The 134,417-nt window shown below is 55.8% G+C and overlaps 9 protein-coding genes, 1 long non-coding RNA gene and 1 other non-coding gene across 24 annotated transcripts; 5 read left to right on the forward strand and 6 right to left on the reverse strand.

Annotated features, from left to right (window-relative positions):
* The first annotated feature begins 20,499 nt into the window (after nucleotides 1-20,499).
* On the forward strand, nucleotides 20,500-34,566 carry TIMM44 (translocase of inner mitochondrial membrane 44). The gene is made up of 13 exons (XM_036847991.1): nucleotides 20,500-20,643; nucleotides 22,435-22,536; nucleotides 25,126-25,296; nucleotides 26,294-26,374; nucleotides 27,118-27,267; nucleotides 28,284-28,423; nucleotides 28,718-28,803; nucleotides 29,395-29,487; nucleotides 29,584-29,708; nucleotides 31,072-31,122; nucleotides 32,881-32,970; nucleotides 33,570-33,680; nucleotides 34,007-34,566. Exons 1-13 carry the CDS (start codon nucleotides 20,596-20,598, stop codon nucleotides 34,124-34,126), a joined length of 1,368 nt encoding a protein of 455 aa, XP_036703886.1. The 5' UTR covers nucleotides 20,500-20,595; the 3' UTR covers nucleotides 34,127-34,566.
* LOC118892928 lies at nucleotides 32,125-32,874 on the reverse strand. Its single transcript, XR_005019374.1, has 2 exons — nucleotides 32,501-32,874; nucleotides 32,125-32,413 (listed from the first exon to the last, which is right to left on the reverse strand). It is a non-coding gene; the product is annotated as an uncharacterized LOC118892928 (long non-coding RNA).
* A 530-nt stretch (nucleotides 34,567-35,096) lies between the features above and the next one.
* On the forward strand, nucleotides 35,097-36,795 carry CTXN1 (cortexin 1). Its single transcript, XM_036845488.1, has 2 exons — nucleotides 35,097-35,311; nucleotides 35,683-36,795. Exon 2 carries the CDS (start codon nucleotides 35,703-35,705, stop codon nucleotides 35,949-35,951), a length of 249 nt encoding a protein of 82 aa, XP_036701383.1. The 5' UTR covers nucleotides 35,097-35,311; nucleotides 35,683-35,702; the 3' UTR covers nucleotides 35,952-36,795.
* Nucleotides 36,796-38,113: 1,318 nt separating this feature from the next.
* Nucleotides 38,114-42,368, reverse strand: SNAPC2 (small nuclear RNA activating complex polypeptide 2). Of its 2 annotated transcripts, XM_036846497.1 has the most exons (6): nucleotides 42,350-42,368; nucleotides 40,695-40,923; nucleotides 39,875-39,994; nucleotides 39,657-39,725; nucleotides 39,033-39,363; nucleotides 38,425-38,924 (listed from the first exon to the last, which is right to left on the reverse strand). In XM_036846497.1, exons 2-6 carry the CDS (start codon nucleotides 40,875-40,877, stop codon nucleotides 38,593-38,595), a joined length of 1,035 nt encoding a protein of 344 aa, XP_036702392.1. In that variant the 5' UTR covers nucleotides 40,878-40,923; nucleotides 42,350-42,368; the 3' UTR covers nucleotides 38,425-38,592. The 2 variants fall into 2 exon arrangements, with proteins under 2 accessions (XP_036702391.1, XP_036702392.1); XM_036846496.1 differs by lacking the exon at nucleotides 42,350-42,368 and having other exon boundaries at nucleotides 38,114-38,924.
* A 61-nt stretch (nucleotides 42,369-42,429) lies between these two features.
* On the reverse strand, nucleotides 42,430-45,285 carry TGFBR3L (transforming growth factor beta receptor 3 like). Of its 2 annotated transcripts, XM_036846495.1 has the most exons (5): nucleotides 44,881-45,285; nucleotides 43,745-43,881; nucleotides 43,359-43,667; nucleotides 42,891-43,017; nucleotides 42,430-42,788 (listed from the first exon to the last, which is right to left on the reverse strand). In XM_036846495.1, the coding sequence occupies exons 1-5, from the start codon at nucleotides 45,062-45,064 to the stop codon at nucleotides 42,532-42,534; spliced, it is 1,014 nt and encodes a 337-aa protein (XP_036702390.1). In that variant the 5' UTR covers nucleotides 45,065-45,285; the 3' UTR covers nucleotides 42,430-42,531. The 2 variants fall into 2 exon arrangements, with proteins under 2 accessions (XP_036702390.1, XP_036702389.1); XM_036846494.1 differs by having other exon boundaries at nucleotides 43,359-43,881.
* An 84-nt stretch (nucleotides 45,286-45,369) lies between these two features.
* Nucleotides 45,370-55,696, reverse strand: MAP2K7 (mitogen-activated protein kinase kinase 7). 4 transcript variants are annotated; one of them, XM_036846490.1, is made up of 13 exons: nucleotides 55,187-55,695; nucleotides 53,203-53,250; nucleotides 50,039-50,180; nucleotides 49,792-49,858; nucleotides 49,562-49,675; nucleotides 49,370-49,489; nucleotides 49,111-49,218; nucleotides 48,838-49,017; nucleotides 48,657-48,737; nucleotides 48,392-48,534; nucleotides 47,709-47,754; nucleotides 47,456-47,586; nucleotides 45,370-47,280 (listed from the first exon to the last, which is right to left on the reverse strand). In XM_036846490.1, the coding sequence occupies exons 1-13, from the start codon at nucleotides 55,308-55,310 to the stop codon at nucleotides 46,914-46,916; spliced, it is 1,671 nt and encodes a 556-aa protein (XP_036702385.1). In that variant the 5' UTR covers nucleotides 55,311-55,695; the 3' UTR covers nucleotides 45,370-46,913. The 4 variants fall into 4 exon arrangements, with proteins under 4 accessions (XP_036702385.1, XP_036702386.1, XP_036702387.1 ...); XM_036846491.1 differs by lacking the exon at nucleotides 53,203-53,250 and having other exon boundaries at nucleotides 55,187-55,696; XM_036846492.1 differs by having other exon boundaries at nucleotides 47,138-47,586; nucleotides 55,187-55,693.
* Nucleotides 55,697-56,620: 924 nt separating this feature from the next.
* LRRC8E (leucine rich repeat containing 8 VRAC subunit E) lies at nucleotides 56,621-64,339 on the reverse strand. Of its 2 annotated transcripts, XM_036846037.1 has the most exons (3): nucleotides 64,216-64,339; nucleotides 60,687-60,829; nucleotides 56,621-60,026 (listed from the first exon to the last, which is right to left on the reverse strand). In XM_036846037.1, the coding sequence occupies exons 2-3, from the start codon at nucleotides 60,822-60,824 to the stop codon at nucleotides 57,777-57,779; spliced, it is 2,388 nt and encodes a 795-aa protein (XP_036701932.1). In that variant the 5' UTR covers nucleotides 60,825-60,829; nucleotides 64,216-64,339; the 3' UTR covers nucleotides 56,621-57,776. The 2 variants fall into 2 exon arrangements, with proteins under 2 accessions (XP_036701932.1, XP_036701933.1); XM_036846038.1 differs by lacking the exon at nucleotides 64,216-64,339 and having other exon boundaries at nucleotides 60,687-64,189.
* Nucleotides 64,340-67,998: 3,659 nt separating this feature from the next.
* On the forward strand, nucleotides 67,999-72,523 carry PRR36 (proline rich 36). Of its 2 annotated transcripts, none has more exons than XM_036846027.1 (6): nucleotides 67,999-68,097; nucleotides 68,644-68,918; nucleotides 69,035-69,134; nucleotides 69,367-69,479; nucleotides 69,573-71,492; nucleotides 71,694-72,523. In XM_036846027.1, the coding sequence occupies exons 2-6, from the start codon at nucleotides 68,651-68,653 to the stop codon at nucleotides 72,206-72,208; spliced, it is 2,916 nt and encodes a 971-aa protein (XP_036701922.1). In that variant the 5' UTR covers nucleotides 67,999-68,097; nucleotides 68,644-68,650; the 3' UTR covers nucleotides 72,209-72,523. The 2 variants fall into 2 exon arrangements, with proteins under 2 accessions (XP_036701922.1, XP_036701923.1); XM_036846028.1 differs by lacking the exon at nucleotides 67,999-68,097 and adding an exon at nucleotides 68,145-68,366.
* A 2,994-nt stretch (nucleotides 72,524-75,517) lies between these two features.
* EVI5L (ecotropic viral integration site 5 like) lies at nucleotides 75,518-105,070 on the reverse strand. 7 transcript variants are annotated; one of them, XM_036846035.1, is made up of 21 exons: nucleotides 104,895-105,070; nucleotides 93,905-94,088; nucleotides 92,351-92,540; nucleotides 91,721-91,945; nucleotides 91,561-91,635; nucleotides 90,776-90,901; nucleotides 89,390-89,533; nucleotides 89,152-89,241; nucleotides 87,907-88,004; nucleotides 87,763-87,823; nucleotides 84,496-84,549; nucleotides 83,608-83,640; nucleotides 82,495-82,635; nucleotides 79,539-79,784; nucleotides 78,470-78,521; nucleotides 77,993-78,133; nucleotides 77,756-77,911; nucleotides 77,523-77,669; nucleotides 77,349-77,444; nucleotides 77,173-77,268; nucleotides 76,804-77,016 (listed from the first exon to the last, which is right to left on the reverse strand). In XM_036846035.1, the coding sequence occupies exons 2-21, from the start codon at nucleotides 94,039-94,041 to the stop codon at nucleotides 76,937-76,939; spliced, it is 2,388 nt and encodes a 795-aa protein (XP_036701930.1). In that variant the 5' UTR covers nucleotides 94,042-94,088; nucleotides 104,895-105,070; the 3' UTR covers nucleotides 76,804-76,936. The 7 variants fall into 7 exon arrangements, with proteins under 7 accessions (XP_036701926.1, XP_036701929.1, XP_036701931.1 ...); XM_036846031.1 differs by lacking the exon at nucleotides 78,470-78,521 and having other exon boundaries at nucleotides 75,518-77,016; XM_036846034.1 differs by lacking the exon at nucleotides 78,470-78,521 and having other exon boundaries at nucleotides 75,522-77,016; nucleotides 79,539-79,667.
* Nucleotides 105,071-126,759: 21,689 nt separating this feature from the next.
* On the forward strand, nucleotides 126,760-126,866 carry LOC118893770. Its single transcript, XR_005019610.1, has one exon. It is a non-coding gene; the product is annotated as a U6 spliceosomal RNA (small nuclear RNA).
* A 2,674-nt stretch (nucleotides 126,867-129,540) lies between these two features.
* Nucleotides 129,541-132,717, forward strand: CD209 (CD209 molecule). The gene is made up of 8 exons (XM_036847919.1): nucleotides 129,541-129,677; nucleotides 129,857-129,931; nucleotides 130,046-130,132; nucleotides 130,432-130,581; nucleotides 130,800-130,877; nucleotides 131,118-131,269; nucleotides 131,759-131,871; nucleotides 132,280-132,717. The coding sequence occupies exons 1-8, from the start codon at nucleotides 129,638-129,640 to the stop codon at nucleotides 132,419-132,421; spliced, it is 837 nt and encodes a 278-aa protein (XP_036703814.1). The 5' UTR covers nucleotides 129,541-129,637; the 3' UTR covers nucleotides 132,422-132,717.
* The last annotated feature ends 1,700 nt before the right edge of the window (nucleotides 132,718-134,417 follow it).

Raw genomic sequence — 134,417 nt, forward strand, 5'->3', positions numbered from 1 at the left:
GCTTAATGCCTGCATCCCTTTGCTTTGGGTCTTTTTTTTTTTAAGATATATTTTTAAAAATATTTATTTGGTTGTGTTGGGTCTTAGTTGCGGCACTCGTGTGGGATCTAGTTCCCTGACCAGGGATCGAACCTGGGCCCCCTGCATTAGGAGCGAGGAGTCCTAACCACTGCGCCACTAGGGAAATCCCTGTCTTTGGGTCTTTTTCTTTGTTTCACCTCAGTACTTTCCTAGCACAATTGCAAAGGATTTCTTAAAGAGAAGGGAGAAAATCATAGACACTGGTGTTGTCCCTGAGAACCATGGTTCCTGTTTAGTGACAGGAAGGACCGTTTTGCTGTGAGAGTGTTTTTTACCGTGGAGTCGGGGGTGCTAGGGACAGCACAGTGGATCTTACCCTCTGCCCCTGGCCTGGAGCCCACTCAGAGCAGGACAGATGGTGGTGACGTGGGCCTGCAAGCCTGGACAAGTGGCAGCCCCGGGCTCTGGGAAGCCGCCCAGAAGTCCCGCAGCAAAATTCAAGCTGGCCAGGGAGCATTTCTCCCCAGTTCATGCCTTGCTTTGCCCACCCAGGGGTCCAAAAGAACAGACCGAAGACCCCCATCCCACGTGTGGGTGTGCCGAGTGCCGGGGCGCATGAGGCCCTCAGGGGCGTGGCGTCCGAGCAGGAGCGAGTTCCGAGGAGCCAGGAGGTGGTGGTGAGAGGTGATCGCCGTTAGCTACTAGCGTGCTGTGCACCTTACAGAGTACTTCACTGAACTGTGAGCGAGGCGTTAGTATTGTTCACGTACTCATTTAAAGGTGATGCCCTGAAGCTTAGCCAGTTGGAAAAACAGACACCGTTCCGTGCTGGCGATTTTTTTTTTTTCACTGGTTTGATACAGAGCATCCTGGGTTTGGACTGCCCCTTAGCTCTGTGCCTCTGAATGTGTCCATTTTGGGGTTCAGCCAGGGATGGGAAGTTGGGGGTGTGGACGGGGCAAGACGCCTCCCACAGGTGGGACATTATGCCTGTGTAACCGCACAGGGTTGGGGAGGGGCTCAGGTGCCTGTGGGCACGTGCCAGGGGCCTGGACCCAACCCCCAGCTCTCCCGGGGCTCTTTCGGTCACCCCAGAGCGCTGTGAGGGAGAGGGAATTTCTCTTGAGCCCCTGCATCGTGAACGCACAGCCAGCTCCTCCCCACCTGGACCTCCAGGGACAGTGTCCTCTGAGAGCCCGAGGGCTTCTCCTGAACTCCACCAACCTGGGACAGAATTTGCAGGGGCCTCTGGTTCAGAAAGTACCGAGAATTTCAAGTCGGTGACCGCAGAGCGTTAAACCAAGCGTGGGGCGTGGGGCCCTCTGAGCTTGGGGTCTTGTGTAAGCACGGGTCCCACGCCCACGGCCTGCCACCCTCTCTGTTCAGGAGCTTTCCGGTTGTCCTTGGGCTTCCTGGAGACTGTGGAGTCTCAAAATCCACCTTCCTGGGACTTCCCTGGTGGTCCAGTGGGTCAGACTCCGTGCTCCCAGTGCAGGGGGCCTGGGTTTGATCCCTGGTTGGGGGACTAGATCCCGCATGCCATGCCTGCAACTAAGAGTCCACATGCCGTGCTCCTCCCTGGTGGTCGCAAGTGGTAAGAATCTGCCTGCCAACGCAGGGGACCGGGTTTGAGCCCTGGTCCAGGAAGTTCCCACATGCCGCGGAGCAAATAAGCCCGTGCGCCACAACTACTGAGCCTGCGCCCCTGAGCCCGTGAGCCACAACAACTGAAGCCCATGTGCCTAGAGCCGGAGCTCCGCAACAAGAGAAGCCACCGCAATGAGAAGCCCGCGCACCGAAAAGAAGAGTAGCCCCCGCTCACCGCAGCTAGAGAAAGCCCCTGAGCAGCAACAAAGACCCAACGCAGCCAAAAATAAATTAAATAATTAAAAAAAATTTTAAACAAAAGAGTCCGTATGCCGCAGCTAAGACCCGGAGCAGCCAAAATAAGTAAATTAATTAAAAAAAAAAAAATCCACCCCTTCCCCTTCATTCCAAGGGCCGCCTTCTGTCTGATTGGTTTTCTCAGGTTGAAGGATTTGATGCAGGGCCTAAAGAGTCAGAACACAGCGGCACCTGGGCCCTGCTGTGTGAGGGCCTGGGTTCCCGGAAGAAACTGCAGCTCAGAGAGCCGCTGGGTGGGTGTCGGGGAGAGGGGACCAGGGCTCGGGGCAGGCCCCGCTGAAGGGTCCTTTCCGGTTGGAGGGATCCCAGGACAGGAGGTGGGGCTGGGCAGGCACAGGCACGAATGCCCTCTTCTCTCTATCAAGTGAAGCCTCCTGGAGAAGCTTGGTGAGTCAACTGTGTAAACCACCACGTGACCGACCCACACCAAGCAGCCAGCCCCCGGGGCAGCACCGAGGACCGGGGCAGAGCGAGTCTCAGGAAATAGTCTGTGCAGGGGCTGGAGCTCCGGGACCGCCAGGGCCCTTCGGGAGAGACTCTGGGATCCAGAGGCTCTAAAACTAAAGCAGCTGTGACCGGACAAATGCACGTGAGCTTTCTCCTTCGTCCACATCAATAAATCACCGCATGCCAGGAAAACAGGGGAAATGGCCTGATGGGGATGTCTCACCTGACATACAGGATGCACGACAACCAAAGATTCCACACAGGGCCCCTCAGAGAGCCTGCATGTGTGCTTGCACAGAAATCTCAAGGCAGACCCTGAAAGCCGGCGTAGATGTGCACGCAGGCCTTTCCCGGGGACGGGGCACTGGTGTGTGTCTATCTCAAGGTTCACAAGTCAAGGCGGTGGAGGCCTCGAATGCTGAGGGTCACACCAGCAGTGAAGGGGTCGTGTTCCTCGGATGCAGGCCTGGCCCTCGCTGTTCCCCTTTCTGGTCTACCCTCGTGGGAGTGGCATTGACCTTCTCGTGTCGACTCTTCAACATAAACTCCACCTCCTGGGCGGTGTGGACTGGGCCGGTGGCGCTTGCGAGGGGGCACTGCCACTAAAGGGTTTTCACAGGGCATCTGGCGGGTGGTGCCTGTGCTCTGACCGAGGAGGTCTGGGGCTGAGGAGCAAAGGACCACAGTGGCAGCGTTTCAAGGTGACAATAAAATGTGAATGAATAAAGGGAAACTTACAAAGAGATGTGACCCAGATGGAGGGTATCAACGTGCTTCTCAGAGCATGAAGGAGGCGATCGTTGATTGTGGATGCATCGGGGCCCCCAGACCCACCGAAAACCAAAAGCATAAACCTTAAATATGCTTTTTCTAAAGGCTTGGTCTTTTTTTTTTTTTTTCGTAATGTTTTAAAATCTTAAGCATTTCACTCATCTGCTTTCGTGACTGAAGAAGAACACTTAAAAGGTATCAAGTTCAGGGCTTCACTGGTGGCGCAGTGGTTAAGAATCCGCCCTGCCAATGCAGGGAACACGGGTTTGATCCCTGGTCCGGGAAGATCCCACATGCTGCAGAGCAACTAAGCCCGTGGTGCCACAAACTACTGAGCCCACGTGCCGCAAACTACTGAGCCCGCATGCCACAGGTACTGAAGCCTGTACGCCTAGAGCCTGTGCTCCGCAACAAGAGAAGCCACCGCAATGAGAAAGCCCGTGCACCGCAACGAAGAGTAGCCCCTGCTCGCCGCAACTAGAGAAAGCCCGTGCGCAGCAACAAAGACTGGCAACGCAGCAAAAAAAAAAAAAAAAATTATCAAGTTTCTTTTTAAACCCCTTTTTGGCCACACGAAGATGCAACCCGTAAACGTTTTCAATTTAAAGACGCGATGTGTGTATAGCACCCCTTTCCTCGCCTTCCCCCTTTTCAGGCCCTTTGAATGCTCCCTTGCCCAGTGCAGGTTAGATCCTGCATCAGACGGGAAGGTGTGGGCACCACGTCAGGGAGGCAGGGGACAGAGGGAAGGGAGAGACTGAGACCATCCCAGCTGCCCCTGGGCATCCACAGACAGGTGGGTTCACACAGGCCTGGGTTCTCCCGTGCCTGCCCCACTGCGAGCCTCAGAGGAAGGGGTGGTGCCGTCCTTGGCTTGTAGATGTCTGTCTTCTCCCTGTGTCCTCACGGTCGTCTCCCCTCTGTGCATGTCTGTCTCTGTATCCAATTTCCCCTTTTTATAAGGACACCAGTCCTATTGGATTAGGGCCCACAATGATTTTAACTTGATTACTTCTCGAAAGACCGTATCTCCAAATATGGTCACATTCTGGGTCCTGGAGGTTAGGATTTCAACATACGTTTTGTGGGGGACACAATTCAACCCATAAAAGGCCCTCAAAATTTGTCACTGGGCTTCTTCTCCGAGTTCTTCCCCAAGCAGCGTATGGGGGGGAGTTAGTCGTTTTGACCCCCTCTGGGTTCCCTTCAGGGAGTTTCGGGAGGAGGGGACTGAGTAAGCTGTCGGCTGGGCCTGGAAGGATTTCTCCTACTGGATCTAGTGTGACGGGCCAGCTGACAGGCTATGTAATTTGGGGGGCCCAGTGCAGCATGAAAACGCAGGGCCCCTTGTTCAAAAATTATCAGAATTTCAGAAAAACAAATGTTAGTATATACATAAAAGGGACTATTATTCATCTTTTAAAAGGGAAGGATATTCTGACACACGTTACAACACGGATGAACCATGAGGACATGATGGTAAGTGAAATATAAACCAGTCGCAAAAGGACAAATACTGTCTGATTCCGCTTTTGCTATGTCCCTAGAGTCATCACATCCTGAGAGACAGGAAGTAGATGGTGGGGGCCAGGGGCTGGGGGAGGGGGGGTGGGGAGTCAGCGTTTGATGGGGCCAGTTTCAGTTGGGGAAGATGAGAAAGTTCTGGAGGTGGATGGTGGGGATGGTTGCACGACAGTGTGAATGTACTCGATGCTGCTGAGCTGAAACACTTTTAACAAATGATGCATTTTATGTTGTCTGTATTTTACCACACTTAAAAATAAAGTTTTTTAAGATGTATTAAGAATTTCAGGATGGCAACAGCAGAGCATGAAACTGAGCACGGACCAGCCCGGGGGACCCAGACGTTGCCCCAGTTGGCTGCGTCTTTCATCCCCCTCTGCGTGCAACCCGCAGACCTCCCCAGGGCAGCCAAGACGCCGTCGCCCTCAGTGCCCAGGTGGGGAGACACCTGCTCCCCACAGCTGGTGTTTTCAGCACCTGGACAGATGCCAGCCCTGGTCCTCTCTGTATGAAAATCCACAGTGCGTTTGCTGGCAGACGTACTCGGTACAAAGAGAAGCAAGCTGGGTGGTGATCGGGTCCCAAGGGCAGAATTCTGGCTTCCCTCCTGACGAGGGTCTGGGTGTTGCAGGTGGAGGACTGCCCCTCCTGGGGTCCCAAACCGAAGGACCCCAAGGTGGGGGGCCTCGGCCACAGTCGCCTGGAGAGGGAGCAGGTCAGGGCCCGCTCCTGAGCGAGGACGAAGTTTGCTCCCCTCCCCCCCATCACCTACCCCACATCCCCCCTCTCTCTCATGCTCCCCTGGCTGACCTAGGAGTCCCCGCTGGACTCCTGGCCCTGAGGGAGAGGCGGCAGGGCCTGGACCCACCTGTGCCTCTGTCCCCACAGCTCACCTGTCCTCAACCTCTATCCTTCTAGTCATTCTTTTTTTCAGTCCGCACATATTCACTGGGTAGAACATTTTAAGGCAGGTGGACCATCAACACCACGAACATAAACACAGTGTGGTCCATCCATACAATGGAGTATCACTCAGCCATAAAAAGAATGAAACACTGACACACACACCACAGCACGGATGAAGCCAGAGAACATGATGCTCAGTGAGAGAAGCCAGACACAAAAGGCCACATGTTATATGATTCTATTGATATGAAATGTCCAGAATAGGCAGATCCACAGAAAGTAGATCAGTTATTTCAGAGGCTGGGGAGGAGGGAACGAGAGTTGCTGCTTAATGGGCACAGGGTTTCCTTTTGTGGTGAAGAAAATGTTTTGGAACAAGATGGAGGTGGTGGTTGCACAACCTTGTGAGTGTAGGGAAGTCCACTGAATTGTTCAGTTTAAAATGGTGAATTTTCTGGGAATTCCCTAGCAGTCCAGTGGTTAGGAATCCGTGCTTTCACTGCTGAGGGCATGGGTTCAATCCCTGGTCGGGGAACTAAGATCCTGCAAGCCGCACAGCACAGCAAATAAAATAAGACAAAATAAAATAAGACAAAATAGAATAAAATAGAAGTTTCTGATACCGGAATTTTATCTCAATTAAAAAAACAAAAATCACCTTAGGGCTTTCAACCTGCCAAGAGTTTTGACATTTGTGGTAGATCAGCTGACCCAATCATGCGTGCTCAGCCCTTGTGGGGACCCCATTCAGCCCTCTAAATCGGTCAGCTCACGTAGGGAATATTGAGTCTATTCATGCACAGATATTAGCATGCAACGGACATTAACTAAAGACATGTATTAGTTTGCTAGAGTGGCTTAAACAACAGAAAAACTTCTCACAGTCCTAGATACTAGAAGTCCAAGATCAAGGTGTCAACAGAGTTGGTTCCTTCTGAGGGCTGTGAGGGGGAAATCTGTCTCTCCTAGCTTCCATGGTTTCTGGCAATCTTTGGCGTTCCTTGGCTTCTGGTAGCCTGACTCCAATTTCTGCCTTCACCTTCACATGGAATTCTCCCTGTGTGCATGTCTGTGTCCAAATAAGGCCACCAGTCATATCGGATTTGGGGCCCAGTATGACCTCATCTTTATGAATTACATCTGCAATGAACCTATTTCTCAATACGGTCACATTCTGAGATCCTGGGGGTTATGACTCCAACACATGAATTTGGGGAGGAGACATAATCAACCCATAACAACCTACAATGTGCCGGTTCTGAGAGTACAAAGATGAGCCCAAAAGGACAGTCCCTGTCTGCACTGAGCATGTGCTACGCTGGTCAAGGCTGAGCACAGCAAACAAGCACAGGACTGGAGCAGAGGTGTCTAGAAATGTGGGAAGCCGTTTGATATTGTTGCGACCCCCAAGCGCATCCTCAGTTAACCCTTCTCCTTGCCCAGGGTCGAAGCCAATCTTAGAAGTCGCTTGGCACTTTCCCAGCTGTGTGTTGGCCACGTACAGCAGAACCGCATGTTGCTTCACAAGAGATTGGAAATTTAAAAAGAAGCACAACCACAACCTGATGCTTCACTATACATTGTTAGAGAAGAACAGTGAGCCTCAAGAAGGAACAGCAGATGGGCCCAATCTAGAGGGGGCTCAAGGTACTGGGGGGGATTTCATCCAACCAGGAGGGGTCAGAGTAGGGAGGAGGGGTGAGAAGCCATTGGCGGAAGAGGGCAGGAGGAATCCAAGGGCAGTGGGGCAGGGCTCCTGGGACGACTCCGTCCATAGACACAGCTGCACCTGTCAGAAGCCGTAAGCAAAGCCAGAAGAAGACAGAGCCCTGGTGGTGGTGGCATTGTCAGCCTGGACCCCAAGCTTGGTCCCGGCAATCCCCTCAGCCCCTCCGTTCCAGAGAAGGCTCAAAGGCAGAGTGCCTGGGAGGGATGGAGGAAGTCCCAGCATTGACGATCCCAGCCTCCCACATCACCCATGTCGTAGAACCTGCCCCAAGTCCTGCTCCAGCCTTCCTGTCTTTGTCCTTTGGCAATGCTGCGCCTCTTCCTTGCATATTAACTGTGTCCTTTATTTTCTGTATTCTGATGATTTGACATCTTGGGGCCTTGGTGATCTGGGAGAGACTCCCAGGACTAGCTAATTCTTAGAGAGAGTAAACAACTTACCAAAAAGTGCACCTTTTGTGGACAAATCCACCAATCCAGAGCCAATAGTGGCAACCACCTCCTTTATCTGGTTTTCACACTCCAGGAGGTAATATTCCTCTGCCCTGATCACCCCAGCACCAGGTGCCAGACAACTAGGGCCAGCCCCTACACCCAGAGCCTGCTGCTGAAATTGTTCAAACTAGCCAATTGTAAGCCTACCTGCCCTTCCCTGCCCATTTCTCCCCATGGAAACCACAATAAAGGCTCCTGCCCACACTCCCCGCTAGCCCTACCTTCCACCCCCCACCTCCTGACCAACCCTGGTGCTTCCCTGTGTGGCCCTAGGTGATGTGCTATGGTCCCTCCTCTTGGGAACTGCAAGTATGACAAACTGTCTTTCAGTGGCAGTCATCTCCTGATCTGTTGGCCTTGCTGTAGTGGAATAATGGTAAACCTGTATTTTAAAACCCTTTGGAACATCCTTTCATCCCCCACCCCCAGGGACAGGGCAGCTCCAGGGGATCCTTCCATAACCCTGCTCTAAATGCAGAGAATAATGCAGCTGAGCCAGGCACACCCAGAACTGAGTCTGCCCACTTTATAGGTGGGCAAACTGAGGCACAGGGAGGTGAATGCCTTGCCCAGGGTCACAGGAGCAGTCTGGCTCCTGAGTGTTTTTTTTTTTTTTTTAATAATTGTGTTTGTTAATTTTTTATTGTGTTTAAAACATTGGGTTGGCCAAAAGGGTCGTTCGGTTTTTTCCGTAAGATGACTCTAGCGGCACTTAGTTGTTTTTAACTTCATTCAAAACAGTTTTGTTAGATTGTATGTGGCAGCTGTTATATCAGGGTGCATTTTAAAAAGACATCAAAATTGGTGAACTTTGTGTAACCATTTTAATATTGAAGATGGAAGCGAAAAAGCAACATTTTTGGCATATTATGCTTTATTATTTCAAGAAAGGTAATAACACAACTGAAATGCAAAAAAAAAAAAGATTTGTGCAGTGTATGGAAAGGTGCTGTGACTGATCGAACGTGTCAAAAGTGGTTTGCGAAGTTTCATGCTGGAGATTTCTCACTGGACGATGCTCCACTGTTGGTAGACCAGTTGAAGTTGACAGCGATCAAATCGACACATTAATTGAGAACAATCAACGTTATACCACGCAGGAGATAGCCGACATACTCAAAATATCCAAATCAAGCACTGAAAGTCATTTGCACCAGCTTGGTTATGTGAATCGCTTTGATGTTTGGGTTCCACATAAGTTAAGCAAAAAAAACCTTCTTGACCATATTTCCTCATGTGATTCTCTACTTAAAAGTAATGAAAACGTTCCGTTTTTGAAACAAATTGTGACAGGCGATGACAAGTGGATACTGTCCAATAATGTGGAACGGAAGAGATTGTGGGGCAAGCGAAATGAACCACCACCAATCACATGAAAGGCCGGTCTTCATCCAAAGAAGATGATGTGTATATGGTGGGATTGGAAGGGAGTCCTCTATTATGAGCTCTTTCCGGAAAACCAAATGATTAATTCCAACAAGTACTGCTCCCAATTAGACCAACTGAAAGCAGCACTCGATGAAAAACGTCTGGAATTAGTTGACAGAAAACGCATAATCTTCCATCAGGATAACACAAGACCACATGTTTCTTTGATGACCAGGCAAAAACTGTTTACAGCTTGGCTGGGAAGTTCTGATTCATCCGCCGTATTCACCAGACATTACACCTTCGGATTTCCATTTATTTCGGTCTTTACAAAATTCTCTTAATGGAAAAAATTTCAATTCCCTGGAAGACTGTAAAAGGCACCTGGAAAAGCTCTTTGCTCAAAAAGATAAAAAGTTTTGAGAAGATGGAATTGTGAAGTTGCCTGAAAAATGGCAGAGGGTAGTGGAACAAAAGGGTGAATACGTTGTTCAATAAAGTTGGTCGTGAAAATGAAAAATGTGTCTTTTATTTTTACTTAAAAACTGAAGGCACTTTTTGGCCAACCCCATACATGTAACATAAAATTTACCATCTTAAGAATTTTTTTTATTGAAGTATAGTTGGTTTACAATGTTGTGTTAGTTTCAATATATATATATATTCTTTTCCAGATTCTTTTCCATTATAGGTTATTACAAGATATTGAATATAGTTCCCTGTGCTATACAGTAGGTCCTTGTTGTTTATCTATTTTATATATAGTAGTGTGTATCTGTTAATCCCGAACTCCTAATTTATCCCTCCCCCCCTTTACCCTTTGGTAACCATAAGTTTTCTATGTCTGTGAGTCTATTTCTGTTCTGTAAATATGTGTCACTTTTTAGATTCCATTTTAACTATTTTTAAGTGTCCAGTTCAGTGGCATTCAGTACATTCACTTTATTGGGCAGCCATCCCCACCATCCACCTCCAGAATTTCCTCATCACCCCAAAGTGAAACTCTACCCCATTAATCACTAACTCGCCATTTCCTGCGTATATTCTTTTTTTTTTAATTTACTGAAGTACAGTTGATTTACAATGTTGTGTTAATATCTGCTGTACAGCAAAGAGATTCAGTTATTCATACATATATTCTGTTTCATATTCTTTTCCATTATGGTTTATCACAGGATATTGAATATAGTTCCCTATGCTGTACAGTAGGACCTTGTTGTTTATGTATCCTATATAGAATAGTTTGTATCTGCTAATCCCAAACTCCCAATACTTCCCTCCCCCACTCCCCCTCCCCCTTTGCAACCACAAGTCTGTTCTCTATATCTGTGAGTCTGTTTCTGTTTTGTAAATATGTTCATTTGTGTCATGTTTTTGATTCCACATATAAATTATATCATATGGTATTTTTCTTTCTCTTTCTGACTTACTTGGCTTAGGATGATAATCTCTAGGTCCAACCATGTTGCTGCAAATGGCATTATTTCATTCTTTTTACTGGCTGAGTAATATTCCATTGTATAAGTATACCACATCTTCTTTATCCAGTCGTCTGTCAATGGACATTTAGATTGTTTCCATATCTTGGCTATTGTAAATAGTGCTGCCAGAAACATTGGGGTGCATGTATCTTTTCAAATTATAGTTTTGTCTGGGTATATGCCCAGGAGTGGGATTGCTGGATCATATGGCAACTCTATTTTTAGTTTTTTGAGGAACCTCCACACTGTTTTCCACAGTGGCTGCACCAGTTTACTACATTCCCACCAACAGTGTAGGAGGGTTCTCTTTTCTCCACACCCTCTCCAGCATCTGTTATTTGTAGACTTTTTAATGATGGCCATTCTGACAGGTGTGAAGTGGTACCTCATTGTAGTTTTGATTTGCATTTCTCTAATGATTAGTGATGATGAGCAGCTTTTCATGTGCCTATTGGCCACCTGTATGTCTTCTTTGGAACCCTGTGTTTATCCTTAATAGGTAATGTTCACTGTTCAAAGCATACAAGGTCCAAAGATGAGTGAAGGAAAGCTCCCCCTCTCTCTGGTTTCCCAGCCACCTGGCTTTCCTCTCTCGAGCTGCCTGTGTGTATCCCTCCAGAAAAACTCTGCACATTCAAGCCAACTATAGGTCTATGGTGTATTTTAAGTGGGGGAGGGGAGGCGAGGCCACCAGATCTGTGTTTTTTTTTTGTTTTTTTTTTGTTTTTTTTTTTTGTTTAATTATTTATTTATTTATTTATTTATTTTTGGCTGTGTTGGGTCTTCGTTTCTGTGCGAGGGCTTTCTCCAGTTGCGGCAAGCGGGGTCCACTCTTCATCGCGGTGCGCGGGCCTCTCACTATCGCGGCCTCTCTTGTTGCGGAGCACAGGCTCCAGATGCGCAGGCTCAGTAGTTGTGGCTCACGGGCTTAGTCGCTCCGCGGCATGTGGGATCTTCCCAGACCAGGGCTCGAACCCGTGTCCCCTGCATTGGCAGGCAGATTCTCAACCACTGCGCCACCAGGGAAGCCCCAGATCTGTGTTTTAAGCCCACCCAAATGCTGAGAGGACAATGGCTCTTTACATGTACAGTTTCGTGCATTTCAGAAACTGTAGGCTTATTTAACAAATGTTTTCAGATTCATCCATGCTGTAGCATGTATCAGAACTTCATTCCTGGGAATTCCCTGGCGGTCCAGCGGTTAGGACTCAGTGCTTTCACTGCCAGGGCCCGGGTTCATCCCTGGTCAGGGAACTAAGATCCTGCAATCCACACGGCCAAAAAAAAAAAAAAAAAAGAAAGAAAGAAAAGGAAAGAGAAAAGAACTTCATTCCTTCTTAAGGCTGAATAACATTCCATCGTATGGATGGACCACATTTCGTTTTTCCATTCATTCATCAGTGGACACCTGCATTGTTTCCACCTTTGTGTTATGATGAATAATGCTGCTATGAACATGGGTGTGCCAATACCTCTTTGGTCCCACTGTTTATTTTTTTCTCTCTTCCCTCCCCACCTCCCCTTCCTGGGTCATGGTAACAAAGGAGTTGATAATGGCACCCAAGACTGAAGAGACAGACCTTAGCATGATAAGGCCAAAGAAGTATGCTAAAATCATGCCCCACTGTGACTTTCATGGGTCCCATCCTTCACGAAAAAAAGAAAAAAAATTTAAAATTATATTTTACAACTAAGTTGGCATAAAGATGACTATAATTCCAGCTAGATTATATATATTTTCCTTCTTATTTAAAAAAAAAAGTGAAACATTTGCAAGGGCCCCCAAAGTATCGTGGGCCCTAGGCAACTAATAGGTAGGTCAGCCCTGCTAAGAGGTCAGGCCTGGTTCTCTGAAAGGCCCGATTGCCTTAGAAGCCCTGCATCTGCTGCCTAACTGTTCCACCCACACCCTCCACAGACTCTAATAAGCGCAAATAATTGTGAGAAGAGAGATGAGGTTCCAGAGAGAGAGTGTCCTCAAGGACCACGGGAGATGCTAGAAGCCCCTCCCGATCGCCCGCCTGCGATGGCCAAGGGCACTGCCCTGCACCATGGTTGCGCCTGGAGGTTGACAGCCAGGGGTGCCACCGACCTGCATCATAAAAGGTTTCCTTGTCCCTGAGTCCTGAGCGCCCTGACTCCTGGCTGTTCAGCAGGCGCATCTGCCACGTCCCCTCGTTTGGGACACTGTGATCTCCTAGCGACCACAGTGGCCTCACTGGAGCCAGAGCGGGATCTTTCCACAAAACAGAACTGACCATATGGCTCACACGACACCCCGCCACGCCCCACTGAAAACTCTCCAGCGCTCCTGGCTTAGGCGACCCTCGTGATCTTTTCCCTGCCTAGTCTCTCCAGCCAAGCTCTTTTGCTCCCTCTGACATTTCCCCAATCTGTCCTCATCCCCTGCTGGTGCTGTCCCCACAGCAAGCCTTCTGGTCTAGCTGCCCTTTATGGCTCCTTTCAAACGCCTTCGATTTCCCCATCCTAGCACTTGAGTGGCTTAACTTCTGGAGGCCTTTGCTTCCTTGCCAGGAAAGGGAATGATGCCACCAGCTTCACAGATATTAAGGAGGATTCAAAGCCTGTCTTACCGACAGCCCTTGCTTTCACATCACCTGGTCTGGGCCCAGCCGACGGGCCAGGGGTCTATGCTGTGACCGGGGTCTGAGGCTCTGCCCTAACCGGGCCAGCAAGAGTCTCTTTGTTGACGTGGTCAGTGTGGGCAGCTTCCTTTCCCTCTGCGAGCTTTGGGGGCCGGTCTGTACGGTCTGTACGGTCTGTATGCTAATGATAGCATCCGCCTTGAAGGCTCGTGGGCTGGCGCTAAATAAGACACCGCTTCCTGGGGCTTAGCGCGCTGTCTGGAACAGGGAAGGCACACAGCCAGTGCCAGCAGCTATTATTATTCCTGGGGAAGGAGAACAGGAGAAGGAGGAGAGAGTCAGCCGGGTAGAGGGGGGGGAGCAGAAGTGGGAAGGAGGCCAGACAGAAGGCAGACAGATGGCGGAGGCCCGTGGGCAGCAGAAGCTGGGTGTGCGCAGGGGCTCTGAGCCTGAGGGGAGAGGTAGAGGATCTGTTGTCTGACTTTGCATGGGCTGCCCTAACAGAGGACCACAGTCTGCGCAGCTTACACAACAGAAATTTATTTTCTCGCCGTTTTGGAAGCTGCAAGTCCACAGTCAAGGTGTCTGTAGGGTTGGTTTCTCCTGAGGCGTCTCTGCTAGCATTGCAGACAGCTGTCTTCTCCCTGTGTCTTTACATGGTCGTCCCTCTGTGTGTGTCTGAGTCCTGATCTCCTCTTCCTATACGGACACCAGTCATATTGGCTTAGGTCCCACCCCAGTGACCTCATTTTACCGTAATTACCACCTTAAAGGCCCTCCCTCCAAACACACATCCTGAGGTCCTGGGGTTAGGACTTCAATACATGACTTTGGAGGGACACCACTCAGCCGATAACAGCTGGTGAGGGGGTCGTTGGGAGAAGGGGAGCAGGAAGAGCGTTAGGCTGGAGACAACAGATTTCTCTTAATAACGAAGTGCCTGCATCCCAATCTGAGGCTGGAGGGACAGTTCACTTCTGCCCATGAGGCCCAGCTGCAGGGTTAGATGACCGTCCCCCCCCACTCAGGCTCCTTCCAGCCACAGAGGGCCTCCCTAAACCAGTGTGTGAAGCACTTGGCACGCTGCCTAGCCCAGTAAGAGCCCTACAAATCGTAGCTATTATTGTTCTAAGGATTATTTGATCGGTAATATTAATTTTGGAAAAAATATCAATTAGGTCGAAAATATTAAGAACCTGATTATATAATGATTACTGTTGCCGTAAAATTGGAGCTGTGGCATTATTAAACCTAGAGGCTTCATAAAATACAATAATAAAATGGAAAAAAATGTTAGGAATAGAAGAAATTGACAGAGACGTTAATTGCAGTGAGAACTGAATATCATCCTATTGAGTGTATTAAAAAGAAGTAATTGATCCAGCAGTTGCCCCTGTTGGTATTTTTCCAAACGAGGTTAAAACTTACCAGCACACAAAAACCTGCACGTGGATGTTTACAGCAGCTTTATTCATAATTACCAACCAAGGAAGCAATCAAGATGTCCTTCAGCAGGTAAGTGGCTAAATAAACTGTGGTATATCTGGACAGCCCTCAAAAGAAATGACCTATCCAGCCATGAAAACATGGAGGAAACTTTAATGCACGTGACTAAGTGAAAGAAGTCCATCAGGAAAGGCCACGTGATGTATGATTCCAACTCTATGATATTGTGGAAAAGGCAAACCTATGGAGACAGTAAAAAGATCAGTGGTTTCCAGGGGTTATGGGGCAGGGAGGGATAAATAGGCAGAGCACAGAGGATTTTTAGGACAATGAAATTATTGTCTGATACTGTGATGGTGGATACATGTCATTGTACATTTGTCCAAACCCATAGAATGTTCAACACCAAGAGTGAACCCTAGTGTAAACCATGGACTCTGGGTGGTGATGATGTGTCAGTGCAGGTTCATTGATTGTTGAAGGCACCGCTCTGGTGCCAACGTTGACAGTGGCGGGGAGGCTGTGTGGGGCGGCTGGGGGGGCAGGGATTATATGGGAACTCCCTGGACTTTCTGCCCAATTTTGCTATGAGCCTAAAACTCTAAAAAATAAAGTTTTATGTTACGAAGAAAAAAACCAACAAAAAACGAAGAATGGTCCCTAATTATTTTTTTTATGTTAATGCCTATATTGAGACTAGTAAGGCGAATACATTAAAATTATGCATCTATTCATAAAAAATAATGACACAGACACCATTTCCCCTATTAGCAATATCTTAGACTGGTAGGAGACATTTGTTACAATTAAGGAACTGATACCTATACATTATAATGAACTGAAGTCCATACTTTATTCAGATTTTCTCAGATTTCCCCTAATGTCCTTTTTCTGCCCCAGGTTCTGTTTGGTACAACTGTAACAAATAACGTTTGAGTTAGCCCTGAGTCTTGGCCTCCCCAGGCCATAGAATCAAATTGCTCTAACACTTACGAAGAGTGTAGGTGGGGGGCAGCCTCTAAAGTAGCCTCCAGGACCCCTACCTCCTATATTCATGCTCTGGTCTGATCCTGTCCCCTTGAGTGTGGGCAGGACCTAGTGAGTCCCTTTTAACTAACAGAATATGACAAATGTGATGGGATGTCACAGCCAAGATTTGGTTACAAAAGACTGTCTTGCTGGTCCTCTCTTGCACCCTCGGACGGGAGCCGACTGCCATAATGGAAGCAGAAACTGAAGAGGGTCGCCAGGCAACAGTCGGTGGGAAACGGAGGCCCTTCATCCATCAACCAGCAAGGGACTGAATCCTGCCAGCAGCCACGTGAGTGACCTTGGAGCAGAACCTTCCCCCAGTTGGGCCTAGGGGGGCAAACTCCTGGATGCTTCTTATCAAAGTGCCCCAGTACCTTTATAAAAGAGGCCCCAGAGAGATCCCTTGCCCCTTCCACCATGTGAGGACACACAGCTTTACTGAGGTACCATTGATATACACAACCTGCACATATTCAGTGTATACAATTTGATGAGTTGGGGCATCTGTACACAGACCCCGTCGCCACAATCAAGGTGACGAACATGTCCATCATTTCCAAAGCTTTCTATGTATCCCTTTGTTTTGTGTTTTGTGTGTGGTTTTTTGTTTGTTTTGTTTGTTTTATTTGTTTGTTTTATTTGTTTGTTTTGCGGGGGCGTGGGGAGGATGAGATCTACCCTCTTTATTTTTCACTTTCTTTTTTATTGATGTATAGTTGATGTACAATATCATATAAGTTACAGGTGTACAATATAGTGATTTACAACTTTTTTGTGTGTCAATCCCAAACTCGCTATCTATCCCTGCCCCCCACCCTTCCCCCCATAACCATAAATTCGTTCTCTAAGTCTGTGAGTCTGTTTCTGTTTTGTAAATAAGTTCATTTGTATCACTTTTTTTTAGATTCCGCATATAAGTGATATCATATGATATTTCTCTTTCTCTGCCTTACTGAGATCCACCCTCTTACGAAATGTTTTAAGTGCACAGTACAAGACTATTAACTGTAGGCACCAAGCTGGCTGTACAAGAGAGCTCTAGAATTCACGCATCTTGTGTATCTACCCCCAATCCCTGGCAACCACCATCCTACTCTCTGTTAAGCCGTTACATTTTGGGTAATTTGTTACAGAGCAGTAGATGAATAATACAAAGAGTCTTTCTGTGATCATTTTGGCCCAAAATCTTGCCCTTTCCGGGGACACCATGCACACACTGCCAAGAACGGGCTTTCTGGATGCTCCTCTGGAGGGTGGTTCCCCATTGCATTGGTCCATGTCCTACCCCTGGCCTTGCTGTTGACTGTGCCCAGCCCACTGTAACACACACTCACTGGACGGCATTGGGAAGGTTTCCAGGCAGCCCGGGGTTAGTCTACGGATCCGGGAGAACAGACTGTCTTAGTCAGCTAGGGCAGCTATAACAAAACACCACACCCACTGGTGGCTTCAACAACAGACCATGATTTACTAGTATGCTTTGCAGGAACATGTAGATCAATCACAATCACCAATGACACACCAAGTCACAAGACGAAGCTGGTAAGTCTGCAACTGAGGTCTTATCAGGGAGCTGAAATCACAAGGACCCCTTTCCTTTTACCTTTTTTTGCCTTTAAGAAGACCTAAACAGACATTTCTCCAAAGAAGACAAACAGATGGCCAACAGGCACATGAAAAGATGCTCAACATCGCTAATTATTAGAGAAATGCAAATCAAAACTACAATGAGGTACCACCTCACACTGGTCAGAATGGCCATCATTAGAAAGTCTACAAATAACAAATGCTGGAGAGGGTGTGGAGAAAAGGGAACCCTCCTACACTTTGGTGGGAATGTAAATTGGTGCAGCCACTATGGAGAACAGTATAGAGGTTCCTTAAAAAACTAAAAATAGAGTTGCCATATGATCCGGCAATCCCACTCCTGGGCATATATCCAGAAAAGACAAAAGCTCTAATTTGAAAAGATACATGCACCCCATTGTTCAGAGCAGCACTATTTACAATAGCCAAGACATGGAGGCAACCTAAGTGCCCATCAACAGAGGAATGGATAAAGAAGATGTGGTATATATAATAAGTAATGGAATATTACTCAGTCATAAAAAAGAATGAAATAATGCCATTTGCAGCAACATGCAAGGGCCTAGAGAAAAGCTTACTAAGTGAAGTAAGTCAGAAAGAGAAAGGCAAATACCATATGATGTCACTTATATGTGGAATCTAAAAAACAGTACAAATGAACTTATTTACAAAACAGAAACAGACTCACACACATAGAAAACAAATTTATGTTTACCAAAGGGGAAGGGGGGAGGGATAAATTGGGAGTATGGGATTAACAGATACACACCACTATATATAAAATAGATAAACAGCAAGGACCTACTGTATAGCACAGGGAACTATTTCCAATGTCTTGTAACAAACTATAATGGAAAAAAAATTTTTTTAATAATTACACATACACATATATGTATATAATTGAATCACTTAGTTGTACATCTGAAAGTAACACAATACTGTAAATTAACTATACTTCAGTAAAAACAAAAACCTTGTGCCCCCAGCCAGCCAGCAAGATGGATTTGAGATGAGTCTAGGTCTCTCATCTTCCAGGTTGGTGCCTCTTCAACTAATTAACCTTTCTCTGCTCCAAAGTCCAATGTTTCGGTTTGTTTGCCTCACTGTTCCTTGGGCACACAACCTGGGCACACAACCTTTGACAACACATATATATTTGTTTGCATATATATGTTTGTTTGCATATACATAGAGAAAGAATGCTAAAGCAAGTGTAGCAAAATGAATCTAGGTGAAGGGTATATGAGTGTTCATTATACTATTCTTGCAACTTTTTTGTAGCTTTGAAAATTTTCAAAATAAAAAGGTGGGAATACACACAAACCACCCTCACTCTACCCCATATGTCCCTCCAGCTGTCATCATTTCACCTTCTAAGCACGGCAAAGATTCCTTGGAGGCGTCTCTGTTCTCCCTTTCTGTGTGGTGGTTAAACATTTAATAACTGGCCCTGCAAACAAACCAGAAAGCTACCGATCTGTAGTGTTTGTCAATTCCTATGGTGTAAACACTCCCACCACGGCCAATTTCAGGCTATTAATGTGGTGTCATTAAAGACAAAATGCATAAGAGATGCACCGCATATAATATGGTATTTCCAGCCTACAGATGTGATATATGCAAATAACCTCAGTAGCATAGATAGTAACATAATTAAGAAGTGCTGAGTTTTGAGTATTTATTACCTTTGTTTTAATATAATCCAGTTGATCATAAGTTTATACAATCAATTTTTAAATAATGGCTGTGTTTAACAACTGGCTCCAAAATTCCTGAAAATTTGATAGTTGGCTCTTGCCAGGCAGTACAAGCTGGCTCCAGCACACCTCTGTAAAAAAAAAAAAAAAAAAAAAGAAAAAATCTCAGCCCACTGAAACCTGGCTTCCACAGCCATCATTCAACCAAAACCCTCTAGCCTGTCTCCCCAGGGACCTCCTCCATATTACAAAATGCAAAGGACGATAGACAGAGTTCTGGCCTGGCCTGCCTTGCTTGAGTTCTCTGCAACATTTAGCACTGTTTACTCTACCTGCCTTCTCCAAGGCCCTCTAGGTCCTCTTCTGACCTGTTGACCAGTCCTTCCCAGTCTCCTTTAAGGGCTCTTCTTCCTCCATTTGACTATGGGGCTTTGATGTGCCCCTCTGATATACTCCCCCTGGGTGCCCTTGTCCAACTCCATGGTTTCAACTACAACTAAGAAGCCCAGACCTTCTTCTCAACAACAAACCTGTATATCCCAACCTCTTAACTAGTTTGCTCCTCTTCCAGTAAAGACATTTCAAACAAAGCCGAGTGGAAGCCCTCATCCCTTCTGTCACCTCGAGGTGGAGGTCCTGAGTTACAGAAAACGCAGATCTGTCCAATCCTGAAGCCAGGGAATGTATGTTGCCTCCCTTTCAAGTCCCATAGACCTTATCACAGTTTAGTAATGCAAAAGGTTTCAATAGGGCAAAGGCAACATACATTAACTCTCCCCACGGTACCAGCCCACCACCCCTCCCCAGCCTCAGACTGCATGGCCATGTCAAGGTACCGCCACTTGGTGGCGGCATTCTCCAAATGGAAAATAGTATCTGGGTGCTGACATGACAGAGGCTTGAGCTTCTTCACGGCCAGGTGTGTCAATTCACACTGAATCGATGGAGGGAGGAGTAGTCCACCCCCAGCCAGGTCTCAGCTTCCCGTTCCTTTTCTGGACCAAAACCCAGAGGCGCCTTCCCGAAGTGCTGTACAAAAGTGGGCTCATTCGCTCTTGCTCGTGAAGCAACTCACTTGCCCGTCTGTTGGTCACTTTCCATCATTGTCAGTGAGAGCCAGAGTCAGTGGCTATCAGGCTGGTGCGTCGATGTGGGTCGCTCTGTTTACCCGTTCTTCCGGCCACGCGAACCCCGAGTTGCCAGTAGGAGAATCACGGCTCGCGACAGAATCCACACCCTCAGGCTCCGCCCCCTCGCTGTTTTATCCAACCATACGTCTCTGCCTCACAGGAGTACCCGCCCCCCAGGTCACATCCAGTCACAGGCCCCGCTCTTCCTAAATTCTGCCCTATCAGAGGCCTAGCTCTCTAGGAATCTCCGCCCACTATTAGGCCACGCCCCCGTGGTGGATTTCCCTCCACGGCCCCGCCCTCCTTGGGAGCCCTGTCCAGTGATAGGCCTTTCCCTCCCACAAACCCCACCCGCAGGTCTCGCTTTTCCCAGGCCCAGGCCGCACTAGGCCGACGCGGCGGATGACGCCATCGGATAACGCCGCGAGAAGGTCACACGGGATTTTCCAGCATGGCGGCGGCGGCGGCGCTGCGGGGAGGCTGGTGCCGCTGCCCGCGGGTGAGCAGAGTGCGGGGCCGGGGGGGCGGGCTTAGGGAGCTCCGGACCCGTGACCTCCAGGGCCTTGTTCTCCCCAGGCCTTTGACCCCTTCGGCCCTTCCCTGAGCTCGGCGAGAGGCTCGGAGTTTGGTCGCTGGGTCAGCCGAGGCCGGGGCGGGGGCCCCGGAGGTAGCCCTCGGAACGTGGGTCCCGAAGCGAGGCCTGAGGGCGGGGGCCGGGCGTGCCGGGCCGGGAGCGGATCGCCCCTCACTTCCTGGCTGACCCCATGTGTACCGAGGAGTGAATGGTGTCCGTAGTGCTCAGTGGGGAAAAAGTAGCGAGGAAAAGGCAAAAAACCGTGACAGTCACAGCTCACCTTTATATGCCACGTCCCCCTACCGGGAGCATTTCCTGCATCGCCTCTCTTAATCCTCTGAAAGTGTGGGAGGTAGTTGTCGCCCTGGCTAAGAGCCTGGGCTCATAGATGCTCTGGGGGTCAAGGCGTGTAAAGCGGCTTCAGAAAATAGTACTCACGTTGCAGCTGTTTGTCGCTATTTCACAGGGTAGGAAGCTGGGAACTCAGAAGTGTTAAGCAAGCTGCGCACAGTCTCAAGAGTTTAGTGGGGTGGCTGACCTGGTCCAAAGCTCAGGTCAGTCTGACTCCAGAGCCAGACTCTGGAGGAAGGAAAATATCTCCCAGGAATCTGAGTGTCAGGAGAAAGAAGGTGTTTTTGACTCAGGACTGAGCTTTTTTTCTGGGCTTGCTTGTCTTTTGAGACAGGTTTTACAGGTTGAATGTACACGTGTTTGGATTTGGGCACAAGTCCCAAGGAGAACCACCCTCAGGTTTGGTCCTGCTGGGGGATTTTTCTCCCCAGTGAGACAGCCATCCACTTCTATTTCAGGCTGTTGCTGAAGTCAGTGGCTCCAGGATTAATGGGTGTAGGCATTCAGAGGAGTAAAACAAGTTACTTAAACTCCCAAGAGTTACTCTTGAGTAGCTATAGGAGAGTGTGGCATCTGTGTAAGTTTGGGGTGTTGCTTAGAGTGACTGGAGACAGGAAGCATGGAATGCGGAGAGGAAGGGCCCAGGGGATGTGGAAATGGAAGAGTGGTTCTGTCAGGTCATTGACATCAGTGTACCTAGCTCCGTGCTGGGTGCTAAGGTGTAGCGTTGAACAGGACCTGCATGGAGCTTCCCTCCTGGAGCTTTAAGTTCACCATTTGGTAGGAGAAGAAATGCCTACCAAAGAGGTGCTGCACGTGAGGCTAGCAGCATCTTTGCCCAGGTGGCTCCCCTACGTTGCTCTGCTCACATCTCAACCCTGGACCAGGACATGGTAGCTTTATTCCAGGGTTGTGCCTGGGACAAGTTAGCAGTGTTTACCCCTTGAAGCCCGGGCCTCTGGTCTTCCAAGGCTGGCAGAAGTAGGGTGGGCTGGTGAGAGAAGACTGCTTGCCACCAGCATCGAGTGTTAACCTGCCCATTTTCAGACTAAGGTGTTCAGCCAGACTGGCACATTTAGCCTTCTTCCACCATAGGTTGGCATTTCCTAGGACCCATCGGTTTCCCCCACGTTCAGAGGCAGGAGGGTAGATATGGGCCCCGGAGGTGCAAATCCAGCGTTTTCTTTTTCCACCAGATTCCACTGGCTTCTCAGAATTTAGGAAGATGGTCAAGCATCTAGCATGCAGCAGACATGTGATAAGAATCGTCAAATGAGTCTCAGACGACGCCTGCTCTTTTAGCGTGGCCTACTTCCTCGTCACCCTCTAGTCTAAATGGATCTTTCTCTTTTCTCCCTCAATTAGAGATGCCTTGGAGGTAGAGTCCATTTTCTCTCCAGCCACAACCTAGTGCCACTACCCCATGGTACCTTTCAGCTGCCCCGGCCGAGTGGAGAGCTGACCCTGGTGAGTGACTCAGGATACAAGCAAGCCGGCAGGAGGGGGAGGTGTGAAAATCAGATCTAGCTGACAGGAGAGAGGGCTGCAGGATGCTGTCCACACTGCTGGGGGTGTCTGATTGGCAGGCATTCCACATCCAAGGTCTTCCGGAGTTACAGAGCCCAGTGGGCCTGGTCCTCTTGGTATCCCGGGAAGTGCTCGACACTGTTAGGGGTAGGGCGCCTGCCTCACACAAAGTAGCGTGTCTCAGCTCTGATGGCTAGAAGGGCATTCCTCTGACTGAGCTGAAATCCACCTCCCGGCGGTGCCCACGTGTGGGTCCTTCACTAAGCAAGGCTGTGCCCTCTGCGGGGTGACAACCCCTCTGGGCACTTGAGCAGAGTCACCCATCCCTCTCCTGGAGCTGGGTTTCCCCAGGCCATATCTCCCTTACTCTTTATGTTGTTCCTCACAGAGAGCATTTTCTAGAGCTTTTTGCCCTCCCTGTCATTCCTCTTCAACCACGTTTCTGTTGGTGCCTCACGACCATGGGGAAGAAAGCCCCAAATCTCACACGCTCCAAATCCACATGCTCAGGCAGCCCACACCCTCCCTTCCCTTCTGAGTCTCATCTCAGCCCTCTGGCCTCAGCATGCTTTATCTCCCAGATCCTGTCCTGGGGCTCTTGTGGGCTTGGGACATGCCCTTTGGCGCTTCCCCTTAGTTGTCCAGCCCCGCCCTCACCCCCAGTTTGCAGCCCTGGAGTGAGCGGCGGGGCTGCCGTGAGCTGGCGCGGTCCCTGACAGTCTTAGAACTTGGACTTCCCCTGGAGAAAGGCTGGTCGGGGCACATCTGGACCAGACAGCGGCCTGCCAGTGCCAGGCCGGGCCACCGCACCTGTGGGGCAGCACTCAGACTTGCTGCTGCTCTCCCTGGGGCCGGACGGGGACTGGGGAGGCAGTCGCCCCTGAAACTGGTAGGGTGAACCCCCAGCCGCTGCAGCGGACCCCGCACGCCGGCAAGAGTGGTGGGAGCAGCTGAGCACGTGCGGCTATTTCCCTGTGACTTGACTGGCTCACAGTCATTCTTTACGCTTTCTCTCCCGAGCCTGCACTTAGTTACACTGGGGGCGAAGCAGGCATCTAAAGCCGGCTGTGTCTGACCCCGAAGCCTGCATCTCGGGTAGGGCAGTGCCTGGAGTGGGGCCTCACGCTGTCTTCTGGCCTCTGGGTGTGTTCGGTTGGGTTTTCCTGTGGGGATTGGAGGGGGGACCCTGAGCTCGGGCTCTCGGTGACTGTGATCCTGTGGGCCAAGAGAGGGTGGTTTGTGCCAGTCCCCAGGCCCTTGGGTGACATGTAAAGCCCAGCTGGGTACTTGAGAGCGGCCCCAAAGGAAGACGTTACCCTGGGCCCAGAAGCCCCTGGAGTAGGGCCTGTGCCGGCTCTTTTGGGATAAGGGGCCACAGAGTCCTTTCAACTCTAGTCCTGGGACGAGGGTCCCGTTGGGTGTTGGCCTTTTCCTTGGGTGGGCGTGTGTGAGTCCCCATGAGGATTCCAAGCTGCGCCTGTTTCCCTCACCCCAGTGAGAGAAGGGGCCTGGCATTTTCTTTTGTTTTTTAATAGACTTTATTTTTTTGGGCAGTTTTAGTTTTACAGGGATATTGAGTGGAAAGTACAGGGCGTGCCCATCAACCTCCTGTCTCCCTCTCCTCCCACCGGGCATGCAGTTTTCCTCGGGTTGTACATCTTGCAGTTAGGGCGGTACATTTGTTAAAACTGATGAGCCAGTATTGACACATTATTGTTGACTTCGGTCTGTGGTTGACATTGGGTTCACTCTGTGTTGTACATTTTATGGGTTTGAACACATGTATAATGTATCTACCGTTAACAGTATGGTTACAGAGTAGTTTCATTGCGGTAAAAATCCTCTGTGCTCTGCCCACCCTCCCTCCCCTCCTCCAGCCCCTGGCAACCACCGGCCTTTTCCTCGTCTGCATGGCTTCGCCGTTTCCTTGTCTTCATAGTTTCACCTTTTCCAGGATCTTAGAGTTGGAATCCTACAGCCTGTAGCCTTTGCAGATTGGCCTCTCTCCTTTAGTGATATGCCCTTAAGGTTCCTCCGCATCTTGTCTTGTTTCTTTTTTGAACTTCGATGTAATTGACTTAACATGTCATGTGACTCCTCTATTTTTTCATGGCTTGATAACTCATTTCTTTTTCTTGCTGAATAATATCTTGTCCCACAGTTTACCGCCTGGTGGCTTTTTACTTTGTCTGTTATGCTCTTCTAAAAGAGATAACTATTCATTGTGGGTTTTTTTTGGTTTTTGTTTTGCTTTGTTTTGTTTTCGTTGTTGTTTTTGGTCACACCGAGCAGCTTGCAGGATCCTAGTGCCCCAACCAGGGATTGAACCCCGGGCCCTTGGCAGTGAAAGCGCAGAGTCCTAACCATTGGACCGCCAGGGAATTCCCAAATATTGTTTTTATTTATTTTTAAATTTGTATTTATTTATTTATTTTTGGCCATGCCGTGCGGCTTGTATTCATCGTTAAACCTGTATCAACAGAAAGGAGAAAATGAAAAAATTCTTCGTTTCTTTTACATTCTTTCTAGTCCAAATCCTATTCTTCTGGAAACAGGAAAGGCTTTCTCTCCGGCTTGCTAGATAATGTCAAACAAGAGTTAGCCAAAAACAAAGAAATGAAAGAAAGTATAAAAAAGTTCCGAGACGAGGCCAGGAAGCTGGAAGAGTCAGATGCGCTCCAGGAAGCCAGAAGGAAATACGTGAGTCCCCTTTGCTTTGAGTGTCCCTGGGCAGTCACACTTGCTCTCAGAGCCAGGAATTCCCTCGCAGTGCAGTGCTGGGGCGGCCAGGGGTGAGGGGACAGGAGCGGGCCCCCAGCCTTCCAGTTCAGCCGTGAGACTGCAGCCTCCTCTGCACACGGCCCAGCAGCACTGATGGGGTTTCAGAGCCCTCTTGACCTGCTGCATCAGAATCTGCATCTCCACGGGTCCCTCGGGCACTAGGTTTGAGATGCGCTGCTCCTGAGGGCCTCTGACTGAAATGGGTAGAAAGTGGGTTGCGGGGCTGGTGTAATTATTATATTAATCACTGCCGCCATCTCTCACCGAGCAGCTGCCAAGCGCCCACCAGCGGATGGGCTTGGCGCCCTTTATTTGTCTGCCCGTGGGGGCTCTGCCTGGCGGCACCTCCATCTCACCCGTGGGCAGCTGAGCCTGGGGTTGTGGGCATTTGCCCCAGGCCCCTCGGAGGTTTTGTTCTGTTGGCGCCCCTCCCAGGCCATGGGCGACGCCTGTTCCCCCTGAGTCTCCCCAAGGCACTCACTTGGATGTAACTACCTGTGAGGGATTCGACCCTGTGGGAGATCGCCCGCCCTTTTCATTAAGGAAGAGGAGTGAGCCGAGGGGTCGTCTCGTCTCGGGGCAGTGCAGGCCGAGCTTGGGGCCGGGTGATGGGGAGGGGGCAGAGCGGGGCAGGAGAACGCTGAGAATGCCCCGCCCCGCCCCCAGTATATCACTGATGAGCATATGGGCAAGATCACCCCCTGCCGCCCAGAGACAGATGCAGGGCCTGGGGCTCTGTGCTCAGGAGGGTCCCTGCCCCAGCCTTCAGCCAGGGACCCTGGGGGGCCGGGAGGGGCCAGGTGTACAGGCTGAAGGGGTGGGAGAACGGGGTGTGTCTGGGGAGGAAGGGACTGCTGAGAAAACGCTTCTTTGGACTGGGTGTCGCCACACAAAGATACAACATCCTTTACCCTAGAGAACCATCGAATCAGAAACCATGCGGACGGGCGAGGTGATCAGGAAGAAGCTGGGGGAGATCACCGGCACCGTGAAGGAGGTAATGGCCTCGGGACCCCCAAGGCCCCTTAGGACCTCCGGAGCCCATCTGCTCCTCACCTCCGGCGGAGGAGTCGGGGCGGGGGGGCAGTGCTGGGAGCCGCAGGAGGAGCTGGCAGCCGGGGATGAGCAGGCGGGAGGCTCCCGGAATTAAAGTCCAGGACGCCCTCAGGAAGGAGGGAGACGTCAGACTAACCCACCGGCCTGCGGCCTGCGATTCACCGCTTAAGTTAGAAGCCTCTGTACTATGAGCAAGAACAGGAGGAGGGTGAAATGAGGATGTTTTCCTTCCTGCCTTAGGCTAGAAGGAAGCTGGGGCACTGCACGCCCCGCCCCCGGGAGGGTGGAGGTGGGAGTGAGACTCCTGGAGGGCCTGGGAGACTTTCTTTTTGTTGCTTCTGTTTTGCTTTGCTGTTCTCCTGGGCTGGAGAGAGGGGCAGGGCTTTGCTTGGAGGCCAGCCCAGCGCTGGACACACCTCCCTCCCCTTCGTCCTGACCCCGGGGCTGCTGCGCCTGTGCTGTCCTTCCTGCCTGTTCCAGGCCGGAGCCCTAGGGTCCAGCGCCCCAGACATCGTAGGCAGCCTCCTGGGGCATGTGCACCCCAGTCTCGGCTCCATGAGCCAGGTGGGCTCAGGACGCCTGCTCCCGCCCTCTGGAGGCCGGGTCTGCTGTTAGCTCGGGGGGAGCTCCTGCAGGCCCCCACCGGGTGCCACGCCAACACCTCCCTCTTCTCTGTCTCAGTAGAGTCTTGACGAAGTCAGTAAAAGTGACCTTGGCCGGAAAATCAAGGAGGGTGTGGAAGAAGCAGCCAAGACCGCCAAGCAGTCGGCTGAGTCTGTGTCCAAAGGTGGGGAGAAGCTTGGCAGGACCGCTGCCTTCAAAGCCCTCTCCCAGGTGAGCTGGGCCGGGGCTCGTGCCCGCGGGCGCTCTGGGCTCAGCCCCAGAGAGGCCTCACTGAGGGCTGCAGGGCACACCAGGCCTCAGCCCCTCCTGGCTGAGCAGCCTCGGGCAAGTCACAGCCCCTAGGGAGCTACACGTTAACATACCAAGAGCCTCCAACCCGATGTCAGCTGCTGACACCCTTAGCTCACGTCCAGAACCCAGAGACTGTCGGGCTCTGGGTCACTTGAGGTCCTGAATTCAGTCCGTAAATACCACTTAGCACACGCTGGGCCCTCTACTGGCCATGGGGCCTCAGGAGAGAAGGTTCAAGTTCTTGCTCTCAGAGGATCCCGGGACAGGAATGGGGACAGGGAAGGGGCAGGCAGTTCCAAGTAACACGTGACAGAGGAACGCTTGGGGAGGGCGCCAGGCCAGGGGAGCAGGCGTCCCTGGCTCGGGGCGCCCCGCGCAGCTAGGTGTGGCCAGAGTGGCTGCAGGGACACCAGAGGGTCCTGGAGGCCGTGCGGGGGAGTTTAGGTTCATCCTGAAAGCCCAGTCTCCCAGCGAGGATTCCGGCAGCAGCTCAGAGGAGGCCGGAGAGTGTCTTGGGTGGTGGAGCCAGGAGGGAAATGGGTTCCAGAGGTTTGTGGAGGTGGGATCCACAGGCTGGGCAGCTCGGATGGAGGTGGTGGGGCAGAGGCAGCTCTCAGGACACCCGTCCGGTTTCTGGTCCATGTGAAGGAATGTTTCCAGGGAGAGTGCGGAATCGGCCTCAGAATGTGAGGGTCATCTGGGAGCAGCTCTTGGCGGGGGGCAGGTGGGGGCAGAAGTCAGAGCTGGGGTCTCCCCTCTGCCTCTTGCTTCTACCTCCCCCCGCCCCCCCCGAGGCTTGGGCGTGTCTTTGCCCTGCACCTGCGAGAGTCACGTGACCTTGAGACCTGGGAGGCATGGCCCTGGGGTGGGTCCACAGCTGCTGGTCTGGGATGTTGGGGAGCCCCAGCTCCCACACAGCCGGCTGTGCTCTGCAGGGCGTGGAGTCCGTCAAGAAGGAGATCGACGAGAGCGTCCTGGGGCAGACTGGGCCCTACCGGCGGCCCGAGCGGCTCAGGAAAAGGAAAGAGTTCTCGGGAGAGAAATTCAAGGAAGAGAAAGTGTTTGAGGCCAATGAGTAGGTACCAGACCGGCCAAGGGGCCCACCTCTCACCACCTCCCTTTGCAGCACCTGCACTGCTGTCCGTTTCCCAGGACCCACAGAGGGTTCCTACCCAAGTCAGTTTGTGGGGTTTCTTTCTGCTCGAGGTTCCCAGGCACGCTGAGAGAACTGGGAGGGGAAGGGTAGGGTGGCAGGAAGGGGGCAAGAGAAGGCAAGAGGCCGGGGTCATCACACCGTCCTGCTGGCCCCTCTCCCCGTGACCGGAGCGGCTCCCGGGCCGCGCTCACTGGCTTCCCTGATCTTCCCCAGGGAGGCCCTGGGGGTCGTGCTGCACAAGGACTCCAAGTGGTATCAGCAGTGGAAGGACTTCAGGGACAACAACGTGGTGTTTAATCGTGAGTGTTCGCATCTCAGAGAATTGCCAGACGGCAGGCCGGTGACGGACACTCACCGAGTGCTCCCCGAGGGCCGGGCACAAGACAGAGGAGGAGGCCGGGGTCAGAGAGGACCAGTCACTCCCGCAGGGCTGCCCAGCGAGTGCGCAGTGGAGCGCAGGCCTCAGGCGGCCTGAGGGGAAGCGCCCAGTACCTCTCGGGCGGCGGGCTGCCGCCGGCAGGGCTGGGCCACCATCTTGGCTGGAGCCAGTGTCGTCGTGAGGCAGCCACGTGCACGCGCCAGCCACCCCCCCATGTGAACTTGGCCTCGACACACCCCCTCACGGGCCAGGAGCCAGCTCAGGGCCCGGAGCTCTCTGCTCAGTCTGGGGCACATGGCTTCCCAGGCGCTGACGGAGCCCTGGCCCTCCTCAAATGAGGACGTCCAGAGGCCTGTGTTCCCTCGGCAGCGAAAGCCGCAGCCAGCAGGGGTGGCGCCCGGCGATCACTCAGCTCCCCTCAGCCCCTGGCCAGCAGGCTCGGAGGGGGCTGCGATGGAGTGGGTGTGTCTCTCCGGAAGGGGCCCCTGACCCCATCCGCCACCCCCCGCAGGGTTCTTCGAGATGAAGATGAAGTATGACGAAAGCGACAACGCTTTCATCCGGGCGTCCCGCGTGCTGACAGACAAGGTCACAGACTTGCTGGGTGAGTGGGCTGCCCCGGGACCATCCCCCTACAGCCCGAGCCGGCGGTGGGAGGGGGTCCCGGGCCCTCACCCCACTCCTGGCTCGGCTGCCCCAGGGGGCCTGTTCTCGAAGACGGAGATGTCGGAGGTGCTCACGGAGATCCTGCGGGTGGACCCCGCCTTCGACAAGGACCGCTTCCTGCAGCAGTGTGAGAACGACATCATCCCCAACATCCTGGAGGTGGGTGTGCGCCTGGCAGGGCTGCGGCCCCGTGGAGAGTTCTGCCAGGGCCGCTTGGCTGTGGAGGGGGCTCCTGAGCGGAGAGGTGGCTCCAGTGTTTACAGAGGCCTGACCACCCCACACGCCCAGCCCTTGTTAGTCAAGCAGCTCGAGAAAGCCAGGCCGCTGTGGTCGCCTGCAGCCCCCGCTGGTCCCTGGGCCGGTGCCCTGACCATTCTTGCCTCGCCCACGGGATGTGTCTGCCCCAGGGACTGAGTTTCTCACCCACTGGAGCCTGGAGCCCCGTGGCTTGTTTCCCTCGAGCTCTCTTCCTGAAGTTGCTCCCTTGAAGCTGCCAGGGGCCAGGTGTTTGTCTCCCAGGAGCCTGGGGCCTTTCAGGAGCTGGGAGAAGCCGGCGGCTGCTTCAAGGGCATGGGGGCAGCGCACGGCTCAGGGCAGGGCGGTGGGGCCAGCACAGCAGCCCGGGGCCGTTCCTCTCCGGGAACCCTGAAGCCCATCTTCTGGTCTTCTCGCCTCTCCTCTCGGCACATAAACGAGGAGGAGGCGACTTGCTCAAGGTCGCCCTCCTCGAGGCCCCCCCCACGCTGGGGCTGGGGCCTAGGCATCCTGCAGCCCAGCCAAGTCAGGGGCCTTTGGCACGGCCTTAGTGGGACCGCAGGCAGCTCGTCCGGCCCCGTGTGAATGTCTGTCCCTTCCTCCTGCACCGCCTCCGCCTGGCCCCCTCTCCTTCCTCCGAGTTCCCAGGTCCCTCACGACACTTGGCGGGGTTGGGAGGAGGTGAAAGTGTAGCATTTCCCCAAAGCAGCAGCCCAAGCACGGGCAGAATCTTCTGGGCTGAGATTGTCTCAGCCCCCAGATTCCCCGTGGTTTCCCACCAGCATCTCACCACCCGCCCCCCCCGAAAAGCCACGCTCTCCCTCACCAGATCCAGCCCTGTCTCTGGGTTCCTGTGGAAGCTTCTCTCATTGCACCCTGGGAACCCTCCCCTGCACTCCCCCTCTGCCCCGTCCCGCGTGGGCCTGGCTGTCTAAGGCTTCTTCGTCCCCAGGGGAGGTAGAATGCCCTGCCTGGCCTCCTTGGGTCGGTTTCCTGGCCAGGGCGAGAGCCCCAAATGCTGCCACCTTCCTTTTCCTTCCAGCAGGCTGTTGGGACCCAGCCTGGGCTGCCCCGTTGTCACTTGCGGGGGCTCTGCTCCCACTGCTGCAGCCTGGCCTGGTCTCCCTTCCCCAGACTAGGACCCGGAGGCTGGGGCCGGGGGTCTGCAGAGGAAAGGTTCTAACTGGAGAACATTCTCCAGAGTTTACCTGCCTCCAAAGCCCACTCTCATTCTCACACTTTTTTTTTTTTGTCTTTCCCTTTTTAGGCCATGATTTCTGGAGAGCTCGACATTCTCAAAGATTGGTGCTATGAAGCTGTAAGTGCTTGCTTGCTTTCCCCCCGCTATTTAGGCCTAAGAAGAAATCACAGTTCAGAGGAGATCTGCTTGGGTGGCTCAGTCCGGGAAGGGCTGGGGTGTCAGGGGCAGGGGTGGCTACAGGCTGGGGGCCCAGGGGTCAGGGGGTGGGTGGAAAGGGACGGCGATAACTCGGGGGGTGCATTCGATGTTCCCTCAGTGCACGGGGGTCGTGGGTGCTGGCCGGCAAGTGGGGTTTGAGGCCCCACAGCCTCCCTTCCCTGGGCCGGAGTTATATCATCGGGCTCATCTCATGGGGGTCGTGAGGATGCTTCGGGGACACAAGGGCAGCGCTCCAGCACATGCGGCGCTGGATGTATTCATTAGCTGTTCTCATTGCAAGATCCTCGAACACATCCAAACAGACATTGATAGATGCCCACCCGGGGAAGAGCCGCGTGTCCTGACGAGGCCCGGCTGCTTCCTGGAGTCGGGGCTCTGGGCCCCGGGCCACAGGCCGCGCTGGGCTGCATGGCGGCGGGTCAGGCGTCCTTGGGAGCACGCTGTCTGCACTGCCCCTTCCTGGCAGCCTCCCCATCCCCGTCATCAGGCCACCTCACCCCACCCTGCTCACTCCCTGACCTGTGTCTTCACGGCATTTGTTCCCCCCCTCCCTCCCCCACCAGCTTCTTGATACTGAGCAATCCAGAGTCTCTTTTGGCTGATTTTATTCTGTACCCAGCTCACAAACAACTTGGAAAAAGCAGAGGAGAAGATGTCAGGTTTTCTTGTTAAATACTCCCCTGCACGGTGACTAATGCAGCAGGCATTTATGAGTGGTTTGGTTTTTTTTTGTTGTTGTTGTTGTTGTTTTACTTTGGGACCATTAGGACGTGGCTGGTTATCTTTGCCAGCAGGCTGCCGCTGGTGCCCCTGGAAACGCAGCTGAAGTTGCAGCCACTCACACAGGGGTGTTTTGAAAATGTCATCTTTAAGAAACCACACAAGAAGTCGGATTGGCACTTTTTTTTTTTTTTTTTTTTTTTCACTTGGTGGATCAGTTACTTCCATAAAGAGTGGATGCTGTTGGAATGTGTTCCGTCATGGTTGCTTGTTGAGATACAAGGCTGCTGGCTGCTGTGTCCCGGGCCTGGGAGCAGGCACAAGAGGGTTAGGGTGTCGTTTGGGGCACCACTGCCCCCGTAAGAGGAACAGGCTGCCAGTGGCCGAGACCCGCCCACAGGGGCTGGTCAGTGAGAAGGCGGTAGGCCCGGGCAGTTCACCCCAGAGCAGCCGTGGGGTAGGATGAATCCTAGAAAAAGCATTTGGTTCCAGGCCACGATTCACAGTGAGGTGAACATGGGAATGTTCAGGATCAGCCAGAGAGGCCTCAGCTTACCTCTGGGAGTGTATTCCAGATCGCGTTCCAGGAGAATTACCAGCCTCACTGATTAATACCGCTTTCAGTAGCGTTGATACGGTACTGTCTTTATAATGAGAGGGCAGTGTGTGATTCGAGCCAGCCAACGGGTGGCACCGGCCTCCCTGCTTGGACCCGTGCTCCTGGCATCTGCCACTCCTGGCGCCGCACACCCAGGAGCCGGGAGCCGTTTCTGGAAGGTACAAGAGCTGAAGGCCTGAAACCCCATGGTGAGCTCACCCGCAGGGAGCTTCCCGAGACACTGCAGCAGCCCCCGGCTCCCCTGCGGTGCAGTGCCTTGGCGTGGCTCGCACGCACAGGTGGCCAGCCATACGGGTGTGTCTGGCTTCTTGTTGCAGACCTACAGCCAGTTGGCCCACCCGATCCAGCAGGCCAAGGCGCTGGGCCTCCAGTTCCACTCCCGCATCCTGGACATCGACAACATCGACGTGAGTGCCTCTTCCAGGGGGCCAGGTGGACCCCAGGGTGGGCAGGGGTGCTTCTCTGAATTGCGCTCAGCTGGGAGGGTTGAGGTCCCTCTCCCTGGAGGAGTTCCAGTGCTTGGACTAAATGACCTCCAGGGTCCCTTTCAGTGGAAGGTTTCCACAGTCTTGCTGTTGGGAATTCTCAGGCAAGTGGTGGCCCAGGGGGTGCTGTTGCCCAGACCCAGGGTCCCCTGAGGCCCCTGAAGCCAGGGCTATCCCTGCACCTTCACTGGGGAGGCTTTGTCAGGACTACTCAGGCCCCCCACTGGTCTCCCCGTGGGGAGCTGAAGGCACGCCCACACCTGTGTGCGAGACAGCCGGCTCTGAGAGGCCATTACACGCCTGCACAGCCTCAGTCCGGGGAGCCTGTGTGGGTCCTCAGGGGTTCACATTCTGCCTCACAATTGGGAAGTGCCCGCCCGGAAACGGGCCAGTGGGAGGTGGCAGCCCTGGGGTGCTGAAGCAGGGGTCTGCACCCGGAGGGGCAGCAGCAGTGAAGGGGCTGGGGACCATTCTCTGAGACCTGCCTGCCCTGTCGTGCCCCGCCCCCCCCGCCCCTGCAGTTGGCCATGGGCAAGATGATGGAGCAGGGCCCTGTGCTGATCATCACCTTCCAGGCCCAGCTGGTGATGGTGATCAAGAATCCCAAAGGCGAGGTGGTCGAGGGTGACCCGGTGAGTGAGCGGGGGAGGGGATGGGGCGGAAACATGCAGTGAGGCCAGTTGAGAGTCGGGATGCGGATGCGGCGTGGCAGGGCAGCACCTTGAGCTGGGCCTGGCGGAGGGTAGCTGATCTCTCTGGTTTGACCAATTCCTGAGTTACAGCCTCTGTCCCTGCCTCTGCTCTGGACCCCAGACCCAGGCCGACCCCGCAGCATCACTCCCTGGTCCCTCCCAGTTCCCTGACCTGGCAGCGCCTCTCTCCCTGCCCTGCGCTTGTCCTGGAGTGGGTGCCGGGCTCGCAGCCTGCGTCCAGCCCTCACCCTTCCCCGATTCTGCAGGACAAGGTACTGCGAATGCTGTGCGTGTGGGCTCTCTGCCGAGACCAGGGCGAGCTCAACCCCTATGCAGCCTGGCGGCTCTTGGACATCTCCGCCTCCAGCACAGAGCAGGTCCTCTGAGCGCAGCAGCCACGACTGGGGCCTCGGGGCTGGATCATCACTGCAGACACACGGGAGACTGTTGTCCACTTGCAGCAACTAGATCTCTGGGGACAAGACTGTCAGCTGTGCCCCCGCCGTGCCAGGACTGCTGCAGAGCTAGCGGGATGGGGCGGGGCAGGGAGGGGCTGCTGTGCACAACGCCAGCGCCCGCACCGCCCCTCTGCCCCATGGGGGCTGCTTGGGCCACGGGCACTCAGGCCACGCAGTGCCCAGAGGCCCCCAGCCCAGGGGTACCCTCCCAGGACCCAGTGGTGCGGCCTGGGCCCACTGGCCACGTCAGCCAGGCCGTTTCAGCCTTTTTTTTTTTTTTTTTTTTTTTTTTTAACAGTGCCCTTATTATTATCCTGTACATACGCAGAGATTTGGAAATAATAAAACACCAAAGTGCAGGAGAGCAACCTGGGTAGTCCAAGGTGTCTGTCACTGGGGTGGGGGGAGCTGGGACTGGGGGGGTGCAGCCCAGTGGTCATGGGGCAGCGGTCATGGTCACTGAAGGAACGCTTAACAGAAGAGGGGGAGGACTCACCTGGACGGGACCCTGCCCACCCTGAGTATGTTGTCGGGCGGGGGGAAGGGGGGGGAGGAAGGAAACTGGAAAAGCTACGGAGGTTTTCAGTGACCTGGCTGGGGTCGCTTGAGGGTTGGGGTCCCCGAGGCTGGAGGACCTTAAGCGTCTGTATGAGTTTTGGGGCACTGGGATCCCCCAAACAGGGAGTCTGAGGGGTCGGTTGCAGAGGAGAATGTGGGAGCTTAAGTCGGGCTGGGTGGCTTGGGGGGGGTGCCTGTGGGGGTGGGAGGGCGAGGCCCTCGGTGCTTATGGTTCTTTTGGGCCGCTAGTCTCCCCGGCGCCTCTGGGCGGGGCCCGGTTCTCCCAGAGGACGGGGCGGGGTCGCGGGCCCGAGCGCCGCTCCCTGCGCAGCCTCCGCCCCCCGCGGCGGCCCCGCCCCCGTCGCCATGGGAACAGCCGCGGCGGCCCGGCTGGCGCGGAGCTCGCCTGCCTCGGTCTCCGCCGCTCCAGGGGCGGGTGGGGTGGTAGAGTCCGGGCTGCCGCCGCGGCCACCGGCGAGAGACCAGGAGCGGGTGCGGGTCCCGGAAGAGAGCGCGGCTGCCGGCCGCTTGGTCCCGGTCCCGGTCGAGGCCAGGGTGAGGGGCGCGGCGGGGCGGGAGCGGGGGCGGTGGGGGAGGGGGGGTCCCCAGGACGCAAGAACAAAGGGAGCGGGGTGGGGGAACCGCGTCTCGACCCCCACCACGCAGCCCGGGCCGCGCGTTCGCACCTGTTGTGCGCGGGCCGGCCGGGTCGGGGTTTCCTTCTCCTTGCTCTTAGCGTCCCCACCTGCGCGCACGCCGGGAGTTGGGTGCCCGCGGGCCAGCCATGGGCGTAGCCCGGGGACAAAGGCGCGGGCGGGGGCTGGGGCTCGGCAGGGTAGGGGGGGCTGCGGCGGGTGGGGACGACGCGGGGGCGCGGGAGGGCGCAGCTTCATCCCTGCTTCCCGGGCGGGCCCCCTCCTCCGCAGGGCGCGCGGCGATGTGAGCCATGAGCGCGACGTGGACGCTGTCCCCCGAGCCGCTGCCGCCATCGACGGGGCCCCCGGTGGGCGCGGGCCTGGACGCGGAGCAGCGCACCGTGTTCGCCTTCGTGCTGTGCCTGCTCGTGGTGCTGGTGCTGCTGATGGTGCGCTGCGTGCGTATCCTGCTCGACCCCTACAGCCGCATGCCCGCCTCGTCCTGGACCGACCACAAGGAGGCGCTCGAGCGCGGGCAGTTCGACTACGCGCTGGTCTGAGCGGTGCGGCGCCCTCGGCCGGCCCTCCGCGGGGTCTCTCTCCCGGGGCCGATCCGACGGGGCGCCGCTGGGCCTGGACCGCGCTCAGGATCCTGCCCCCGAGCCCGCAGCCCGAGGGGGGAGGGCGTCAGGAGAAGTCCAACCCCTCCCCCCTCACACCCCTCCCATCTTCCCTCCTGGCCAGGCCGGAGCCCCACTTCGTGCCTTTATCCCGCCCTGTCCTCTCTCCGTAACTCACCGGCCTGGCTGGCCCCCGACTCTAAAGCCTGTGGGAAGAGGACGCCCGCCCCTCCGCCCCCAGCGTGTAGGTGGCTCTGCTATTGTCCTGCCGCCGAGCATGAGTGTCATGTCCGCTCCCGGGTTCGGGGACCCCCGTGTCCCTTTCCCTCCGTCCCCTGTCCTCTGGCCATCCTCACTCCCCCGCCGCCCGCCCCCCTAAGTGTTGAGCCCCTCCTCGGGCTCCGGTCCTGCGGGCTCTCCTGGGCCCACGAGGTGGACGCTGCATACCAATATGCCCTGCTCGGCCTGCTCCGGAGACAGAGACTGAAGAGCGACAATGGCTGCTGTGTCCAGGATGCGAGGCTCCTTCCATGGGGGGAAGAGCGCAGACAGGCTCCCTCCCGCCCCCAGCCCAGGCCCCAGTTCAGGTCAGCGCGCCCCTCCCTCTGTCACCACCTCCACCCCTCACTGGCCCTCCTGCCACCTCCCCCAGATCCCTCCTGCAACCCCCCCTCCCAGGCCCTCCCCTTGCTTTCTCACTCCTCCCTGCCTCTGAGCCCATGGTATTAATAAAAGCTATTATTGAGCGCTTACTGCATGCCAAGCAGCGTGCTGAGGTAGCTCCTCCCGTACTTGGTCTGTTCTCTTTTCAGGACCCTGTTACCATGCTCATTCTACAGGCCAGGGGACTAGGGTCCAGGCAGGTTGAGTGACCTGCCTATAGCTGGCTTCTAGCCAGGCTAGAATTTGAACCTAGGGCTGACTTCTGCACGCTCTTAACAGCTGCCCAGGGCTGCGAAACACCCAGATGTACACTCTGGGGGACCAAGGCGTACCCATCTCCATCCCCCTCGCTCCAGAACAGCCAAGACCACCCTTCTTTCCCTTGACTTGAGGAGACGCTGGGGGCCATGGAATGGACTTAGCCTGGTAGGGAGCCGGGATGGGGTGCCCTCAGCCAGCCCTAGAGGTTGTCTCCAAGAACTGGCATGGCCTTCTGGTACTGTGACCACACCTGCAGCCCCAAACCTCTCTGACCTGGTCCCTCCGTCCCACCCTCAGCATGTGCACTTTGGACACCACGGGGCTGGTGCTGTGAGGCCTTGGTCATGGAGTGGGCTGGCTCCGCTCCACGGCCCGCCTTCGAGATGTGTTGTGCGCCCCCGGGGGGAGCCGTGTGCAGTGTGTGTGGGGAGAGACGAGCGTTGCTATAAAAGGAAGGCTGTGTGAATGCACAGGCTCCGCGAACAGAAAATTCACTGGCTTTCAGAGGACTGGTTCGATTTGGGGGAAGGTGGCGCCGTAGGAGGACACCCGGTTCCCCCACCCGACCCTCACCAGCCTGCCCCTGAATCCACACGCTCAGGGAGGCTGAGGGAGGGGGGCCCCGTGCAGGGAGACCTGGCAGCACCTCTGGGAATTGGAGGCCTTTGGCAACGGCCAGGACCCCAGCCCCCTCCTCCACCCAGCTCTGCTCCCCCTTCCCTGCTCCTAAGGCCCCTCCAGCTCTCCCTCCCTCCCCCACTTGCTTCCCCAAGGCTACCTCAGGGACTCACTCCCCTCCCTCCAACTTCCTGCCACATGGGCAGCCCACCTTTAACCCTCCCGTGGTCAGGAGTCCAGCTCCCCTGACCTGGCCACCCTCACTCTGCTAGCCTCTCCCCTCCATCTGTATGATGGAGAGTCATTGGGCTCTGAAAACCTTTCCCCGACACGGGTCAGGCTCAGGCCTAGACCCTCCAAACAACAATCAACAAGGGTCCCCTCACAGCCAAGCCAGGGTCGCTCCAGATGGCATCAGACTGGACCTGGTGCAGTGGCCTTTACCGAAGACCACACCCTCCTCCCTGGCATGTCCCCGCTCCGTCCCCAGGACTCCAAGCTATGGCTCCCTACCTCTGATTCTGGGCCCCCTCCCACCTTTAACTCACAGGAGAAAGAGAGCCAGGGGGATAGACCAGAACTTTATTCACAGTTACAGGACACTGGATACAGGACTTCAGGAGGGATGAGGAACCAGTGGGGGGAGTATTTGAGGGTGATTTTAGCCCAGCCATCTGGCTGGAACCCCCTCACCCCAGTTCTATGGCTGAAACCCTGTACAACTTTACTTCGTTTTTTTTTTTTTTTTTGGCCATGCTGCACAGCTTGTGGGTTTTTAGTTCCCCGACCAGGGATTGAACACAGGCCCTCGGCAGGGAGAGCGTGTAGTCCAACCACTGGGTCGCCAGGGAATTCCCTGTGCTTCCATTTCTGAGACCCATGCTGTATCGAGCATCTTATAGGCGACCTATACTGCACGCTGCGCCAGGGACCTTCCACTGTGGCAAGATCCTCAATGACAACCCAGTGCCAGCCCAAGCAGGATTGAGGGCCTGGGGGCTCACCGATGTCTGGTGTGTCTGGTGAGGTGCTGGGCCCCTCACCTTGCAGGGGTGGCCACCTGGCCCAGAAGCTCCAGGGGTACCAGGAATGGGTTCAGGGGGCAGATCCCAGCTGCTTGCCAAGTGGATATCGGTTCGCTGGGCCCAGCATTCTCAGGGGCCTGAGGAGTGGCCTGGCCAGCCTCCTCTTGCCCCCTGGAACCTGTCCCGTCAGCCTCAGCCCCAGACCCCAGGCCCCCACTGGCAGGGTTGGGCTGGGGGGCCATCAGGTGTAGGTACATATCCGACATATGTTCAACCAGGGCGGTGCAGGGCAGGCGGGACAACTCCTCAGGAAGTGCCATGAGCAGGTCAAGGACCACAGCTGACTCTGGTGATGGATGGAAAGGGGACGGGTGAGGGAAGGGCGGGGCTTGCCGCCGGAGACTCCCACGGCCAGAGACTCCCACCCCCAGATCGTCGGCCCCTCCCTTCTCACCAGCTGCGGAAAGCTCAGGGCCTCGGCCGCCGCGGGAGATGGACGACAGGTACTTGTAGATCTTCTCAAAGTCCACAGAAAAGTCTTCCTCAGCGGACGGGCCAGCCAGGGACTCAGAGGACGCCTCAGGGGCAGGGCCTTGTGTCTTGGGGGCGGGGCCAGGAGACTCCTGCCTTCGAGGGGCCTCAGGGGCGGGGCCAGGAGCCTCAGGGCCCAGGTCCTCCTGCCCTCCAGGGGCGCTGAGGAGCAGTAGCTTTCCACGAGCCTGCGTGGGCTTGGGGGGCTTGGAGTGCAGGAGGCTGTTGGGCTCCGTGGCCGCGATGGTGAGCACCTGGCAGGCAGAGAGATCAGGCAAGGAAAGGCAGAAGTGTCCCCGTGGGCTACTCCCCTGCCCTGCAGGAGACAGCCTTCCACCTCCAAATCCTCCCTGCCACCCTGAGGAAGGCGTCACATTCAGCAGAGGGCCTCAGAAGTGCGGACACTGAGGCTAGGGTGTCCGGTGACGGACGAGAGTCACAGAGCTGGCAAGAGGAAGGGACCCAGGAACCAGGTCCAGCTTAATTAGACTCAAATATGTGACCCCGTCCCCGGGATACCCCCATCCTGCCTGGGGGATGGCTGTACCTGTGAGAAAGCCACGGTCAGGGCCTCCTCCAGCGGGCCTGTTATCTTCTCAGCCAGATCCATCCACACCTGGGTAGAGCAACCAGAAGGTGCTCAGGGATCAACCCTCAGGAGTCCCCCAAGCCCTACCCCTCCTGGGGCTCCCCTGACCAGGTTATCCCCCCAACTCCCACCTCATCCTCCAGGGGCCGGCCCTGGGGAGCCTCACCCCGCCTCACCTCGATGGGGGCCGGGGTCTGTGTTTCCCGGCGCCTTGGACCCTGTGGGCCACCTGGATGCATCATCTGAGTGGCCTTTCGGACCACTCGACCCTTGAGGTGCCGGAGAAAGTCCTGGATCTGGGGAAGTGAGGGGATGAGGCCAAATGGACCTTCTAGAAGCCCAGGGCTAGGCAGTCCACTGCCTGCTCCAGGGCCGGCCACTGCTCCTAGCCTCCCGCTGGCCCGGAGTTAAGGGTCATAGGGACTCTGCCCAGGGGTCTTGGGCCAAGGCCCCAGGTGTGACCAGCTACCCGACAAAGATGTAAGGCCCTGGCCGGTTCTGGCTCCTCCCCGCAGCCAGGGCCCACCCCCGTGCTAAGTACTACCCTAGTCACCTACCCGCTTCGTCCACTCCGCCCCATTTCCTGACTCTCACTTCAACCTCATTCCCGCCCAGTCCCTCTGCGCCTCCCACCCAGTCCGGGGCCTCCGCTCTAACTCAGAGTTCGCCCCGCCCCTAAATCTTGGCTTCGCCCCGCCCCTCAGCCTGCCGCAGCACTGCCTCCTTCTCGCCCCGCCCCTCGGCTATGTTCCGCCCTCGCCCCGCCCTCAGCTTCTCGCAGGCACACAAGGCCCAGCCTTGCACTAGTCCCGCCTCCTCTGGCGTTCTTCCGGTTCCTCAACCTCGCCCCCGCCTCACCCTCGACCCGTCCACTCCAAGGCCCCGCCCCCAAGCCTCACTCTCGTCCCGCCAACTCCCAGGGCCCGCCCCTCCGCAAGCCCCGAACACATCCTAGCCCCGCCTCCAGCCTCGCTCCCATCCCGAGACCCCTCTCACCTCGACCTCGCTCCGGCCCGACAGCTGCCGGGCCAGTTCGGCGGCGTCCGGCTCCGGCTGGCCCCGTCGCGCATGCAGTAGTCGTAACAGCTGCCGCTTCTCGCGGGCGCTCCAGGTCGCGGGGCCGGTCACCTCACCCAGATAGCGCGCCGGGGCCGCTCGCCGCCGCTGCGGGGGCTTCATGCCGGTGAGGCGGGTGAGGGCGGTGTCGTCGTTCCGGGGCCGTTTCCTTAGTGGGCGGGGTTACGGCGGCCGCTGGGGCCAAAAGACCCCGCGCGGAAGCAGACGTAGATGGGGGCGTGGCTCTGCGTTTGCGGGCTGAAGGGAACTGCCTCCCCGGGAAGTAATGGGGAGACTGGCATCTAACTGAGGCGGGGGCGAACGAGACCCCCCGCCCGCATTCTATCTCATTCGTGAACTGGAGCCAAGTTCTTAGATTTCGTGCCCTCCCTCCCTTCCAGGACTACGTCTTGTGAAACTCCTATTATGTGCTTTGTAGCCAAGAGCCTGGGCTGTGGGGTCGGCCAGCCCTGACTGGTGAGCAAGTGATTTGGCCTTGCCGAGCCTCAGTTTCCTCAACCGTAAAATGGAGCTAATAGTCCCCCCCTTGCCTATGCTCTGAGGAGGGAGAAGCTCGGGCAGGAGGGATTTAAGGACCTTTAGGCTAGACGGAGAGGAGACTGGAGCAGAGGCCTGAGCTCGAGGCCCTAGCGAGGGCAGGGTCCGGGCGGTGGGAGTGGAGAGCGGAGAAATCCTGGGGTTGAGAAGGCAGGTGGGCGGTGCAGGGGTGGAGAAGGAAACGAGGCTTATTTTTAAATTTAAGCTGGTGGGGTTGGGTGTCCCCTTTTTGTTTGGGACAAAATGCCCTTGGGGCTCCCCTGGGCGGTAACCGCACACGTATATATAAGGGCTTATGAGCCCCGCCCCAAAGCTCCACCCCTCCAGTCTGGACCTTTTCCACCCTGGAATCCCCACCCCCGCGCCACGCGCACACGCAGACTTCAGAACGCTGCAGTTCAGGCCAGATGTTTATTCTGAGCCCAGGTGGGAGGGTGGGAGGAGGAGCAAGAGGGGGCGCGGGGCGCAGGGATCTTAGTCCCATCGAGTCTCAGGTCCTGGCGGGCCTGGTCCAAGGCTGTGGCTGGTATGTCTCCGGACCCTGATGGGGGCGCGCTATCTCTGGAGAGGGGCGACTCAGGCTGAGCAGGGGAGAGGACGCTACGTCAGGTCACCCCCTTCCCAACCGATCATTGGCCGTCCCATCAGTCTGTGTGCCGGGGCGAGGGTGGGTGCTAGGTCTGAAACCCGAATTCTCCTTGCCTAGTGTGCCTGTCTGAGGTGTTGAGGTTCTTTCTTACGACACTAAGCCCGCAGTCGGCCGCGGGTCACCCACTACGTGATTTCGAATCCCAGCTCCACCAAATTTTGTGACCTTTGGCAAGTTAATTTCAGAGAGTACCTCATTTTTAAATCTCTATTATGGGGATTATAAGAGTATCTACCTGAAGCTGGTTACAAGGATTAATATGCGTAAAACATTTGGTACTCCGCCTGGCAGAGAGAACACGCTATGAAGAGTCATTATCACCTCCCTCCTCCATCCGTCCTACCGGCCCCAGGCTACACTCCGCCTCTTCCCTCCCCCTAACACTTACCTGCCTCACTGGGGCCTCCTGGGCGGTGGGCCGCTGGGCGAGGCTCTCGGGGGCGGGCCGGGGTGCGGGGGCGCTGGAGAGGAGAGGCAGGCTGAGGAGTAGGGGTTGCCGCGCGCTGGGCCGGGGCAAGGGCGCCCCCTGGGGGGCTGCTGCAGGCGTAGCGGAAGCAGGTCTAGGGATGGTCAGGCCCGAGCAGGCTGGGATCGCTGCGACCAGGGGTCCGGACTCGTGGGAATAGGCTGGGGCCCAGGCGGAGATCCCGGCGGACCCAGGTTGGTACCTGAGTGAGCGCAGACGAGGCCGAGCCCGGCGGCCAGAGCGGCGCCCAGCACGAAGGCGGCCAACACAAGTGCTACCACCGGCGCGGGCTCCAGGACCCCCGGGGCCGGCGCGGGAGGCTCGGGTCGCACGGCTGTGCCGGGGACGCCCTTGGGTGGCCCTGTGAGGAGTACAACGCAGAGACTGGGCTCATGCCTCAGATGTCCTCCCCATCCCCCTTCCCGACCCCAGAGACCCCCGCTGAGGACTGCTGCGTGCTCACTGGGGGGCAGCCGCGGCACCGTGACCACGATGGGCTGCGTCAGCGTGTGCAGGTGAGGGCTGTCGGCACCCAGACTCTCATCGCGGCCACTGCCGGCGCCCGCGCACGCCTCATCCTGAGGCAGACACTGGGAGCAGGGGGAGGCAAGAGGCGGGGACGTCAGGGCCCCGGCTCCAGGGGCGGGTCCCCAGGGCTCCCAAGAGATCTGTGTCCAGCACTATATTGCAACCAGGTGTCGCACCACTAGACCCCTGGAAATTCGGCCCCTTCGGACGTCCCTGCGCCCAACCCCAGCCTGAGACCCAGTGCCTACTCCCAGTTTCGAGGTACCTCCGCCCCCACGTCCAAAAGCTCCCAGACCCCCAGATCCCCAAACCCTAAGGGGCTTCTCCCTCAGATGCCAGAGGCTCTTGTGCCCAGCCCCCGACGGGCCCGGGCGCCCAGATTCCCCGCCCCGTGCCCGAGCACCGGCGACGGTGGAGACAGCGTCAGAGGCGCAGGCGTCTGGCGGGCTCCCCGGAGGCGGCGGCAGCGGCTCAGCTGGCAGTGCAGGAACTGCACAGAGGCGTTGAAGACCGGGCGCAGGCGGAAGCTGAAGCGCGCGGGGCGAGCGGCACCTGGGAGCGGCCGCGGTGTCGGGAAGGTGACCGAGGAGTCGGCGGAACAGCCCCCGCGCAGCAGCGCCAGGGCGGGGCCAGGGGTCCGGCGTGAGGATGGTGTCACCGAGCAGCGGTGCAGGGCCATGACCCAGCGCGGGGAGGGACGGGCCAGGGCCGCCTGGGGGGCGGGGTCGCGGTCAGGGTCGGCTGCCCCCACCGGCTGCCACCCGGCCTCGGTGAGCCCCCCGTCCGTACCTGCACGAACACGCGGCTGTCGGCCGGGACCTCCAGCGGCCCCGCGCGGCGCGGGAAGGCGTCCTCCGCGTCCGACAGCTCCAGACTGAAAAGGGGTCGGCGCAGCCTGGGCCCTGGCGCCGCGGGGAACGGGGACGCTGGCAGGGAGAAAGGGTGGCACAGGGGAAGGAGGATGCGCTGTCCCTTAGGCCCCCCTGGCAAGTGAGCCAACCTCGCCTCCACTGCCTACTTTGGAAAATGGATGCAGTTGCGGTGGAGGATTCACCCGCGCTCATCTCCGCGCTTCCCACCGCCAGCTGAAAAGCAGCTGTGATGTACTCCCTGGAGACCCCGGGGGACATCCCAGCCCAGCCCCTGAGCCTGGGCGCAAAGCTGCGCCTTCCTGGGGAGGAGCCCCCTTCCCAGACCTCTACTTCTCCACCCCCAGTGAGCGAGGGAATCCCTGGCCGGGAAGGGGTCGAGGGGCACCTGATGGTGGAGGTTCTGCCTGGGTGAGGTCAAAGGTCCTCCCCTTCTGGAGTCTGAACCCCCCGCTCACCCACTGAGGACCAGGGGCTCCTCTGGGGTCACAGCAGGGCCGTTTGGGGGGAGGGTGCCGGCCCCATTCTTGCCTTTCTAAGGGGAGGGAAGAATAGCAAGGTGCTCTCCCCCCAGCCCTTTGGGCATCGTGGAGGCCCAGCCTGGCCACCAGGGCCTGGGCCTTTTCCCTTTGTCGGTGTTCCTCACTCACTCGCAGGCTGAGGGCAGCAGCGGCAAAGGGTAGAGGCACAGGGGAGCCTCCACTGGGGTGTGTGATCACACACACATGCACCACAATGACACAGACCTCTGCCTTAAGGAGGCGCTCAGCTGGGGTCCTCATCAAAGGATGTACTCAAATGTCCAGGATCACCAGCACAGACAGTCCCTAAAAGCATTGGCGCAGACTGCTCCCCTCCCACAGCCCTTGGTCTCACCATGGTTGCCGGGACTTTGAAGAAGTTGGGGATCCCAGAGAACCTGGAAAACGGGGGACGGGGCAGACCCCACCTCCCACCCACCCCCGTTCCCCCAGTGGGTTGGATGAGAGGGTGCACTGAGAAAGGGTAACACGGGAATGGAGGTGTGCTGGGCCATGTCCCCTTGCCTGTACATACCAGCTGGCTCGCTGGGCACGGTGGTCGTCCCTGGGAGCAGGGCCAGCAGCAGGATCACGGTGCCCAGCATGCTGGACCGGCTGAGGCAGCACTGGGCCCAGCAGGTGGGCAGGCGGCTCTGGCCTTGGCTGGGGGGCCATTTGGGGAGGCAGGGAGCGGGGGCGGCACACTGATGGGCCGGCATCAGAGCCCACGGCCAAGGCCTGCTGGGGATTAAGGGCTCTCTGGCCAGACCAGTAGCTATCCGGTTGGGGGGAGGTCCCTCACACTGGCCATGAGATATGGGGCTAGTCACTACAAACACCACCCCACCAGCCCCCAGCCCTGCCTGCCTCTCTTCGCTGCAGAGGCCCCATCCACCAGAATGGTCCCGATCCCCCAGCCCCCCAGCCCCAAGGTCGGGGCTCACGACCCCTTCCCTGGCTCCTTCCCCCACCTCACTGCCAGGCCCTGCCAGGCTCAGGACATACACCACAGACACAGCAGAAGAAAAGGGAGGGGTTTTATTCTCAAGCGTCTAAGGATTTACAAACGAGGGCGTTTTGTTTTAAAAAGGGATGGGGCAGTACTGGCGGCCTGAGAAGGGGTTGTGGACCATGGGCTGGGCCCAGGCCGCCCCAGGCCCCCACCTGCCCACTTCACCCTCTGCCTGATGGAGAGGGATGGCTGGTGACTGGTGACTGGGGTGGGGGGCGGGGAGACATGGAAAAGGCAGGGGGGAAGGAGAGGCTCCCATTTAACACGGAAGGCGGGGAGGGGGAACGGGCCGACATACACACTCACAAAACAGAAAATAAAGTTAAATAAAAACTCAGGCAGCTGGCCCTTGGGGCCAGCCACGCAACCTTCCCGGCTACCCACAAAGGCCCCTGTGGCTGGGGCCCATGAGGGAGGGCGGGGGCCAGGCCTACTGGCCCCGCACCCTGCCCCCTCCCCTCACAAAGGGGATTGGAGCGAGAGAAGGTGGCCTCCCCCGAGGGGGGGCAGAGAAAAGATGACTTCGAGTACTTTTTAAAACATGCGGCGTTTTGTGACTATCCTAGTAGCAACTACAGTCAGTGAGATAGATGGAGGGTACAGTGATGCCTAGTCTAGATTGCTTCAGCTACATCCAGCGACCTTCCTCACCTTTGGTGTTGGTTGCTTTTTGTGGTTTTTCTGGAGTTTTCTTTTGTTTTTCTTTTTTTGTTGTTCTGTTGTTTCGTTGTCCGCTTGATCTGCACGCGTCACCAACAAAAAGGAAACACGCCCCCTCCTGCTCTGGCTGCTCCCCAGGGCCCGGGCCTCAGCGTGGGCTGGGGACTGGCCAGCTCTGGGTGAGTCGAGGGGCGCTCAAGGCCACTACGAGGGCGTGACTGCCTCCACACGCCCAGCCCTCGGCCTGCCCCACCTCTGTCCCTGTCACACATCCTCAGACCCCCACGTCCACTCCACACACCCTCAATCCCTGCCTCCCCGGGCCCTATGGCCCCCGCTCCTGTCACCCATTCCCTCCTCCGCCTCTGCCTCACCGGCACCTGCTGCCCTCCACCATGCCCCACGCCTGCCTTCCCTGAAGGCCACCCTGTGTGGCCACGGCCCCTTGGGCTCCCTCCACACCCCCCGAGGTCCTCAACTCACCCCTACAAGCTGTGGCCAGTCTCCAGCCCCGAGGGAGGGGCACCCCGCCCCCCCAGAGCCCACCTTTGGGACTAGTCTCTCCCCAGCGGGGTGGCCCAGGCCCCACGGCTCGGCCCCCAGCCCCCCAGCGCCCGTGGGCCATCGGGGGGCTGCCACCACAAGCAGCTAAACATGACTTTGGTAAAAGTTTCTGAAGGTACCGACAAACCCCATGAGAACAAGCTCTTCTCCTCCCCCCACCCCCCCAAACACCCCACCAAGTACAATAAAATACGATAAACTCCAAAAAGGACCCCCTGAGATCAAAAAGAGAAAGAGAGAGAGACCAGCCCGGGTCTGGCTGCAGTCACAACGTCCAGCCCGCCTGCCCAGGGCAAGGACGCCAGCCAACTGACTCATGGCTTGCCGGAGACCTAAACGGACCCAGGGGTCCCGCCGGGGGTGGCAGGGCCTGGGCCAGGAGAGAGGCAGAGGCAGGGAGGGAGACAGGGAAAGCCAGAGAGGTAGAGAGGGAGGGGACAGAGAGAGGGAGACGGAGCCAGGGTGCATGTGCGTGCGAGGCGGCAGTGGGACAGCGCGGTGTGGAGGGGAGGGGACAGGACGGGCGGCTCTCTCCCGGCCCCCGGGGGCCGCCCCAGCCCAGAGGTTACAACTGAATAAATAGCGAGTCTGCTCGCGGCCTGCTGTCTTCCGTTCACAGTGTCTGTCGGGGGGGATGCGCACAGCCGGCTGATCCTGGGACGGGAAGGGCTGGGGCCTGGTGGGCCCATCTGTCCATGGCTGGTGGGCAGGGAGTCAGGGGTGGGTCGGCGCCCCCTACTTTCTGTCCTCAGCCCTCGGCGGCCGTCCAGGTCCCAGGGCTCCCCTGGCGGGCAGCTGGGTGGCCGGGTGGGGAAGGGGGGGCCGGTGGCCACGCCCCCGGCCCCCAGTGGGCTGGCCGCCGCTGTGCGGCTACCTGAAGAAGGGCAGGTGGTGCTGGCTCAGGACCCCGCTCGCCCGCGGCGACTCGGTCTTCGCCATGACATCCTTGAACCAGGATGCCACGTCCACCTCCAGCGTCTCGTAGCGCTTGATGAAGCTGTGTTCCTGTGGGGCCCAAGGCGGGGCACTTAGGGCAAGGGCTTCTTCCCTGCTGGCCTTGCTCAGGCCCGGCGTCCAGTGTGGCGGGGGGCTTAGGATGGGGGCTGGGGAGGGCCCCGGGTACTCACAAGTAGCTTATTATACTTTGGTCTCTTCCTGTGATCTTTAGTAAGGCTGGAGAGAGAAGAGGAGAGGAAGAGAAGTGAGAGCAGGGAGGAGGGGCCTGGCCGCCCTCGTGGCTGAGTCGGGTCTGCAAGATCTGTGGGTAGAAGCCCACAACCTCCCGGCCCTGCGCTTGGGCCCCGCAACGTGACAGAAGCCCAACGTGCGCCGTGAGACACCCATGGGAGAGGTGGGTGGGCTCCCCCACGGGAGGCTCCAATGTGGACGTCCCGCGTGCGCTACTCTTGCCAGTTGGTGCAGGACACTCAGAGCCCTTAGCCCTGGGGTGCCTCTGCTTGTTCACAGCTCCCCCAAGGTGAAGCCCAAGGGCTACCCTGCCAAGTACCCCTGGGGCCAGGTGTCCCCTCAGGCTGAGTCCAAACCCAACTCCTAGCTCCCGGGGCTCGGGCTCCAACCCCCACCCCATCCTGGGGCCCCTCTCCCCTCCCCAGTGGCCTGGGTGCAGGGCCACATCTGACCTCGCCCTGCCTTCCAGAGCGGAGGGCGGGGCCGGGGCTCCTCACCAGTCTTTAACTCTTAGTTGCGGCATGCATGTGGGATCTAGTTCCCTGACCAGGGATCGAACCCGGGCTCCCTGCATCGGGAGCGTGGAGTCTTAACCGCTGTGCCACCAGGGAAGTCCCCTCACCAGTCTTTGACGAAGGACTGAAAGTCCCCCGAGAAGCCCATGTGACCGGGCAGGAGCGGGGGTTCTTCCTGTAGGACTTTGGTGAGGACCTCAAAGTCCGTCTTGCAGTTCTTGTAGGGAAACTGTCCCGTCGCCAGCTCCACCTGGGAGAGAGATGAGCAGGGCTGGGCCGGCCAAGGACAGGATCCTGCCCTTTCCTGCCACCTGACTCCATACCCCGAGAAGACCCCAGCCCTGGTCTCGGAGAGCAGGGGCCCCAACTCACCAAGGAGATGCCCAGGCTCCACACATCGGCCCGGATGTCGTAGTCGGGCTTGGTGGGGTCCGGGGGGTCGATGCGCTCAGGCTGCCGGTGGGAAGTAGGAGAGGGTGGATGTACCCCTGTGGCTGGGGTGGGTGCGCCGCCCCTCACGCCCGCCCGCCGGACGCTGCTGGGCCCCACTTACTGCCATGTAGGCAGCGCAACCTGCGCTCCGCGTTTTGGCTTTGGAGTCAACGAGGCGGCCGCTGATGCCGAAGTCGCAGAGCTTGATCTGGCCCCGCTCATCCAGCAGGATGTTGGAGGGCTTGACGTCCCGGTGGATCACGCCGTGCTTCTCCTTCAGGTAGTAGAGTGCCTTCACGATCTGTGGTGCGGGCAGAGGAGGGCACCAGTGATGGCAGGGACGGGGCCTGGGGGGGGGACCACCCGCCCGCCCGCGCCCCACCCAGCCGCTCACCGCCACCGTCATCTTGCCCAGGATCCGCTCAGGGATAGGGCCCTGCATCCGCTTCTTGAGCTTCTCGGCGCACGTGCCCATGAGCTCCATGGCAATGAAGACGTCCGTCTGCGGGGACAGCAGGTGGCGGCTTGGCGGGGTGGCTGTACCCTCCTGCCCACCCCAGACACGCTCGGGTCCTGGGGGAGGGGCGGGGGGCACAGGGCTGGCTCAGAGACCAGCATGGGAGGCTTGGGGGGCGGGCGGGCGGCCGGCTCACGTTGGTGATGAAGGTCCCGAAGCACTGCACAATGTAGGGGCAGTCGTGGCTCTTGAGCACCACGTCCAGGTCCATGAGGATCCGCTTGTTCTCTTCCTTGTTCCCCGAGCGCCGCATTTGCTGCACGGGACAGCAGGGGCCTTAGCGCCGAGCCTGGGGTGCGGGGCCCACCCGGGGCAGGGGCGGGCTCACCTTGACAGCGATGACGTGCCCCGTCTTCCGGAAACGCATCTTCCACACCTGGCCACAGGTGCCGCTGCCCATCTCCCCCAGGTTCTCCAGGTCGTTGATTTCCGCCTGGTAGCGCTGGCGAGGACAGCCAGGGCTGGGGGTCCACCGGGCCTCTGCCCTCCACCCCAACCCAGATCCTACCAGCTGTGTCCTGCCCACCCTCCCTGGGGGGGCCAAGGGAAGGGCGGTACCTGGCCCCCAATGGTCAGGTAGCCCGTCTGCTTCATGATCTCCTGCAGCTTCTGGTCAATCTCGATGCTGAGTTGACAGAGAGTGGGTGCCGGTGAATGGGGGTCCTGACCAACCTGAGGCCACCCCAGCCCCTAACACACAGGGGTTCCACAGAGCTCACCAGCTCCTCCCTGAGGCTGGCCCTGCACCCCGCCCCGCCCCAGCCCCGACTTTCCGGCCCTCCCACCAGCCACCCTAGCTGCTCACCTCTCCATGCTGCGGGGTGTGAACAAGGTTGACGGGAGCCCCAGCATGTGGCGGGGCCGGGCTGGGGGCGTGGGGTGCTGCGGGGAGCTCTCGGAGGACGGTGAGCGGCTGCCCCCATCATTGGCCAGTGGGAGCTGCAGGGCTGGGGTGGTGAGAACCAGGGGCGGGGAGGAGGTTAGCTCCCAGCTGGCCCCAACTCAAGGGCCTGGCACCCTCATCTTCCCCTCCCTGGCATCCCTCAGGTAGGCCGGCACAGCCCCCTGCCCTGCTGGGCTGGAGGAGCTCCCCGCTCCCAGACCACTCTTAAGGTGCCTTTTCCCACGTCCCCCCCACTCCTCCAACCTGGAAGGGCTTGCGGTGGGCTGTTGAGGTGGGGTGGTCCCCAGAGGCTGAGGGTTCACCCCAAGCCTCCCCTGACAGAAAACGGAGGCCCAGAGGCGGATGCCGTCCCTCGGGCAGGCAGCCTCCCCACTGTGTCCCTTTCCTCCCCACCTCCGCCTGGGAAGCAGGCCCAGGGCCACCACGCCCACACTCTGGACCACACAAGGCAGGAATGCCCGCTGGGATCAGCCCGAGCTCTGGCGCTGTGGGCAGCGCTGACCTTGGCTGGACCACCCTGGGAAGAGAGTGGGCAAGGGACCCAGGCTTCCAGCTGCCTCGCCCAGCATTCTGTTTCAGGGTCAGGGAGGGCCGCCCTCTGGCCAGCGGGCTCATCCGTGAGCCTCCCGGCCTGGCCTGCAGAGCTAGGGCCGACGAGTCAGGGGCAGGACCCCAGGCTGGGCCTGTGTCCTCCGGGTGAGGGGATCCAGGTGGCACAGCCCCTCCAGGGGCCAGCGGGACGTGGGGGGCAGGGGCTGGGCCAGGCGGCGAGTTTGGTTCTTTCCAGAAGCCTGCATGCGGACAGCTCGGGCATGCTACAGGCAGGCAGGCAGGCAGGCAGCGGGCAGGCAGCGGGCACCCCAGGACGGGCAGGCGGCATTAGGGGACGGGAGGGCAGGAGACAGACAGACGGGAGCTGAGGCTTGGGGCCCAGCTGCCCAGAGGAGGCGCTGCAGAGACAGGCCGGAGAGGGGCCTGGGAAAAGAGAGCAGATTCCCTGAGGGCCTAGGAGCCTCCTGGCTGGGCAGGCCACAGGGCGGGGAGTGGGGGCCAGGGTGACGACCCTCCAGTGAACCCCGGAGACCCTGGCACTCGGCCTCCAGAAGGGGAGCCCCTGGCTGGGGAGGCTGCAGGCTACAAGCACCTCCCAGGTTCACCTTCCCCTGGAGAGCAGGCCAGGAGCTGGGGGCCTGCCATTCTCCTTAGCCCTTGGCTGACGCCCCCTCCTCTCTCTCCACACTTCCCGCACGGCCCACCTTCTCCTCCCACAGTTCTCCAGGCACCTGGTGACGTGGGCCCAGTGATCAACGGGTAGAGACAGGTATGGTGCAGCACCTGGTGCCTGGGCGCTTTGCTGGCCTGCAACCCTGACCGCAGCCAGAGTGAGGGGCAGGTCTATGAGCCTGGCCTGCAGTCCTAGGAGGGCCTGGCGGGAGTGATGGAAGAGCTCTGGGGACCCCGGGGACGTGGCCGGGCCCAGTCCCCTCCACTGGCCCGGAGGCCTCTCCTCCCATGCCCTCCCCGCTGCTCTGCTCTGCCAGGGCCAGAATCCCAGTCCTAATCCCTCCCTCTCTGGCTGGACAACCTCCGGGGCTCCCAAGGACCCTCGAGCTCCCCCTGCACCGGGACCCTGGATCCCTGTCAGGTTCAGGTTCCCTGGGGGCACCAGGGCCCCCTTTCTGAGTGAGGACCACACCCCTCTCCTCCCCACACCTCTCAGTGTGGTGTCCTGTCGGTCCCCTCCCTTACACAGTCCACCGGGCCCTCTGAGGGCTGCCCCAGAACCCGTGGCCAAGGCTGTAAGGGGACAGAGGCTTCCAGCCAGGCCCACAAACTGACACACGGTAGGCGTCTGAGCGGGGCTGGCGCGGGGTGGCTAAGGTGGGGTGGAGGGAGGTAGACAAAGACCCTGAAAACAGAAGTCACAGAGGTGGTACCGGGCCCACGGCAGGTCAGGAGGGCAGAATGAGAGCGAGAGGCTGAAGGGGAAAGAGAGAGAGAGTAGAATGAATGAAAGAGAACGAGAAAGGACACGGGGCGGGTGTGGGGAGGGCATGCGGCCATCAGGAGCCTCACACGTACCAGGCTGTCAGTCGACACACGTAGGCACACGCACACAGGGCATGGCACAAACCCACGCAGACGGGGAGACGACATGCCGCAGGGTCTCCAGCAGAGCCACAGAGCCCCTCACCTTCCGACACACACGCACGCGCGTGCACACACACACACACACTTCCCAACCTAGTCCTGCTCACACGCACAAGAACCAACGAGACCAGACCCCCACCCCATTTCTCTCACCACCCCCGCCCTTCGCACAGGCATGTCCCACACCCATCGGCTCCCAGACCCACTGGCACCTGCCCTCGGGCCATGGGGGGACTGCTTCCTCTACTTCCATCCCTGCGCTGCCCCCACCTCCCAGGAGACTTGGCTCAAATTCCACCTTCTCCAGAGGCTTCCCAACTGCAACCCTGCTCCCCTGCTCCACCCGGCCTTCCCTCCAAGGCGCCGGGGCCTCCTCCACTTCCTGCCCGGAGGCCCTCAGTGCTCACAGCCCTCCAACCCCCAGGGCCCCCCACCCCCGGGGGAGCGCCAGCCCCGAGAGGACAGGGGCTCAGTCCAAGCCTAGCACGGCTCAGCCCAGGGGGCGACACGGCTTCGCTGAGCTGCTGAGGGGGACCAGCAGGCGCAGGGCCCAGCTCTCCCTCCCTCCGCTCATGCACACGCCTGCAGGCACACGCACGGACACTCGTGACCCCCTTGGCAGGCGACAGACTCCCGGCCACTGAGGGAGTCTGTTTCCTCCTCCAGGGAGTCCAAACCTGAGCCCGAGAGGAAGGGAGGAGCGGGAGGTGAGAAGACAGAGGAAGTGGCCGGGTGGGCCGGACGTTGACGGTGTGGATGGACAGAGAGTGAGGGTGGGGGGGGGGGGATGCGCACGCGCACACGCACACACGGAGCACGTGGGAGGGGGAAGGGGGGGATGGCATTCTGCGGCCGGGGCAGCGGTTAGGTCAATGGTGCAGAGGTCCAAGCAGCGATGATAAAAAGGCTGGTACCTGCTCGTTGGGACGGGGCAGGAGCAGGGCTTAGAGTGATCACAATAACTGGATGGGGAAAAGGAAGAAAAAAAAAAAAACAACACCACGATAAATCACAACGGAAACAACCGATTTGTCCAAAAGAAAAGAAATCAAATCAAATCATAACGAAGAGGAGGGGGAGGCACGCGGCACCAAACTGCAGAGATGGGTAGAAACCGACAGAGATGGGAGAACTGGGAGGATGGGATGGAGCTGACACAGACACAGATGCCTGGAGGGGGCTCCCCGGGGCCTGCTCGCCATGGGTCTCACCGTGCCTCGCTCTGCATCTGGGACAGCCACCCTGCAAGGCACCCCAGGCCCTGTACCTAGGCCTGTCTCGTCCACGCTGGGGTTGGAGGGGGAGCGGCACTGCAGAGCCCAGCGGGGACCCTCCAGTCCTGGCTGGGCTTCTTACCCCAGGCAGTGTCCAATGCCAGCACTGCCACCTCGGGGTTTTTTCTGGGCCCCAAGAGACACCCCCCCCCAATCCAGTGAGGAACCCACACGGACCCAGGTCAGGAAAGGGAGGATGGGGAGTGGACCCTACACAAGGATGGGGGCGCCAGGCTGGGTGAGCAGGCAGTGATGGGGGAACCCCGATGAGGAGGTGTCTTCCCCCTCCTGTCAGGATGACCTCACAAGGAGCTACATAAGCCACAGGAATCATATCAGAGGGAATAAAAAGGAGAGCAATTTGCTGGGTCAAGAGAGACACAGAAAGCATGTGTGTGTGGGCAGGGGAATTCCCTGGTGGTCCAGTGGTTAAGACTGCACTTCCAATGCAGGGGGCACAGGTTCGATCCTTGGTGGGGGAACTAAGATGCCACATGCCACGCGGTGCGGCCAAAAACAAAAACAGAAAGCATGTGTGTGGGCTGCTGTTCATCAGGTCTGTAGGGAGGGGAAAAATCTGACTCCCTCTGAGCTTCAAGGATATGGTGAAGGGATCATGCAGGAAATCACAAGGAGACTAGATGTGGTCATGGTGATTCCGAGCCAGGTGTGGGTGCTGGGGGGTAGCTCTTGACTCCAGATGACAAGACGCCAGGGAGACAGGCACTGAGATTGTGGGATAAGAAAGGAGGTGTATGTGCCCTGGGATGCCTAGATAGAGTCGCATTGGCCTCAGGTGTCCCCGGGCTGGGTGGGTGTGGGTGTGTAAGAATGGGGAAGTCACTTGATTCTAAATGACAAAGTTGCCACGCTTGGGAGTTGCGTGTTTATTTCTGGAGGAGCCAGAAAAATGGCAACAGTGAAACGAGTCAGAGGAGTATGAGGGGGCCTGGTGTACGTGGGCAAACTGTATGTGGGAGGGAGTCCGCTGAGCCCAATGACAAGATCCCAGAGGGGGGAGAATGGAGCACCAGACACAACCACAGGGATGGTTATAATATGGTCAAGCGACCTCAGGTGTCCCCTGCCCAGGTGCGCGTGTGTGAGCGTGAGTGGCTCATCTGCTAAACCCCGATGACAAGGACCCAGGTACGGAGCGGGGATGGGGGGGGTGGGGGAACCTCTTGACACAATCACTGAGATGGCGGGAGTAGAATCAGCTGGTGAAAAGGGATGTGTACATCTTAGCAGAGAACCTGGATGTGGTCACGGTCGCATGAAGTAGGAGAAGCAAGGCTCAGGGTAGGTGACAGAGGCTCCGAGGATCCCGGTGATTGGGGGCGGGTCATCAGGTGGGGGGCCTCGCCTGGAGCCAGGTAACTAGGCTCCCAGGCCCCGTTAAGGGGGGACCCGCAAACAGTGGGGAGGGCTGCCCGGGAACCCGCGGGCCCCACGCCCCCCGGGTCACCGTGACCCTCTCACCGCTGGCCGATAGCGGGGAGCGCGGCGGAGAGGAGGAGCTAGAGCGCCCCGGAAGCGGGGGCGGGGCCTGGAGGCGGGGGCGGGGCCTCCCGCGGCGCGCGCCCCGCCCCGCTCGCCCCCTCCCCCACGCCGCCGTGCTTACTGGGCCTGGGCCGCTGGGGGCTGATATCCAGGTTGAGGTCGATCCTCCGCCGGGCCTCGCGGTTCTCCTGCTTCAGCTTTGCTTCCAGGCGGGACAGCTTCTGCTCCAGGGAGGACGCCGCCATCTTCCCCGCCGCCGCCGCGCACCGCCCGGCCGCCCGTCAGTCCCGCAGACAAACACCGCACTGCGCCTGCGCTCGGATGACCCCGCCGAGCCGCCGTCTCGCTCCGCAGGGCGCATGCTCGCGGTGCACACCCGCCCTTCCCGCGTGCGAACCTCCGCGCGTGCGTGCTTCGTCCCGGCCGGAGGGATGACGCCGCCTAGAGCTCGCTGCTGGCAACGTGCGAATCCTCTCAGTGTAAGGCGCATGCGTGAATTCCCGAGCGCTCCGGCAAGAGGCGCTGTGTGGAAACCCACTCACCGTTCCGCTTAGAGCGGTGGGCGGAGAAAGCAGCGCGCAAGCGTACAGAGGAGGAGACGAGGTCACGCCCCTGGCCTCTGCTGCACATGCGCGTTCGTGACTTTTTTTTTTTTTTTCTGTCGCTGTCCCCGGTGGTCGCCATGGTTGTGTGTCCTCAGCCTCGTTCTTTCTCTTCCTGGCCCGGTCCTCGCTGGCACCCACTCCCTCTCGGAACTGCCTTTCTCATCTCGGACAGTGCTTCACTAGGATCCCTGTTATGCTTAATTGCTGCCCCCTCACCATAATTAGGCACCCGGGGCAAGCCCTTTCCATTTCAGCAGGCTCAGGGTTGGCCGAGGACATGTAGGATGGGCGGGGTAGGGGTCGGGCCACTGTCAGGACCCTGGGAATCCAGTGGCGTGACCCCTGCCCTTGGCGACGGGGGTGGGGGCCGGGAGGGGGGCCAAGGTCAAGGCCAGAGAGTTCCAAATCAGACTTGCGTGGGACATTTTAAGACTTCCCTCAACTGCCCTGCCCCCAGAATTTGCGCCCAGCTCCTGGACAACGCAGAAGATAGGCCCCGGTGTTTGGTGCCTCTACTTGGTGCCTCCGCGGCCTACACATTTTCTTTAACTGGTCTGAAGAGTGCTGGGAAAATGTCCCCATCTGGAACCCTGGGGCCCCCGGAGAGCACCTTGCCTCTGCTCTCTGGTGCCAGGAGGAGGCTCGCATTTTGCAGACACCATGGAAGTGGTGATCCCAGGAGGTCAGGGTTGGGCAGGCTGTGCCCTGCCCGCTCCAGCATAGGGACACTGTGATGGGCGTTGAAGGCTTGTGGCGACTCCTCTGGTGACAACTTACAGGTGGAGCAGATCCAAAACTGTGGAGCCGGGAGACTAACAGGGAAGGTAGAGGAAGAGCAGTTCTCCAGGAAAAAAGCTAGGCAGACGATGCCACCTGATTTCTCCTGGTTAGCTGAGGTCTCTCTCTGCCTCTGCTTCCGGGATAGACTCATACCCTTGATTCTGGAATGTGACTGTCGCCACTTGCCTGTACTTGGTCTGGTGGAATCGAAGGCTTAGACTATGACAGGAGTGGACACAAGGGACCAAGATTATAGTTCTCATAGTTAGTATCATTTATTAAGCACCCACTGATATACACTCCCTCGCACAGGGAACATTTGAAAGACAAAGTTCCAGCCTGTTTTCAGAAAAATGTACCCGCCACAGCAGGTGTTCTTAACCTGGGGTCCCCGATCCTTAGGATGTCCATAAACAGCCCTCTAGGGGATCTGGGGGAATCTGTTGATTGCCTCAAGTTGTTTGCAGAACTTTTCATGTATGTGTACGTGAGCATTTTCCTGAGGAAGGAGGTGCCCAGCTTTCATCAGATTTCTCAAAGCATCTAGGGATATAAAAAAAAGAATCCCTCCTCTAGAGGGAGGAGAATCCCTCCTCTAGACACCAAGATATCTACTCTGCAGGTCAGCATTTACCAACACACAGGCCTGTGACCGTCCGTGTCAGAATTACCTGGGATGCTTATATTTACCGGCAAGTTCCTGGCCTCCAGCTGAACCTCCTGAGTCAGTCTTTCAGGGGTGGGGCCTGGGATGTTTTGTTTTGGTGATGTTGATTTTGATGCCTAGTCAAATATGAAAACCATTTTTCTGAGTTCAGGTGTCTATAGCAAACAACTTATAAATAGGGGATTAACATCCAAGTTGGGGGTGGAGGAGGGGGGAGCTTGTCCGTTGCGTCTGTGTCCCCTCCTTGGGAGAGAACCCCAGATGTAAGCTGTTTTGGTCAGGGAGAGAGGGTTGAAATCCCATTGGGATGAGCCCCACCCCCATACGTGGCATTGATTGAGCCAGAATGTTCGGAGTGGGTTGGGGGCAGCAGCAGCTCTGGCCCAGGGCTGGGGGCGGGCCAGCTAGCCAAAGACACAGGTGTGGTTTTGCTCTGAGAGTCTTATGACTGAGTTAATCCCTCCAGGATGTTCCACCCAAGATCCACAGCCTCCCAGACAAACCAATCCCAGGATCTTGCCTGGGCTCCACCAGCCTGCCACGTCTGCTCCTCCTCTCCTGGCCTGGGCTCACTTGGCCCCCTCCCTTGAAGATAACGGTAGAGATTCCAGGATGGTAGCATCCGGAAGGCCTCTACCGCAACCTGCCCCTCCCTGGCTTCACTCCACCTCCATCCTGTCCCGCACCTCTGCCGGCAGCCCTTCGTAAAGGGTGTCCTCCACCAGGAGCCCCGACTTCTTCAGCCCCCCACAGTTGCCGAGTTCTTCCGGCAGCGCCTCCAGCCGGTTGCCCTTGAGCTCCAGGCGGCTGAGGGCCCTGAGGGCCCCCACCTGGGGCGAGAGCTGGCTCAGCTGGTTGTAGCCGAGGAGCAGCGTCCGCAGCTTGCGGCAGAAGAAGAGCTCGTCGGGCAGAAGCTCCAGGGCGTTGTAGGAGAGAGCCAGGTGCTGCAGGTTCTGGAGGAGGCCCAGCTCGGCCGGCAGGGAGTGCAGCCCGTTATGGGAGACATCCAGCAGGCGGAGGCCAGAGCACATGCCGAGCTGGGTGGGCAGTGTCTCCAGCTTGTTGTGGCTGAGATAGAGCTGCTCAAGGCCCCGGAGCTTCCGTACGTGCTCGGGGACGTAGGCGATCTGGTTGTGCCACAGCCGGAGTGTGACCAGCTTGCGGCAGTGCTGGAAGCTGAGGATCTCCTCGATGGACCGCAGGTGGTTGTCCTTGAGGTCCAGTTCCTGCAGTGCGCCCAGGCTGAAGACGGCATGGGGGATGCGCTCCAGCCCGCAGGCCACCAGCTCCAGCTCCCGAAGCACCACCAGCTTCTTGAGGCTGTTCAGTGCCAGCAGGCGGGCCCCGTCATTGTGCAGGCTGAGCCGCTGCAGGTGACCGGCCACGTCGGTCACGCTGGCGGGCACCTTGCCGGCGTTGCTCTGCAGCGACAGCACCTTCAGCTGCTTCAGCTCCCGGAGGCTCTCGAGGGTCGCCGCCCGGGCCAGGTCCAGGGGGAAGAGCCCCTCCAGGTGCAGCTCCTCCAGGCCGCGCAGCCCGAACACCCAGAGGGGCACCTCTCGGAGCTCCTCGCACTTGACCCGGATGACCTTCAGGTGGTCCCGCAGGAAGATCTGCAAGGAGAAGGGCAGCCTGGCCGGCGAGTGGAGCAGGCTGAGCTCCTGCAGGTGCACCAGCTGTGCGAGGCCTGGGGGGAAGGTGATGTCACAGATGGCCTCCAGCCGCAGTGCCTCCACCTCGCTGAGCTCGAAGACCGTGTCGGGCAGCCCCGGGAGCATGCAGAGGGCAAGCTCGAGCCGGCCCCAGGCGTTGCGCTGCAGCTTCTGCCGCAGCTTCTCGGTCGTCCACTCGTGGTTGAGGTTGAGCTGCTTCAGGCGGCTCTCGCTGACCTCGGAGAGGAAGACAGCGAAGCGCTTGGAGTAGAGTGAGTCGTACTGGTCGATGAGGTGCAGCATGAAGGCGAAGTCGTTCTTGACGTCAGGGATGTCGCCCATGCCCGTCTCTTCCCGCACAGATCGGAAGGAGTACTCCTTGAGGGGCCGGTGGAAGAGCCAGCAGAGTGTGTAGAAGCAGGTGATCCCGTAGACGCACACGAAGGAGATGTAGCAGAAAGCCAGCTTGGAGAAGAGGTGGGCCTTGGTGTGGTTGCAGCAGAAGCTGGCATAGCCCGTGACCTCCGAGGTCTCCACCCTACAGGCCACCAGGAAGCTGATCTTCCCCACGTAGACGAGGTTGTAGACCAGGATGGCCAAGAACTTGCAGACCTTGAGCACCGTCTGCCGGATGTACATGGTGTACAGGATGTCCCCCTCTTCCACGTGCATGCGGAATTTCTTGACCTTCTCAAACAGGGCTTTGGCCTGCTCACCTTCCTTTTTGTCCAGCAGGGTGACAGCCGGTGGCTCCGTCACCACCTTCTCGGGCTCCGCCAGCACCTTCTCCTTCTCACCCTCACCTGCCTTCCCCGGTCCTGCCGCCGCTGCTGCCATGGTCACCATTGCCCGCCTGGCGGCGGCAGGGTTCTTGTGGTTCTCCCCGGAGACCTCGGATAGGGCCCGCGTGGTCCACGGAGAGTCGAAACACTTGCCCAGAATGGAGATGAAGTGCTCGATCTTGGAGCTGGTGCTGGGGAACTTGAACCAGAAGCTGGTGCAGACCATGAAGATGAGCGTGTGGATGACGACCAGGTAGGGGAAGTACTTGGCGTACCAGTGGAGGGCGGTCTCGTAGCAGAGCTGGTTAATGAAGCTGTATTGCTGCAGGTCCAGGTTGTTCCTGAGGCCGCTCAACTCCCGGAGGTCCCCCATGTGCTCGGAGACCCCCCGCGGCAGCAGTTGCTGGCACGGGGCCTCTGATAAGTTCTCCCGGGGTTCGTGACTGGGCAGACAGATGATCTTGTCCTGTGTCACCTGGGGATGGGAGAGAGGGTGGAAGATGGTGAAGGATCTGGGGCGGCCTGGGAAGTTGTGGGGTGGGGGAGGAAGCAGGCCGAAGGCAAGAGAGGTTTCCATCAACCCCCAACTGTCCCCAGTTTGTTCCCCAGCTTTGGAAGAGTCAATAAACCTCTGAGCATCCGACTTTGTCTGAAAAAAAGAGCTGGGTTGATTTGTGTCCTTCGAAAAGATGTTGAAGTCCTAACCCCCAAATACCTGTGAATGTTGCCTTGTTTGGAAATAGTCTTTGCAGAGCAGATGTAATCAAGTTAAGATGAGGTCATTGGGGGGTGGGCCCTAACCCAATAGGACTTTGGCCTTATAAAAGGGAGAAATCTGGACACAGACACACACAGACACACAGACATACACACAAGGAAGATGCTTTTAAGATACAGGGAGAATATACAGGGAGAATAGATACAGGTTATCTATAAACCAAGGAATGCCTGAGGCCACCAGAGTCTAGAAGGGAGGCGTAGAACACATTCTCCCTCACAACTTTCGGAAGGAACCAACTCTGTCAACACTTTGATTTCAGACTTCCAGTCTCCAGAACTAAGAGACAATAACGGAAGACTTCCGGAACCTCCCAGACCCCGCCCCTAGAGACCCCGCCCCTGCCCCGCCCCTTACCTGGAGGGTGCAGCCGAAGACCCCGATCATGAGCATAGCCACGGTGAGGTACTCGGCCAGCACGTCCCACCAAGGTTTGAGCACCTTGAAGGCGGGCTGCTGCTCCGCGAACTGCTTGAACTCCGCCACTGGAATCATCCCGCCTGTGGGAGGGCAGGAAGTGGAGGGTGCAGAGAGAGACTCTCAGTTAAGCGCGCCTGGTGCCGGGTCCCCAGAAGAGCCAGACACACGCATCTGCTCCCACTCCGCGCTCGGCCCTGCCAAACTCTGGCAGAACCCACAAGCTGTGCGCTTCCTTCCCCTCCCCCCACAGACCTCGCCTCCTTCCTGGAGCCGGGCAACTACTGTCTTCACCACCTCTGCTCCCAGGGACCCCTGCCCCGGTCGGACTCTGCCTGCCCTCTCAGAGCTCAGGAGGGGCAGTCCACGGGGCCGCTGCCCCACAGCGTGCCCGTGCGGCCTTCTCCGGGAGCCCAGGCATCTCCTCCCACCCTTGACGCCAATCCGAAACACTTCGCTCTGCTTCTCTGACCCCAGGTACCCGGAATCCAGGCGGCCAGCCCCGGCTTCCTCCACCACTGGACCAGAGAGAGTCCCAGAGACTCCGGGACTTCCGGGGCGTGGGCCCCGCACCCCCTTCAGGGGCGCTCCGGGCACCACCTCCGACCTCCAACCGGAAAAGCCGGCTGGAGCCTGGCTCTGGTTACGGGCCCCAGGGGCAGGGAGTGGCAAAGCTGAAGGCTGGTCAGCCCTGGGGGGTGGGAGTGACTTGGACACCTGCGTTTCTAGTGGGGCAAGTGCCTAGGATCTGCGGCAGGAAACAGAGACCTGGCCTCTGAGAGGCAGGGGCAGGGGGGCGCGAGGATGGGGCAGAGGATCAGGAAATGGAAAACTCACAGGGAGAGAGCCAGGGTGACACCTACGACTGGGACAGGGCTGGGCTGCCAGGCTCCTGGGCGGCCAGCCCACTCTGTCTGTCCCTGGCTTTCATTTTAGACCAAGGTATCATTATTCCAGATACAGACAACCAGGCGCAAGTCACACGGGGGCGCAGGCCGCGGGCTGGGACATCACCCTCCCTGACAGGCAGTCGGGAGCCTTTCCCCCCACCTCCGAGGCTGGAGCGGGGAAGGAAAGGGAGGCAGCAAGCCCCTCACCGCCTCTGAGGGGGCTCCTAGGCAGTCTGCCTCCCTCCCCAGCATCCATGCTCCCAAATATAAAGATCCTGTTTTACATCACTCAGGTTTCCTGCGGCCTGCGGTCCTCATCCTGACAGCCTGTCACTGGGCACAGGCTGGGCAAAGAAGGGAGGCATCTGGGCGACCAGCCGGTCCTCCAGCCTCCCACCCATCTCCTGGGGGGGGGAGGGAACCTGGCCTCTGTCCCACACCTCAGTCAATCGCTCTGACACCTCCTTGCCTCCCTTTTTGGTCCCCACAACCCTTGAAGGCCTTAGGGTTACTCCTGAGTGAGGACAAGGTGGAAGTGGGCGGGGATATGGGATGCAGGCCCCGCCCACCAGGCTGAAGTCGGGGCAGTCCGCCACACCCCCTTAATCCCATCAGAGGCTCCCACCTCAGTACCAGAGATAACAGGAAAGGGGTAGGGACACGCCTGCCCACACCCAGTCTCCGGGGCCCCCTGACTCAGGCCCTGACTCACCCGGCAGCCGGCACATGCAAGGGGGTGTGCAGACAGAGCACAGGATCCCTCACCCAATGGCCCATCCCTTGTGCTCAGTTTCACACCCTGTCCTAAACAACAAGCCGAGTAAAGATGCCTCCAGTGCATCACAGGCTCAAACACCAGGGAATCTGCTAGAAACACACTCAGGGCGGCTCAACAGCCCCCAGGAGCCAAATTGCAGCCACCAAAAGGGACACCCTGGGGGCACTCTGCAGTGTGCACCTCAGGGCATGTGTGTACAAAGGGCAAGTACACACTAAGTTGAGGAGAGACCCAGGACCAGGGAGCCGGCCATATGCCCTCTTCCAGTTCTGGCCACCCACTGTTCTCCCTGCCCTGGCCACCTACCCCTGCGAGGGACACTGCTTAGCTGCTTCACCTGAGAATGGTAACTGTTAGCAAAAATGCCACACAGACGGGCAGGGACCAACTTCCTGCCCCCGAGTCCTTGCCACCCTTCAGGACCCATCTCACAATGGTGGAAGCTCCCCACTGGTCATCCCGGGTCCACAATCAAAGGCAAGAAGGCAGAGACACACCCAGGGTCCCCAGCAGATGGCCCAGAGGATGCGCCCACAGAGCAAAGTGTATACACAGCAGCCTCAGAAGCAGACATGGGGTTATCATTATTTGTCTCCATGACTCAATCTTGATTGTCCCGAACCTACCATTAAGTTTCCCCAGACACAAGGCTGGCCCCCCTGTGTCTGAACAGGGCTGGTGGGAGGGCTTGGGGAGAAGGCTTCATGGGGGTGTGTTGGCAGAGAACTTATGGCCACCAGATGCTTTCAGTGTCTCGTTTTATCCCAGCTCTGGGAGCGTGGATGTTGGGACCCTCGTTTTCCAGACTCAGGAGAGTGAAATAACTTGCTCAAGGTGTCACAGCTTGTGACAAGTGGCATTCGAGGCGAGACCCCCAAGTCCCGTCTGTCTGATCACGTTGTTGAGCGAGAACGTCTCGCTGAGATGAAGCATCTTTGCCAAAAGAACCTCAGAAGGGGTTCCTTCAGGCAGAGAAGACATGGAGGGAGGATGTGCTCTGCCCAGCAGGCTGAGTTGTCCTCCTCAGCCTAGGGCCAGGAACAGGCCCCTTACCCAGCCTTAGCTCCGCCCACCCATGCCTCACCCCTGCTGCTGCTTCTCTCTCAGGCCTTCCCCAAGCCCCCAGCTTGCCTCTGAACACGTGGCGGTGGCGGGTGCTCCTGGTCCAGCGCCCCATCCCACACCGCCCCCACCCACAGCCCATGCTAAGGGGCGAAGAAGAAACAGTGACTGTTGTCAGCCCTGAAATGGGTCTTGGAGGACACAGGGTCCAACTTTGGACTTTTACACAAGTGAGAAACTGTGGCCTGGGTGGGGGAGGGTGGCCCTGTAGTAGCAGATCCTGTTCTGGGCCCCAGGCCTGGGGACTCCCAACCCAGTACTTTTCCAAGCTGTCCTGCCAGGACTAGGGGGGTCTGGGGTGTCTTGAGGTTCAAGAGTCCCAGAAGGGACAGCCTGGTGAGGCTCCCAAGTGGTAGGGTTCTGGGAATTGAGGGGCTCACAGGGTTGAGTCGTCAGCAGCAGAGGAGAGGGGAACATGGTCAAGACCCTCAGGGTGGACCCCAACCTGTTGATCTTCACTCCGTCCTTGGCCAGGCCTGCCGGGCTCCCTGACAGGCGCCCTTGGGCTAGCCAGGGCGGGGCCTCTCTCTGCACCCCCCACCCCACCCCCCAGCTCCTTCTGTGCCCCAGACGGCGTTGGGCTCAGGTCACAGGGCCAGCCGCACCTGGGGCGGTCCTCCCGTGGGCCAGATCCTCACCCCGCCACCTGGTCCCCAGGGGCGGAGAGCCACCTACTCACCTCACGGGCCGGACGCTTGTTCCAACTCCTGTGTCCCTGGGAGCGGAGCGGCCGGGACTCCCGCAGAGTTCGCGGGACGGGCCGGGTGAGTCAGGGCGGGCGGGCGGGCGGGCGAGCTGGACAGGAGCCGGGAGCAGCTCCGCCCCTCCCGGCCCCGCCCACTAGCCGTCTCGGCCCCGCCTCCCTTAGGGCGCTCACAGGTCGCCCCCGACTCCTGGTACCGCGGGATCGCGGGAGGAGGGCGATCCTAATCCTGATGTCTCCGAGGTGGGCGAGGGGCTGGTCGGAGGAGCAGGGACCGTAGAATTCTGGGCTCCGCTTCCGTGGGGCAAACCTGGCACGGGGGAAACTGAGGAGGGCTGGAGGCGCTGGGCTCCCAAAGCCGACCTGAAGACACCCTTCCGCGAGCCAAGCTGTACAGACCCTGTCAGGAACGCGTGGAAGTCCTCCTCCCCCTCCTCCCTTCACTCCCAGGTGCAGCTACCTGGCCTTGAGGCTCAACCAAGGAATCAGTGACCAGGGCCCAAGAGAGGGCAGGGCGCTTCCCCCTTCCTGCTCTGACCAGCCAGCCAGGGGAAGCTCTCCACTGGGGGAGGAGAGGGAGTGAGCCGCTCCCGGGTCCCGGTGGGGTTGGGCACGGGGGTCAGAGGGCTCTGGGAGCCGGGGTTGGAGTCCAGTCTGGGAGACCGGCTTCTCAAAGGGAGACTCTGCCTCCCCCCCCGCCCACGATTTCCTCCCCACTTTGGGAGGCCTGAGCTGGGTCTTAGACGACAGTTGACCTTGATCTGCCCTGTCTGCAAAACTCAGGGGAGAGAGGGGACCTGGACCAGGTGGCAGAGTGAAACCCCATCTCCCATGGGGAAAAGAAAACAAGTTCACCAGAGTAGAGACACTCCGAAACCTTGAGGGTTGGGATCCCCTAAGCTTAGGTTCCCCTGTGAAACCCTGCAATGGGCGCAACCCTTGAAGAAGTCCCTGTGGGCTCGACCACAGGCTGCCCAAAGACAAACCTTCATTGTGTGGACACCATAAGCGAGGTTACCTTCTCTCTCAGAGCTTCTGCTCTATTGGTGTGTGTGTGGATTGGGGGTGGGGTGGGGTGGGCGGAGACAGAGGTAAGAAAGCAAATAAGTAAGGAACAAGATAATGTCAGCTTGTGACAAATGCTGTGTATATAACAAAGTAGGGTGGGGTGAAGTGGTAGCAAGGGGCAGGGGCCTTTTGAGGTGAATAGTTTCTCCCTTTCCTCTAGCCTCGGGAGAAGCTCCTTGAGATCCATACCCTGGCGGTTTGTTTCCAGCTTTATGTTGGGATAAGTGTTTTCATAAACGACGCTTTGCACACTTGTGTAAGAGTCTCGGTGGTGACTGGAATCGAAGCCCCATGATCCCCAGACACGTGTCTCTTCTGTTCCCTACTGTGTCCCCAGCACTTGGGATGGTGCCTGGCACACAGTGAGCATTCAGTAAATGATGGACGGATGGATGCTTAGTTCAGGCCCTTCTAGATGCAGATCCTGAGGCAAGGAATTAGATGCAAATAGTTTCTCTGGAAGGTGAGGGAGTGGGGAAGGGAAGGAAGCCAGTAGTGTTAATGAGGGTGAAGGAGCAGGCTGCCAATATGGGCAACTGGGGTTCCATTGTGCTGGGGAGCTCTGGGAGATGGTGGAGGATGCACCTCCAAGTTTTCCCACCCAAGAGGTGAGGGAGTTGAAGCATTGATGCACCAGCTCCTGCCTGTCATGGCTGAGGGCTGCTCTGGAGAAGGGGATGGAGGGAGTGTTAATACCCTGACACTTCTGACTTTCCTGCAGGTGGGGACTGTGGGTGCTCAGGAGATATGGAAGGAGCTGTATGGCACCGCCACAGGTACAGACGCTTGAGAGGAATGTCTCAGTCATATGACACACATACAATGCTTTCCAGTTGTCCTCCAGAAAGCCTGCCCCCTTTACATTCCCACAGGTAGTTTGTGAGTTTTCTCGCATGGACACTGTCCAGGTTTTAAACAATTGTGGTAGAACACACACATAACATAGAATTTGTCATCCTAACCATTTTTAAGTTTACAGTTCAGTGCCATTAAGTACATTCAGTGTTGGGCAACCATCGCCACCATCCATCTTCAGAACTATTTTTGTTTTGCAGAACTGAAACCCTGTCCCCATTGAACTCATATTCCTCATTCCTCTCCCCAGCTCCTGGCACCCACCATTCTACCATCCATCTCTATGAATTTGAATCCTCTGGGGACCCCATATAAGTGGAATCACAGTGGTCGCAGCATTTTACATTCCCACCAACAGTACACAACTGTTCCAATTTCTCCACATTCTCACCAACACTTGATATTTTAGACCCAGCTTTTAAGGTTTTGTGAGCCTGAGGTAGTTGCATATTACTGTGCTGTGTAACAAATTGCCCCCAAACCTAGCACCTTAAGACAACAAGAATTTATTGTCTCACATAGTTTCTGAGGGTCAGGAATCAATCAGAGTGGCTTCAATTGGTGGTTCAAAAGTTTCCCTCCCCCAGTGGTCCCCAACAACCACTGATTTGCTTTCTGTCACTATAGATTAGCTTGTGTTTTCCGGAATATTATATAAATGGAATCATACGGTGGATACTCTGTGTGTGTGTGTGTGTGTGTGTGTATGTACAAATGTGATGGGGGAAGGGGTGAGGCAGAGGGAGCTGGTTCTTTGGGATGGGGTAGTGAGTCGCTAAGAGTCTGAAGAGATGGGGCTTGGGGGCAGAGAGCACAGTGTGTGTGTGGGGAGCCATGTGGTCTTAAGTATAAGCAGAGGTGCAAGAGGGCACCTGGCACTGTTGGCCAGCTCTGGGCAGCTAAGGATGGCCATCTTCCTCTTCTCGCTTCAACCCCCTCAATGCCACAGTCTCCTATCAAGGTCCTCCATGAGGCCTCTGCACCAGTTTGGCGGGTCACCAAAATGACACCTCTCACTCCCTCAGGTTGGGCTGGGAAACCTCGGACGGGATCTTCCCGGCTCCTCATGCACCCGTTTTTACACCTCTAGGACCCCCATAATCTCATCCCCCCAAAGCCCGGCTCTGCCAGGAAGCCTTTGCTGACTTGACTTCGTGTGACCTGGGAGGGTGTGGCGAGTGGGGGGTGCTCTGCCCTGCAGAAGGCTGGGTCATCTCTCACCATCCTCTGTCTCTCCCTCTTGTCCTTTCTTCCTCTCTTCCCCCAAATCTGGGGTCTACCCCTACATTCCCAGGGCTGCATTCTCCCACCAGTCCCCCCAGCCCAACCAGGTACGGGGTTTCCTGGAGTCTGTGAAAACCCTTTGGGTATGAGAGGGGCGGAAGCCCCAAGAATCCTGGGGGGCCCGCCTCTGCGGTCGCAAAAGCGGGGAGAGGGCCTGGGACACCGAGCGGCCGGATTGGTCAATTGGGCACGAGGCGCGATGGTCCCGCCCCCTGGTTGCCAGGGCCCAGCCTATCCGCGTCCAGGCGGGCCTTGGTCGCCAAGTAGTTGGGGTGGGGGCCGGGGCAGGTGTGTATGGCAGGGGGTGGGGAGAGGAGGTTAGGCTGAGTCCGGGACCCCAAGGGATTCCCCCCGAAGCCCGACCGGTTGGGTGTCTGGGGTCCTCAGGCGCAGCCGCGGAGAACCAGCCCCTCCCTCCTACGCGCTCCCGGCCGCCCTACTCGGCGCGCTCCCGCCTCTGCCTGCCGGGTCTGCATCCAGCGCGCGCGCCCCCTTCTCCCCCGCCCGCCGCCGAGGGGCCGGACGGCCTCCCCGCGCCGCCGCCCGCCGCCCCCTCCCCTCGCCTGCCCTCCGCTCGCGGCCGCCGCGGCGCTCCCACCCTGTCCCACCCCAGGCGACCCAGCGTGGAGCGGCGGGAGGCCGGAGCCCAAGGTGAGCTCGGCTCGAGCAGGTGGAAGGGTGGCGCGGACCAGGGCCCAGCTGGGGGAGGGGAAGGGCTCGGGACGCGGCTCTTTGTCTCCCCGAGCCCGTGCGCGGGCAGCCAGGGCCGCTCCTCCTCCCGGCAGGTGCCGACATCCCTCCGGGACGGCGCTGGTGGCTGGCGAGGGGGACCTGGGCGTGTGCTCCCGTCCCCTTCATCTGGAACCTGTGGCAGCCCCCTGTCCCGACGCTGGTGGTCAGGGTCCCTGAGGAGGCGAGGGGTAGGGGGGTGGATCTCCGGTCCTGAGAGGGAGCAGGGGGGTTGGCTGAGGCTGGCATGGCCTGGAGGAAGGCGGTGAGGGTGGGACTTGGGGACAGCCATGAGCAGCTGCGCTGGTGAGTGGTGGGTGGGTGGGAAGGAAGTGGATCCAGGCAGAGGTTTGGGCACCCATGGGTGGCGACGCTGGGGAAAGAGCCGAGAGGTGCCAGGACCCAGATCCCTGCAGGCAGCGTAGCTGTCCAGGACCTGGGATGCTGATCGGTCTGCCTCCTCATCAGGTGCGAGATGGACAAGAGGGACACGTCCAGGGCAGGGGCCGCCGGTCGGACGCCCTCTTCTCGCCCTCCCAACCTTCCGACCCCCAAGCCCCCAGGGTCTCCACGACCCCCTCCCCCCGTAACCAGCGCAGCTCTTCGAGTTCTGGGAGCAGCGGGAGCTTCAGGGCGAGGGCCTCTGGCAGAGCGAGCGGGGGGCAGCCGGGGAGCCGCTCTCCCGGAGGCTACTCCCCGGGGGGGACCACTGCGGAGTGCTGGGACAGGCCCCCGGAGCCCAGGTACTCCAACCTCTTTTCCTGATTCGGACCCCATCTTCTTGCCCCCCTCTCCTCTGAGGCACCAGCCTCCCCTTCCTTTCCGGGGCACCTGCGTTGACTCGGCCTTCTCCCCACAGCCTCCAGGCCCCCAGCAGCTGGGAGAGGGGAGCGGGGCCCTGCGAAGACCCCAGGCCCAGGCTGTATCTCTAGCTCGGGGCATGCCAGCGGGCCCACCAGGTAACAAGCCCCCTCTCCCCTGGTGCCTTGGGCAAGGGTTAGTGTCTCCATCTGGAAGCTTTTAATTAAAGTGTGTGGGAGTACTTGCTCATCACTGGGCGCAAATTGGTGAAAGCTATTATTGGTTGGCAGAGAGGGCATATGCCCCGTTTCACAGATGGGGAAATGTAGACTTGGGAGACGAAACAAGGAGCTGGAGCGCTGTCCTGAGCGCAGACCCTTTTGTCCCCAGGCCAGGCCCTCTTGGGCAGAAGGGGCTCCGGCCCCCAGCTGAGGAACCTGTGGCCAGAGGAAAAGCCCCTGAAGGGCCCAGAAGGAGCGCCCTGAGCGCTGGGGCACGGAGAGGTACGTGATCTGGGGAGGAAGGGGGTTCCTCGGATGTGAGAGGGACCAGCCTAGAAGTATCGGCGACCCTTCGGTCTTCTGCTTTGTCCCCAGACTCTTCTGGGTCCACTCCAGCCGTCTCCTCCTCGGCCATCTCCCGTCGGTCCCGGGCTGCGGGCGCTGAGGTGGGTGTCCCCCGGGCAGCTCCGAGTGCCCGGCCCCGGCCCCCGACCGAGGCTTCCAGGAAATCAGTGAGCAGCGCCCCAGAGCGCAGCGCCGCGGAGCGGAGCCCTGCCACCAGGAGGCGACCCAGCGCCGGCGGGGGCCTCCAGAGGCCAACCTTGCGCCCCACGGGCTCCAGCGCCACTCCTCTGTCCTCCCCAGCCCGCTCCGGGGCTTCCCCGGCTGGAACACCCCGGGCTCTGGGGCATCCCTCGCAGCCCAAGTCCAGAGGACTGCAGGCTCTACGCCCCCCGCAGGCCACACCCCCAAGGAAGGGCGCAGTCCCTGCACAGGGCTTTTCTCCTCCTTTGGCCACCTCCTCCCTACCCTGTCCTATTGCACCGCCTTCCCATATCACAGCCACTCCCTTGCGGGGCTCGCTCCCTCCATCTCCGCCGACCACGCCCCCTCCCCAGTCCCTTATCCACCCATTGGCCACGCCCCCTCCACTAGCCCCTCTTCCCTCTGCTCCACCCTCTCTGCAGACCCTCCCCTCTCCACCGGCCACACCTCCTTTGCAAGCTCCCCCCGCACAGCTGGGTACATCTTTTCCGGAGGTATCCGCCTCTTCCTTGGCCACGGCCACTTTTCTGACTTCAGTCCCTCCATCAGTTTCACCCGCTCTGCAGAGTATGCCCCCCACCGAGGCGTCTTTGGCTTTACCCCCTTTTCCAGCTCTCCCCTCTCCCTTGGCCACACCTCCTTTGTCGGGTCCTCTGCCACCAGCCACTGCCCCTCTACAAGCCCCTCTATCTCAAGCAACATCTCTGAGGAACCCGCCTTCTTCCCTAACCACACCCCCTCTTCAGGCTCCTTCTGCTCTGCCCACGCCCCCTCCGCAGGCCGGTCCTTCTCTGTCTCCACCTCTTCAGGCCACGCCTTATACACTGGCCACGCCTCCCACACAGGACCCTTCTCTGGCCACATCCCCTCCACAGACCTCTCCCCCTTCCTCTCTTCTGACCACACTCTCTCTGCCAGGTGCTCTTCCTCTAGGCTCACCCTCCCCCCTGGCCACGCCTCTGGCCGCTCCCCCTCTACAGGCCACTCCTCCTATACAGACATCACCTCTGGCCTCACAGCCTCTGCAGGCCCCTCCTCCACTGGCCGTGCCCCCCACACACACTCCACTTTCTCTGGCCACGCCTCCCTTTCAGGCCGCTCCTTCTCCTCAGAGCTTGCCTCCTCTGCAGGCTCCACCTCCTCTGGCCTCGCTCCCTCTGCAGGCCCCTCTCTCTCCCCCTGCTTCACCCCCTCTGCAAGACCCTCCCTCTCCCCTGGCCACGCCCCCTCCGCGGGCTCCACCTTCTCGGGCCTCACCTCCTCTGCAGGCCCCTCCCTCTCCCCCCGCTTCACCCCCTCTGCAAGTTCCTCCCTCTCCCCCTGCCTCACCCACTCTGCAAGACCCTCCACTTCCCCTGGCCACGCCCCCTCCGCGGGCTCCACCTTCCCTGGCCTTGCCCGCTTTGCAGACCCCTCCCTCTCCCCCTGCCTCACCCCCTCTGCAAGCCCCACGCCGCCCCCCAACCCCGGGTCCCGATGCCCCAATCTCGGGCCCACGGCTGACCCTGGCTCTGGCCCCGGGTCCACCGCCGCCGCCCTCGCGCAGCCCGTCCAGTACGCTGAGCGGCCCGGACCTGGCGGGCCACAGCAGCAGCGCCACGAGCACGCCCGAAGAGCTGCGCGGCTACGACAGTGGGCCCGAGGGCGGCGCCGCAACCTCCCCGCCCGCCGATGCGGAGCTCGCCGCCTGCCACCCGGCCGCCTGGAGCCGAGGTTCCGCTCCGCCGCTGGCCATCCGCGGCACCTCAGGTAAGCAGCCCTCCGGACACTGCGGACCAGTAGGAGGGGCGAGGTCTGGGGACGGTAGGAGGGCGAGGTCGGAGGCGAGGCTTTACAACTCGGGGGGCAGGACCTTTGGGTCTGGGGGCGGAGTTGAAGGAAGGGGCGGGGTCTTGTGTCGGGGGCGGGGCTTCCCGCTCCCTTTGCCCAGCCTGGCTCCTCTCCCCGCAGGAGCGCCCCTGCCTTGGTCTCCTGCTGCCGGGTCGGGCTCTGCTGACGGCTTGTGCACCATCTACGAGGCTGAAGGGCCCGAGTCGGCGACTCCCGCCACAGGCGCGCTGGATCCGGGGCCCGGGCCTGGCGCGGGCGGTGGAAAGGCGGCGGCTGGGGCTGGGGCTGGGGCTGGAGCGGCCTCGCGGGGCGCGAAGCCGGCGCGTCTGGGCGAGCTGCCGCTGGGAGCGCTGCAGGCGAGCGTCGTGCAGCACCTGCTGAGCCGGACGCTGCTGCTAGCTGCGGCCGAGGGTGCCGCGGGCGGCACCGGTGGCTCAGGGGACGCGGGGGGTGCCGGCAGCGCGGGGGGAGCCCGCACTGCGCTCAGCGACGCCGAACTGGGCCGCTGGGCCGAACTATTGTCTCCCTTGGACGAGTCCCGCGCCAGCATCACGTCAGTCACTAGCTTCTCCCCGGATGACGTGACTTCCCCGCAGGGTGACTGGACCGTGGTAGAGGTGGAGACCTTCCACTGAGCCAGACCCTAGCCCCGCCCACCCGCCCCACCCCTGCCTTAGGATCCGTCCCTCAGGTTGCACATCTTTGTCTTAGATCTCCCCCTCCCCTCCTCCTGGAGTCCGGCTCCCTGTGGATTGGTCTCAGACCCCTTAGAGCCCTAGAATTTTGGCCCAGGCTTGCGACCCACCCACACCTTTGGCCAAGGCTCACCCTTGAGCCCCGCCCCTTTGGCTTAGGACAAGCTCCCGCTCCCCTCGAGCCTCGTCCCTCACTCGGCCTAGGCCCTGCCCGGAGTCCAGTGTATCGTCTACCGCGCGCAGCCCGAGTTTGCAATAAAGCCGGGACACTGAAGCCTGTTCACTTTCGCCTTCGCGGTCGCGGGCTGGGGCCCTCCAGCGGCGCAGCTGACCGCAGGGCGGCGAGAGGGGCTGGGCCGGGCTGTGCTGGCAGCTGTGCACAGCAGGTTGTAGCTCTGGTTGAAGGCCTTCCCGAACACTCCCCGGCCTTGAGTCTTCTCCATTGAGGATAGGGGCGCGCGAGGAGGGGCTGGGGTGGGACCAGGCGATGCCGAGTCCCCGTGGTCCAGCGCCGCGCACCCACCCGCTTTCGTGAACGTAGGTTTTCTCATGCCCAATTTCTCATGGAAAAATTAGGTGCAGGAGGGGCCCAGGTGAGGCCGCGCGACCGAGTGAGCAAGGCGTGGGCGGTGTGGCCAGTTGACCAAGCTCTTCCCACGCTCGGCCAGGGGAGCGGGCACTCCTGGGGGGAGGGGAAAGACACGTGGGAAAGGCTTGCTTGGATCCAAGGAGAAGGTGGGGGGCCCCTTCCTGAGGTCCCTCCTCACAGTGTGCACCGCCCTACTTTGCACACCCTGGGGTGTAGGAGGGAGACAGGGGTGGCCTGAGACCCATGGCCATCTCGGGTCCCTCCAGGGCCTCTCAAGCGCGTGCACTGCCCTCTGCTCACCGAGGAGGCTGCAGTGCAAAAGGCGGGCCTGCAGCTGGGTCCAGGGCTCATGAAGGGCATTCCCTGCCTCCTGGATGGACCGCACTAGGAGGGCCTGCAGGGAAGGAGCAGCCTCTCCCAAAGCTGGGTGGGAGATCAGGGAGTCCTCACAATGCCCACTCCTCTCCAGGTGCCCTCATCATGCCCCTCTGTGCCTCCCAACCATGGGCCTTGCCTTTCATCCCAACTTCGGGTGTCCTCCCCAAGCCCCTCCAGCCAGGCATTCTTGCCTGTGTCCCAGAGTCAAGGGTCCTCACCAGAGCCAACCAATGTCTTCACTTGTCTCCCCCAGTCAGAATTCCTTGCCGTCCCACAGTCCAGTCACCCTGATCCTGGACCCTTTAAGCCCCAGCGCAGGCTCTTCTTTCCAAGTGCCCCTGCCGGAAATGCACCCCTTACACCTTCCCTCCCTGAGGGTGTCATGCTTCATACCAAGAATGATGGAGGCCCGAGGGGAACCACAATCCCCGGGGCAGGTAGAAGGACAGAGTGGGACCCTGTGTTGGGCCCTCAACCCTATCTCTGCTCCTAGACCCAGTCCCTGAAGCCAGGTTCCTGTCAGACAGGAATCACCAAGTCCTGCCTGTCCCCCACCCCAGAAGCGGCTGCCTCCCAACCTGGGGTCTGAAGAGACATTGGCGCTGTCGCAGTGGGACACTGCCACCTCCACCCCTGGGAGCCAATCAGTTAGGTGGCAAACTACAGAAGTTCCTTTTTTTTTTTTTTTTGGCCACACCTAGTGGCATGTGGGATCTTAGTTCTCCTGACCAGGGATCGAACCCATGCACCCTGCATTGGAAGTGCAGAGTCTTAACCACTGGACTGCCAGGGAAGTCCACAGAGGTCCCTTTTTTAAGCTGGGCCCTGGTGAGGACCCAGGTGTCCCTGTTTCCAGATGCTGAGACAAGCCCAAGGGTAGGGGCTGACTCCTGACATACTGGGCAGCCAGGGCTCCAAGGCCAGCCCCTGTGAGGGTGCAGGGCAGAACCTCAGACACTTCCCCCAAGGCCGTGCCCCCTCCTGGCAGCCAGCCAGGTGGAATTACCCGGTGGCAGCAGGAGAGGCAGACAGCAACTGCCAGGGTCTCAGTGTTAAATCTGTGTGATGGGAATGATGCATGGGCCCACAGGAGCTGTCGTGGGAGGGAATAGAACTGGGATTCGGCTGTCCTGGTGCATAACCAGTGTCCTGCCCTGCCGCTTGGCAGGTATCAGGCAGCAGAGTGGGGGACAGTTGGTGGGTCCACACTGGGTGTAGAGGGTAGGGCCTGGCTGGCACCTATTAAATGTCTCCTCCTAGGAAGCCTTCCTTTGCCATTCCTGGCTCTGTCACCCCTGTGCTAGCTGGGACTCTGCCTCAGCTCCATGGGCAACCCCACAAAGGATGCTGCCTCTCTGGGAACCCCCACTGCCTGGCTGTTTTGCCTCTGTACTGCCCCCTAACACTGTAGTCTACCTGATGGTGCCCCTCTCACTTAAGCCCTCCACGGCTCCCCAGCGCTCTTAGTTCATAGTGCAAACTCTTTCTCCTGACTAGAAAAGCCCCTTCCCGGTCTGGCCATGCCCACTCTCTCCTGTTCCTTCTTCACAGACCTCATGTGCCTCCTGCTGGTCCTTGCGACGTCTCACCGTTATGCTTCTGCCCTTGCAGATCCCCCCCCCCAACACCTCCTCCAGGAAGCCTTCCCTGATCTCCTTACACATTCGTCTAGGCACTTGCCACACTACTGTGCAGGCTAATCCCCGCCCCCACCCCAGTCTGTCTGCTCCACTACACTTGGAATCCCTCAGAACCAGGCACAGTGGAGCACCCGGAAGGCCTTGGGAAGTGGGTGCCGAATAAACCAGATCCTGAATCTTCCTGAGGCCCTAAGACCCTTCACTCCTCTGTGTCTCTCAGGGGAGGCCCCAGCTGAGTCACCCAGGTGGGAAATCATGGCCCATCCTCCCTCCCCATCTCCAGAGCCACCCTCCTGAAAATGCCCTCCTCTAAGGGTCTGTCCATACGCCTGACGTCCCAGGTCCTTGGTGACTCGTTCCTACAATACTAACCGTCTCTTCCGACGCCCACACTTATGCTCACACTGTACGTGTGAATGTCCTTTCCTCTCCCACGCGGCACCCAACCTGGACAGCCTCTTTGGCCCCCCGCTACTGGCCTGCTATGATCTCCACCTCTGGTTCTCTTAGATGGTGGGAGGCTCCCAAGGACAAGGACAGCCTGCTCGCTTCCCCGCTGCTTCACTGGACAAGGGGCCGGGGACCCATGGCTGTGGTGATTCCCCTACCCCAAGGCCTGCCCCGCTCAGCATCCCTTGTCCGTGACTGTGTAAATACACTTTATTTTCCATCTTTCCCGCCTGGGCGACATGTGGAGTGTGAACAGGCAGTGTGCAAAATGGTGGTGGGCAGTGTGGGGGGCACGTGGGAGAGCCCCTCGGATGCCCACCCTGGTCCCCAGGCTTTGTTACACTGAGGAGTGGGCGACCGGGAAGGGGGTACTGAGCATGGATCCCCACCCCAGGAAGTGCCGGGGAGACTGCTTGTGATGCTGCTCTAGGCTCCAGGAGCACCGAGAGGGTCAGCCCGAGGGGCGTGAGGCCCCAGGGGGTAGGGGTCTGGGGGCATCGTTGGATTTTGGCACCGTTCTTGGTTCTGACTCAGCAGAGACCACGGGACCACCATGAGCAGGCGCGGGGAGGCAACTCACCTGGGAGGCCTCCTCCCCTGGGGCCAGGCTCTGGCCAGAGAGTGGGGCCGGGGATACTGAGAAGGAACGGAAGTGGAGGCTGGGGACGCCCTGGAGAGGAGGCTAGCTGGGTCGGGGAGCCCCTTCATCACTGGCCAGGCTGGGGCGATGGGACTGTCACAGAGGAAGATGTGGTGTGCTGGGGAGAGGGGGGGTCTCTTCACTTCCTTACAGCTGCTCTGGCCCCCAGGAAGCAGGGACAGACACTACCCAGGCCCTGGCTGGTTCCGGCTGGCCACTCACACCCTGCGCGGCCCTGCACACAGTAGGGGGGCTTTGGTTTCTGTCGCAGGGGCCACAATGCCTGCACCAGGCAGGAAAACCCAGCCTGGCCATCTGTCCCCAGAGGCCAAGGGTCCCGTGGGTGGTTCGGGGTGGTAACGACAGGCCTAGGGCGGCCTCTTCTTCCTCAGGCCTCCTCTAGCTCCTGGGTCCTTCCCAGCCGGGCCACCCTTGTCCCAGAAGGAGGCCAGCTAGGAGGGGGGACGTTCCTGCTCCTCCAGTCCTGGGACCCCTGGGTCCTCCCCTGCCCTGGCTGTTAAGAGGGGCAGACCCTCCAGGTAACTGGGCCCAGAGGGGTACAGACCAAGATGGGTAAACACTGCTGGCGAGAGTGGGCCTGCCAGGGGACTCAGGATCCCCAGACTTCGGTCCTACCCTCTGCGCCCTGCCGCGCTGGTCCTGGCCCTCGGGGTGGGCGGGACCACCGAGGGCCTGGAGTTTGTTAAGTGCGGGCGGCGGCGAAGGAGCGGGCAGGCGGCGGCCCCGGGCTCCGAGCACGCGGGGCACTGCCTCAGTTGTCCAGGCCCTGGCTGTACGGTGCGGCCAGCTCGTCGGCATCGCTGTCTGAGCTGCCCTCACTGTCCTTGGCCGGCCGCTCCAGACGGCGGAAGAAGCGCGCGTCGCGCGGGGACAGCGGGTAGAGCGCGTCCTGCAGCGCCGCGCCCACGCCCACGCCGAGCAGCTCCTCGTCCGACGACGGCAGCGAGTCCTCATCCAGGTGCCGCGCCAGGCCGAGCCCATCGAAGGCCAGCGGGTCCTCGAAGGGCGGCGGGCCCTTCAGAAGCCGCACCTGGGGCGGGGGACCCGCGCGCTGGAGGCGTGGACCGACGTACCCACGGACGGAGTCCGGCCGCCGGGCCCCCTCCTCTCCCGCTCCCCGAGGCGCCGACTCCCGGCCCGTCACCGGCCGAGGACACCGGGGCTCTTACGCCCCTCCCGCGCTCACCTCGGCTTTCAGCTCCTCGATCTGGTCCTTGAGCTCGCGGATGTACTGCGACGAGTCCGAGTGGTTCAGCTGGCCCTGGATGCGGCCCTCCTCCCTCTGCGGGCGGGCCAGGTCGCCGGACTTCAGCGCGGGGTCCCGCCCCGCAGCCCGGCCCCAGCCCCGGCCCCGCCGCTTACCTGGATTTCCAGCTCGGCGATGCGCTGCCGCATCTCGGCCACCGCCGCCATGCTGTCCGCCTCCCTCAGGCGCACGGCCATCACCTCCTCCTTGCTCTGGGGGCGGGGGGACAAGCGGTCAAGGGGCGCGGCGGGGCGGGCGGGGGCGCGGGCGCGGGTGGGCGGGTGCGACACCTTGCACTCGGCCTCCGCCTGCTTGCGGCGGCTCTCGCTGAGCTGCGTCTGCAGCCCCTTGTTCTGCGCCGCCAGGTACTGCAGCTTCTCCTGCAGCGCCGCTCGCTCCGCCTCCACGCGGTTCAGCAGGTTGCGGTGGATGTGGTCCTGGGGGCGGACGGGCGGGGGTCACGGCCTCGCCGCGGGGCCGGCCCCGGGCTCCGAGTCCCCTCCCCAGGCGGGCAGCGGCCCACCTGCGTCTCGAGCTCCACCACGCGCTGCCGCAGCTCGCGGCCCTCGGCCAGAGCCTGGGCCTCGCGCAGCCGCACGCTCATCAGCTCGTCCTGCAGCTCGCCCACGACCAGCTTCCGCGGGGACTCCTTCCAGCGGCCGCCGCGGGACAGATGGGCCTGCGGGCAGAGGTCGGCGGTCGGCCTCCGCCTGGGAGCCCCGAGGCCGCTTCGTGCGCGTCGGGCGAGGCCCTCCCTCACCTGCCAGGTGTCCGAGAGCTCCTGCAGCTGCAGTTTCAGTTCCCGCGCCGAGGCCACGGCCTCGCCCTCCCGCACCTTGAGCGCCTTCAGCTCCTCCTGCAGCCGCGCCACGTTGTTCTCGTCGGGCAGCGAGCTGTTCCTCTGCGGGGAGAGGAGCGGTCAGAGCCCAGGGGAGCTGCGCAGCCACGCGGCCCTTCCCGCAGGCCCCACGCCCCGGCTCCCCTCTCCTCTGCGCTCCGCCTTGGGCGGCCCGGCTGGGAGAGGGCGCACCCTGGACCCCAGGATGCGCCGGGGGAACAAGGACCAGGCCCGAGGGGAGGAGACCCCGCCCTTGCCGCCCCGGCTGGACATCCTGGTCTGTAAAACCGGTGTAATAACAGCACCTGCTCTCTGGCACGACTGGCCTAGGGCAACCCCCTCACACCATGTGACTGCTAGTAACACTGGGTGGGCTGGGAGAGGACGGGCGCTACCCACCTGGGAATCTGAGATCCACACCCTCCGGGCCCAGACCCGGGACCTGGCCCAGCTGGAGCAGAGAAGACCGTGGATTTCAGCACCGTCTCCCTGGGGATGCACTGAGGGCCGGCTTAGGCCCTATCCTGGCCTCCCAAGGGCTCAGTGATGAGAGATTCATGCTCCAGCCTCTTGGACCAAAAGCCAACTCGCTGCATGAGGTTCTCCCTGACCCTTGTTTGAGTCTGGGAGTTGGGGTGGGGGGGGTGGTGGCAGACCTACTGGGCCCACATTTCCCTCTGATGTGGAGGGAGAGGGGTGGGAAGCCCAGCTCTGGGCAGGCGGGCAGTTGGGGACCGAGAGGCCGATGGCCCCATGCAAGGCTGTGGCAGAGACACCCCACCTGGGAGGGCACCCAAAATAGCGCAGCTTGGAGGTGGGGGGCATGGCTCCTGCCAGTGGGTGAGTGCTGCCCTCTGGTGGCCGGGGCACCTCCCTTCTGGCAGCGCACTGGGAATTGAGACAATAACCGGTGTGGAAGGAGCTGGGAAGGGACCAAGAGGCCTGGTGCCCCCTGCAGGGCTGCAGGTGGGAGAGGATGGCCCCCTGGGTGGTGTCTCCATGGAGGGGAGCAGCCCTGATGGGCCTGGGCCTTGGCCTTCCCTTCCCCTCTCTCCAATCCTGGAACCCAGGGCCTGAGGGGGACACATACAGCCCAGGGAGCCCATGAAGGCCACCGCACTGGTGGCCTGGTGCCTGACACATGAGGGCGGGCACACCCCTTGTGGAGTCGTGTTGCTTCTTGTATGCTTGTGTGTGTGTGTGCGCATGCACGTGTGTACCTCCAGGGCTTGAGAGGGTCTGAGGGTGAGGGGCCCAACTTCCCATCTGCCCAGACCCTGGTGTGGAGACCAAGGAGAAGGAGGCAGGGGCCGAGGGAGGTGCCCTGAGCTCCGTGGGGGCTGCTGGGGCAGGGGGCTCTGACTCCAGGGCCTGTCCCACTGGTCCCCCTGGCCGCCCCTTCTCCTTGGCTAGGGCCTCTTGTCACCTCCCCTTCCCCAGGGTTCCCCCAGCACCTGCCCAGTCGCACCTTCTCCATGTCTAGAACCTTGTCCTGCATCTCCCGCAGGGCCCCCAGAGTCTCGGTCTCCCGCAGCCGTGACTGCTCCAGCTCCGTCTCCAGGTGGGCCACAAAGTCCTCGGTGAGGCGCGGGTTATCCTGGGGGCGGGCAGAGGGCTGCGTTGGGCCCCAGGCTGTGCCCAGAGGTGGGCAGCCTTCCTGCCAGCCGGCTGTGGGCCCAGGCCTGGCCCCACCCCGTCCACCTCCAGGGCCGGGCTGTGGGTGGAGAGGGGGGTGAGGAGAAACTCCGGATCCGCCGGAGGGGCCGGATGCCAGGGGGGCCCTGATGCTCTGTGCCTAGGGGTCCTGGGAACAGAGGGGACTTTCCATGGCCTCAGGATGCCATGGAAAGGGACACCAGTGACTGGTTCCCAGGATCACTGGGATGAGGACGGAGGGTGAGTTCTCCGGGGACCCCTTCCTGCTGTGTGGCCTGTGGCCTAACCACAGGGTGAGGGTGGCATGGGGCAGATGGGGAAAGAGTTTGCTGAGACTCCTTTCTTGGTCAGTGCCCAGGGGCTTCTCAAAGGTACCCTAGGAGTCCCAGGGGTGATGGGTGGGCCCAATAAAGAAGACCTGGCCGTGGGACTTCCCTGGCGGTCCTGTGGTTAAGACTCCGCACTTCCACTGCAGGGGGCACAGGTTCGATCCCTGGTCCGGGAAATAGGATCCCGCATGCTGCGTGGCGCAGCCAAAACAAAACAAAACAAACCTGGCCAGTGGGGGAGGGCAGCCCCTGGGGTCAGAGCGGGGCCTGCATCTTGCTGCCTGGGGAGCCTGGCAGGGCAGCCGCCACCCTCTTCCCCCACCTGCCTAGCTGCCCAGGTCTGCTCGCTGCCCTTGACCACTGGGGGTCTCTGAGGCCCATGGGTACCAGTGGCTCTCCCTTGGCTCAGAAGGGCTCCGGGCCCCATGCCAACCTCTTGCCAGGCTGCACCTCCTCCAGGAGCCTCTGGAGACCGTGCTCAGGGGCTGCACTGGCACCGCCCGCCCTCCCTGCCTCACCCAGCTCTGATCAGGCCCTAAAGGCCAGAGCTCAGAGGTGGCAGGTGAATGTCTCTCTGACTGGCCTGAGAGGGGGCATCATGCCATGCGCGGGGTGAGCCCAGCCTCAGTTTCCCCACTGGCCTGGCTGCTTTAGAGCCAGGTGGGGCTACAGCACTCGAAGTTGCGGGGCAGGAGGTGGATGCAGGTGAGCCACGGTGAAGTTCCACCCCCCTGTACCTGGGAGCGAAGAATCAGCTTGCATCCCTCAGGTCAGGTCTCCAGGCCTGGGTGAGGGGGCCCTCCTCAGCTAATGACCCTTCCGTCTCTCTACCCACTGTTTCTTGAGCACCCTGTGGTTTCTCCAAATCAGGGACCCCCCCCCTCCCCCGCCCCCAGCTCACTGCCAGGCCCTGCTGGGTTCAGCCCTGGATCGCAGGGAGCCTGCAGCATCCTTCCCTGCCCCTCTGGGACCTGCGCTCGGGCATGCATGCTGAGTTTGCAGGCTGCAGCTGCTGGTGGGTTGCCACATAAGGCAGGCAGCCTGCTGGGTACAGCTGGAGGAAAGTTCTGAAAGCCCTCTCTGGGAGAAGCGGACTCTCTGCTGTGCTCCAGCACATGGGTCCTCCCACTACCCATCCGAAGTTCATGACCCCACAACAGACTTGGGCTGCCCCCTCACCCCCATCCCACCGGCTCAGACTGGTAGGCACAGGCCAGACCCTCTTCTGAGGGCAAAGTGCTGGGCGCTGGAAGGGGTTACCCTCTCCCTTGTCCCAGCTCCTGCCCTGCATGGCTGGCCCCCCTGGGGAAGCCCTGAAACTGAGTCCCCCTAAAGCTGAGTTCCCCTGCCAAGCTTAGGATTAACCTCTCCATCCAAGACTTTACTGCCTTTCTGTGCCACCCCTCCCCCCCGTCAGGATTGACAAGTTTCAAAGAAAAGGGGGGGATTGAAACCGAGCAGGACCCTGTGGGGCCTTCCCGGGTACAAAAACCCTTCGGTGTCCCCGTTGCTTGTTTGTAGAAAAAGGCTTTAGTTTCCTAGGCCTTCCCTGAGTTCCAGAGCACAACAAGCGGTTAATGATGAGGGCGGTAGGTCACAGGACGCCTAGGTCCTCCTGAAGGGGCACAGATAACCGTCTGACACGGATCTTTGAGCCGTTCTGCAGAAACTGAGAGCCCCAGCCAGGTGGCAGACAGTGACTGCATGCTGAACACAAGCACGCGCACGCCAGACTGGCTGGAGCCAGAAGGCTGATGCCGGAGATTCCCGAAGCATCACCCTGTTACCTCACCACCAGCCAATCGGAAGGAGGTCCATGAGCTGATGATGCATCCTAGGACCCTCTCCCCTAACACCGTCTTTAAAAACCCCTGCCTAAAAGCCAGTGGGGACTTTATGGGTTCCTTTGAGGAGGAGCTGCCTGTTCTCCTTGTTTGCAATAGATGCTTTACTTTCCTCCGCCACAACCGAGTGTTGGTGGATTGGCTTTGCTGCATGTCAGGTGAGCGGACCCGGGCTTAGTTCGATAACAGCCCAACAGCCCTTCAGACCCTGGGGAGACACCAGGGCTCCCCCAAGGAATCACAGCCCCATCAGTGGAAGGAGGGGTCCCGGCAGGGACAGCTCGTTCCCAGGGGCTCCTGTGCTGAGGCTGGGGGCCGGGGAGGGTGACTGCTTTCCTCTCAGTGTGGTAGGCCAGACACCCTACTGGGGGGTGGGAAACGGAAAACACGGGATCCCCCCTGGGTGTGGGGCAGTTCGCTGCTGAGGGTGGGGGAGAATCTGCACTCTGCTCTGGGTCCCCTGCCCCCCAGCAAGGAACAGGCGGGCCAGGGGCTGAGGCAGGGCTGATTTGGAGCCATTTGCTCAAGAGCCCTGCAGGCAGCTGGGCACGGGGCGTGGCCTGGCCCGGGTGGCCCCGCCCACCCAGCCTGCTACCTGCTGCTCCTGCAGCTGCCGGATGGTGCTCTGTGCCTTCTGCAGGTCCTCGGCCGCTGAGCTGCACTGCTGCCGCACCACTGCCAGCTCCCGCTTGATGACGTAGTTCTCCTCAGCCTCCTGCGCTCGTGTCACCTGCCCCTGAGCACAGCGAGGACAGGGGGCCGTGACCCTCTGCTCACACCCCAGGCGAGGCCCACAGAGGGTGGAGGTGGGGCGGAAGGAAGAGGGGTGAGGCCTCCCACACTCAGAGCCTGGGATGGGGCGCCCCACGGGGCCTGGGGATGGGGGGACCGGCAGGAACAGGACACTGGGAGGAACCTGGAGGAACACAGCCACCCGGGGCCCAGGCTCTGGCTCTCAGCCTCTGTCCCAGGTGAGGAGAAAGAAGTCCTTATCCAGGGCACATGGCACAGCAGAGGCTGGGCTCTGCTGGTGACGCTGGGGATGTGGGGGTAGCCAAGGGCCCAGAGGCTCAGGGCTGGCTCCTTAGGGCCTGGTCGGGGGGTGGGATACATCTCTCCTGGGACCTGCTCCAGTCCTGGAGCCCGGGACTTCCACCTGCCCGAGGACCCCCCAGCCTCATCCCTTCAGCCCACCCAACTTAGGCCCCCCATTCCAGGCTCAGAGCCACTAGGTAGTGGGCAGAAGCTTCCAGATAAAGCCATTCAAGATGAGGCAGCAGCAGAAGCAGGTGAGTGAAAGAAGATGGCAGGCCTTGCAGGTGGGAGCAGAGAAGAGCGTGAGGGGCCAGAATGGGTGTGTGTGTGTGTGTGCGTGTGTATGTGTGTGTGTATTGCGGAGGCTCAGCCGTGCACACACCAGGGCCTGTTGCTGATGCAGCCTCAGGGTCCCCGAGCCCTCTTGGGTCCCCACCTGTGTCCCCTGGAGGGAGGAAACCTGTGCATGTGCGTGTGGGTACACTCACAGATGCGCCCACACGCACCACGCGTTTACACGCGCGCCCCCTCCCCCAGAGGGAAGCCTCCGTCTCCCGGGAGAAGCGGTCCCCAGTCGCCCCCATGCGCAGCTCCAGGCCAGGGAAGAGGTGGTCTGGTGGCCGTGTGCGGGGACCAGGAAGAAGTGGGGGCGGGAGACGAAAAGCTACAGTACCTGGATTAGCCTATCAGCCAGAGCAGCGCTCTCCTACCCGGTGGAGGGGTTCCGAGCGACAGGGGGAAGAGGCAGAGCAGGAGGCGCGGGGACAGGAGAGAGGGAGAGACAGACAAGAACCACTTGTCACTAACGCAGTGGACTGTCTCTAGAAGCAGGGAGAGAGGAGACCAGAGAACCAGAGAACCAGCAGGAGAGGACCCAGAGGAAGACCAAAGCCAGAGCCAGCTCCGTCCTGGAGAGGGGTCTGCGTGTGAGCGGGGAGGGCAGCGTCACTCATGGGGGCCGCCAGGCGGGGGCCTCACTCGTGAGTGAGGAGGTGCCGTCCGGGGAGGGGGCAGGGGAGGGAAGCACTGGGCCCGGTGGGTGCATTTTAACTTGGAGGCAAAGTGAGAATCAAGGCTTTGGGGCAAGGGCAACAAATTCCACCTACTCCCTGTGGTCAGCGGAGGGTCAAGCAAGACTGAGCGGGGAGCTGGAAGTAGAGGATCCCCGTCTCACTCCCATCTTTAAAAACAGGTTGGGGGCCAGGGTCAAGGCTATGGCACCCCCTCCAGAGTGCAAGGCTGTCCCCTCCTCCCCCACCCTGTCTCCTTTCTTTTGTCAGAGCAGCCCGGGAGGGCACCGGGCACAAATGGATTTCCATGTTTGCAGTTGACAGGGTTATAACTCAATCCTTCCTCAAGCAAAGTTTCGCCACAGTCCCAAATTTATACAGCAGCCCAAATCTCAGTGGGGCTTGTGGTGGGGCCTCTGGGATTTACGCCACAGGCTTTGGGGTGGGGGTGCGCGGCGCCCGGGGCAGGAGGCTGGCTGGCCCTCTGGCTGCTGGGTCCTGCTCGGGGCTGGGAGGGTTCGGTGCCACAGGCTGGTGGCCGCACCCCTCACCTTCTCCAGGGTCTCAATCCGCTGCTTCAGGAGCCGGTTCTCTGTCCGAAGCCTCTATGCGGGGAGAGGGGAGAGCATGTCAGAGCCCGCCTCCTGCTCCTGTACACACAGAGGCCTGTCCCTTCAGGGCTAGGCCACCTCCGGGCAGGACGGCGCCAGTGTCTCATGCTCTGGGTCAGTGATTCCAGAAAACAGTCAAGGCCAATTCCCGTTCAGAATGGTCCACCAGGTGTTTTTTTAAAAACAAACTCTGGTTCAGTAAAAATAGTGTGATCACTTTGGTAGCTATGCACTGTGTGTGCGGGGGGTGGGGGGCTTTGGGGGCGGTGGTCCCTCCTCCGGAGTCTGTTTCTACCCCACGCTTGAGCCTGTAAAGGGCCAATGTGACGCCTCCCACGGGGCAAAGGCCTCTGTGTTTTGGGGGAAGCTGCTCGCAGACAGGTCCCACCCCTCACTGCTTCACTTGGAGCGCCAGGGTTGAATTCTCAGAGGACAAACTCAGAGTCTGGGTCCAGGGGAAGAGGTCTTGCTGAACACATGCTTCTTTCAGTTTGACAACTACATTTCCGCAACCCACTGAGAGCCAGCTGTACCCAAGAGTTGTCACTTTCCCCGGGCTGGGGTTCTGGAGATGGTCTCCTTGCTTCCGCCTTCCATCCTGTGCTGGTAGTCTTGGTTACATATTTGTGGTTTTAGGTTCCCTCACAGCCTTTTGGGAAGCAGGGGAGGTTCACATCTGCCTTGCACCTAGTTTCTAACTACGTACCCCTTAAGCAGTGGGTATAGAAATAGTTTTGATCGGCGGATTAGTGAGGGTCCTGCTTCCCTGCGGATCACACAGAACATTGCCTGGTTTCTACCGGGGGAGAAGAAGGTGATGGAAACACCCAGAACACTCCCAGGAAGCAACTGTGGTCAGAGAGAATTGCAGATGTGATTGATGGGCACTGACTCATTTCACGGGAGGGGACACTAAGTCAGAGGCAGGCAGTGTCTTGCCCGAGGCTCCCGGCTCGCTGGGGTCAGAGCCGTTGCCGGCACAGGTCTCTGTTGCTCATAGGGATCCAGAACCAGAGTCCTGACCCCTGACCCCTGGAATGTCTGCCCCCTTTCTGGCCTCAACGCATTGATGCCACAAGCTCAGCCATCCCTGGAGGAGCTGGATGTGCCGACCAACAACTAACCGCTCTCCTCTTCCTCCCAAGGGAAAACCAGAGAGTGAACAAGGACTACGGGGGCCTATGTACTAATCACACTATTAAATTTTTTTTTTCTTTTTTTGCCATGCGGCATGCGGGCTCTTAGTTCCCCAACCAGGGATTGAACCTGTGGCCCCTGCAGTGGGGGCGCAGAGTCTTAACCACTGGACCACCGGGGAAGTCCCTTTTTTTCTGTATTTTTGATGTTTTGACATCCTGCGGCCTTGCTAATCCTGGAGACACTGCCCCTCCCAGGGCTAGCTAACTCCTAGGGAGAGTAGACAACCTGCCTGCTAGCTTGCCTTCCACAGGCAAACCAGCCAATCCAGAGCCCATGCCCCCACCCACCTCCCTTATCTAACTCTCGCACACCACGCTAGTATTTCCCCTGCTCTCAATTGTTCCAGGACAGCTAGGAACCACCCCTATAGCCCAGAGCCTGGAAATTATTCAAACTAGCCAATCCTGAACTCTCTTGAACTTGCCTACCCTGCCTCGCCCATCCCTTCCTGTGGAAACCACAATAAGGGCTCTGGCCCATGCTTTTCTTCTTCTGCCTCCTGACCCACCCTGGTGCTTCCCCATGTGGCCCTGCGTGCAGAGGTGTGCCCCCTCCTGTGAGTAATAAACTCTTCTTTTGAAGGCAGTTGTCTCTGTGTCTGTCACCTCACCATACCTGATTAAAACAAATCCCAGGTACATTTTTAAACAGGCAAAAGGTGCAAGGGCACAGGGCAGGGTCAGGGGAGAAGGCATCTGCCCTGCCCTTGGGCATGCAGTCTCCTCTCGTTATAAATTTCCAGGCTGGGCATGTGGTTTAAGGATCCGCTGTGTCCCTCCCTACTGCTGAGCCATCATGGTCACCATCTGGCAGCAGGCCCTTGTCTGTGCATGAGCAAAACATACACGTTTGGACTGGTGCATCAGTAAAGCTGCCATTCCTGAGAAAGGGAGATGCTTAAAAATTCAGGACACAAGACTATTTCTCAAAAACTTACAAACAGGGCCGGGGCAATGATGCCCTCTTTCGCCACTCAGGTATGGGTGGCAGGTGACCTGGATTCGAATCTAGGTTCTGTCTCTGCCTTTCTAGAGGAGGTCGGGATGACGATGATGGTGGTGGTTAATAATAATAATTATTTGAACAGGAGAGCGTCATCCCTATTTTGCAGAAGGGGACACTGAGGCTCAGAGAGGTGAATTCACCTTCCCGGCAGGTCACACAGCTGGTCTGCAGGAGAGCTGGGATTTGAACTCTGGTCTGTGGGACTCCAGTCCCAGCCACTGTGGGACTCTGTCCCTGAAGAGGACAGAGCCAGGCTGTGCTGGTGTTTGTGTTTGTCTCTGTCCCCCACCTCCACTGGACTGGGGGGCCTCAGTCCTGCTGTGACTCTGACACATAGTGCTCACTAAACGCCTGTTGAGGGAATAACCAAAATCACGTCTGAAGGGATGAAAGCAGAGGGAAGGAGATGGAGGGACGTCTGGGTTCAGAGGTTCTGCACACCCAGAAAACCCTCTATGATGTTGTGATTTACAAGGAATATATACTTGGTCTTTGTCCCTGGTCCTGGCACAGGCTCCTAAAACCCTGGGAATTTCCTAAGTGAGGAGAGGAATAAAGGCGTCTTTGTTATGTTAATGAGATGACTTTTGGAAAGCCCTCCCCACCCCACCCCCCATCACCTAAGGATGGTGCTGGTTGCCAGGGGACCCAGTCCTGTGATGAGAGGGTTGGACCTTTCAGTCCCACCCTCAGACCCCCGGGAGGGGAAAGGGCTGGAGGTTGAATCTCAGTGGACCTGTTCACCACCGTGTCCCCAATGCTGGGGGTGGGGGGGGGTGGCCCTTGCTCCCATGCCGGCCTGGTGGTGAGTGAAAGGACAGGCAGGCCTAGGGACCACCTCTCAGAGCCTAAGGACCCCCTGCTGTGTGGCCCGCGCTGGGTGGGCTGCCCTCTAGCGGCCGTCGAGGGGGCTCCCAAGGGCATATCCACCACCACCATCAAGCCCCCCCCCACCGCCCCCCTGCTTCCCGCCAGCCCTGCCCAGGCCAACCGGGGGCTCACTTTGATCTCGATCTGCTCTTCCATCTCCTTGCTCTTCATGGCTGCGTACTCCTTCTCCAGCCTGCAGAGGGGAGGGCCGACGTGCTCACTGTCTCACCCTCGGGGACCCCCTTTCTGCCAGCACCCTGGCCTCCCGGTACTGACCTCTTCATCTTCTTGGGGTTGTACTTGACCTGGTAAGCCTTGAGGATCAGCTTGTCCGGGCAGCTGTCGAACTGATGGGGGATTACCCTCTGGAAGTACTGTGGGGACACGGGTGGTCACGGACACACGGGCCCTGACCGCCTGGGGCCACCCGAGCCCCTGCGGCACCCTGCTTCCCTGGAGGAGGGCCTGGGTACACCAGGAGGGACGGCCAGAGCCGGTCGGCCTGGGCGCTCGCCATCACCTGGCCTGTTGTGTGGATCGAGTGAGCGAGTGTGAGAAGCAGGATTCGTGAGAAGGAGCTGCCTGCAGCCAGGACCTCTGTTTGCAGGGAAAGCGGGCTTCGGGAGCTCCTGAGGGCGAAGGCCAGGTGTGGGTGGGGGTGGGGTCCGAGCACAGAGGACCTTCACGGAAGAAGGGGGAGACATGCCGCTGCCCCAGGGCAGTGAGAGGAGATGGAAGAGGCTGAAGGATCGGGGTGGTGCGGAGGAAGCCAGAGGGGGGACCCCTCAGTGGTCTGCCTGCTCGCCTGGGGCCCCTGGAACCTCCGCAAAGAGTTAAGTGCAAGCTGCCGGGTGGACACAGCTTGCTGCAGTTCGGGGCCAGGCTGGCTCCCGCTCCCTAGCCCAGCTGGCCCCCTCTGGCAGCTGCGGACAATGGATGCCCGTGTTCGTGGACACAACTGTGGCCTTTGTGCATTCTTCCCCGAAGCACCAGCTGGAGGACGCTGGGAGGGGGCGGGGGCCTGCACGATGGGGACATGGCGGTGAGATGCAGGCCGGCCTCTTCTCAGCAGGCAGGGCAGCTGGGGTAGGCTGTGGTGGGGCAGGGCGAGAGTCTGCCCCAGACCCCTCACTCCCTCCTGTGCCCTCGCCCGGCCTAGTTGCTGGGGCCGAAACCACACCCAACGCCTCCTGGTTTGGCCAGTATTACTATTTGCCATGTTAGTCTCTGGGGACACAGAGCTGGGGGCAGGTGAAGCGGGGGGACTCCCAGGGCTCGGCCTAGGCCTTCCTCTCTCCCTGCTACCAGGTTGCTGGCCCTGGGCTGTGTCTGGCAGAGCCTGGGGCTCCTTGGGCACCCACCCACCCTGGTCCTCCATGGAGACCTCGGGGGGGCAGAGGTGATGGGAAAGGATCAGGGCGCTCAGGAAGTCCAGGGCCTCCCCATCTCTCAGAAGGGCTCCACCTGCCCAGGTGCCCCTGCTGGGGGGCAAGCCTGCCTGCCCTGGCCCTCCTGGCCCACCTGGGACATCCCCTCCATGTCCAGCTGCATCAGCTCCATCTGGTTCACCTGCAGCAGGGCAAGGCCCACCCGGAACACGATCTCCAGGCCCTGTGAAGGAGGCGGGGGTAGTGCATCTCTGGTCACGCTCTCCTGGGGAGCCCTCTGACCCCTCCCTGAGCCCTGGAATCGTTTCCACTGGGGGCGTGAGTCACTCCATCCAGAGTGGCCAGGAGAGGAAGGGGCATGTGGTCCTCACCTCGTACATGAAGATGTCAAAGACACGCGTGGCGACGGGCAGTGGGAAGGTGGTCAGGAAGAGCGTGAGGAACCAGGAGGAGGCATACATGGACGTGTGGAAGCTCTGGGAGCGGAAGTGGGTGTTCAGGTCCGGGAGCTGCTCCTGGGGTGGGGGGAGGAGGCCAGGCACCATGAGGAGGGTGCTGGGCACAGCTGTCAGCACCCACAGGCTCCCTCCACCGGAAGTGCTAGGCCTCAGTGCCTGCACCTCCAGGGAGCCTTCCTTGACCTGCCCTGGGCAGTCCCCCGCACTGTCTCTGGGTGGGGCGGCAGCACCCCAGAGCTCTGAGTAGCACTAGGTGGGGACATGGCAGGGATGGCAGGAGGCCCAGCTGCCCGTGGGACCCTCACCACCGCCCTCCACAATGCTCTGTGCTTTGTGCCCAGCAACGCTCAAGGGATGCCTGTCTGACTGGTCTGAACTTCAGACTGCTGGAAAGCGACAGAAACTGCAGGAACTGAGGCTGGAGAAGGCGGTAGGACTCCCTGGAGGTCCTTCACTGGGAGAACAGACCCTCAGGCTGTCCCCCGGCCTGCCCTGGGCTTCCTGACTCAGGAGCTCTCTGGTGGCGGCCAGCTCCTTCGCCACAGGAGCTCTCAGCTCCCCAGCCTGGGGTGGGATTGCTCCTTCTGTGTGGCCCTGGAACACCTGCTTGCTGGCACTACCGGTCCCCTCGACCGACGGCACCTCCTCATCCTCTGGGCCTGAGGAAGGGGGCTTTCACGACTGGGCGTGTCCTGCCCACTGTGGCGCAGAGCTGCCCCGCCCCACCTGCGACCGGCTTCCAGAGCAGGCCAGCGTGTGTGTGTGTGTGTGTGTGTGTGTGTGTGTGTGTGTGTGTGTGTGTGTGTGTGTGTGTGTGTGTGTGTGTGTGTGTGTGTGTACACACGTATACCGGCTCTCTCTGCCAGCCAGGAGCGGGCCCTGTGGGGCTGCTATTTATAAACAGAGGCGGCTGCGGTTCTCCAGTAATCAGCAAAGGCAGGCAGACAACACCTTCCCTCCTTCTGCCACACCAGGGAGCAGACAGGAGGGCGCAGTGGGTGTGTCTGAGCCGGACTGACCCGTCCACCCTGGCCGCAATGGCTCTGGGAGCCCCGAGCTCTGAGGAGCCCCCACTGGAAGGGGCTGGCCCCTGCCTGGTCCCTCAAAGCATCCTTCAGGGCAGTGCTTTACGGCCCCTTGGGGAGTAGAGCCCCTCTCTGAGCTGGAACGTCTGGATGTGATTTCTCAGGCGTGGAATTTTCAGTCAAAGAGACTCACTGGGACGGCCGACGTTAGCACCTGTATGTGTGGGCTGCTGGAGGGGGGGGGGCAGGCGGGACCGCCCCTGGGCCCACTCACCTGTAGCATGTACTCGAACTGGTAGATGCAGAGCCCCAGCTCTGCCATGCTGGGCTTGAAGAGCTCCCGCAGGCGGTACTCCTGCATCAGCCGCACGAACACACAGAAGGCCTCCTCCTCAGGCATCTGGGGGTGGGCGGGCAGGGGGCTGTGAGTGGGGGTGGGGGGGGCGGGGGCGCCCACTGCTCTTCTTATGGCTTCGCTTGTCTCTGCTCCATTTACTTTTATTGAACGTGGACAGCGCCGGGCTGCCCGGACCCACACAGCAAAGCTCTCTGGTAAATATCATCACCCTGTTTCAATGACAGGAAGCCTCCTGAGGCTGAAGTCACCTGCCCAAGGCCGCCTGGCAGGAAACAGTGGAGCTGGGACTTGAACCCCAGGTCTGGCCACCTCCAGAGCCCACGGTGGAGGCATCCTCTGGTCCATTCCCAGCCGGCTCCATTCTCCCCCTCCTAAGCCTGCTGGATTCTCTGGAGGAAACCCCAAGCCCCATAGACATCACACTGGCTGACCTAAGCCTGAGTGTCCCATCCAACCCTGGGAGGTGACTGAGTAGGACGGCCTACCCCTCCCTCCAATCTTGGGACGGGATAGGGGACAGAACAGGTGGCCAGCCCTCTGTGCTCACCCCCTGGAGGCCTGGCTGGGAGACTGTCAGAGGTCACAGGTGGACACAGAGGGAGGTTCTGACCTAGGAGGACACTGGATGGAGGGAACACTCTCCTTTTGTCCACCTCCTGGGGGCAGACAGAGCCGGGAGGGGCTGGGCCCAGGCCACCTACCTGCATGAGGAGCAGGCCCACGATGAAGGCGCTGCCCTGGCAGTAGCCCACCTCCCGGTCCACCAGGGAGTAGGCCTGCGAGGGAACACATGCGAGTCAGGGCAGGGCTCTGCCGGGCCTGGTGACCGCAGCGGTTCTCCGTGGGGCCAGGGGTCCTCACCTTCATGACGTTGAAGAGCACCTCCTGGCCCAGGCTGTCCTGGCCCTTGAAGAACTCGTGCTCCGGGTAGGTGCGGGCGATGTCCCTGCGGATCAGCTTCTCGCAAGGTGAGGACATCTTGAGCAGCTCCGAGTACTGGTTCTTGACTGGCATGTCCGTGGCGCTGCACAGGAGCTGCCACACGATGGCCCGGAAATGGTGCGGGATGCCCTTGCGGATCAGCTCCTGGCGACAGGGTCAGAGCGGGGGTGGGGGGGTCGGGGGTGGGATCGGGAGGCCGGGCCGGACCCCATCCCAGCGCAGCCTCCCCACGGCCGCCCAGCCCGGCCTCTGAGATCGGGTCCACCCATGCCTCACCCGGGGCCCAGAGCTCGGCTGAGCCACTGCACGGCACACGGAGTCCACGAGGCTGAATGCCCCGCCCCAGCCCATCATGGAACTCGCGGGCGGGAAGCAGGAGGGTGCCTGGGGTGCCAGCCCCTCCCTGATCTCCACACCCAGCCCCCCGGCCCTGGCAAGGCACCCCGAAAGTGCCCACACACCTCCAGTCCTGCCCTTTGCTCGTGCTGGGGCCCCTGGCAGACCTTGCCCACCCCCCGGCCGCCCGCCCAGCCCCGCCGCCTGCCCCACCTTGAGCAGCTTCTCCTTCCTGCGCCGCCACTCCTCCCACTCGTTGGCGATCCGGCCCCACAGGATCCATGTGTCCTCCTCCAGGTGGCTCAGGTTGGAGGAGGCTGAGGAGCTGGACACCAGCGAGGAGCCGCTGTTCCGCCGGGAGCCGTTCATGGAGCGCATGGACTTGGAGTCGGCTTCCAGGAGCCTGGGTGTGGTGGGGGGGAGGGGGGAGGCTGCAGGAGCTTCCCACCCTGGCCCCTGGGTCCCAAAGAGCCTGGCCCCTCCTCCCTGGGGTCCCAGAGGATACCAGGGATTGGGTCTAAGTTATTTTTCCTGAGCGGCACGTGCTGAGTGACTTTGGCCAGTACCCTAACCTCTCTGAGCCCTGGTCCTGATCCCGGGAGCCCTGGAGAGGCTGCCATTCATGCGTCCCATTCTGTGCCCGGCCCTGGGCTGAGAAGCATGGGGAATAGCTCACTTAGTCTCGTACCAACCCTGTGGGGCGGGTTTTGTAAAGATTTGTTTACAGACGAGGTACAGAGAGGGTGAGATGCTGGCTGGGGGCACCCAACTAGCAAGGGGTTGCATTAACCACCTATTTCTGAGGCTTTGACATCTGGGGCCTCCCTGACCCAGGAGGGACTGCCCCTCCCAGGCCTAGCAGATTCCTAGAGATAATTAAGGACTTGCCTGCTAGCGCACTTTTCATATGCAAACCAACCAATCCAGAACCCACAAACCACCCACCTGTTAGGCTCTTGCACTCAGGGCCACTATCCCTCTGCCCTAATCACCCCAGGGCCGGGTACTAGACAAATAGGCCCAGCCCCTATGCCCCCAGCTTGCTGAAGGTATTCAGACTAGCCAGTCCTAAGCCTGATTACATTGCCTCACCATTCCTTCTGGCAGAAACCACAATAAAGGCTCTTGCCCACATTTTTCTCATTCCCTCTGCCTCCTGACTGACCCTGGTGCTTCCCCGGGTGGCCCTGCATGGTGCATGGCGTGTCGTGCCCCTCCTCTTGGAATCTGTGCGTAACAAACTGTCTTTTTTTTTTTTTTTTTTTTGGCCATGCTGCGAGGCATGTGGGATCTTAGTTCCCTGACCAGGGATCGAACCCATGCCCCCTGCAGTGGAAGCACGGAGTCTTAACCACTGGACCACCCGGGAAGTCCCCAAACTGTCTTTTTAATGGCAGTCATCTCCTGATCTGCTGGCCTCGCCATACTGGCATAATAATAAACCCTACACTTTAAAACAGGGGGTGGGCCAGAGGAGAAGTGGGAAGGGCCAACTTCAGAGTCAGAGGATTTACTCTTCCCTTCAACAAAGGCTAGAGAAGCGAAGGCCAGGTCCACTGGGCCCCCTGATACCGTGGCCTCCTCATCTGAATGGGAGAACCGTCTGGTGGGAGGTGACGGCAAACATCCTTGTCAAGCCTCTGGTGGGAGCTGTCACTTGGCCCAGGGCCAGGCCTAGCTCTGAGTGTGAGGTGGCACCAGCAACTTCTGTTCGGGGCCCAGGCTGTACCCCTGGGGCCTCTCCCTTTCCCTCAGGTCCCAACTCACCGGTTCTGCTCTTCGAGTTTGGCCAGCAGCTCTAGCTCATCGGGGCTGAGGTTCTCGGAGTCAGAGGTGGGGGAGCAGGTGGGGCCCGACAGGGCCTCCTGGGACGAGGAGTCGGGGCTCAGAGTGGGGCTCGCCATGGTGGGCAGGCTCCTCAGCCGCGAGCAGGGCCAGGTCACAGCTCTGTCTGGGGACCAGAGACATGTGTGGTCAGCTTTGGGCAGGGTGCCCACACTGTCCCGCCGGCTCTGGACCAGTGAGCCTGCTGGTCACCCAGAGACATTTCCTCACCCCGGGCTTCCCACCTCTGGTCTGTCCACCTGGTCACTGCTCATCCCCACGCGCCCCCGTCTAGCTGACGGCCTGGCCGGCCCCTTCTGCTCCGGGGGCTGGCTACTGGGATCCCTGCCTTGGTAGTCCAGATGCCTGGATGGAATCAGGAGGGCAACGGCCAGCGCCTGAGCTGTCCTGCTGTCCCTGCGCATGAGCACCAAGTCTCAACTGACACCCTTGAGTCTTCAGCAGGGCCAGGGGCCAAGGCTCCCCGTCACACTCAGGGTCCCTGCTGCGACCGTGGGGGTGCCGATGCCCCTGCTTTGGTGGCTGTTCCTGACAGCTTTGGTCCCTGTCCCCAGCTGCGGCCTGTCCTGGGAGCCCTGCCTCGGCATCTGACCTTCCCTGTCTCATCAACCAAAGTGGGCTGCTGGCACAGCCACAAGCAATTATTCTCTACTGTTGATTGTCTGGTGCTGCCAATGGCCAGAAGAGTCAACTCCCCTTGGGCTGGGAAGCCAGGGACATGTCAAAGTGCTAGGAATCTGTGCTCTGATGGCCTCAGAGTGAGAGCTACAGGCTCTGATCAGTATCCTGATCTTGGCTTGCCATGTGCCGGGTGGGTGCCGGCCCATCTCTCCTACTCCTCCTGGGGATATTCCAGCCCCACCCTCCTGGGAGCTTCAGGGACACTGGCTGTGCCGAAAGCAAAGGCTCTGGACTCAAATGGAACAGCGTCTGAAGTGTGGCTCCCCTTGGCCCTCACCTGACCTGGCTCTGACAGCTCAGCCACAGAGGGGCCCTCGCCCAGGTCCTGCAGAGGGGGCATCTGGTCTCCAGGCAGCAGGAGGACAGTCACAGGAGAAAAGCAGCCCATTTTGCACCTGCCTGGCACCCTCAGGTCACTGAGCACCTTCCCACAGCCCAAGCTCAGCCCCCAACCAACACCTGAGGGTCCACAGGTCAGCTGGACTTGATCCTGGCCATGCACTTGATTCTAGTCTCCTTCCCTTGTGCTCCCCTGTCAAGGGGCAGCAGGCACCATTTTTCTTTCACCTAGTGGGGGGCTCATAACCCTCCCACCCCAGGACTCTGTGGCTCCCCAGGGCCACTGGTTCTGCTTCTGGCCCCTGACGGCCCCCCGAGTTTGTCGGGCACTGAGGGCTCTAGCTTTTGGTGAGTGGTACAAACTCTAGGCGATGGCTCCCATCAGAAGCAGAAGACCTTTTCCTCCTGTTGCCCAGATGGCCGGGGACAACCTGCCCCAAAGACCAAGCCACGGTGTGCCACCAAGCCAGGAGTTAATCATTCCTGAGAGAGGGCCAGTGGGGGCCGCTCCGGGGCTTCCCGCAAAGTCTGTGGCTGGCCCGGGGCAGAGAGGGGCCATGGACAAGGAGTGCTGACTTGGAAGGATCTCTCTGAGCAGGGAGGGGCTGGGAAGGCCGCGTAGGTTTCCCAACTTCAGAGCTGGGAGAGGGGAGTAGGTGGTGGAGGCGAGGATTGGAGCCCCATAAGCACAGCTGGATTTGGGGAGTAGTGGGGGCCTCGGAGACAAAGACCACACGTGGCCAGGGCTGGGGCTGGGGCCCACTGTCTCCGTGCTGAGCCCAGGGGACCCCAGCCTCAGAAGCGCATTGCCTTCTCCCCCAACCACAACCCTGGCCTGCAAAGAGCCCAAGAGAATGGTTCAGCTCTGAGTTTCCGATTAAAAGAAACTACTAGGGCAATACACTCGCAAAGTTTGCTCAGATACTTATCACAAATTAATGTGTATTTCATACAAGAAATAAAATGTATTCAATACTCAGGGCTTAAATTTGCAGCCTGAGAGGCAGAACCTTCTGGTCCCTCAGGAACTTTCTCTTGACTCATCCCCATACTCTCTAAATGCTGCGCAGCCCCAGAAACCATCCTCCTGATGCACGCAGAGACACACACTCCTTCACACTCACACACTCACACTTACCCACAACCTCATACCCCACACACTCAGATACATTCACACTCACAAACCACCTACACACACAGTCTTGCGTGCACATGCACACACGCTCTGACATACACTCACACACAATCGCACACCTACACGCTCAGATACACAATCACACACTATCTCACACCCACACACCCCTTTGCCCCTATGTGCACACGTATACACACACACGCACGCTTCCTGCACTGACCAGGTCTCGCCACGCCTGGAACCGAGTACATACGGATGGACATGGGCTCACTGCCCTCCTAGCTCTGTGAGCAGCCCTGTCCCTTCTCCAGAGCGCCCGGACTCTTACCGCCTCAGTCCCTCCTTCCCTGGCGCTTACTGGGGGCCGTCTGAGGGCCGGGCACTGTTCTAGGGGCAGGGATGTGGAGTGGAACGAGGCGAATGAGCCCCCACCTCCCCAGGGCACGCGGCCGCCCTACCCCTGCTGGAGGGGCACAGAGTCGCAGAGACAAGGCAGGTCCCCTCGAGTGCTGAGGGGCCACTGGCCTCTGAGACCCACACACAGGCCCTCCAGGTCTGGGGTCCCAGCCTCTCAACGGCCCCATTTCAATGCCCTTTGCTTCTGCTTCACTGCAGCCACCCGAAGGGGGTTCCTGGCTCCTGCGGAGTGGGCAGTGGGCCACCTAATGCCGTCCCTGCTGGCACCACCGCCCGCCACGCCCTTATAAGGTGGCCCATGGCTTAGGAAGCTGAGCCAAGCCAGAGGGGTGGGAGAAGACTGCCGGTGAGCTGGGGGTGGGGTCGGGGGGGCAGAAAGGTCAGGATGCTGGGGACCCTCCACCTCCCTTTTCCTCTCCCTCGCAGGGGCGTTTGGACACTGCCAGCCATGCTTCCGCCTTCTTGAAGTCCTCTCCCACCTAGTTTCCAAGAGGCCAGGTTCCTGAGGCTCCTCCTGCCTCGGTCCAGCCTGGCGCCCCTTCCTCCAGAGGCCCTGCTTTGGCCCTTATCCCTTCATGCCCTCGGTGAGCTCACTTTCAGGACTTAAATGACCAGATACATGTCGGTGATTGTGACATCCTCGTCCCCATCTTCTCCTTTCTCCTGAGCACCAGCCAAGATTGCCAACTGGCTCCAGGATGGCTCAATCAGCTCCACCACCGGCGTAGGAATCACCACTGTCTGGGTCCCTGCTACTTCTGCGACCCGCACTGAGCCTGGTACAACGTGAGAGTCGAGAAATATTGGAGGAATAGAACCTGCCTGCCCACCCACCGGTATTTCCTTAGTGCCAGTCAGGTCCTGGGCACCATGCTGAGGGCTGAATACTGCCAGGCAAAGACAGAAGCAGCCCCTGCACGCCCAGAGCATACGGGGGTGGCGGGCGGGCAGAGACCAAGAGATGATCATCTGCACTTTCTATTACAGACTGAGAGAAACGCATGGAATAAAAGATGAGGTAGAGTGGAAAACAGTCTGGCAGTTCCTCAAAAAGGTAGACAGACAGTTGCCAATATGACCCAGCAATTCCGCTTCTAGGTTATCTACCTGAGAGAATGGAAAACGTACATTCACAGGAAAACCTGTACACAGTTCTTTTTTTAATTCTTTTTTTTTTTTTTCCTGGCCGGGCCGCACCCCACGTGGGCTCTTAGCTCCTCAACCAGGGATCGAACCAGCGCCCCCTGCATTGGAAGCGTGGAGTCTTAACCACTAGACCTGCAGGGAAGTCCCACCTGTACACAATTGTTCACAGCAGCACGATTCACAATAGCCAGAAAGTGGAAACAACCCAAACGTCGATGGATGAATGGATAAATGAAATGTGGTCCATCCAGACAATGGAATGGTATTCAACCATAAAAAAGAAGGAAAGTGATTTTTTTCGGTGAACTCTTTCCTGGCAAACCACCCCCTGCCCCCGACCACCTCCAGGGTTCTGGCTCACTTCTCTCCTCTCTCCCCGAAAATACCTACCCCTATACCCCAGCCCAAGACACATTCTATGGCAATTCCTACTATACACGCCTGCCTGCCCTACTGGGTCATGAACATTCTGGGGGCAAAGGCCTATCTTCTTAATTTTCTACTCCAAGCCCCTAATGCAGCATCTGGCTGTTAGTAGGTGCTCAATCAATGTCTGCTGGATGAAGGAAGAGAAAAACCCCTGTGCTGCTCAGCCAGGTGATCAAGGTCAACACCATCAGTGATAAGTCACGTTGAGAGCATGTGCACTTGATACGCTGACATGAGAAGGGCACTTCATCTCTGGGCCTTTCTCCCCAAGACTGTGAGGAAAACATGTGACCAATCCAGATTAGGAGACACTTTAGAAAATTCCTGACTAGTCCTCCTCAAAACTGTCAAAGTCATCAAAAACAAGGAAAGCCTACGAAAACTGTCCCAGATAAGAGGAACCTCAGGAGATGTGAGGACAAAATGTCCTACGGGATCCAGGAAGGGGCCCTGGGAAAGAAAAAGGAAATTAGGGAAAAACTAAGGAGATCTGCATAAAGTATGGACTTTAGTTAATAATAATGTATCAATATTGGTCCATTAATTATAACAAACTTACCAGACGATGTTACTAATATGGGGAAACTGGCTGTGAGTGTGGGGTCTGTGGGAATGCTTTGTACTATCTTCTCAATTTTTCTTTTTTTTTTTTAAGAAATGATGAGAGATTACATCTATTTATTTATTTATTTTTGGCTGCATTGGGTCTTCGTTGCTGTGCGTGGGCTTTTTTAGTTGCGGCGAGCGGGGGCTACCCTTCGTGGCGGTGCGCGGGCTTCTCATTGCGGTGGCTTTTCTTGCGGCAGAGACCAGGTTCTTGGCACGCGGGCTCAGTAGTTGTGGCTCGCAGGCTCTAGAACGCAGGCTCAGTAGTTGTGGAGCACAGGCTTAGTTGCTCTGCAGCATGTGGGATCTTCCTGGACCAAGGCTCGAACCCGTGTCCCCTGCATTGGCAGGCGGATTCTTAACCACTGTGCCACCAGGGGAGTCCCGAACTTCTCAATTTTTCTGTAAAGCTAAAACTGTTTTGAAAACTAAAGTCTATTTTTAAAATTAAAAAAAAAAAAAAAAAAGAAGATTCTGTACCAGGGTAGACAGAAACGTAAAGGACAGTTTTATAACATGTGAGAGGTGCCCTAGCGAGTAGAGAGTTGCTCACTGGGTCTCCTGACGAGGCCGTAGAGGAAGAAGGATTTGCACTTGGATTTCTTTTCTCTTTCTTTCTTTTTTTTTTCTTTAAATACTGAGTGACCCACGTATTTTTAAAAAAACCATTTCATTTTATTTTCACTGAGCGGCTTGCAGGATCTTAGTTCCCCGACCAGGGACTGAACCTGTGCCCTCAGCAGTGAAAGTGCAGTCCTAACCACTGGACCACCAGGGAACTCCCTGCACTTGGATTTCTGACTCCAGAGCCTTTGCCCCAACTTGATCAGCTGAGCTGTCACTCTGCATTCAATGACTTTAGAAACAACCTACGTAAAACACCGAGTGCAGTGAGCACTCAGTAAATGAGTTACTCTTTTTCAACAGGTAGAGTGAGTGAGTGTGTGTGTGCCATCTTTCAGAGGCAGGCAGAAGACCCCAAGACTCCTTTACTTTTGCTTTCCTACCCACCCCGCCTCCATGTCCCACCCCCTACCAGCCCAGCTTCTGATCCTCTACCTCTAATGATTATGGGGACCCAGAGTCATTTCTAAATCTGAAGTCTTGAAAGATGCCACGTGACCCCATCTGCTCAGACTGACAGACTATCAGCTGGGCCACTCAGACCACCCCGACTCCTGGGGAGACGGCCTGACGTCTCCGGGTCTTTTCCTTGGCCATGGGGTGGGCATTTGATGGGCGAGCTGCCCCTCAGGTAACAAGGACGGCTGCTGGAATTCAGCAGTCACTGCCGGCCCTCCTCTTGTCCCCAGTTCTAGCCGCTCCTCCGTGCCACCCGGGATGTTTCCACATCCATGTACCTTCCTCCATGGCTGTGTGTGTGGATAAATGATCCCAGATCTCTTGGCCTCCCGGGAGGACTTCAGGGCCAGCAGCCTGGGTTCAAATCCCTCCTCACCTACTTTTCTATCTTTCTGATCTGGGTACAATGTGCTTTGTCTCAGTTTCCTCATCTGAAAACAGGGCTGATGATAGTACCGACCTCACAGGTTTTGTTGGGAGGAATAGATGAGCTAAAACCTGTCAAGTACTTAGGACAGGAGCTGGCTCATGATATTTATTTCCCCCTGGGTGGAAAGTTCCATGAGGGCAGGGGCTGGCTAGCCTACTAGTGGATCCCCAGAGTCTAGTGTACCATCAGGCATCTGATATTTGTGGACTGAATAAACAAACTTCCCCTCCTCAGCAGGCCCACCCCTTACGTGGCGGCCCTGTTTAAATATTAAACGCAATAAAACTAAAATCATTGTTATTGGTAGTAATAGCAGCAGCGGCAAGTACCTTCAGGCTAAAATCAGCTGTGGAAGGACCTGTGGAATCCCTTCTGACCTAGGACCTGTGGAATCCCTTCTGACCTAAAAAAAAGTTTACTACCTTGCATGTCAGCAGCTACTTTCTGCCACCATCACAGGTTCCTTCCTGGCAAATCCCTGATTTCTCTATATTTCAGTATCCCTGAGAATGACAAAGGAAACAATTTAAAGTCCTCATAAGCGTTCCAGGGACAGGTGGATAAGAGAAGTGGTATCTTGTAAAGGCTCTCGGCTCTTCAAAGCCAAGATGGTATCTTTCCTGCTGCAAAGGCTGGCTGGGCCAGGGCCCAGGGCGAGGTGGGTCGGCCCTGCCTTTGGGGGCTCTCCAAGCAGATGGATCTGACCTCTTTCTGCAGAAGAGATCCAGGCCCTCTTTCAGAAGTGGGTGAGTGGGGAGGACTGTCAGCTCCTAAAATCAACCAAGTGTCTACTAGGCATCTGTTACGTGCCCTGTTCTCGCCTAGGACTCAACTATGAACAAACAGACATGTGCCCTGCCCTCGTGGGACTCTTGGGCTGGGAGATAGCCCTCAATGAAACAATCTCACAGGGACTTCCCTGGCAGTCCAGTGGTTAAGACTCCATGCTTCCAACGCAGGGGGCACGGGTTCCATCCTCGGTGGGGAACTAAGATCCCACAGGCCGCGTGGCGTGGCCAAAAGATAAAAAACAACAACAAAAAACAATCTCACAAACACATCACGGTGCGCTGAGAAATGAAAGAAAAGTGCCAGTGGGGCTCTTGAAATCTCCCTGGAAGGGATCAATCTCTTCCCCAGCCCTGGTGAGTTGTTAGTTCTCCTAACTAACCTCCCTCTTGCCCTCTGTCTGGCTTCTAGAACATGTGTGCAGCAGACGTCCCTGGGCGGGGGGCGGTGGTGGGGGAGGTTTGCTGCCTTTCCAAGTTCAATTCCAAATACTGGTCCCTTTGACCAGGGAGCGTCCCATGGTGTGTGCCCCGTGGATGGCATTTGGGACACGAAGGCCTATAGGATGAAACCCACCAAACAAGGCACGCTTCCCTGCATGCACCATGCTTGCTCCTGCCGCCTGGGCATCTTCCAAGCACTTGGGCTGCCTGGAACACCCCTCCCTGCCACGCCTGCCCAGAGAGCTCCTCTCCCAACTCGTATGTCATCTCTGCTCCACCTTCCCTGATGCCCCGGGGATGCGCCAGGCCCTTTTCTCTGCTCCACAGCGTGCTGTCCATTAATCTGTCTCCTGCTTCCACACAGGATGGGCTGGAATGCTGGTCCCTCCGGGTGGTTTGGGGGGAGTAAATGAGATAGTATGTCAATGGGGCTTGGTACAGGGCCTGGTGCGCAGCACGGCCTGATCAGTGTGCGCTCCTGGTTTCAGCTCTCGCCTGCTGACGTGGAGAGGGTCTTTAGATGCAGGGCAGGGGCCACCCCTGACGTTCCTTCACACCCCAGCCCCTGACTCGATTCCCAGTACGTGGTGGGGGCCTCATCCGGAACAACCAGCACCCATATTCTGCAAGAGGAAACTAGAGCACAATCCTCCGTTCCCCCTGCACCCATCAAAAGCACATGCACAAAGACCCGGCCCCGGCCCCCCAGTCTAGGGTAAAGGGCACTGATGTCTTTCACCAGCCCTTCCCGGGAGCCTTCTCGTGTTTTCCTAAGGAGTCCACAGTCTATCCCGGGGAGGATTCTGACCCCACTGCATCTGCACAAAGTACCCCCTGGGGAGGCCGTGGAGTTTGTTTCCTGTGTGCCTCGTGACCTTCAGAAGTCTCTTCGTTCACTCCTCCCTTCAGCACGTGGGCAGAACAAACCTCTCCCCGCCCAGCGTCAGAGGTCTACGTGGGGTGTGGGCACTGCCAGCAAGCAGGCACCCGACTGCCCTCTGCCCCCCTGGGAGGTCCCTGTGGGGCCACAAATCCCACAACCAACTGTCTCTTAGCCTTGATGTAAACTGGCTCAGCCATGGAAAGACAGCCATTATCCACTGAGGCGTCAGCTAATTCCAACCAGGGGCCCAGGATGCCCAGTGACTCTGCTAGCACCCACAGGTGGGCGACTGCCCTCCTGGACCCCACTGACCCCTTCCACATGGTGCCCAGGGGACATTCAGGGCCACATCCTAACCTCTCTGGCTCCCCTGAAGTACAAAGTCCTGGTCTCGGGATTTCTCTCCCCATTTTCTAGATGGGTAAGTCAAGGCCCCAAGCTTAGATGCGCTTTTCCCCAGAGCCATCCAGAATCCACTGGTAAATATCCACAAAGAAGCCTGGGCTTGTTCCTCTGGGGTTTTCCAGGCACGCTTATGTCCGACAGGCAGTGCTGGCCTGATCTGGATTCCCCTCAGGCAGGACCTGGGGCTCCTTCTCAGTCCCTGCGGTCCTGGCTGCGCTGTCTCGCCAGTTCTGTGATCTGCCCTCCTCTTTGACTTGCCTCATCCCAACCTGCAGTCAAACCAAACCACCTGCAGCCGACCACAGAAGCCCAGGGGAACCCACAGGTTGGACCCGAGGGTGTGGGCTGTATGGGCGGGAAGAGCCAGTACACCTGGAAAGACACGACGACATGGGTCCCCCAGATCCATCCCAGCCCGGCTGAGGGAAAAAAAACCAAGCCAACTCCTCACTCGTGTTCCACCAGAGCCTCTTCAACACATTTTTCCCTTCTGAAAATATTCCTTAACAAAGAGCTGTCTGCTTCTGGCAGGCCCAAACCCAGCCCCACTGGGTCTCAAATGCCAGGATCGAAGGAAGCTGTTTCATCTTGGCATGACACGCCAGTCGTGGGTGAAAGAGTTCTCGGGGCTGTCAGGGGCTGGCCCTGCCATCGGAGGCCAGCGGGCGTGATGGGGTCAGGATGCTGGTCCTCCCAGTCTGGTCAGACTTCAGGACCGGGGCCAGGAGCAGGCGGTACCCCACCCCTACCCCTCTGCCAGGGCTGGCAGAAATGAGGGGGCAGGCAGTGGCTCTTCTGGGGAGACTGGTGTAGGGGAGAGAGAGGGCATCCTTCCCTTTGAAGAAGGGTAAAGCGGGGGAGATGAATAAAGGGGAAGAGGCCTGGGGCAGGTGTCCACAGGGGTGCTGGGAGATTCTGGGTCACCCCGCCACCTCCAGGGCCCCAGTGGGGGCACGGGCTCAGGGAGGCTGGTGCGGATGGGAAGGCCGGCTGCCTGGGGCAGGGCAGGGAGCTCATGTCTCTGAGTCTCGGCCTGAGCTGGGAGCTGCTGGGGCCTCCAGGAGGACCTGGGCAGGTGAATTCCAAGGAGGGGTGCTGAAGTGCTGAGGAGTCCTGTGTGTGTGTGTGTGTGTGTGTGTGTGTGTGTGTGTGGGCGCGTTGAGGGGGGCAGGTCCCAATTGTCTGGCTCTGTGTTGGAGGTCTTAAGTTTTTCTGCGTGTGTTGGGGATCCAAGTGTCTGTCCGTGTGTGTGTGTGTCTGTCCATGTGTGTGTGTGCGCTTGTGTGTGTGAGTGGGGCCCTCACAGAGGTGGGTGTCCCTTGGGTGGGGAGTGGGGTTCAGAACATCTGCTGGGAGGTCCTGAGCATGAGGTGAGGGTGGATTTTCAGGAAGTAGGGATCAAGACGAGTCAGGATCAGGGTGTGTGTGCGACGAGGACCCTGAGGAGTGGCTTTCAGGGGTGCCCTTGGGCATGGGGCTGCTGGGGGTGGGAGATGGCCCAGCAGGCTGAGGTGAGGCCTGCGGGCAGGAATCCGGATTTACAGAGGCTGGGGAGGGGTCCTGTGCGGTCAGAAGGGAGGGGTATGGCTCTAAGACGGGTATCCTTGGGGGTGGGGGCAGGTCTGGGCCCAGACATAGGATGTGAAGTGAGGGGAGGGATGGCGTGGCAAGGGGTCTACAGATGAAGGGGGTCTTGAGGGATCGGGACAGAGAGAGGGCGGAGGTCCTGGGCTTGCGGGGGCGCTCGTAGGGGCCGGGTCTGCGGGGTGGGGACTGGGGGAGGCCTGAAGGGTCCGGGAAGGGGTCCTGAGGGTCAGTAAAGAGGGTCAGCGGGGGTCACGGGCCTGAGGGGGCCTCCCGGGGAGGGGGCGGCGTGGGGGAGGAGGGCGCCCGGAGGAGTCGTGGGAGGGGCCCTGAGGGGTCGGGAAGTGTCGGAACGAGGATGGGCAGGGGCCAGGGCCCGAGGCTGACGGCCAGGGTCCGTGCTGGGAGTGCCGAGGGCTCCCGGCGTGGGTTCCGGGGCGAGGGGGCCCGAGTCCCAGTCTTGCCCGGCCCCCGTGGGCCGCAGCGCGGAGCCGCGGGCCTGAGAAGGCGCCCGGGAGGCCCGGCCCGCGCCGCCTACCTACCTGCGAAGAGCGCGCCGCCATAGCCATGCCGAGCCTCGCCGTCCCGGGCCGCGCCGCCGTCCCGGGCCCCGCCGCGTCTCTCGTCCCGCAGCCCGGCCCGGCCCCCTCAGCCGCCCCCCGGGACCGCGGCCGCCACCGGCTCTGTCGCTGCCATTTCACCCGCTGACAGGAGCCACTGCCCCGCCCCCGAAGCCCAGTCAGCCAATTCACCGCCCCCAGGCGCTCTGGCTCCGCCCGCTGGCCAGGAGTGACGGGGTGTTTGGCCAATCCATGGTCACTCCGTAAGGAGGGAGAGGGCCCTGGCTACGGCCAGAAGGTTGCCGCCTTTAAGGAGAGAAGCGAATTGAAATTAGGGAAGCAGTGAAGGACGGGGTGTTTTGCCTATCGGAATGTGGAATCCTGTTGATCAACACTTGGCAGGGCCAATAGGAAGGAGAGAGGGGTGTGTCTCTGAGGGAAGGCTGGGTCCCTGAGGAACCCCAGACAGAGGCAGGCTAGCGTTTGGCTCTAAGCCCCGCCCAGAGTCGGGCTTTTTGCCCAATAACGAGACTTCCTGGGACGGCCATTATTATCTGCCCCTCAAACCTCGGCCATGGTAACTCTTGGGCCTCTATAAAGAAGATTGACACCTAGGGAGCCAATGACACTGAAGGAGGGCGGTGAAGTGACGCTCTCTGGCCAACGAGATCGTGTGAGGCTAGCCTCCCGGGCGGTGGGGCTTGAGGCCTGGTGTGAATGAAATACGGGAGGGGCTGAGAAGGGCGTGGCCTAGATCAGTGATGGGGCGGGGGCAGATCAGGTAGAGGCTAATGGGTTGGGTCTGAGAAGGGGCGTTGCCAGAAATCCCTTAGGCTGAGGGACCACATCTTCTCTGACCCCGGCTCTGTGCTGAGGGCGGGGCTTTGGGTGGTCAGGGTGTCACACCGGAGACTCAGGCCTGTCCCATTCTCTAGTCTAGGCCGGGTTAGGTATCTTCTCTGAGGCTGACAGTGTCTTATGTTCCCCCATCAAACTCAGAGCACGCTGTTATCACTGCTTACATGGCCCTCCCATCCCCCACCCCTCCTAGATAGATGGGGGCGGGGGAAGGCAGGGCCTAGGTCAGGGCGTCCCTGGCATTGCTGAGCAGGGGCCCAGAACATGGGAACTGCTTATAAACGTTTGATGAATGAATGAATGGCGGGCCCAAGATTATTCACAGGAAAGGGAAGGGTGGGGGGATCGCTCAGGCTGGGGAGGGAGATGTAGAGGCAGTTACGTATAGGGGGCAAGACAGAGAAAAGGACAAGTTCCCACCCCAAGATGCAGGGGTGGGCCCTGGAGGGGTGTGGGGCAGGGAAGGACCCTGTCACAGAAGAGAGGGTGACATCGTAAGTTCAAAACGGAGAGACAGAAATGGAAACGGGGAAGGCTGGCACCCAGAGTGGGGAGTGTCAGGACCTTCTGAGGTTTGAGATCTCAACCTTCGAAATAGTAGGTAGGGGGTTCCTTCTGGTTTTGGGAGTGGTGAATGCCATACGGCCACGCTTTCTGCCCCTGTCCATCCGTCTCCGCCTCTGTCTACGCTCCGTCCCGTCTACATTTTGCCTCTGTCTATTCTCTCTTTGTCTCTGTCTCTACTCTGAATCTGTCTACACCCTCTCTGCCGCTGTCTATACTCCCTCTCTGTGTCTTCCCTCTCTCCCTCTCTCTTACTATCTATTGTACATTGCATCTATTAAAATTTTGGAACTGTTAAGAAAAGCTTCCAAGCGTATTTCTAAAAACTCTGTGGTAAAAATAATTATAATGAATTCCTTCTCCCCCACATGCCCATATACCCGCATATCCCATTTTTAAAAAAAAGAACATATCTTTGGGACTTTCCTGGTGGCGCAGTGGTTAAGAATCTGCCTGTCAGTGCAGGGGACATGGGTTTGAGTCCTGGTCCGGGAAGATCCCACATGCTGCGGAGCAACTAAGCCTGTGTGCCACAACTACTGAGCCCTTGTGCCACAACTACTGAAGCCCGTGCACCTAAAGCCCATGCTCCACAACTAGAGAAGCCACTGCAATGAGAAGCACGCGCACCGTAAGGAAGAGTAACCCCTGCTCACTGCAACTAGAGAAAGCCCATGCACAGCAACAAAGACCCAACGCAGCCAAAAATAAATAAATGAAATTATATATATAAAAAAAAGAACATATCTTTGATCCCCTGGCTGTCCAGTGGTTAGGACTCCATGCTTTCACTGCTGAGGGCCCAGGTTCCATTCCTGGTTGGGGAACTAAGATCCCACGTGCCGCAGGGCAAAAAAAAAAAAGAAAAGAAAAGAAAAGCATATCTTTGCCTCCTCCTCCCTTTTATTTTTGGTGGGGGGATCTTAGTTCCTGGGCCAGGGATCAAACCCATGCCCTTTGCAGTGGAAAGGTGGAGTCTTAACCACTGGACCGCCAGGGGAGTCCCTATTTGCCTTCCTTCTTTTAAAGCTTATGTGCTGGACATTTCATAGTCCTTGACAAATCCAAGGTGACCTTGGATTTGGAGAGTATGAAGCTGAAGAGAATCTTATGGACATTGTCCTCTGATTCCTGGGTGGACTTGGGAGGTGGGGGGAGGACCCCTATGGGCACGTTAGAGATAGGATGCAGGGTAAGTCAGGAGGGCAAGAGTGACACCAGGATGTGGTGAGGGTCAAGTAGTCACCAAAGGACAATCTCTGAGCTGGCTGCCCGTGGTCCCTCAGTGCGGAGTGAGAAGCCATCATAAAGGACAAATCTTGGGGTTTGCCTTCAGAAAAGAACAGTTTGATGTGACCCACAACTTCCAAGATACAGAAGAACCTGGACTGGACAGGAGGTGGGGGACAGAGGGGTCTGCAGAGGCACAGACCTGGGTGGGGTCCAAGGCCACCCAGATAGAGGTCATGACCAGATCGTTTCTGGGACCTTGCCTAGGAGATAAGTGGCATCTGGTGTCTGGGGAATAAAGTTAAACACTAGGAAGATGCACAAGGCATCTGACCCTCTCATCCTTACTCTGCCATATTCACACAAAGGATGGTTTTATTCTGGGGACACTTTGATTCCATTTTTATAAGCACAGTGGGAAAAAAAATCCAACACATTTCTGTTGGAAAAGACTTTTGAATCCTAAGCTGAATCTAGCCAATTAGATTGCTGGATCACTTTGCTATTCAGTGCACTTAAACCGTTCCCAATTTTTTTTCAGTGTTCATTTTTACTTGACTGAAATCATTTTTATCAGGAACATTTTTTTCCATGTGATTTTTGCAGTAAACATTTGATTCGTTAATTGGACTCTTTTTGTCCAATTTTTACCAGCTGTCAATTCTACCTCTGTGATTTTTTTTGGGGGGGGGGGTGGTTGTCATACCTTCAGAGTCAAATTTTGCATATTTAAATTTATTAAAAGACTCTTCTCAGTATTTAGCAGATAAGTTTTAGGACAATCAAAAATTTTTTTCTGGACTAAGCTTTGGACTCAAAATTTGTTTGTTGGGAATATCGATTAATATGGGCTCAGACTTGATACTTTGTCTTATAAAGAGCGAAAAAGGGGACAATATATGTAGCTCCTCCTATGAAGAAGTAGAGTCTGTTTCCCCATCACTTGAATTTGAGCTGGCTTTATCACTTGTTCTGACCAACAGAATGCATCAGAAGTGATGCTGGGCTAGTTCTGAGCCTAGATCTTAAGAGGTTTAGCAGCTTCTGCTCTTTTTGTTTTTTGGAGAATTTTTAATTGTGGTAAAATATATATAACCTAACATTTGCCATTTTTAAGTGTACAATTCAGTGGCATTAGCTGCATTCACAATGCTCTGCAATCATCACTACCTACTTCCAAAATTTTTTCATCATTCCCAAGTAGAAACTCTGTCCCCATGAAACAATAACTCCTCATTCCCCCCTGCCCCACCCCCAGCCCCTGGTAACCTCTATTCCACTTTCTGTCTCTATGAATTTATCTATTCTAGGTAGTTCACCTGAGTGGAATCATACAATATTTGTCTTTTCGTCTGGTTTATTTCACTGAGCAAATATTTTCAGGTTCATCCATGTTGTATTAGAACTTCATTCCTTTTTATTAAAAGCTAAATCATATTCTGATGTTTGTATGAACTATATTTTGCTTATCCATTCATCTGTCAATGGACGCTTGGGTTGTTTCCACCTTTTGGCTACTGTGAATAATGTTGCTATGAACACGGGTGCAAAAGTACCTGTTTGAGACCCTGCTTTCAATTATTTTGATATATACCCAGGAGTGGAACTGCTGGATCCTATGGTACTTCTATGTTTAGCTTTTTGAGGAACCGCCAAAGTGTTTTCTACAGTGGCTGCACCATTTTAAATTCCCACCAGCAATGCATGGGGGTTCCAATTTCTCTACATCCTTGCCAATATTTGTTATTAAAAAAAAAACTATAGCTATCCTAGTAGGTGTGAACTGTTATCTCACTGTGGCTTTGACTTGCATTTACCTAGTAACTAATAATATTGAGCATCTTTTTATGTGTTTATCGGCTGTTCGTATATCATCTTTGGGGAAATGTCTATTCAAGTCTTTTGCCCATTTTAAAACTGAGTTGTATGTTTTTTGTTGTTGTTATTGAGTTGCAGGATTTCTTTATATGTTCTGGATATTAAGCTCTTATCAGATATATGATTTGCAAGTATTTTCTCCCATTCTGTATGTTGTCTTTTCACCTTCTTGAAGACATCCTTTGACGCATAAAAGTTTTAAATTTTGATGAAGTCCAATTTATTTTTTCTTTTTTCGCCTATGCTTTGGATGTCATATCTAAAAATCCATTGCCAAATTCAATATCATACAGATTTACTTCTATGTTTTCTTCTAAGAGTTTAATAGTTTTAGCTCTTATATTTAGGTTGTTTTTCCATTTTTAGTTAATTTTTATATATGATGTGAAGTAAAGGTCCAATTTCATTCTTTTGCATGTGGAAATCCAGTTGTCCCAGCACCATTTGTTGAAGACACTATTTTTTTCCCCATTGAATGGACTTGGCACTGTTGTGAAAAATCAACTGGCCATAGATGTATGGGTTTATTTCTGGATTTTCAATTCTATTCCACTGGTAATACATCTATCCTTGTGCCAGACCACACTGTTTCGAACTGTTTTGTTACTGTAGCTTTGTATTAAGTTTAAAATCAGAACGTATGAGTCCTGTCAGCTTTACATTTAAAGTAGTTATTGATGTACTTATTGCCATTTTGTTAATTGTTGTGTTGTTTTTGTAGTTCTTCTTTCTTCCTTTCTTCTTTTGCTCTCTTTGCTTGTGATTTGATGAGTATCTTTAGTGTTATGTTTGGATTCCTTTCTCTTTTTTTGTGTATGTGTCTATTATAGATTTTTGGTTTGTGGTTACCATGAGGTTTATATATAGAAATATCTGTATATGTACATGATTAAGTTGCTGATCTCTTCAGTTTGATCATATTTTAACAACCCTGCATTTTTCCTCACCCCCTGCAATATTTACTGGTTTTGACATCATATTTTACATATTTTTGTTTCATGTATCCCTCAGCTACTTATTGTGGATATAGATGACTTCATTACTTTTGTCTTTTAACCTTCGCACTAGCTTTTTTTTAAAAAATAAATTTATTTATTTATTTATTTATTTTTGGCTCTGTTGGGTCGTCGTTGCTGTGTGCAGGCTTTCTCTAGTTGCGGTGAGCGGGGGCTACTGTTCGTTGCGGTGTGCGGGCTTCTCATTGTCGTGGCTTATCTTGTTGCGGAGCACGGGCTCTAGGTGCACAGGCTTCAGTAGTTGTGGCACGTGGGCTCAGTAGTTGTGGCTTGCGGGCTCTAGAGCTCAGGCTCAGTAGTTGTGGCGCACCGGCTTAGTTGCTCCGCGGCATGTGGGATCTTCCCGGGCCAGGGCTTGAACCCGTGTCCCCTGCATTGGCAGGCAGATTGTTAACCACTGCGCCACCAGGGAAACCCCCTACTAGCTTTATAAGTGGTTGATCTACTACCTTTACTGTATATTTGCCTTTAACAATGAGATTTTTCCTTTCATAATTTCACAGTTTTAGTTATGGTCTTTTCTTTTCTGTTTATAGAAGTCCCTTTAACATTTCTTGTAAAGCTGGTTTGGTGGTGCTGAAGTCTTTTAGTTTTGCTTGTCTGTAAAACTTTTGATCTCTCCTTCAAATCTGAACGAGAACATTGCTGGGTAGAGTATTCTTGGTTGTAGGTTTTCCCATTTCATCGCTTAAAATATATCATGCCACTCTCTTCTGACCTGCAGAGTTTCTGCTGAAGAGTCAGCTGATAGCCTTATGGGAGTTCTCTTGTACATAACTTCTTGCTTTTCTATTGCTGCTTTTAATATTCTCCCTTTGTCTTTAATTTTTGCCATTTTAATTACAACATGTAATTAAAGAGGTATGGTCCTCTTTGGGTTGATCCTGATTGGGACTCTCTGTGATTCCTGGACCTGGATGTTTGTTTCCTTTCCCAGGTTAGGGAAGTTTTCAGCTATTATGTCTTCAAATATGTTCTATGCCCCTTTCTCTCTCTCTGTTCTCCTTCTGGGACCCCTATAATGTGAATGTCAGTACGCTTGATGTTGCTCCAGAGGTCTCTTAAACTGTCCTCATTTTAAAAAATTCTTTTTTCTTTTTTTCTGTTCAGCTTGAGTGATTTCCACTATTCTTTCTTCCAGTTCACCGATCCATTCTTCTGTATCATCTAATCTACTGTTGATTCCTTCAAGTGTATTTTTTAAAAAAATATTTATTTATTTGGCTGCCCTGGGTCTTATTTGCAGCACGCAGGATCTTCGTTGTGGTGTACAGGATCTTTTAGTTGTGGCATATGGGATCTAGTTCCATGACCAGGGATCGAACCCCGACCCCCTGCATTAGGAGTGCGGAGTCTTAACCCCTGGACCACCAGGGAAGTCCCTCAAGTGTATTTTTAATTTCAGTTATTGTACTCTTCAGCTCTGTTGGTTTTTTCTTTATATTTTCCAACTTTTTTTTTTTTTAAATGCCTAACTTCTGGGAATTCCCTGGCAGTCCAGTGGTTAGGACTCTGGGCTTTCACTGCTGAAGGCTCAGTTTCAATCGCTGGTCAGAGAACTAAGATCCTGTAAGCTGTGTGGCACAGCTAAAAAAAAAAAAAGCCTAACTTCTCACTCTGTTCATCCATTTTCCTCCTTAGTTCTTTGAACATCATTGTGATCAATACCTTAAACTTTACTGGGTAGGGTTGCTATAAACTTTTGCCTGTTGAGAAATTTGGTTATGACAGTTTCTGCTTTTTTTTTTTTTTTAATAAATTTTTAAAAAAATTTATTTTATTTATTTTTATTTTTTGGCTGTGTTGGGTATTCGTTGCTGTGTGCGGGCTTTCTCTAGTTGTGGGGAGCGGGGACTACTTTTCGTTGTGGTGCGCAGGCTTCTCATTGCAGTGGCTTCTCCTGTTGCGGAGCACGGGCTCTAGGTGCGCGGGCTTCAGTAGTTGTGGCACGTGGGCTCAGTAGTTGTGGCTCGCGGGCTCTAGAGCGCAGGCTCAGTAGCTGTGGTGCACCGGCTTAGTCGCTCCGCGGCACGTGGGATCTTCCCGGATCAGGGCTCGAACCCACGTCCCCTGTATTGGCAGGCGGATTCTTAACCACTGCACCACCAGGGAAGCCCTCTGCTTGTTTTTTGATGTTTCTGTTGGGGGTTGATGAGAGAGCTGCCTACCTTGCCATTTAGCCCAGTAACCTGGTGATGAGAGGCACATGACTCAGTCACCCCTGTGGCCTCAATCACCAACCAATCAACCTCCAGCTATGAATAAGTCCATCTGTTCCCATTTTCTATTGCTGTGCAACAAACCACCGTAGAACTCAGTAACATAAAATAGCAACCATTTAAAATATATTCATGGGTTCTGTGGGTCAGGAGCCTGGACAGGGCACAACAGGGATGGCTTGTTTCTGCTCCGTGGTATCTAGGACTTAAGCTGGGAAGACTTGAAGGGCTGGGGGGTGCCTAGAGTGGCTGGGAGCTGGAATTATCTGGTGGTATTTCTATTCACATGTCTGGTTTCTGGGCTGGGATCACTCAAATAATCGGGGTCTCTTGGGGGCGAATCCCTCTTTTTTTCTGTAGTCTCAGGGTGTCTCCATGTAGTTCCCTTCACATGGCATCTCTAGCATGGCAGCTTCAGGGTAGTTGGACTCCTTACATGATGTCTCAAGTCTCTGGGAGTGAGTCTTCCAGAAAACAAGGAAGCAGCTTGCATGATCTTTTATGATCTAGTGTTGGAGATCATATAATATTGCTTCTGCTATACTCTATTCGTTGAAGCAGTCCAAGCCCACCCAGATTCAGGGGGATCAAGACCTCCTCTCTTGATGGGAGCATTGTCAAAGTATTTCACTTATCTTGTAAAACTGCACTGGCTAAGTAGCCAGACTTAATCGACCCACCACAGATGCATGAATGAGCTCACCTGTGCTCAGCAGAACTTTCCAACAGAGCCAGACCCAAATTTCTGAACCACACAATTATGAACTAAATAGTTTTTATTTTGAATCATTAATTTTTGGGGAGGGACAGTTTGTTATGCAGCAAATGCTAACTGATACATCTTGGCAGGTACATAGCACTCACCATGCCTAATATCTTCTGATCACTTCCTGGAGCCCTGCAAGGTGATGCAAATGAGCAGACCCATGGCTTCTGTAGTTCAATGACTCCTCCCTGTCTGTGTTCACCCTACAGTCCACTGCCCTTGGTTTTACCTGCCATGACAATTCCACCCATCCCACTGCTCCTTGATTAGTTTCAACAACCCGTGAACAGAACCCTGAACATAATAAAAGAAATGTTGAAGCACTCCTTAGCTATTCTACTCTTAGACTATACAGCTTACTCCATTTAGTCTCTCATTTTACAGGTATTAGTTGAGCATCTACTATATGCCATTCACTCAAAAACACTGGAGACATGATAGTTAATGTGAACAAAAGGGTCCCAGCACTAACAGAATTATAGTCTGGTGGGATATGGTAAGCCGTTTCTAAAATGGTCCTTACCTCTTGGTATTCATGGCCTTGTGTAATCCTCTACTAAAGAGTAATTTGCTTCTAACCAGTAGAATATCTCATCATGAAGAAATGCCATTTCGGAAATTAGGTTACAAAAGATTCTGACTGCTGTCTTGCTGGCACTTTCTTCCTTGCTGGCTTTGATGAAGTTGCCTTGTTGGAGAAACTCATGTGGTAAATAACTAAAGGCATCCTTTGACCAACAGATAGCTAGGAACTGAGACTCAGTCCAACATCCCACAGGAAACAAATCTGACCAAAACCCACATGAGTGAGGTTGGAAGTGAATCCTTCCCCTATCCAACTTTCAGATGAAACCATAGTCCTCCTGGCCATCCCCCTAATTGCAGCCTCAAGAGAGATCCCAGGCAAAGGATCCACTAAGTCATGGCTAGATTCCTGACCTGCAAAAACCTGGGATAACAAATGTGTGTTGTCTTAATCCATTCAGTTGTGGCAATTTGTTATATAGTAACAGATAACTTCTATGTAGGGGAGCCAGAGGTGAAACAAACAAATCAATGAACAATTTGGAGATAGATCACAGAGTGATACAAGATATCCAAAGGGGCCCAAGAAGAAGCTTGAAATCCAAGCCAACTGGGGCTTCCTTGGAGGTCCAGTGGGTAAGACTCTGTGCTCCCAATGCAGGGGACCCGTGTTCGATCCTTGGTTGGGGAACTAGATCCTGAATGCATGCTGCAACTAAGAGTCTGCATGCTGCAATTAAAAGATCCAGCACGCTGCAACTAAGACCCAACACAGGGGCTTCCCTGGTGGCGCAGTGTTTAAGAATATGCCTGCTAATGCAAGGGACATGGGTTCGAGTCCTGATCCAGGAAGATCCCACATGCCACGGAACAACTAAGCCCATGTGCCACGACTACTGAGCCTGCATGCCACAACTACTGAAACCCGCACGCCTAGAGCCTGTGCTCCACAACAAGATAAGCCACCGAAATGAGAAGCCCGCGCACCACAATGAAGAGTAGCCCCTGCTCATCGCAACTGGAGAAAGCCTGTATGCAGCAATGAAGACCTAACAGAGCCAAAAATAAAATAAATAAATTTATATTAAATAAAAGACCCAGCGCAGACTAAATAAACAAACAAAAACCAAACAAACAAAAAAACTGAGCAGACTAAATATCATACAAGACACTAGAAAGGAAAGTAATTAAAGATCTAGTACCTAAAACAACATCAGAACAAGATTGTTTTATAGCCTCACCCTTGTCTCCCTATACCCTAGCTTGTGGCCATTTGGTGTTTATAACCACTTTGGGCTTTCACTTTTGACCTATTGGATCTTGGGTGGTTTCTCACTCAGTTCTGGTCTCAGTGTCTCCCCCTGACTGCTGCCCTCTGCAGCCTCAGGCTGGCTGCAATCCTGGAGAAACTGGACAATCAGTCCATCCCTGGTTCTCTTCCTTTCTTGTCCTTCCAACAGCAGAAGGGGATTTGGATTGCAAAAGTTCATAAATGACAGGCAAATTGCAAGGTCAGGCAAAAGAAGAGGAAAGAGATGGAGCAAGAGCCGGCTGGGAGGAAGGAGGAGACCCAGCGGGTGAAGCCATCAGGGGAGTCCCAGGAAAGTGGGGTTCAAGCAGGAAGGAGGGAGTGGCCACCTTTATCAAGGGTGAGGCCAAGACAAAAATGGGTCTGCTGGTGTTCTCAAAGGAAAAGTAGATACTGCCATTGGTGGTTTTGGGAGGGGTGAAGGCAGGAGTGAGAACAGCCCTTCTCTAAGAAGTGTGGTGACACCTAGAGGTTTTTCCCCAAAGATGGAAGAAGCGTGCCTCTGTTCCTGGAAGTCTTCCTGTTCCAAGACGTGAGGCACAACTCATCCACATCACCAGGAATGGAGCCTTCAAGGCTGGAGCAACAGCTGACCCAGGACCCTTTACTGCAGGGCAGAATGTGTGATGGGGCACACCTTCCTTCCTGGGGCTCTGGAGGGCAGCAGTGCCCAGGAGAGGCTAAGGCTCAAGGTGAGGAAATGAGCAAACCCGGGGGATTGTGAAGTCACTCTCAAGAACAGGTAAAATAGGGCTTCCCTGGTGGCGCAGTGGTTGAGAGTCTGCCTGCCAATGCAGGGGACACGGGTTCGAGCCCTGGTCTGGGAAGATCCCACATGCCACGGAGCGATTAGGCCCGTGAGCCACAATTACTGAGCCTGCGCATCTGGAGCCTGTGCTCCGCAACAAAAGAGGCCGCGATAGTGAGAGGCCCGCGCACCGCGATGAAGAGTGGCCCCCGCTTGCCGCAACTAGAGAAAGCCCTCGCACAGAAACGAAGACCCAACACAGCCATAAATTAATTAATTAATTAATTAATTAATTAAAAAAATAATTAAAAAAAAAAAAAAAAAGAACAGGTAAAATATTGAGAGAAGTAGGAAGGGCAGCATGCCAGGCAGAGGGACCAGCTAATGCAAAGGCAAGGAGGCAGGAAGGTATCTGTTCTGTAAACCTGTGCTGAAGCCTCTTTGACCACTGGGTGGTGCTGTCCAGCCTGGCGAGAAACACAGTAGGCTGTGCGTTCCCTGATTCCTGCCCACAGCCCACAGTGGTCTCCTCCTGGTCTGTATGTTAGCTGAGGTTCTGGAATTCTGGTGCTGGCAGGTTTCTGTGAGGCCAGCCCAGCCTGGGTCCCATTTCAATGACACCTCTAAAGCAGCAGGTGGCACTTGTCTGAGAATCAGGGAGGAAGGTGGGGTATAACCTGGGGCAGATCTTTGGGGAAATCGTTCTGCTGTCAGATCAAAGCTTATAAGGTATGACAGAGTCTGTGCAGCTCAACTGGTTTGGGGAGGGGCTCCACGTGGGTAGGCAAGGAAGACTTCCTGGGGGAGGTGGCATTAAAAGATGATGCGGGCTTCCCTGGTGGCGCAGTGGTTGAGAATCTGCCTGCCAATGCAGGGGACACAGGTTCGAGCCCTGGTCTGGGAAGATCCCACATGCCGCGGAGCAACTGGGCCCGTGAGCCACGACTACTGAGCCTGCGCGTCTGGAGCCTGTGCTCCGCAACAAGAGAGGCCGCGATAGTGAGAGGCCCACGCACCGCGATGAAGAGTGGACCCCGCTTGCCACAACTAGAGAAAGCCCTCGCACAGAAACGAAGACCCAACACAGCCAAAAATAAATAAATAAATTAAAAAAAAAAAAAAAAAAAGATGATGCGATTTGTCGGTGGAAGAGAGATGAGAATCCAGGCGGGAATGTAGGACAGGGCAGCTACATACGTCTGTGTGGTACAGAAGATGAACTAGGCAATGGAGTGAGACAGTATTTCCTCACTCATGTCATCTGCTTACTAGACATTTGTTGAGATCTGATGAGCTTCCCGGTTGGTAAGGGTGGCGCACACCAGTTCCATGGGGACCGAAGCACCTCCACGCAGGACCCTTCTGGACCTTGCCTTATGTACTTTATCTGGTTGCTCATCTGTCTCCTTTATAATATCCTTTATAACAAACCAGTAAATGTTTTGGTAAGTAAATGTTTCCCTGAGATTTGTGCGTTCTAACAAATTATCAGACTTGAGGAGGGAGTCGTGGGAAACCCTGATTTGTAGTGGGTGGGTCAGAAGTATGCATGGCCTAGATCTACACTTCGTGTCTGAAGTTGAGGAGAGTTTTGTGGGACTGACCCCTTAACCTGTGGGATCTGTTAAAAACAAGACAACAGAGCCGAAATGGAGTCCCTTATAGTGAGCCTCACATCACCAAACTCAGTCTTAATGACAGAGCTCTCTCAGAAATGGAATCTTAAACCAGCCAATAAGGAATCGTCTGATAGACCCCTGCCATCCCCTACAGGAAAATAATCTTACAATGACCCACCCACTTTTTTGCCGGTACGACTTCCTTGATCCTGCTCCCTTCTGCCTATAAAACCTCTAGCTTGGGACTTCCCTGGCAGTCCAGTGGTTAAGAGACTGCGCTTCCATTGCAGGGGGCATGGGTTCGATCCCTGGTTGGGGAGCTAAGATCCCGCATACCGCGCGGTGCGGCCCCAAAATAGAAAATAAAAACCAAAAAAACCCCAAACCAAAAAACCTCTAGCCTTGTACAGCCCTTCAGGGCTCCTTTCTATCTGCTAGACTGGATGCTGCCGAATTCATGAATCATTGAATAAAGCCAATAAGATCTTTAACGTGTACACAGTTGCTTTTTTTTTTTTTTTTTTAACAGATCTGTTGCTGTCTCCAGGTGGATAGTGTCAGGACTGCGTTCAATCTGTAGGACATCCAGTCGGAGTTGGGTGAGACTGGGAGAGGGGCTTGGTGATGTTGGAAAATACTCCAGAGCTTTCTGACGGTCACGTTCTGGGGGAAAGGTTACATGCTGAAGGACGAGTTGTTTGAGAGGAGGTGCAACAGGGTGGTAGGAGAAAGGGTGTTTTCAGTTCGAGCGATCCGCACATGCAAAGGTCAGGAAGTGAAAGAGAATGTGGCTTCCTAGAGGAACTGAAAGTTTTTCAGCAGGACTTTAGAGCCCCAGGAGGAAAAACGGGATGGCCGGTCCAGGATCCAATCACGAAGTGTTGAACACCAGGCGGAGGGGTTTATAATGAACAGTAGTAGGAATAGCCCATCCAAGAGAGAGTATCTTGTTTCATCTTCCTGAGGGGTTGGTGTTCCAGCTCTGTTGATGTGTCTCTGGAGATGGGAAAGCCACCACCTCCCCAGATCTGCCTACAGCTGTGAGGCCATGAGAATGTCTCCTCAACTCCTGAGCCTCAGTTTTCCCCATATGTGAAATGGGAACACAGAGCGTCTTAGTCCTTTCAGGCTGCGATAACACAATGCCATAGATGGGAGGCTTAAACAACCAACATTTATTTCTCACAGTTCTGGAGGCTGGAAGTCTAAGATAAACGTGTGGGGAAATTTGGTGTCTGGTGAGGACCCGCCTCCTGATTCACAGAAGACCATCTTCTAGCTGTGTCTTCACATGGCAGAAGGGGTGAGAGAGCTCTCTGGGGTCTCTTTTATAAAAGCACTAATGCCATTCACGAGCTAATCACTTCCCACATGCCCACTTCGGAATATCATCCCCTTAGGGATTAGGTTTCAATATAGGAATGTGGCGGAGTGGGACACAAACATCCAGTCGATGATACAAACCCACTTCACAGGGCTGTCATGAGAAAAGTTAGATCTCTTGGCACCAAACAGATGCCCAATAAAAGTTCTTTCCCTCCTCCTTTCTTTCTTCTTTTTCTTCTTCTTTTATTTTCTTGGCCGTGCTGGGCAGGCGGCATGTGGGATCTACTTCCCTGACCAGGGATCGAACCCTCGCCCCCTGCAGTGGAAGCACCGAGTCCTAACCACTAGACCGCCAGGGAAGTCCCCCTCCTCCTTTCTTTAAGGAACAAAAACCCCTCTGAAAGACCTTGAACATGCCACACAGTTGGATCTCCCATGCTCTGTTCAACCATCCGCCAGCACTGGTCACTCTGGTTGTGTCATTACTTTTCCATCAAGAATATACAAGGGAGGGACTTCCCTGGTGGTCCAGGGGTTAAGACTCCATGCTTCCACTGTAGGGGGCGTGGGTTCAATTCCTGGTCGGGGAATTAAGATCCCACAAGCTGCCCGGTGTGGCTAAAAAAACTTAAAAAAAAAAAAAAGAAAAAGAAAGAAGAATATACAAGTGATAATAACTCATTTATTATCATTGTTGGAGTGCCCACTACCTGCCAGGCAGTGTTCTTGACTTTGGGGATGTAGCAGTGAAGAAAATAGACTCAGTCTCCTCCCTCTGAACAGCTGGCTCCCAGCTGTTTTTATAAATAGTTTAGCGAAACTCAGCCCCACCCATTCACTGACATATTGTCCGGGTGCTTTCATGTTGCAAGGGCAGAGTGGAGGAGCTGTGTCAGAGACTGACTGACCCACAGGGCCGAAAAATACTTGCTATCTGTCCCTTTTCAGAAAACATTTACCAATTCTTGGTCTAGAAGGTTACATTCAGGGTGAGACAGCTAGTAGACAGATAAAATTTTGAACCTGAATCTGGCTCTCTCTCTCTCTCTCTCTCTCTCTCTCTCTCTCGGACTTCCTAATTAAGAGAGGCAAAACTATCAATTCCCACCCCACACCCTCCTGGCTTTAGCACAAAGTAAGTGGTGAAGGAGTGCTGGCAGGATTTCCATTTCTGTTGAGAATGTAGAAGTCCCCCAAAGACCCTCCCTTCCATGGTGATAACTAGAAAAACCCATACTTTTCAATAGAACTAGTCAAGAGTGAATGCAAGGAAGCCTTGATGAGCTGGGTTTCAGACATAAAAATGAGCCCTTCAGGGACTTCCCTGGTGGTCCAGTGGTTCAGACTCTGAGCTTCCACTGCAGGGGGCACAGGTTCGATCCCTGGTCGGGGAAGAAAGATCTCACATGCCAAGTGGCGTGGCCAAAAAATTAAAAAACAATTAAAAAAAAAAGAGCCCTTCACAGGTGAGCCAAGAGCAGTTTTAGCGTCCGTACCAGGGGGCAGGCAGACACCAGCTCTGGGTATGGATGGGCTTGCAGAGATGGAGGGGTGTTTAGGGGACAGGGTAAATCATCCAGTTCTTAGATGACAAGAGTAAGCATTCCAAATGGTGGGTACCAGAGTGCTGGAGTCCAAACTTGGTGAGGAGAGCATCCTCGTGGAGGGATGGCTGGTATGGGATGATGTCAGAGCCCAAGTGAGGTAAGCAGGACAACAATATGGGGGTCTGTCTACCTGGAGGGAGAGGGTCAGTGTCCAAGTGCAGTGAGGAGGGCATCTACATAGCATAGGGCAGGGGTCCCCAACACCCGGTTCATGGCCCGTTAGGAACTAGGTTGCACAGCAGGAGGTGAGTGGCAGGCCAGTGAGAGAATCTTCATCTGCCGCTCCCCATTGCTTGCATTACCGCCTGAACCATCCCCCGACCCCCACCCCGGTCCGTGGAAAAATCATCTTCCACAAAACTGGTCCCTGGTGCCAAAAAGGTTGGGGACCGCTGGCGTAGGGGATAGTGATGGGAAAATGAGATTGGCTATATATAGGGGGATTGATGAAATAAATAAATCCTGCAGGGTAATGGGAACCAGGTTTCCCACCATCAGAAAAGAGTGTTACAAAGATGAATGGAGCGGGAGTTCCCTGGTGGCCTAGTGGTTAGGATTCCAGGCTTTCACTGCCATGCCCAGGGTTCAGTCCCTGCTTGGGGAACTGAGATGCCGCAAGCTGTGTGGCCAAAAAAAAAAAAAAAAAAAAAAAAAAAAAGCGAATGAAGGGAACGTTAGAATGAACCTTATTGTATTTAATTGGAGGTGTTGGTGTGAACTCATGGTTTTCAAAATATATAGAAAAATAAATGTGTGTGTGTGTCTGTGTGTGTTTTCTCATCTGCCTACTCAGAAGTCCTGGGATAAGTGACACCCCAATAATAATAAGGATACTTAATACTCAGGTCTTGGTTTCTGAATGCCATTCTCCACTTAAAAGCAACCAGGGCTCTTTGGAAAAATGGTTGATTCCAGGGTTCAGACAAGGAAAGTCTGCTCAGCAAAAAACTGATAGGCACATGTCAAAAGGACACAGAAGCCAGAATGAAAGGCTTCCACTGGCCAAATCAAAGAAAATTTAAGCATCAAAAAACAGAAAGGAAAAAAGGAATGTCAGCAAAAATGGCGAGTAAAATTTGCCTTTCCATAAAAACAATGAAAAAACCGCAGAATTTGTCAGAATCAACACTTTTAGAACTCTGGCAATCAACCAAAAGCTTACAGTAATTCAGGGAGTATTTAGTCAAGACTGAATCTCAGTAAAGAACAATGAGCTTGGTGGAATTTTAACGTACCCTAGTCCCATTGCCCACTCTCCAACTCAGAAATAGCCTTACAGACTCACAGACATAGAGAACTGACTTGTGGTTGCCAAGGGGTGGGGGTCGGGGGCAATGGATTGGGAATTTGGGACTAGTAGATGCAAAGTATTATATAGAGAATGGATAAACAACAAAGTCCTACTGTACAGCACAGGGAACTATATTCAATATCCTGTGATAAACCATAATGGAAAAGAATATGAAAAAGAATGTATATATATGTATAATTGAATCACTTTGCTGTACAGTAGAAATTAACACAACATTGTAAATCAACTATACTTCAATAAAATAAATTAAAAAAAAAGAAATAGCCTTGGGACTTCCCTGGTGGCACAGTGGTAAAGAATCCGCCTGCCAGTGCAGGGGACACAGGTTCGAGCCCTGGTCCGGGAAGATCTCACATGCCGCAGAGCAACTAAGCCCATGTGTCACAACTACTGAGCCTGTGGTCTAGAGCTCTTGAGCCACAACTACTGAGCCCAGGTGCCACGACTACTGAAGCCCGTGTGCCTAGAGCCCGTGCTCTGCAACAAGAGAAGCCACCACAATGAGAAGCCCTCGCACCGCAGTGAAGAGTGGCTCCCACTCACCGCAACTAGAGAAAGCCCGTGCACAGCAACGAAGACCCAACGCAGCCAGAAAGGAAGGAAGAAAGAAGGAAAGGAAGAAGGAAAGAAGAAAGAAAGAAAAGAAAAATATTTAGAAAAAAAGAAATAGCCTTAAAAAATAACAGCCCACATTCCTGGTACTGAAGAAGAACAGAGTTCTTCTTCTTACAGAAGGAGAACTTACAAAGTTCTCCTTCTTTGTAAGGAGCTCTTACAAAGCCTCATTCCCAAGGAAGAGTAATTATCTGATCTGTCTAGTGGTTCCCCAGAAGACCACACTGAAACAGCTTGTCTTTAATTGACCTCACTTGAACTTGCCCAATGCTAAAAACCTCTCCGCAGGGAGCACCTGTCAAATGCTTTAACAACACAGCTGCCTGAGGTGATGGATAACAGTTGGGGGTAAATAATAGCTTAACCAAAAAGTCTTAAAAGGAAACGTTAAGGAATGAGATGTCCCTAGGGACTTTGACAAGTTCCAACATACCCTGGGAATCTGGAAGGCCACACGCATGTGGAGGGCTGTGTGCATACCCAGGAAAGATCTGAAAAGGTGCTAAGCTCTTAATTCTGGCAGACTTTGAGGCTCTGAGAAAGCAGGAAGGGGAGGCGAAAGCAGAGTTGTAATCTTCCTGGCTGAGTGTTGAAGTTGTGTCTAAACACACAGAGATCTTGGGTGAAGACTGGGGGACTTTTAGTTTCAGGTTTTCAAGGAAGTCTGTTCAATCACTAGCTAAGCACCAAGCTAAGTAGAGATTTTAGTAACCGTACATGACAGAGAATAGAGACTTTGCAGAATTAGTTCAGAAAAGTCATTAAATAAACAAAAAAACAACTACTATGGAAAAACAGCAATGGTAACAAACCTTCAGGAGGAGGTAGAATCTAATTTCCATAGTTGCCATATTATATTACAAGGCATACCTGAGAGATATTTTGGGTTTGGTTCCAGACTAGCACAATAAAGCAACTATTGAAATAAAGCAAGCCACATAAATTTTTTGGTTTCCCAGTGCATATAAAAGTTATGTTTACACTATATTGTAGTCTATTAAGTGTGCAATAGCATTATGTCTAAAAGAACACTGTACATACCTTAATTAAAAATACTTTATTGCTAAAAATTACTAATCATCATCTGACAACTTAGAGTTGCCAAAAACCTTCAATTGTAAAAAAATGCATTATCGCAAAGCCTAATAAAGTGAAGCACCATAAAATGAGTCATGCTTGCATTTGAAATGTCCAGTTTTCAACAGAAAATTATGAGAAATACAAAGAAACAAGAAAATATTACCCATACACATGAAAAAAGTGGATAGAAACTGTCCCTGAGAAAGTCCAGATATTGGTTACTAGACAAAGACTTCAAATCAGCTGTTTTTAAAGTGATCAATGAGCAAAAGTAAATCATATTTAATAAACTAGAGAAGTATGAGAATAATGTATCACTAACTAGAGAATATCAATAAAGAGATAGAAATTATAAAAAGGAACAATGTAGACCATTCTGGGGTTAAAAAGTACAGGGACTTCCCTTGTGGCACACTGGTTAAGAATCCACCTGCCAATGCAGGGGACACAGGTTCGAGCCCTGGTCTGGGAAGATCCCACATACCACAGAGCAACTAAGCCCGTGCACCACAACTACTGAGCCTGCGTGCCACAACTACCAAAGCCCGTGTGCCTAGAGCCTGAGCTCTGAAACAAGAGAAGCCACCTCAATGAGAAGCCCGTGCACCACAAGGAAGGGTAGCCCCCGCTCGCTGCAACTAGAGAAAGCCCACGTACAGCAATGAAGACCCAATGCAGTCAAAAATAAATAAATACATAAATAAATAAATAAAAGTACGATAATTGAAATGAAAATTTTACTAGAGGGCAAACTGCTATTGATTTGAGTAGGTAGAAGGAAGTATCAGCAAAAAATGAAAATGGATCCATTGAGATTATCCAGTCTGAGGAACAGAAAATTAACAGAGCATCAGAGATATGTGGAACACCAGCAAGCATACCAACATATGCCTAATGGGAGTGTCAGAAGGAGAATAAGGACAGAAAGGGACAGAAAGAATGTTTGAAGAAATAACAGTTGAAAACATCCAACATTTGATGAAAATGTTAGGTTACATATCCAGAAGCTAAATGAACGCCAAGGAGGATAAATTCAAAGAGATCCACACTTAGACACATAATAATCAAACTGTTCAAAGACAAAGAGAATCTTGAACACAACAAGAGAAAAATGTCTCACTTTGTACAAGTGATCCTCAATTAGATTAACAGCTGTGGATCATCAGAAACTGTGGAGGCCAGAAGGCAGTGGGAAGACATATATGAAATGCTGAAAGAAAAAACCTGTCAATCAAAGATTCTATATCCAGTAAAACTACTTTATTCAACCATAGACAGGAATACAGTACTGATAAATGTCACATCATGCATGAGCCTTGAAAATATTATGTTAAGCAAAAGAAGCCAGATACAAAAGGGTGTTGTATGATTCCATATATATGAAATAGGTAAATCCAGAATAGGTAAATCCATAGAGACAGAAAGTAGATTAGTGGTTTCTGGCTCTGGGGGGAGGTGGAAATGGGGAGTGACTGCTTAATGGGTATGGGGTTTCCTTTTGGGGTGATGAAAATGTTCTGGAACTAGATATTGGTGATGGTTGCACAAAATTCGCAACATTATGAATGTACTAAATGCTACTGAACTGTATGGTTCAGATGGTAAAATCTATGTTACGTGTATTTTCCCACAATAAAAGAAATGAAAGGAGTATATCAGGATGAAATGAAAGAACACTAGACAGTAACTCAAATCCACATGAAGAAATAAAAACACCAACAAAGGTAACTACACAGGTAAATATAAAAGACAGTATACATGTATTTTTGGTTTGCAACTCCTTTTTTTCCTCTATCGGATTTAAAAGACAACTGTTTAATGCAATTATTAGAAATCTAAGTCGATGGGCACATGTGTATAAAGATGTAATTTGTGATAATAGCTGCACAAAAGGAGGCAGAAATTGAACTAAATAGGAGCAAAGTTTTGTATATTATTAAAATTAAGTTGATATTACTCTGAACTAGATTGTTATAAATTAACAATGTTAATAGTAAACCCCAGGGCAACCACTAAGAAAATAAGTCAAAAATATATAGTAATAGAAAATATCTATTTAATAGAAAACCCTAAAGACTCCACACAAAAACTACTAGAACTGATAAACATATCCAGCAAGATAGCAGGATACAAGATTAACATACAGAAATCTGTTGTATTTCTTTACACTAACAATGAAATATCAAAAAGGAAAAGTTAAAAAAAAATCTCTTTTTAAACTGCAACAACAACAACAACAAAATAAAATGAAGTTCTTAGGAATTAACCTGACCAAGGAAGTGAAAGACTTATAAGCTGAGAACTATAAAACATTGAAAAAGGAAACTGAAAATGATTCAAAGAGATAGAAAGATATCCCATGCTCTTGGACTGGAAGAATTAATATTGATTAAAATGGCCATACTACCCAAAGCAACCTACAGATTTAATGTGATCCTTCTTATATTACCCATGACATTTTCCACAGAACTAGTAGAAATAATCCTAACATTTATATGAAACCTTAAAAAAACCAGAATTGCCAAAGCAATCTTGAGGAAAAAGAACAAAGCTGGAGGCATAACCCTTCCAGACTTCAGACAATACTACAAAGCTACAGTAATCAAACAGCATGGTATTGGCACAGAAACAGACAAAAGGATCAATGGAACAGAATAGAGAGCCCAGAAACAAACCCACACACCTATGGTCAATTACTGTTCAACAAAGGAGGCAAGAATATACAATGAAGAAAAGACAGTCTCTTCAGCAAGTGGTGTTGGGAAAGCTGGACAGCCACATGTAAATCAATGAAGTTAGAACACACCCTCACACCCTACACAAAAATAAACTCAAAATGGTTTAAAAACTTAAATATAAGACATGACACCATAAAACTCCTAGAAGAGAGCATAGGCAAAACATTCTCTGACATAAATTGTACCAATGTTTCCTTAGGTCAGTCTACCAAGGCAAAAGAAATAAAAGCAAAAATAAACAAATGGGACCTAATCAAACTTATAAACTTTTGCACAGCTAAGGAAACCATAAACAAAACGAAAATACAACTTACAACTAGGGAGAAAATATTTGTAAATGATACGACCAACAAGGGCTTAAGTTCCAAAATATACAAACAGCTCATACAACTCAACAATAACAACAACAAAACAACCCAATCAAAAAATGGGCAGAAGTGCTCGCTTTGGCAGCACATATACTAAAATTGGGACGATACAGAGAAGATTAGCATGGCCACTGCGCAAGGATGACACACAAATTCGTGAAGCGTTCTATATTTTTGAGTTATTTGTAGTGAGGTGGATGGACCTAGAGTCTGTCATACAGAGTGAAGTAAGTCAGAAAGAGAAAAACAAATGCTGTATGCTAACGCATATATATGGAATCTAAAAAAAAAAAAAAAAGGTACTGATGAACCTAGTTGCAGGGCAGGAATAAAGATGTAGACATAGAGAATGGACTTGAGGACACAGGGTGGGAGGAGGAAGCTGGGGCGAAGTGAGAGTAGCATCGACATATATACACTACTGAATGTAAAATATTTAGCTAGTTGGAAGCAGCAGCATAGCACAGGGAGATCAGCTCGGTGTTTGCGATAACCGAGAGGGGTGGGATAGGGAGGATGGGAGGGAGGCTCAAGAGGGAGGGGATATGGGGACATATGTATGCATATGGCTGATTCACTTTGATGTACAACAGAAACTAACACAGTATTGTGAAGCAATTATACTCCAATAAAGATCTATTTTTTAAAAAAACTGGTTAAATGAAAGGACAAGAGAATAAAAAAAAATGGACAGAAGAACTAAATAGACATTCCTCCAAAGAAGATGCACAGATGGCCAATAGGCACATGAAAATATGCTCAACATTGCTAATTATTAGAGAAATGCAAATCAAAACTACAATGAGGTACCACCTCACACCGGTCAGAATAGCCACCATTAAAAATTTACAGGGGACCTCCTTGGTGGTCCAGTGGGTAAGACTCTGAGCTCCCAATGCAGGGGGCCCGGGTTCAGTCTCTGGTCGGGGAACTGATCCTGCAATACATGTTGCAATGAAGATCCCACATGCTGCAACTAAGATGTGGTGCAGCCAAAATAAATAAATTAAATAAATAAATAAATAATTTAAAAAATAAATTTAAAAAGTTACAAATAATAAATGCTGGAGGGCTTCCCTGGTGGTGCAGTGGTTAAGAATCTGCCTACCAACGCAGGGGACATGGGTTTGAGCCCTGGTCAGGGAAGATCCCTCATGCCGTGGAGCAACTAAGCCCATGCCACAACTACTGAATCCTGAGCATCCTAGAGCCCGTGCTCTGCAACAAGAGAAGCCACCACAATGAGAAGCCTGTGCACGGCAACAAAGAGTAGCCCCTGCTCGCCGCAACTAGAGAATGCCTGTGTGCAGCAACAAAAACCCAACGCAGCCAAAAATAAATAAATAAATAAATAAATAAAAAATGCTGGAGAGGGTGAACTATTATATAAAAAACTACTATATATAAAATAGATAAACAACAATGATTTACTGTATAGCACAGGGAAGTACATTCAATATCTTGTAATAAACTATAATGGAAAAGAATATGAAAAAAGAATATATACGCACTGAATCACTTTGATGTACACCAGAAACTAATACAACATTGTAAATCACTATACTTCAATTTAAAAAAAAAGAAGAAAGTGTCTATTTAACATGAAAAAGTAGTAACGAAGGAACTGAGGAATGAAAAAGAAATAAGACATATGAAAAACAAATAGCAAAATGGCAGATAGAAACCCTACCTTATCAGTAATTACATTAAATATAAAAGAGTTAAATTCTCCAATTAAAAGGTAGAGATGGACAGAATGAATAAAAAAGATGATCCAATTACACGCTGTCTACAAGAGACTCACTTTATTTATTTTTTAAAATAAGTTTATTTGTTCTATTTATTTATTTTTAGTTACGTTGGGTCTTCGTTGCTGCACACAGGTTTTCTCTAGTTGTGGTGAGAGGGGCCACTCTTTGTTGCGGTGCACAGGCTTCTCATTGCTGTGGCTTCTCTTGTTGCAGAGCATGGGCTCTAGGCACGTGGGCTCCAGTAGTCGTGGCACACAGGCTTAGTTGTGGCATATGGCATCTTCCCGGACCAGGGCTTGAACCCGTGTCCCCTGCATTGGCAGGCGGATTCTTAACCACTGCGCCACCAGGGAAGCCCCAAGAGACTCACTTTAGATTGTAACATACACCCAATTGCATCAGATAGGAGACCAGGGTCCATACAGAAATAAATTGGAAGCTCAATACACAAAGTTTCAAAGTGACTCTCTACAAAATACTTAGTAACTACAAAGGGGAAAAAAGTAACTGCTTTGTGTAGTGGTTAAGCAGGGACTCATGGGTCAACTCCCAGCCCCACTGCTTTTGAGCTATGTGACCTCAGGCAGTTGCTTGCTCTCTCTGTTTCTCAGTTTCCTCATCTGTAAAGCAGAATAATAACTACCTTCCTCATAGGGCTATTGTGAGAACTGTTAGACCATTAGGAACACACCTGTGGTTAGCAAATCCAGGCTTATTACTTGCTACAGTGAGGGAGAACACACACCAGGGGGAACAGTGGGCACATGCTTAAGTGTTGTTATTACTGAGTATTCATCATTAGAATAGGCAATTTATACCCATTACTAGTGCACTGTATTAAACCTTACAATTACAGTGTGAGGCAGGGTAATTGTCCCATTTCACAGTTGAGGAAACTGAGGCTCTGAGAATGTGAGGCTGAAGGTCCCAGGACTGGATAGGGGTTGGAACAGTGCCTTCTGGCACCAAAGTTGACTGCACAGCTTCTGCCCGATCCTAACTGACCTCTCAGTTGTGTCAGGCGCTTTATCCCTCCCCGGATTTTTCTGAGAGGAAGTGTTATCCCCATCCTGTTCCTCATTCTTCCTGAGTTGAGAAAGAACAGATCTGAGGAAGGGCTACAGAGGGGAATACGTGGGGTTATAAAAACCATAGTCCAGAGAGGAGTTAGAAAGAGGGGCAGAGAGGAAAGGAGGATGGCAGAGATGTGTAACCCCAAGGAGCCGGGTGGCTCCGGTGAGGCTGGACCCCCAGTCTGGGGTGATGGTGGGATGACAGGGCCCCAGTGTCCTGAGGGTGCTGGGGTCTGGCCTTCAGCTTGCAGGGAAGGGGGAGGGTCTGGTCTCCAGCTTGCAGTTCTGAGAGAGGGCTCAGCAGGCTTCCAAGTTCAACTGCATGTGCTCTGTCCTATTCAGAGGAGGAGACATTTGGGGGCCAGAGATTGGCTGAGAGACACCCTGGACTCCTACGCAGTTTGAGGAGCTCACCAGGTACCAGAATGGCTGGTTCAGGAGCAGGCAGCTGGGGAAGGGGGCGGTTAGGGGGCGGGGTGGGACAGGGTCTGCCCCTGAGCCCCAAGCTCTGCCCATCTGCTGGTCCTGCAGGGTGTCTGGCCCGGAACCCTCTGCTTCCCCTACTGCTCTTCATCTCACTGGGTTTCTTCATGCTGCAGCTGACCACCCTGGTTCAAGGTGAGTCAGCATCTGGGGGTTTGGAGTCCTGGGTCCCTTTGGGTTTTCTCTCTGGGATGGTCTTTGCCCTTTTCCACATTCCCCAGACCTACTAGGGCTGGGGCGTTTGGGCTCCGTGTCACCTTCTGTGTGACCATGGGCCAGTTACTCCCCCTCTCTGATCCTGCTTCCTCACGTGAAATGCAGTGCATCCTCCCCTGTGGGGAGCTTAGTTTCCCTGAGACCTTGAAACTGGACTTGGCACCGGGTCAGGTATAGAGTCGGTGCTCATAAAGGGGGAATTCTCTGCTCTGTTGTAGTTTCCAGGATCCAAGTCCTGCAGAGAGATTTGGGGGACCACCACGAGGAGAACAACAGCCTGGATGAGGGGCTGGACGCCGGGTTCCAGAGTCAGAGAGGGGATGGGGCTCCGAGGGAGCATGACCTTGGACCAGCCATCACCACCAGGGGTGAAGGAGAGAGGGCAGGAGTGGGGGAGGGGATTGGAGCCCTGCAAGAGGTCCTGGGGGCTGGCAATGTTGGGCAAGTCACTCTCTAAGCCTCAGTTTTTTCGTTTGTGTCATGGGCTCTTCAGGTCCCTGTGAGATCCATACATAATGTTGTCATGGGGCCCTCTCTGCACCAAGCACACAGTAGGTGCTTAATAATTGAGGTCCTCTCCCTCCAGTTGATGTTGCACAGGGACAGATGCAATCAAACCTGGAGGAGATCCTGCAGCACCTGACCTGGATGAATGCCACCCTGGGTAAGGGTCCCATGCCAAGGTCAAGAGGAAGTCACAGGATTGCGGGTGGGGCTGGGACCCACCTTCTATGGCTGCCCTGAGGAGGGCAGGGCAGAGCTGGAATCTTTCTCATGGATTTCTTGGGGACTGAGCTGACAGCTGAACACAGTGGCTGGCCCTAGGTTCCCAAGATCTGACGCAGGTGTCTGGGGCCTAGGAGCCAAGTGACTTCTCTGTCCCAACCCCATTCCTCCTTCCCAGCTGGCCTGTGCCGTCCCTGTCCTTGGAACTGGGGACTCTTCCAGGGAAGCTGCTACTTATTCTCCTGGACCCAGAGTGACTGGAAATCTGCTGTCTCTGCCTGTCAGGACATTGGGGCCCAGCTGGTGATCATCAAGAGTCCTGAGGAGCAGGTGGGCTGGGCAAGGTTCCCCTTGGGGCTGGGCCAAATGACTGGTCAACAGAGAGCTTTCTGCTGCACTCCTCTGCCCTCTGAGAGATGGAGGTCCACGGGGTAGATGGGGGTGAGAGGTGAGAGGCAGTCAGGGAAGACTTCCTGGAGGAGGAACCATAATGGACTCTGGAAGGTCAAGTGAGAGAAGAACATGTTTGAGAGGAGCCCATGTCTGGACAGAAAAGGAATTCAGAGTACCCTTGAGACCACACATAATGTATGTCAACTGAGACACAAGTTAACACATATCCACACATGTATGTATATTAACACACATCCACAGCCTCCATGCACATGTGAACACATACCACTGGAGTAGGGGCTATAGGCTAGACTGTGAAAGGAACTTCCATGGGAGGCAGGGGACCATGGGAAAGTGGGCAAACATGGGACGCATGGCGTTCAGGGATCTTCCTCCTGATACCCCTCTCCCCTCCCCCACCCCCAGAAATTCCTGAAGATTTGGTATGTCAGATATAATAAACCCACCTGGATTGGCCTCAGTGACCACCACAATGAGGGTTCCTGGAAATGGGTGGACAACAGCCCCCTCCAACTCAGGTGACCTCCCAGTGACAATGGCCCGAGGGTGTGGGCAGGGACTCCCCTCCTTCAAAGCAGGGGTGCTCAGACTCTGGGACTGGAAAGTATCACCTGAGGCGCTTGGTGAAGATGCAGAGTCCTGCCTTCATTCTGGGGGTGGGAGTGGTGGTGGTGGGGACCTCGGATCCTATAAGTCTGGGTAAGGGCCCAAGAATCTGCATTTTAACTTTGCCAGAGCTGATGCTAATGGAGGTGGATTCCAACCCTAACCCACATTTCCAAAACCCTGCCTCCAAACTCCTCACCACCCTCTGGCTGGTACTTGGCAATTTGCCGCCAAAGCCCAGGGACCAGCTCCTCCAAAGGGGGGCCTGGGGGTGGGCTCTGGGTGGAGTAGGGGGCTCAGAGCTCTAATGGGGTTCACAGCTTCTGGAAAAAAGGGGAACCCAACAACCACGAAGATGAGGACTGTGTGGAATTGTACAACGATGGCTGGAATGATGGCAAATGTAGCACACAAAACTCCTGGATCTGTGAGAAGCCCTCAGCTCCCTGCCCAGCCCTCTGAGGGTCACTGCCTCCCCCCCCCGACCCCACCCTGTCTTGGTTCACAGAGATCAGGCGACTGAGACATGCGGTCTGCTGGTTCCTCTCAGGCCCCATCCGTTTCTGGTTTTCCCTTTGGTGAATTCCCATCCCCCTCCTGTACGGAGGTCTTCGAGATCCTGAGGGAGATTCTGAGACCCCCTTATCCTCTAAGACCCATCCCACCATAGGCTATAGACCATCTTTTTTCATCTATTGATGGTCTCAGCCCCCCCTCAGCCCCCCCATGACATCCCCTTAATAAAGTCATACATTGCATTATGTGTCCCACTGAACTTATTTTTGTTCCTTTGCCACTGTTTCAGTTGCTACAGTTTTTTTTTTTCAGTTACTATAGTTTGATAATCTGTTTGATGTACACTAGGACATTGCCTTTTTTCAATATGTTTTTCTCTACTACTGTGTATTTTATTTCCCAGATACAGTTTTGAATCAGTTTGTAATTTTGGTTGGGAATGTACATATATACATATATGTATACATATACAATACATATAGGTATGTATGTGTCTGTCTAGCTATCTATGTGTTCATTGATTCATGAACCAATTATTTATTCAGGTACTTTATTTTTTCAAAACATATTTTATTGAAGTATAGTTGATTTACAATGTTGTGTTAGTTTCCAGCGTACAGGAAAGTGATTTTATACATATATATTTTTTATTCATATTCTTTTCCATTATGGTCTATTACAGGATATTGAATATAGTTCCCTGTGCTATACAGTAGGATTTTGTTTATCCATTCTATGTACAATAATTTGCATCTGCTAACCCCTAACTCCCAATCCATCCTCCCCCACCCTCCCTCCCCTATTTGGGTACTTTAAAAATGTCCTTCAGTAAAGTTTTATGATTTTCTTCATATAAATTTTTTTTCTAAATATTTATTTATTTATTTATTTGGCTGCGCTGGGTCTTAGCTGCAGCACGTGGGATCTAGTTCCCTGACCAGGGATCGAACCCGTGCCCCCTGAAGTGGAAGAAGGGAGCCCTAACCACTGGACCACCAGGGAATTCCCTCCCTCTTCCACATTTAAAAGACCCGGTGATTACATTGGGCCCACCTGAATAATGCAGTCTAATCTCACAATTTTCAGATCAGCTGATTAGGGGCCTCATTTCTACCTGCAACCTTACTTCCTGCTTTTCCATGTAACATAAACTATTCATAAGTCCTGGGGATTAGGACATGGGCATCTTTAGGGGAGATGTTATTCTGTCTACCACGTGTTGTACTTCTTATGGATGTGCTGTACGAGGTAAATCTCAATGAGTTGGTGGGTAATATCCCAACTCTCTCTGCTCTTGACTTAGACAACTCTGAGGCATGTTTCAGAGCTTTTAGAGGTTAGCAAGAGGAATAAGCCACCTGCTCAATAATGCCAATAATGCTTTCTTGGGGTTTCCCTAGTGGCACAGTGGTTAAGAATACGCCTGCCAATGCAGGGAACACGGTTCGATCCCTGGTCCGGGAAGATTCCACATGCCATGGAGCAACTAAGCCCATGTGCCACAACTACTGAGCCTGCGCTCTAGAGCCCGCGAGCCACAACTACTGAAGCCCTCGCGCTCTAGGGCCCGCGTGCTGCAACCACTGAGCCCGTGAGCTGCAACTACTGAAGCCCGCACACCTAGAGCCTGTGCTCCGCAACAAGAGAAGCCACCGCAATGAGAAGCCCACGCACAGCAATGAAGAGTAGCCCCTGCTCGCCGCATCTAGAGAAGGCCCACATGCAGCAACGAAGACCCAATGCAGCCAAAAAATAAATACAAATTAAAAAAAAATAATGCTTTCTTATGGCTTCCTTCCCTTCTCTCCTAACGCCCTCTGAGGATGACACAACAAATCAACCTCTTGTACTGAAATCCTTGTCTTAAGGCCTGCGTCTGGGGGAACTGAACCAAATTCAGGTTGGGCTCATGGGACTCATTTCAAGCAGTGCATCAGAAACA

The sequence above is a fragment of the Balaenoptera musculus genome, chromosome 3, assembly GCF_009873245.2.
Source record: "Balaenoptera musculus isolate JJ_BM4_2016_0621 chromosome 3, mBalMus1.pri.v3, whole genome shotgun sequence".
NCBI lineage: Eukaryota > Metazoa > Chordata > Mammalia > Artiodactyla > Balaenopteridae > Balaenoptera > Balaenoptera musculus.

What these genes read in the sequence shown, in the direction of transcription:
- TIMM44 (XM_036847991.1), top strand. Translation starts at nt 20,596, where the DNA reads ATGGCGGCGGCGGCGGCGCTGCGGGGAGGCTGGTGCCGCTGCCCGCGG. An exon ending in AAAGTGTTTGAGGCCAATGA is followed by an intron (nt 28,424 to 28,717) that starts GTAGGTACCAGA and finishes GATCTTCCCCAG; the next exon opens with GGAGGCCCTGGGGGTCGTGC. An exon ending in CAAGGTCACAGACTTGCTGG is followed by an intron (nt 29,488 to 29,583) that starts GTGAGTGGGCTG and finishes CGGCTGCCCCAG; the next exon opens with GGGGCCTGTTCTCGAAGACG.
- CTXN1 (XM_036845488.1), top strand. Translation starts at nt 35,703, where the DNA reads ATGAGCGCGACGTGGACGCTGTCCCCCGAGCCGCTGCCGCCATCGACG.
- SNAPC2 (XM_036846496.1), bottom strand. Translation starts at nt 40,877, where the DNA reads ATGAAGCCCCCGCAGCGGCGGCGAGCGGCCCCGGCGCGCTATCTGGGT. An exon ending in CGGGCCGGAGCGAGGTCGAG is followed by an intron (nt 39,995 to 40,694) that starts GTGAGAGGGGTC and finishes TCACTTCCCCAG; the next exon opens with ATCCAGGACTTTCTCCGGCA. An exon ending in AGACCCCGGCCCCCATCGAG is followed by an intron (nt 39,726 to 39,874) that starts GTGAGGCGGGGT and finishes TGCTCTACCCAG; the next exon opens with GTGTGGATGGATCTGGCTGA.
- TGFBR3L (XM_036846494.1), bottom strand. Translation starts at nt 45,020, where the DNA reads ATGGCCCCCCAGCCAAGGCCAGAGCCGCCTGCCCACCTGCTGGGCCCA. An exon ending in CGTGCCCAGCGAGCCAGCTG is followed by an intron (nt 43,882 to 44,880) that starts GTATGTACAGGC and finishes TCTCCCTGCCAG; the next exon opens with CGTCCCCGTTCCCCGCGGCG. An exon ending in CGCTGTCTCCACCGTCGCCG is followed by an intron (nt 43,018 to 43,358) that starts GTGCTCGGGCAC and finishes CCCTGCTCCCAG; the next exon opens with TGTCTGCCTCAGGATGAGGC.
- MAP2K7 (XM_036846490.1), bottom strand. Translation starts at nt 55,310, where the DNA reads ATGGCGGCGTCCTCCCTGGAGCAGAAGCTGTCCCGCCTGGAAGCAAAG. An exon ending in ACACCCCGCAGCATGGAGAG is followed by an intron (nt 49,859 to 50,038) that starts GTGAGCAGCTAG and finishes CTGTCAACTCAG; the next exon opens with CATCGAGATTGACCAGAAGC. An exon ending in GGCACGTCATCGCTGTCAAG is followed by an intron (nt 49,490 to 49,561) that starts GTGAGCCCGCCC and finishes TGTCCCGTGCAG; the next exon opens with CAAATGCGGCGCTCGGGGAA.
- LRRC8E (XM_036846037.1), bottom strand. Translation starts at nt 60,824, where the DNA reads ATGATTCCAGTGGCGGAGTTCAAGCAGTTCGCGGAGCAGCAGCCCGCC. An exon ending in TCTTCGGCTGCACCCTCCAG is followed by an intron (nt 60,027 to 60,686) that starts GTAAGGGGCGGG and finishes TCCCATCCCCAG; the next exon opens with GTGACACAGGACAAGATCAT.
- PRR36 (XM_036846027.1), top strand. Translation starts at nt 68,651, where the DNA reads ATGGACAAGAGGGACACGTCCAGGGCAGGGGCCGCCGGTCGGACGCCC. An exon ending in GAGCGCTGGGGCACGGAGAG is followed by an intron (nt 69,480 to 69,572) that starts GTACGTGATCTG and finishes CTTTGTCCCCAG; the next exon opens with ACTCTTCTGGGTCCACTCCA. An exon ending in GGCCATCCGCGGCACCTCAG is followed by an intron (nt 71,493 to 71,693) that starts GTAAGCAGCCCT and finishes CTCTCCCCGCAG; the next exon opens with GAGCGCCCCTGCCTTGGTCT.
- EVI5L (XM_036846030.1), bottom strand. Translation starts at nt 94,041, where the DNA reads ATGGCGAGCCCCACTCTGAGCCCCGACTCCTCGTCCCAGGAGGCCCTG. An exon ending in ACATGGAGGGGATGTCCCAG is followed by an intron (nt 88,005 to 89,151) that starts GTGGGCCAGGAG and finishes GTGTCCCCACAG; the next exon opens with TACTTCCAGAGGGTAATCCC. An exon ending in GGATTGAGACCCTGGAGAAG is followed by an intron (nt 83,641 to 84,495) that starts GTGAGGGGTGCG and finishes TCCACCGGGTAG; the next exon opens with GAGAGCGCTGCTCTGGCTGA.
- CD209 (XM_036847919.1), top strand. Translation starts at nt 129,638, where the DNA reads ATGGCAGAGATGTGTAACCCCAAGGAGCCGGGTGGCTCCG. An exon ending in CAAGGAGCCGGGTGGCTCCG is followed by an intron (nt 129,678 to 129,856) that starts GTGAGGCTGGAC and finishes TGTCCTATTCAG; the next exon opens with AGGAGGAGACATTTGGGGGC. An exon ending in CTGGATGAATGCCACCCTGG is followed by an intron (nt 130,878 to 131,117) that starts GTAAGGGTCCCA and finishes CCTCCTTCCCAG; the next exon opens with CTGGCCTGTGCCGTCCCTGT.